This window comes from Porites lutea, chromosome 10 (genome assembly GCF_958299795.1).
Source record: "Porites lutea chromosome 10, jaPorLute2.1, whole genome shotgun sequence".
In the NCBI taxonomy this organism is placed as follows: domain Eukaryota; kingdom Metazoa; phylum Cnidaria; class Anthozoa; order Scleractinia; family Poritidae; genus Porites; species Porites lutea.
The window spans coordinates 4,153,022-4,276,864 of NC_133210.1; the positions used below are offsets into that span (position 1 = coordinate 4,153,022).

The window sequence follows — 123,843 nt, forward strand, 5'->3', positions numbered from 1 at the left end:
ATGTTTGTTCGTCCCTGTTTATGAGTCTCCCTGTAGTACCACTTAATGAATGTTTCTGTGTTCCCCCTCCAATTCTGCATCTGCTACAGTTGCTGCAGTTTATGGAAGTAGGGACTGTATCCTGCATACGAGACAATAAGTGACGCAGTCACTACTTCACTCGAAGAAAATGTATACCATTGGAGATATTAGAGAGGTTTAAGGGTCACTTTTACGAAATGTCAGAACTGGTGTGAAATTACTACTTTTTGTGTAGAAGCAATAAACGTTAAACGACAGTTAGAGAGAAAACTTGGTCACGTGGTACAAATTACCGTAAACATGACTCTCAATTTGTTTGAAAGTTCTACCTTTTCAGGAGCGGGCTCCTGACCTTTTACGTTACAAGGACTCACGTTCTGACTGCGCACTTAGTCTTTATCAGGTACCAACTGATGCAATTTCCTGTAATTCGATTGCTTTGCTTTATATTTCTTTAAGGTTTGTTTTTCTGTGAAAAGCCGTATCTACTAGAACGGGTCTAATTTAGTTCCTTTTCGGCTTTTTTGTGACATTACAGTTTGCCGAAATTATTCGAACGCCACTGAGTGTCATCCTTTGGCTTTTCATTCTCCCAAGGGTTCATACGCTTTCCTCCTATAGGACAAAATTCATGTATTCATTTCCATTTTGGTCGTACATACTGGGCTACCGTCCCGGCGGGGGCGGGGCGGGGGGTACTCCCTATGATGGCCATTGATTGGCCTTGTCCTTACCCTTCCAGGATTTCGGCTCCTTTTCTCCACCCTCGATGAAAAAGACTCAGGCTCTGCTCCCAGGGAGCCTTGTCTTTCGCAAATTACGAATCTCTTTCAATATCTTGCAACTTCTGGTTAGAGGTTAGGACAACACAAAGACTGTCTACCTTTTTGGCGAACGCACTTCTCTGTACCTCACCCGGGGGGGGGAGGGTACCTCCGCGAATTTTGGATAGGGGTGTGCCGCGAAGGTTTGTGAACCCTAACCCTATTTAAGGACTAAGAAAGCGAAAAATGATACCCTTTTGAAGGCCCAAAGCCGAAAAATGACACCCCATTCAAGGAAAAAACAAAATTATTAATAGCATGAAAAGGAAAACTTTATTTCTTCTCCGTAACATTGGATGTATAGCATCAAGCATAAAATACTAGAATAAGCCTAGTTTAAAAAATAATGTTCGTTTAGGCGGGCGTTTTCATACTCCAGTAGTAGATAATACAATTAAGCTACCCTATCTAAGGACCACACCAGGGACACAGAAACAAAAGGGTCAAAAAGGTACCCTATTTAAGGACCGAGAACCTCAAAAACCATACCCTATTCCGCGGCACGTACCTATATAGCCCATATATGGGTTAACCTTAAGGGTTGAGGGAGTACCCCCCCCCCCCCCCCTCCGGGGTACCTCAATTTCACATTTGCCATGCTTTTGATCAACGGAGATAATAATCGTAGTTTGCTTGTTCATGTAAGCGTCATGAAACTTTACACGAAATGGATCATGGGAAAACATTTTGGCGCCAAAACTGAAAAGCAAAATGGCGGACGATGTAACTTCCAACGAGCAACTACCAAGACCAGAAAGTGAAGAAGCCGAAGAAGCCATGATTACAGAACAACCTAAAAACGAAGCTAACACCGCCCGACTAATGATAACCAAAATAGTCAATGAAAACTTCAAGTCTTACGCCGGAGTTCAAGAACTTGGCCCGTTTCATAAGGTAAACACTTGATTGATCGTTGCAATTAATTGTTGGCTGTAAATTAAAAGTTTGAGCAGTTTTTGCTTTTCTCTGCATTTATTTTGTTCAAAATGTTTAGGCCTCAAGCAAATGAGTTTGATAATGTGAAGTATCGCATTGTGTGTTTCAGAATTTTTCTTCGATTGTGGGTCCAAACGGAAGCGGCAAATCGAATGTCATTGATGCCATGTTGTTTGTGTTTGGGTACCGTTCGAAAATGATTCGGACGAAAAAAGTTTCTCAGCTGATACACAATTCAGAGAATCATCAGAACGTCCAGAGCTGCACTGTAGCTGTACATTTTCAGAAAATCATCGATTTGGTAAGTGCAGTTCTTACCGATGTTTTACTCCTTTCTTCTAATGATATGCAATTGACAATAAAATTAAGAAGACTTTAATAAGCTTATTTAAGTACTAAAACGCTGAAAAGAACTAAAGGCAAGATTAAGCTTAGTTTGTGCGAGACAGTCAGGAAAAATGTTTGCTATCGCGTGGAGAAGATACCATTCCATATCAGGGATTCCCCAATTTGTAAGAAAAATAGAAGTTTTTCTCTTTCCTGAAAGATGCAAACTTTTCAAATGATAATTTATGCTTCAAGAGACGTTACATTATCCATCCACCCCTCCTCCCCCCTAAAGATGGCTGGAATCGAGTCCCTAAAGTTTGGGTCAGTGGTGTTGTAAAATGAATTCTGATGTGTTTTTATTTGTTAGCATCTTTGAAAACATTGTTCGAAGGGTCCAAAATTTGTAGGCTTCTCAAAAGAAAAAATTCAAAATCCCCCTTTATAAAAACCCACCATTCTAAGGGCGGAGTGCGGATAAGAAATTGAACTTCCCCAAATTCATTCCCAGGGTACTCTCCTTTTCTTCTCTCTTTCTTTATAAGCGGGGTGGAAAGAAAGTCAGTTTCACAGCCCGCCATTCAGGCAAGTGATAGCTAGCATGTACTAGCCCACGAGTCATTTCAACCAGCCCCAGAACCCTTTTTGATTTGCAGGATTGATTACAATCCTTCTGTAATTTGAATTTCCCCCAAAAAAAGCACTTGCCCGTGGGGCAAGTTAAAAAAAAAAATCACTAGCCCGATAGCAAAATCCACTAACCCCAGGCTATCGGACACGACTTTCTTTGCATGCTGATAAGTGCAATATTTTCAATCCATTTTGGCTGTTAGTAGGTATATATAAACTGCCTCATATTTCTAGTGTTGTTCACTTTGACCTCTGTATTTTAAGCCAGGAGATGAGTATGAAGTTTTGCCAGGAAGTCAATTTGTTGTGTCCCGCACAGCACGAAAAGACAACAGTTCTGACTATCATGTTAATAACCGCAAAGTTCCATTCAAGGAGGTGGCCAAGCTTCTGAAGGATTGTGGCATTGACTTGGATCACAATAGGTTTCTTATTTTACAAGTGAGTTGAGAGTTAAGTTACTCATTTAGGGCTGTGTAGTGCCTATATCTAGGCCCCAGGTAACCTGCTTTAACTCTTGGGCATTTGCAGTAGTTATTGTAGACTCAAAACTTTCAGATTCAAAATTACAATATTATTTTTCTTTGATAAGAGCCTTGGTACATGAGATTAGAGTTGTCCTAGAGTCTTTTGAAATCAGTAACAAAATGCAGTAACCCTTCAAATTTGGTTAGGATTAAGGTTAGGTTGAAAGGTTGAGTTGAGGTTGAAATTATTTTGACCTTAATTTCTTTTTTCACCAGAAGAAAATATCTGATCCCTGTCTATTTTTCAATTTTCTGGCCAACTTCAGAAGTAAGTGACATGTAGCATATAGAATTATCAATTTAATTCAATTTACAGGGAGAAGTTGAACAGATTTCCATGATGAAACCAAAGGCTCAGTCAGAGCATGAGGAAGGAATGTTAGAATACTTAGAAGACATCATTGGATCAAGCCGCTTCAAAGAGCCAATTGAACAATTAGCTAACGAGGTTGAGACCCTAAATGAAGCTCGTGGGGAAAAGGTAATTTCTTTAATCCCAGATAAAGGAAAGTACTTCAGGATCAAATTTTTTGAAAGTTGTCTTTTTGTGACCTTAATGTATACAATTGTTGCAGGGTGCAAAAAAATTTTGGACTGTAGCAAGTCATGTTGACTGGCCAGAGAAATTTTATTTTGGTTGTGTCTCTCCTTTGATCGGTCAAAATGAGGCAAAGTACATGTATTGAAAGGGGACTCTTACTAAAAAAGCTGTATCTTCAAACAAGTTCTGTTGTTTTCAGTTGAACAGAGTTAAAGCTGTAGAAAAAGAGAAGGATGAACTGGAAGGCTCAAAGAATGAAGCTGTTGAGTACCTCAAAATGGAGAACTCCATCACAAAACAAAGAAATGTGCTTTTTCAGAGATATATGTAAGTTTTTTGGTGCATGTGTTTACAGGCGAAAATTAAATTCAGGTTAATTTTTTTTTAACCTTAACAAGGTTGATACCCAATTTTCTTTTTCTCTTAGTATTTAGAGCTAGGAAACAAAGGTAACTGAGAATCAACCTAGTAGGTTTTTTTTAACCTGAATTTAATTTCGACCTGTTACACATGTACTAGTGGTGTGCTGATCTTCGATTATCATCAATCATTGATAGAAGAAAAAGAAAATGCACTTTATTTGAGTGTCAATGTACAACTGTACTGTAGCATGAAAGTACTAATTAGGGACCCTATATTTACGTCTCCTACTGGAGAGGGGACAGCCCTTTTTTGTGGTCATCTGAGCCACTTGAAGGTCCAGCCATTTGCAGGGCAAAGGCAGTACCTTCAATTTTTTTATCACTTTTAAGCACATAAGAAAATACCAAGCTTAGTGGTCCACAGTCCAATAACTCAAAAAGTTTGTATTAATTGTACTTTGACATTTTGAATGGAATTCTTATCAAGAGATTTTTCTGCTGATAATCATTCAATGATTGATCGAGTGAGTTCTGATAAACAGAGGCCAATTCCCAACATAAGTGTATACAGTGTAGCTGTAAAGCATTTCTGGTTTAGCCCTTGAAGTCTGTGTCACATGAAATATTTTTATCATTTCTTTAAAAGCTTTTGTTAAATTAATGTGATGACTATTAAGTTACACTGTACAAGCATACTTCACCTAAACTTATCAAGAATGCTTATTCCATTTGTTTTTGCAGTTGTGAGTGTTCATTGAATGAAGAAAAGGCATTGGAAAAAAGAGATGAAATCAAACAGGGATATGATGACTTGAAGAAGGAACTTGCTGAATTTACTGGTACTGTTATAATGTTACATCATTTTTACCAGAACAGTTCATGTAGATTGAGTGATTTTCGATGTGTCAAAGTACATGTACTCTCTCTTGGTGCAGACACCAGAGATTTACATGTGCGATAGAAAAAGATTTTATATTGTCACAACATTTAGACAACTTACAGTATACATGCAAGGTGCAAAGAAATTAAGTCAGCTTTACAGTTTGCCATTTGGGCAAGCTGTAGCTAGCATGCACCAGGATGAGCAGGATTGATTACAGTTCTTCTGTAATTTGAATTCCCCAAGAAACTTCACTTGCCTGTTGGGCAAGTTAAAGACAGAATTCACTGACCCAATAGCAAAATCCACTAGCCCCAGGCTATCTGACCACATTTCTTTGCATGCTGCATACATGTAATTGTGAAAGTGACAGGTATACAGTTGCAGCTCTGTTTTACTCTAATGAATACCCAAATGCTGTAGTATGCCTTCCTTTAATTTAATTTACTTATTTATTGATGTATATTTATATATTTTAAAGAGAAAAAGAAAGGCCATACTAAAGAGCACAAGAAAGCTGCAAAGTAAGTAACACAACAGGTAGATAATTATAGGCGTGCTCAGTGAGTACTTTATTGAGCAGACATCCTCGGGGAGGTCTCTATAGTGTCCACTTTATACAGGCTGTCGACCTAAAACTTGATAGAAAACATCATGAGAAGTCACGTACCATTCACATCAATGACAAAAAAGACTAAAATTTGACCAAGGGTGAAACTGAATTGTTCACATTTTACACTCAGATTGCATGTTTTCGTTCAAGCTATAAAGTGGAGGTCATGAATTAATTTAACCCTTTAAATGCCAATGGTGTCCAACATCAATATTCTCCTAACACTATCCATACATTGTTAAGAGATAAATAATAATAAAATGATCACCAAAGAGAAAATACCTTGATCTTTTACCAAATTCTTTTAACTCATTCTTAAGGAAATGTATGAAGACCAGTTTGGAGAATTTGTATTTGGATATTGGGATTTAAAGGGTTAAGTGGGTTATCAATACTGGATATGGAAATTTTTCTAACAGAAGGTGTGCAAACAGTTTGAAAGCCTGGCTAAATAAATTAATCTCCTTTCTTTTATTAAAAGTCCTATTGTGTTCACAATGTTTCAGAAAATATGAGGAACTTAAAAAGGTGGTGGAAGAAACTAGGAAGAGCTTTGGAGCTTATGAAAGAGATGATATAAAACTGCGTGAGGTTTGTGCACACTAAACTTGTTTCAATGGAAAATTTTTTTCTCTCTAATATTGATGATAAGCCATACAACTGTTCATGTTTAATAATTTACATCTGCATATATGTGGAAGTAACAGACAACTATTTTACTATGTGTGATCAGATCCTCAGCTCTCACATACAAGTATTTCTTTTCTTGAAAATTTTGTTTTTTCATTAACTGGACTTAATCATGACTTTATTTTCATTTTCTTTTTCGGATTCTTTTTTTGTAGGAATTCAAGCACTCAAAACAAAATCAGAAAAAGCTACAGAAGAATCTCCAAAAAGAAAAAGAAAAGGTACAGTAAAAATAAATTTATGTCATAAGTACATGTAGTTTGAGTATGATCATCCAGGTGAACGTAGTCCTGAATAATAGGACTGTTGTTGTTGACAGTGAATGACGTTTGACAACCTGTGCGATAGTCACCTGCAGAATCATTGGTAGTCATCTTTGACTCTAAAGATGACTACTGCAGAGGTTGTTGAAACGTCACTGTCAACAACAACAGTCCTATTCAAGACTGCGTGTTCACCTGGACGATCATACTCAACCTACTTATGAAATGACTCCTGGGTTCTTATGGTTCTATTTTTCTTCTATTTTCCAATAAAAGTAGCTGGGGGCCACTCTCTTAATAACTGGGGAAATCCCTGGCCCCCGGGTCTTAATGACAACCCTGCACTAAGGGTGGAGGGCCGGGGATTTCCCCCAGCTACCGTGGGGTCTGAGCATGACCCCACAGTTACTATCATATGAAACAGAAGAAAAATATAACCAAATAAAAGAACTTCATACAACCTCGGACAAAAGATGATGAGACACATCACAAGAAAACCCAGTTTTTCCTGTCATCCTGGCAAAAATGGAAACTGTCACCAACTGAATGTCTGTTTTCCCCCCTCCTCTTATCCCTTGTTGGTTGAAGAATTACACTCATTGGCTTTTGGTCCTAAACAACTTTGAATAGGGGGTGGGAAGGGGGCTTACATTTTCTGTTTTATCAAGATAGTAGTATGATGCAAAAGTAAGAAGAAACTATGTCAGGTTTGCCTCAGGTTGTAGATGTTCAATTCCCAGTCTGGACAACCTTGCCTGTAAATAAGCATGCTAATTTCCCTCTCCTCACTTTCCTTAAATGTGTAGAATAACTTGAAGAAAGATCCACATTTTTCACTTGACTACATTTCCATCAACAGAGGAAAGCAGTGTCATCCTTGTTTATGATGAAAATGATTGATTATAGAAATGTTGTGGTTCATTTTTATCCTTTTTTAACAATTTTATTTTCCTTTGGTTTGGGGCATAATAATGTATAATAAAGAGTTTGAAACAAAGAATAGAATTTAAAATTAGATAAGGTTAAAAGTAAACTCTGAACCACATCATCCCCATCTACATAATGCTTACAGAGTTTCCAGATGTGCATTATGTTTCCTTTAATTAATTTCCACCTGGAATCAAATAAGTGACCATACCCCCTCCTCTTAAAGTGTAAATTTTTAAAAATTTCTTTGTGAGGTGTTGTATCTTTTTCAGCTGGAAGAACTTCAAACTGTCCCTGAGAAAAGTCAGAGAGAACTGCAACAATTAGAGGAAAAGAAAAATGACTTAGAGGTACAGCTCCATAGAATGTCCACAATTTCTGCTTTGCAGTCATATCATGAGCAGCTTCCAGCTTGCAAACTACCCCTAACCCTCCCCCACCCGACCCACAGAGAAGAATTCCATCATTTTGTAAAAAAGTAAACATAATAAACCAGAACTGTAATATATTTATTTATTTCTGTTTTGATGTATGTTTTCCTTCAACAAGGTAAAAAGGAAAACAGAGGAAGAAAAATTAGCAGAAGTTATGGCAGGTAATGCAGAACTTGGTTTAGATAATAGCCTTTTCTGTCTAATGGCTCAGTCAACTCCAAGCCTGCTTATCCCACCCTTTTTGGACATTTATCATTTTGTCGGTCCCTGCAGTGGGAAATTTGTCGGAAAACCTATGCCCAGGGGTGGGGCATTTGTCAATTCTTCTAGAAGCGGTTAACATCGTTCCTTTTCTAATATTTCACTTCAAAATGTGCCTATTTAGATAGCTATAGATTTTTTTGTGAAGAATATCTTTAATACATATGCTTGAAAAAGATACAGGTGGTTTATGCTCCATCACTACCCTACACCACAGTCATCATGATCAGTTTGCACATGCAAGAAAAACAATTAGTGCATCATTTGTAGAGTTTGTTGGTTGTTTATCATTAGCTATTTTAAATACCTTCAAAACTAAGAACAGTGTTAAAAATTCTAGTTCATAGTTCTTTCATTGATTTTACACATGTAGAAGGAGCTCCTGATATTACTCAGATCAATGTGATTGTTTTTGCAATAATTACGCGCTTTTGATTTTGCATAGAAAAGGCACGTTATAAATTTTTGATTATTATTATTATCATTATTATTATTATAACTAGTGACTAAGAACGATTTGCGAAGGCTGCTTCACACATTTTGATCAAATGATAACAGATTTCTTATAAATATGGCATTTTCAGCTTATTTATAACTGGAAAGTACAATTTTGGTGTTGTGCCAGGGTGGGGCATTTGCAGCTTTTCCAAAAAAAAGTGACAAATGCCAGGGGGGGGGGGCATGATTAATAATTGTTACTCTTGTAAATGAGCTCTTTTTAAAGTGAAATTCCTCTTCATGCATTGGTCAGCCCTGTCAAATTAGACACTCTTGTGAGAAAAGACACCCATAGCAGACATCATTAGGTGACTATTTTGAGTGCAATTTAATTTGTTTGTTTCTAATTAAGTTACATGTATCTATATGGCAAAATTGCTAGATCTTCTTGCAAGACTTTTTGGCTTGGAGTTCAGTTTAGTGTTTGCTAGGAAGATTGTAACATGTGTCATGATTCTGCAGGCTTGAAGACGGAAACTGAGGGGTTGCAGACGGAAAAAGAGGTAGGTTGGTTTCACATCAGTTGCTGCAAAAAAATTAAAGGTGGAAAAATGGTTTCTATTGACTTCAATTATCTATGTTGTCAGTCAGCACTACTTGTGTAAATTGTACAGTAGCACTTGCACCTTGCTAAATAACGTGTGACATGTACAATACTCAACCCTGGTCCGTGGTTTGAAATTCAGTGCACAGTTCAAGCTATTCATGCTTAGAGTTGTCATTGGTCCTTTTTCTTATAATAATAAAAGTTAAATAAAAGTTACTGGAAGGCTTCAAAACTGAAGCCTTCAGAACCATTTGAGATTTTTTTTTTTTTAACTTTATCACTCTCCATTCAGGCAAAAGAAACAGAGTTGATGGGCTGGAACAAGGTTGTCAATGAAGCTAAGTCAAAGGTCTGTGTTCAGGCTTGTCTTAATTTAAAATCAAATACCAAAGATTTGTGACTAACAAACACAGAAACATGTTTGTCCATCTGCCTCTAGAGAACACAGCTGTAGCCATTGCTCGTAATAGTTACTTATGCTTTTATGTGAAAGGAGTCTAGCAAGCTTCTTGTTTTATGGTAGTTGGTAAATAGCATTACATTTTTACTCTGTGATTGCTAAAATTTTCAAGTTTTTGTCAGCACAGGATGTTAAAATAATAATTTATGTTACGCCTGAGACAAATTATGCTATAAATGTTACGCCTGAGACAAAAGAGACACAAGATTGGAGGAGTTTAAGTAGTTAATCGGTTGTTTTTTTCCCCTACTATTATTATTAATTAATTAAAAATCAATCTTTTCTGAAAGTGTTGCATTTAATTTTTCTTTAGATGGATGTGGCAAAGAGTGAGCTGGAAATTTATAAAAGTCAGCATGAAACAGTTGTGAATCAACTACAAGAAGCAAACAACAACTTAGAGAAGGCTCTGGAAACACGAACGCAAAGAAAAAGGTACTAATAAGTGGATGCAATTTACAGGTTCCGTCATTGCATTGTCCATGAATCACTACAGATACGCGTAAGACATAGAGCGGTTTTCATTTGAGTGTCGAAAAGTAATTGGTTTTGCACTTTCTACACGATGCGATTGGCTTAAAAGATTCGCACCACCTTTTCACCCAATCAGAAGTAAAACCAAAGCCAATTGTGACGCGCTCGCATGCATTTTCCCGCGCTTTGCGTCAGCCACATGTAATTACCTCGAGTTTTGATTGGTTCAATGTATTGTCTGTGTCCTATGTGATTGGCCAGAGTAATTACTTTGGTTTTGGTTTTACGACACTCAAACGAAAACCACTCTACAAATTGCTGTTTTTGGTGCTTGAGATAGCTTTGGTCAATAGATGGAGAAATAAGTCCGACCATCCATTTTTTTGCATTCATGGTTAATTGTTGTAGATTTTTTCTTGTTTATGTTTTCCCAATCACTTTATGGTATCCAAAAATCACTATGCTACTTTAGTAGTTTTACCTCAGTTACTCGATCCTTGCCTGTATTCGTGTACCTCTCTTTTTCTTTGTAGTGAAATCCAGTCATTACAGGATGAAGTTCCAGAATTAAAAAACAGACTTCAAAAAGCAGAAGCAGACTTGGTGAAGGCTATTGAAGGAGAAAAGAAAGTTTCAGAAGAGGTCTGTTGAGATCACAATCAGCTGAAAAATATGCATAAATAATTGAAAAAAAAATTTCGGTTGTTTTTTTTCCCCCTATTATTAAAATTAATGTTGTGTTGTGTTGAGTTCAGGATACTCAAATAACGTTAAATTGACTGGTATTTCAGTTATCCAATGCCATTGACATTCTGCAAACAGATAGTGAAAGTTATGTTCTTTTTCCTTTTTCCTAAAGTCTATTTGTTCTTTTTAGCTTCGTAGTATGAGAACTAAAGTAGAAGAAGCAAGAAGCTCTTTCCAATCATCTCGCAGAAGGTTTGCTATAGTATAGCATTGTAAAAGCAGTGATTCCATTTCTACATTCCTTAATTATATTTTTCCTTTTCTTATAGCATCGCTAATCTACTTTTATGGGGTTGCAATACTTTGTTAACTGTTAACCCATGCTATTGGTTCTCAGTGGTAATGACAATGAGCATATGTAACAGAAGCAATCTGGGTGTGCGGATAAATATTGTATGGAATAGACCATTTTACTGATACGGCGGCCATACTGAATTTATCAAACTTATGGAGTATTATGGGATGGCCAGGGTACACTCGCTCAGTATTTTCGCACGCTTTTTGGGCAAAAAGAAAACTTCAAGGTATATTTCTCAGAAAAAAGGTAATCACTATTACATCCAAAAACGGCAAAACGATCTTGTTTTTCTCATTACAATCTTTTTCTAGGAAAACTTAAAGAAAAATTGGCCAAAAAAGTGAGCGTAAATGCTGAAGCAAGGATTTCAAATCGTGCTCATGCCCCCTGGGCATCCCATAATACTCCTTAAATACATTTAATTCAATATGGCCACCGTATCGGTAAAAAGGTCTATTTCTTTTTTAGGGGTTCCTTTTGATCAAGTGTCAAAGCACCCTTGTAAAAACCAGTCATCCACGCACAGCTATATCTGTATCTCCCCACTTAAACAGCGCTAAAGTGTCATGTACGTACAGCTATTGGCGTTACACAATAAAAGTTCTCTTTTATTTTATTTCGCAGTGGTAAGATCCTTGAAGCTCTTATGCGGCAAAAGGAGTCAGGGAAAATTAAAGGGATCTTTGGTCGACTGGTAAGAGTCTTGATAGACGTCATTGTCTTCTTGCGTGTACAAGATGTTTTGTTTTGTCCCTTACAACAGCTGCCAACAAATTTTTTTTTTCAGGGGGATCTTGGTGCCATAGATGATAAATATGATGTAGCAATAAGCACGGCTTGCGGACCATTAGACAACATTGTTTGTGACAGTATAGACACCGCCCAGAAGTGTATCACCTTTTTAAAACAAAATGATATAGGCACTGCTACATTTATTGGCTTGGACAAGGTATGGAAGTCAATAATTATTATCGTGTTGTTTTAATTACAATGTATGTTGTTCATTTAGGGACAATGAGTCGGTGTTAGGTGTTCAGAGAACCTTCCAACGCTGTGCTCTAGTCCCTTGTGCGTAACTTTTACTCCCAGGTGACCAGAAAATCTTAACTTTTTTTGAAGAAATAAGATACTGGGAACCCTGGATTTCAAAGGCTTAGAGCACTCAGCTCCCTTCAATTTTTCTTAGATAACAGACTTGCTTTTGCTCTTATTGACTCTAGGGTGCATATTAATACCTTAGTCATTTCTCAGATTCTGGGATCTATGACTGCTCTTATCCAATACCTTATAGAAGTTTATCTGAGTTGTGCAAGCAGGAAATTATCTCCTTGAAACAACTATTTACCGTGCAAGTTTTTACCAGCATGTTGCGGCTTCAGCTTCAACATTTGGTAATGACTGCAGGGAAAGAGTTGGCGATTGTAACGTTTAATCTTAACTAAGTTTATGTTGAAATTGGAGATATTTTCAGTCGCTGAATAGCAAGATTTTTGGTAAAATACGTGACGATACTAGTAGTGTGATCCCCTAAGTACCTCCAAGGAAAGGTTATTACTTTCAATTAATAAAGAGAATTACTGTTGTTTATTGTTAAAATAATTACTTGTATCTCATTTTTCTTTGTGGTTCTGCCTCGCTAGATAGAGAAATTTAGAAAAGATGCAACTTCGAAGATCCAAACGTAAGGTTTTTTAATGTATATCATTGAGTAGTACACTTATAGTTCCAGATGAGTGTTTTTTTTTTTCAGAAGACGGCATTTTTTGCGGAAAACCACCGTTATTTTCCCCATTGCGGAAGACAAAAAAACAAATTTCGTCAGTGATGTACACTCGCTTTATTTTTTTGCTTTGTCTTGGAAATGTCCTTGCAAGTATATCTTGTCTGCATGAGTGAACACAAAGAGCAGACACCATATTACCTAGATAGGACAATGGTATCTTTCGAGAATTTTCACTTTCGTGTTGTCCATTTTTCGATCGTTCCCATAGTGATGCCTTAGCGCAATTTCCAGCCTCTTTACAGTCTCTTTGAAGGTGCCAACAAACACTATCGCAACACCAAGATAAGATCTTTCGCCATCGGTTGCTGAAATGTAACAGGTGCATTGGTCAGTCCAAAAGGCATAATCAAAATCTTAAGGCCAAAGGGAATGGCCATTACAGCCTGAATGTAAAGGTCATTGAAGATAACCTCCCTCGTGGATCAACTGGCCATTTCCTTTTTATGAGTCCGAAAAAAGGCTAAGAAAAGGAAATTCTGTTTCAAAAACAGCAAGGAATGTAGATCCATTTTTATGGCTAGCTGGAAAAGAGACTGCTTTGAGTGCTTATTAGTTGAAGCAAGCTTTTTTGGTGTCCCAGCCAAATCTGGCAAAATAAAAAATAAAGCTACAAACGACGACGTGTGTTTTGATGATATTTTATTTATTTTTTGTTCGATAGACCACAGAATGTGCCACGCCTTTACGACTTGGTCCGCGTCAAGGACGATCAGATACGAACAGCATTCTACTTTGCTCTCAAAAACACTCTTGTTGCCAATGACCTCAAGCAAGCGACAGATATTGCTTATCAGGTAAAGCCTTTGAACGTTGCTGTTTTCCTTTGATTAGCAAACCCGAGAAAATGAAAAACTTTATTTTTGTTGTTCCTTATAACAATAATGCTTTCGTCGATGTTTTGCAAGTGTAATGGAAACCACTGAAGGAAGGAAAACAATAGAAATCTAGTCAGGGTTTTCCTCTTTGGTGCCAAAAGTTGTAGCACCATAATTTTGTCAATCATGGCTCAAAAAAAAGTCCCGTCCAATCGTTCATGAAAAGTCGATTTTTCCTCTGGGCAAGACAAAGTAACTTTTGATACTCGACTACTCGCTTGGGCAACTTCCAACTGAATCATAAAACGAAGCAAGCATGCAACTGCTCATGGCTTTTTTTAAAGTCCTACCAGGACCCTGACCTATGTTGTCTTAGTACTGTCCGAAGAATGGGCCAGGGTTAAGTGCCCAGTGGTGCAAAAATTTGTAATCATAGAAGGAACTTTTTTCAGGGATCTAAAAGATGGCGTGTGGTGACTTTAAAGGGAGAGCTAATTGATCAATCAGGTAAAGTTATCGCTCTATACATTGCATTAACTGTGTTCCTTTATTATCCAATTTGCATCCACATTATTCTTTTTCTTTCCACTGTGACCAGTAACATTTCCGACCATAAGTATTGATAAAAGTGTGTATGAACGTGGTAAAGAATATCTGGAACATTAATTCTTTTTGCGCTTATGAAGCGTGTATTTTTTTAAACATCATGGTTCATGCTCATTTTAAGGCCAAAGACTGAAGATTTTCCGCGACTCTACTTAAACTACAGTTGTAGGAAAATAATTTAAGAACAGAAGACTAATACGAACGAACTGATGTGCGCCAATCGAATTTCAAACTACTTGGCCCAGCACTGACGAGCTGAGAATTCCGACGAGCAAAGACTAGCTACGTAATAAATACACTCACAAAAACCGCGGAGAACGCATTACATTGAGATCCTGGTAGCAGTCTGTGATAGTCCTTGAGAGAAAAAAGGTTGTGTCCTGAAGGATATTATTTATAAGTTCCTTTGTTTGAAATTTGATAGGGAAATAACATATTGGAGATCGTTATAGATAGATAGTTACTCACGTGGTCACCAGCTATGCGAATTTTTTGGCATTTAGGAACGTTTTTACATAAGAATCCCCACAGGATGTCTGTACACCGACATGGCCGCCGTTTCAGTTTTTGTAAACCAATATGGCCGCTGTGAGCTCATGTAAGAACGATCTATTAGTTTGCCTCCTGTCTGGAAATCATTTGCTTCGAAATTCCATTAGTCCAGTTGGCTAATGAAGCAATAATCTACCGGCCAAAGCTGAAGTTTCACTTGAGTTTGCCTAGCCTGGTAGCGTTAGTCTCAGGTCCTGTCCTGCATATCAGATAGCTTTAAAAGATGACCTTAAAAACAGGCTAACTTTTGCGAACCCCTGCTTTTAAGAATATCAAATCTTGTCCAGAATTATGTCCAAGCAACTTTGATAAGAACAGATCTGCCATAATTCAAAGCTGACTCGCTGTTTACTAAATCTGAAGGTACCATGAGTGGTGGAGGAACCAAAGTTGTGAAAGGAAGGATGGGCTCCCGTATTGTAGCTGATGTAAGCCCTGCTGAGCTTGAGGCCATGGAGAAAACTTTGGAGAACGAAACAAAAGCAGCTGCGGTATTGTTACATGATTACTATACCCTAATCCTTTATTCTTTATTCTTTTAATTTTTTTTCTGGTTGGTTATGCCATTTTTCGACCTCGAGACTTCGTCGCTCGCTTTTTTGAAGCTCGCTTCGCTCACTTTAAGAAATTATGACAGGTCGACTTGTAGCGAGTCTAAGTATACCCTAATTGAAAAAGAAGATTGCTTTGACTATAGGGCATTTGGGCATACGGAATTCTCTGCAATGATTCGCTTGAGTGACCGCCAAACAATAGCTTCTTTGTGCGTTCCAATGCCCAAAGTCAGGTTTATATACACTCTCTGCTCTCTTCTTTCTAGATACAGCTCTCCAAGCTGTGATCATTTTGGTCGCTACGGCGAGTAGAAAATAAATCTGGCCTCTGAAATTGCCAATTTGGCGAATTGTTTCGGCGGTCACGTGCCAGGCCGTGTGCTTTTATTACATTAGTTGCGTTTAAGGTTTCCCTAAAGCTAAGCAGTTGTATGAAATATTATTCACGCTCGGATTTCTGTATAATTCGATTCTCTTACCCTGGTTGTCCAGGTGTAATTCCTTGAGATGTGGCGTGTACCTTATTCAGTTGCGCTAGCCATTTTCTTGATAAACAAATAAAGAAGCCTTGACTACATGCTCTTTTCTGTAGCAAAGCACTTAGAAGCCGCTGGAGCACTCAGCAAGTACTGTAAGGAGAAATACTTGACTGCGTCTCGTGTTTCCTCCTAGATTTTTTTGGTGCTCTAGCCGCCTTCTGCGTTGTTTACAACAGAACAGAGCACATTCAAGGCCTCTTTATTTGTTTATTAAAAACAAAATGGCATTTTCTTCGTTTGAAAAAACTTGGCCTGACCCGGCAATTTCTCACACTACAGGAATATAGAGAATCCAAGACAAGACTCGAAGAAATGGTGGATGAACTAAAGAAAGAACTGTCAACTGCAGAACACAACCTACAGAAATATAACATGGAGACCAAGGTACCCAAACCTGGAAAAGCACTTTGACATCCACCTACTAAAACTTCAAATCAGTTAGCATGCAGACCTGCAAATAATTTCAGTGTTTTTGATAAGATTTTAAGTAGATGGCAAAAGCTTTGGAGTAGATGACGAAGGAAACAAACTCCCGGTAAAGGCGCGACTTGCGAGCGTGAGTTCCTGGAAAAATTTGAATGCATAGAATGTATTTCCAGCATTCTGGAGCAAAAATTAGAGTGTTTGAACAGAACACAGACATCATTAAATTTTGGCTTTATTATTCAGTGACAGCACATGCATACTCTATTTAAACGGGGGTAATTTCCAAAGAAAAGTAGGCGGCGAGTTCACGTGAAATAGCCCACGAATTTCGCTGGCCACCGGCTGTAATTGAAAACGCTGAATTTTTGCTTTTCAGAAAAAGAAATGAAAATGATATGTTCGACCAGGAGCCGTTTCTTAAAACTCCCGATATTAAACGGGCCCGAAAACCCGTTTTTGTTTATATTCAAGATCGAGGTTTCAAGAATTTTGCAGTTAACATGATAAGACTGTTAGTTAACAAAGGAGAATCGACTGATTTTTTTAGCTAATACCAGTGCTTTTATTCTTTAGATTTTGATTTGAATACCGTAAAATTCCGAAAATAAGCCCCTCCAAATATAAGCCCCCCAAATCGGTAACGCAAAAAAACCCTCCGTTAAATCGCCCCTCCGAATATAAGCCCCTTCGGGGCTTGTACTTGGAAAATCGCCCTCAAATACAAAGTAAAACAAAGCAAAAACGGTAAATTTACTTCCAACTATAAGGCTAGCCCAATCGATTTTGAAACGCAAATTTCCCTGCGTAGATAAGCCCTCCAAAAGTAAGCCCCTCAGAAAGGGCCTTTGAAAAATGAAAGCCCCGGGGCTTATTTTCGGAATTTTACGGTATTTGATTTCGGGCCCGAAAAGCTACCTTCGGGACTGTCGAGAAACGGACCCCACGTCACCGGTTTTAGGCTATAATCACACTATACGGGATAGGTTTTGCGCCGGCACCAAAACCATACCGAATAGAGCTTCTGTTCACACAAATAAGAACCGTGATTTCGGCGCAATTCCTGTAACGGAGCGAAGTTGCACCGCGCTGATCTCAATAGTGAAGAGTTACTTATCGGATTGGGTGTTCACAATAGCTCTTCTTGTTGGCACAAAAAGCTACTCTGCTATAGTGCGTACATAGACTTAGACGGGCAAACCAGAAAACGTGTGGTACATACATCTGTATATCGTGGCTCTAAGAGGTTTTTCTTTGGGTAATCCAGCTTTTCCCCCAGCCTGCGAGCAGGCTCACTAGTATAAGCCGGCTACGAGACCTGCGAGAAGAATCGGACAAGGAAAAACTTTTCCTCGCAGACTTCATCAGCTCGCGCAAACTTGCCCAACTAGGCCTGCAAACAAGTTTGTGCATCAAGGGCTTCGAGGTGTTTCGTTGGAAAGAAATCACCTTTACATTTACCGCATTTATTCGATTAACCGCCCTGGGCGCTTAATAAATTTTTGGACCATGAGATGCGGCGCTTATTCGAGGCTGGGCGCTTATTAAATTTTTCTGCCTTCAGGATGGGCTCTTATTCGAGGTGGGCGCTAATTCCAGGTTGGGCGCTTATTCGAATAAATGCGGTACTTGAAATTACAATATTTTATTGTTTTGATTCCTGAAGGCGCTGGATGAACAGGAAGTGGCCCTAAAACAGCAGATAGTACATCTTGAAAAACAGGTGAAAGAAAGCACACCAGACAAAGCCAAGCTGAAGCAACTGCAGGATGCTGTGAAAAAGCATGAGAAAGGTAAGAAATATTAAATTTATTAATGTTTCTGTTAACGGCAAAGATATACCAAATCGATCGATCATTCTTTGCGTCCTACGGGACGCATGCCATGAATTATTTTGCGTCGTTGGAGATTTTTATGCGTCAGTGACGCAGGACGCAGAGGTAACAAAATCACTGCCTTAGTTACTGTCGAACCCGCAACCAAGAAGTCATGCGCTCTACCGACCTAGCTAATCCTGTAGTGCTTAATGTAGCTCGAACAATTTTTTACATCTTTCCTAACATTTTTACCTTGCTGACATTTCACAGATTGGCAGACAGCGGCCACGTCAGCTGCTAAGATTGAGACGGAAGTGCAGAAGTAAGTTTTTAACGGATTATTTGAATGATTGGGTTATGTTGGCACTGCACCAGAATAATTTTCGACCGGGTTAAAATTCTTGCATTTAGGTGTTTCGGACATAGGGAACAACCATAACCTCACGAAAATTTAGACGCCTAGACGTTCAAAGTTCCGTGTGAACACAGCGAAGATAGAGCAATTTTCTTATGACCTTGACCTTGGTTTCGGTAAGTGTTCGTTATTTGTTTTATCAGCCAATGGATGAAAGGATCAAAATATGGCCTCTTCGTTTCCCTGCCAAAGAAAACCCTAATATGTAGAAGGCATTGCAATCCGTTCGTTTGTTGTTTCTGTTTTGTTTGTTCGTTTTCATTTCAAGGTCATGCGAAAATCGCTCTATTGAATGGTTCCGTATGAGCGAAGTGCCTGCTCAAATTTTTCAGTCAGGCGAAAATTCGTCCAGTGCAATGTGAATACAGCCTGAGTATGAGATTTTGAAGGGAGTAAAAATTCTTATCTGAGATTTTTGTTTTGGCAGACTTCATAAGCAAATTATGGAGATTGGTGGTGCTAAGCTCAAGACACAACAGGTCAGTTCTAATCCCCGAAATAGACTACCATCCCATTCACAGATTGGGGGCACGAAAAGCAAATATTGCCTAGAATTTTCTATTACTTGAGGAAGGCTAAAAATTTCTAGATGACCGTTCGATTCATGTACAATTTTCGAAGCTTATCTAATAAATTCCCTACGATTTTCTGAAGGAAACCTAAAATTTTCGGATTCAAAAATTTGATGAAGAGAGGAATTAGAAAATGTCTCACTTTCGTAATACTACAAATTTCATCTAAAATTTTAGGGAAAATAATTGTCAAGCCCTTGAAATTTCGAAAAGACTCAAGTTCCCTTGGATGACCGAACAGATACAAATTTTACTGCGCCGTCTAGAATGCATTTCTCAGAGATAAAAGTACTTTGGACAGCCTAAAAGGTGTTTTCAATGTATTTAGGAGGAAACCGTCGTTGGGTTCCCCTGACAGATGGACCAGTAGTAAGCCGCCTATAGCTGTAGACTTCAGATGAGCAACTTGTGTCTTATGCTGAGTCTAGTCTCCTTGTCTTTTAATAGGGCCGAGTGGATGTAATGACCAAAGCTATGGATGAAGTGGCAGGACAGATTACTAAAGCAAATGTTGCTATCAAGACTTGTCAAAGGTAGGTGTTTATAATGAGTATGAAAAGAGTAGACTGTTCAGTCAAGTTTATAGTGTACATGTTGTTCTGAAAACAACCGCTTAACTGCTAAGGTGATACTGAAGAGGCTTCGTTTCAATAGTGACACTCATGATACCACAGGAGTTTGAAGTCGAGGAGTGATTTATCGTTTTTATATATTTCACCCATAAACGTAATGTTTAATCTCGATATTTGTATAATATCTAGGAACACCAAAAAGGCGGAGGACAATATAAGTTCACTCATGAAGGACATTGAAGAAAATGATGCCAACATTAAAAGGCTTGAGGTGGGAATCTCGAAATTGGTGATAATAACGTTCACATAAGTTAAATACAAAAATCATAACTTGTAAATCTCGGTGGAGAAATCTGAATCCTACACTTTAAATGACGTATTTCGTCACCTAAAACCTTGGTTCAAAGTGTTGTGCTGTTTAGAAGTCTCACGTACTTTAGTAGTAGAATACAAATATTTGCAAGTTGAAAGTACGATTTAAGGTATCTGTGCGATGGACATTCACAGACTTATTGCCATAAGATTTACTAGATACAGGTCTAGTATAACAGTACAAACCTTGGCACAGTAGTTTTACTCTTAGTATACATCGCTATGCTTTCACAGACGTTTTCAGACAAGTTGGATGGTCTGTCGAAGTTCTTCCTTGCGGAGAAGCAAGAAAAGTTCGTGTAAGACTGATTTATTGTGTGTGTTTTTTTCATTATTTACAGGAGGAGTTTACGACTTTAGAGGAGAAGGCCAGCAACGTGCTGCAAGATTTAGAAAAGGCTCAGGTTAGTTGTAATGTGAAACTAGATGCACCTCTGTTTTTCTTTCCTTTTATGTTAGAAAGCGTTGAAATTTTTAAATTGTGCCTCAGCGTGGAGGAACATAGGTAAAGTTAATTCATTAATAAAACTCAAAACCCTTTTCTAATAGCTTAGTCAAATTCTGTAAGACTGAGAAAAATACTATAAACCAAAACAGCCCCTTATACCACCACCCCCCTCCCCACTTTAAAGTTTCCCTCCAGTTATATGCACATTTACCAGTAAACAAAAAATACATCTGATTATAAGCCCCCTTCCAGCTTGTAACGTCCATTTGCATGATGGCATCTTTTAACTACTACGACCAGAGTGCTTTTGGTTTTTCCTTTCATATCTAAATTTGGTAATCCCAGAACAAAAGCCTGAAAGATTCTGGTCGTAGTAGTAAAATGAAGCCATCGTGCAAATGGCTTATTGAAAAGAAGATGATGTATTATGACGTTTTGAAGCTTAATTAACCCTTTCTCTACCAGAGTGAATGTTGGAGTCCGTTAAGGTAGTTTTAACTTTTGAGTCTGTGGACAAAATCCTATGATGTGATCATTCAAATGAAACCTCTCTGCCTGTACTTTCAAATACTGCTATTTGTTTCCAAAATTTTACAAAACGAAATTTGGGAATTTTTGTTGCATTTTGCCCTTGGCCACACTTGGCACTGAAAGGGTTAAAAACCAGTAGAAGCAGAACGTATTTTGATCAGCACTGCTATAGCTTGTTTCGAAGCGCTTTTTTATTTCGGTTATAAGGCCCTCCGTTTATGAGCCCTCTTTAAACCCCTTACAAAGATTTGTAAGTCCAGAGCTTATAAGCAGCTGCAGTTTACGGTATCTTGATTTGAGCCCTGCAGGCCATCTAGAATAAGCAACTTTACAGATCTCCTAGAAATGTTACGTGGAATTACAAGTTGGGTTTTCAGTTTTTCCTTGTGCTTGTCCTTATATTTGAGTCTAGGCTGGCCATTTTCACGGTAAAACAGGTGTTTTTTTTTTATCCTTGTACGTGTTTCTGCGTCGCTCGTAAAAACCAGAGGTTACTTAACAAATCTTCCTTTTTAGAAGAGAGCTAATATTAGAGAGTTTTAGATCCGAGTTTACCGCGAACCTCTAACCGCGGTTTGCGGTTTGACGTTCAAACATAATCCGATTTAGATTGGCGGTGGATTAAAGAAGTGGATTCTGGTTTATTTTTCCATTTAGAAATAGACGAAAAATGAATCAGTGAAATTGAAAGAAATTTACGGGAACACAAGGTTATCTAGCAGCAAAGAGCTGTAAATTCTTACATTAGTTCTTCTTGCAATTTTACGGCCGCCATTTTGAATCAGCTGCCATGAATGGCTTTTGTTTTCAAGATCCAATAGGATTTATCAAATTTAGCATTTCGCCCGAATTTGTGCCTCTGTAAATGGATAAAGACTTGCTCCACAAGTTTTTTGTATCATTACGTGGGATAAAACAAGAATTATGCACTAAAAGCTTTCAGGTAAATGACATAACGTGAAAACCTATCTCCCCACGTTGAAAACGCACGTCGTAAACCTCAAACGTGACGCGAAAGACTTGTCACGTGACCTCCAGCGGTCAGAGGCTCGCGGTAAACTCGGATCTAAAACTCTCTATTGTGCTTATTGTACACACAGCAAGAGATGTCGGAAATGGAGGAATCCCTGGAAGGTTTGAGGAAAGAACTGGAGGCAGTAGAGAAGGAAGAAAACAAGCTGCGAGCTCAAGAAGTGGATATCAAACATGAAGTAGAAAAATATGAGACTGTATTGAAGGAAAATCAACAGAAGGTCAAGCACTGGCAGAAAGAGGTATACAATGCAGCCTGTGAGCAAGCTCTTCATTTTGGGGGAGTTGCGAGTAGTCACGCGAGAGCGAGGAAAAAACCTCCACCCCTCGTGGCTTCGCCGCTCGCCGCGCTCGCCAAAAATGGAGACCCTGCTCGCGGACTTTACAATGAAGGATCAAATTCTTGTTTTTTGTAAACAACGAAACACGTTGGCAAGAGAAGTTTGGTTATGGAAGCTACTAACCATCAAAGATGAAAACAACGGTGCTGCAATTTATGTTTATGTTTTATTATTATTATTATTGATCATCACATTTACAATACTACAAAAAAAAATTCAACTAAACTGTTCAGCGAGGTAAATTGAATAATCTAAAGTCAACTTAAAATTTACTGTTTTGTCTTAACGTAATCAATGAATGAAATTTTAAATCTAAGTACATTTTCTCGACTAGTTAAAAAGAAAACCTGTTGCTCAGTAACTTCAAACTGATAGAATTGCTATTGACCCTCAAGTCAAAAAAGCCAAGCAAAAGATACAGGGGAATTTCTCGAACACTGGGTTTTTTCGAAATTGCCGATTATAGGCCATTTTCACGATTTCAACATTTGACTACAACTACCAGAATTCATTTCGTTTTGCTTTCTTATTCAAATTTGTCAATCTTGCTCGGGCTTAAAAAACAATAGGCCTAATTTGCACAAGAAAACACAAACTGAAGGATTCTGGTAGTTGTAGTAAAATGACGACATCGTGCAATTGTCCTATGCGAACCAAACCCATCTTCTCTTTGCCAGTCAAACACTGTAATTTTACCCCCGATTTCTCAAACCTCCTGATAAATTCCAACCAATTTGCTGTTCCCTAGGTGTTTCGTGTTTTCGGGATTCCACTGTACAAGACAAAAAATATATTTGGGAATTTGCCGGTCGTGTTGACCAGTGACCTATTGCCCGACCAAACAAGTCTTAGGTCGAACTTGTCTCTCTTCTGACCTGTGAGAATGTTAAAAATAGCACGATTATACCTTCAACTTACAAGCCTAGTAACAAGCAAAAAATATAGGATGAAAAAAGATGACTGTGTGAAAGTGCATTTTTTCTGGTCGCTTTTTTACGTGTCCTGTTAAAATGCCCGGTAAAGCGAAAGTGTTTCCAGACAAATGGGCATCTCTGTCGGACAGTGTCTGTTGACCGGCCTTTATTCTGTATAACAATGAAATGTTTACCACCCAGCCCACCACCGTAGGACTATCAAACTGTCTACCCTCATAGCTGCATATAGTTGATTAATTGTTATCGATGTATTTGTGTCCTTAGCTGAGTAAGCTGTCGCTGCAGCCTGTAAGTGCCTCTGCTGATGCTGAACCAGAAGAGAGTCTTCCAACTCTGACGCGGGAGGAACTGGAAGGGGTTGATAAAGAAACTGTCATGGTAAGCAGCAGGATTTTTAGTTTGAAAGTTACTGCATACAACAATGACCATATAATAGCATGGTTCGTACAATCTTGTAAAGGTCTTGAGTTTTAGTAGTTGTCTTGAAAAGTCCTTGAATTCGGTAAAGGTCCTTGAAAGGTACTTGATTTCTTTATTAGGTGTTGAAAAATCCTTGAAATTCACTACCTTGTCTAAAAACATGCATGTGCATGAGCAATATCTTACTTCTGTTTTTTATTTTATTTTAAATGCTATTTCTGTACCTCAGATACAATTGCAAGTCATACCCAGTCATTTGTACCAAAAAATGTGTCGCGCGTGCAGAGTTAAAATTTTGCTCATTAAACCTATTGCTTTTTTGCTTTTCGTTTTTATACTTCTAAATTATTATTATAAGGGGAATTAGTAATTTTCAATCAAAAAGCCTGCCGTTAATTTTTGAATTAAGGAAACCTGTTAAACTGAAGACGCATCCTTCTCATTCGTCTTCTGGCCCGGATTCTAGAGGCCTGTCTGTAATTTTGTTGATGCATTTTTTTCAGTATGAAATTACTGTTTTGGAGGAAAAATTACAGCAGATGAAACCAAACATGGCAGCTATTGCTGAATATCGTAAAAAGGTAATGTATAGCAAACGTCTCCTCCTCATTTTCGCCATGTCAAGAGCGTGGGGTGTGAACCTTCAAATGTAAAATCATGTGAAATAATATCTTTAATAAACCTTGCTGCTAGGTTGACTATTCACTATAATCAGTACATGGCATTATATCACTCTTACTGACTTTGTAAACTAAGATTTTTGGTTTCCTTCCCTCCCACCGCCACGCTTTGTTTGTGGTCACATGATGTGGAAGTTTGTGTAACCTTTTCTATGATATGTACTCCGTAGGAAGAAGCTTACCTGGCTCGAGTCAAGGAGCTTGATGACGTCACCAACGATCGTGATCAAAAAAGAAAAGAGCATGAAGCCATGCGCAAACAGCGCCTTGATGAATTTATGACAGGGTTTTCCGTGATCACGACTAAACTCAAGGAAATGTACCAGGTGCTTAATTACTTCCCTAGCCATGAGTAATAATAATAATAACAATAATATACACTTACCGTATGTAGCGCCTTTCTCTTAGTGATCCAAAGCGCTTTACAATCAGTAGATATTTAGAAAACAAATAATTCAAATGCAACATAACAGGATTAAAAACCCCAACTGGCAGGAGGCCACCAGTTGGCTATTTACAAGCGTGGCCGAGGATTTGAACTCGGAACTACCGAGAAAAAATCCAGCAAGTGGCCAGAGCGGAACTCGAACCCGGGACCGCCGGATTGCGAGTCCGACGCGCTAACCACTCGGCCACGCTACCTCCTGTAACAACTCCTTACCACAACTCTTTTCTTTCCCCATTGTAGATGATTACTCTTGGCGGTGATGCTGAGCTGGAGCTGGTTGACAGTCTTGATCCTTTCTCTGAAGGAATTGTTTTCAGGTTAGTAACACAATACAAGAAAGGAATTTTAAAATCACGTAAACGGCAAACGATAATTTGTACCACGTGACCCATTTGCCCTCTAATAGGCCTTTAAAAAAAATACTATAATAGTTTGTTGTCCCTCCAAAAGTTTACTTAAGTATTGTTTTCAAGTTCTCTTGAGGCGATTGTAAGTCCTAAACTATTGTCATTTTGTGTTCATTATACGGTCGAAACCCCGCTTTACGGACACGCTAAATATGGACAGTTTTCTTTGTCAATGGGGAAAAGCCTTTAATTTTCTCTTCAACCCGCTTTTTACGGACACAGGTTAATGCGGACCACAAACACTTATTTCTTGCCCAATCAACAGATTCTCATAGAACGTTTACTTCTGGTCTTTTACTCGGATTTTTAAGCAGAAATCTCGTAAATTTGCGCAGGATACCATCCTGTGCAAGTTAACGAGATTTCTACGCAAAAACGGAGTAAAACGTCCCCACTATACTACTCTAATGGAAACATTTCATTGTCAACTGTGTGCTGTAATAAACCTTGCCTTTTTGACAGCATGTTGACTTTTCCAGAGTTTTAACGAGCACCTTGAAATTAAGGACTTCAAGATCTGAGAACGCTACGGCAGCCGAAACGCTGCTTAAAAGTAAATTTGTGTTCTTCAGTCTCAGTTGTGATTATTCCTACCGTCTGAAATTGTCAAATGTAGGAAAACCGTCCGAAGAACCATATCCAAGTTAAAGAGAAATAAAATTTCGTCGTCGTTAGTTCACATATTCCATAAAACGTAAAATTAGGTAATTTCACGTCGTAGTCAATAACTGAATCATGCAAAAACGGCAAAGAAATGTTTAAAAAAGTGTGGTGCACGTGCAAAGGTGTTGTTTTGCCAACGAAACCTATTGGTTTTTTGACGTTGCCGTCGCGTCGTCGGATCTTAGGGTCTGTTTACATGGAGGTGTGGGACCCTAGGTAGGTGAGGTAACTCGCTTAGGTGGGGTAACCCGCCTGTCCATATAATATCTCATGTGGTCACCCCATCTATCATGTAAACGGGATCAAATTAAGAGATTATATGGATAGGCGGGTTACCGAACCTTCCTGGCGTGCCACACCTTCATGTAAACAGGCCCTTAAAGTCTCTATAAAGTCATCGTGAAGACTGACTGTATGGTGTATTCTCTTTGGATACTTAATTAACTTCATTTTATGATTGCCACTGTTTCAATTCTCAGTGTGAGGCCACCAAAGAAGAGCTGGAAAAATATTTCAAATTTATCAGGTGGAGAGAAGACACTGAGTTCTCTTGCTTTGGTAGGTTTACGATTTGCTTACATGGACCCTTTGCACAAAACGGTCGCATGGTACAAAAACACCTCGCTGGAGAAAAAAAACAACGCTGTGGGATCTTGAAACGAATTAGGATATTGGCTTTTTTCGAATGATGTATTCTCTTTACTTTTCTGCCTCACTGCTAGACTTTCTATAAGCCTAATTTTTTTCCTGGTTGGTTATGCCATTTTGAAGGACTTCATAATTCACCGGTCGAAAATTCTGGCGGTGACGTCAGGACAATTGACCAATAGGACAGTGAAAGATATTTCACGCGGCTCCCGACACAGCATATGTCAATCATTTTTTTCCCGCGTGAATTTATTATGATTCAAATCCATTCAGGCGAAACAAGTTGACCTCCAGATTTCGTCGGTCGGTGCGCGACCTCATGCTTTGAAGCTCGCTTCGATTACTTCTAAGAACTTGTGAAAGGTCGACTTGTAGCAAGTCTCCCCCACTGGGTCGTTTTCCATCCAACGAGATATTTTTGTTCCATGAGAGTCCCTAGCATGGCCGAATTAGGTGTCCAATTCTTTGGCTTGGTAGTGTGTTGTTTGCGTGCTTGCCTTTTTAATGTAACGGCTTTCGATATAATGCACGTTGCACTTGTTGGAAGTTACATTTTTGTCCGCTTGTTTAGGTATTTGCTCTTCATCACTACAAGCCCACACCTTTGTACGTCATGGATGAAATCGATGCTGCCCTGGACTTCAGAAATGTGTCAATTGTGGCCAACTACATTAAGGTCAGCAACAGTGTTTACTGTTAATGTACACCCCTGGTACTGATCAAATTAAAATCACACCCAAAACTCTAAATATCTTTTTGTAAATCCTAAGAGTCAAATAGACTTTCCTGATGCCGGGTTTTATGCAAACCTCACTTTGTGGGGCTTAAATTGGTCGCTCCGTTAGATCAAGCGGCGCTGTCTTATTTTTTCGTTTTCTTTCTTTTTTTCCGCCAATTTTCTTTCTTTTTTCCTCTCCTAATTCCGTCTATTTGTTTTGATGAAGATGTATACCGTTTGATCCGAAATACTTTTGCTGAATGTAGACTCAACCGAGAACGTTGTAAACAGATACGTACTTATTTGATTAAGCGTCCAACTTCGAATTAGCGCCAAACCTGTAGGGTATAAAAGTTCGCCCAGCCTCGAATAAACGCCCACCAACACCCACCAACCTCTCCCCCTTAAGAAAAAACTGAAGTAGACAAGAAGATTATTGGTTATTGTTTCTTTTACTACCCTATCTGCTCCTCGTCGACTGCCCCATTCGCAGACGTTAGGCTGTGAGACATCTACGAGGCAACATCAGAGAGTTCGGTTATTGACCTTACTGACGATGAGATATAAATTGACTAGGTACTTCTAAGAAACTTAGAAGACCGAACGAGTTCTTAGTCTTTTTTAAATAAACTTTCAATTAACAGTTATAATTCTGCTCCGGCACATCTTCACGTTTTGTCCTTATTGCTGTTTTGTTGGAAAATTTACTTACTTGCTGAAAATAATGAAAATTTAATAAGCGCCCACTTCCAAGGCCCAAAAATATAAGAAGCGGCTAGGACACCTAATCGAATAAATACGGTGAAAAAAGGGTGAAAGACGTACTTACCAGCTCTTTCGCTTTTTATGTTCTCTCTACAGGAAAGGACCAAAAATGCACAGTTCATAATCATCAGCTTACGGAACAACATGTTTGAATTAGCTGACCGACTCATTGGTATATTTAAAACGGATAATTGTACAAAGAGTGTGGCAATCAATCCACGAGCGATAGCATCCACTGCCTGATAAGCCAGATCGCGACCAGTTAGTATCTAGAGGGATTGTTGTATTATAAATAAAAATGTATTTTTACATCGTTATTGTGTAATTCTCTCTATTGTTGGGAATCGGCCGCGATTTCATAATGGATCATCGGAAACAATCAGATTGACCGGACCGACCCGATCGATTATCGATCATAATCGGAAAAATCTCTTTATAAGAATTCCATTTAGGACGGCTGTTGTACCGTGTTTTACAACACGACAAAAACATACGAAATGTATCAGAAAAGGCAAATCAACTTTGTTCTGGTTGCCACAGGTCAGGAAATGGTCAGGGGAAAAATTCTACAAGGACAGGGAAAGTCAGGGAATTTCTCTTCGAGTCAGGGAAAGTTTGAGTCTTTGAAAGAAGTCAGGGAAAAGTGGGATTTTGAGAGTACATATTTATTATTTTCCCCCCGCTTTTATTGTTTTCTAATTCTATCATTAAATATTCTTTTGTACATTTTACGCTAGATGTGAATAATGTTGTACGGTAAAACCCCGCAACTAAGAACCTGGATTTTAAGAACGTGTTAGGCTAAAATTTGCCAGGGAAGCTCCCATCTATATAAGAACCTATTTAGCCTAAAATTTGGAACAGGTTCTTTTTTTCTGAAATCTATAAAAAAATTCTGCGTAAATGAGATAAGTCAACTTTCAGAATCCTCTTTAAAGACAAAGGTGCCTTATCACTCCAACTGCAATGTAAATGCCAGTGTTTAAAATCAAATAAAATTGTTATTGATACACTTACAAATTAAATACAGTATGTAATTTTTTTATTATACTGGAAAAAAGGACCTATTTAAGAACCTAAATAGCCTCAACTTGTGTTAACTGCCATTTATATAAGAACCTGTTTAGGCTAACTTGAAAAAATCCCGGTTCTTAGTCGCGGCGTTTTACTGTATTGGTAGAATGTTGTTCATAAAATTGAACGATGAGCTGACTGTACACTGCACGTGACTACAGGTGAAGGCATAAAAAAATGGGTAGAGAGGATGGCTGTTAGGGGAGGATGGAGGCCATTATTGTGACAAAATTTGTGAAATTGTTAATTCATTTGGCCAAGGATATTTCATATTTGTCAGAAAAAATTCAGGGAATTTCAGAGACCTTTGGCTGTGGCAACCATGTCTGTACATTCGAACCTGCCGCCATGGAGATCCAATAGATCAGTGGTTTGAGCGTCCGATCTAGAACTAGGAGGGTTGTGAATTCGATTCATCCCTGCTACCAGAGGCCTCCGTTGTTTAGCATTTACAAAATGTTTCTGGAAAATCCGGTTTGAAAGTAAATGAAACACGACTTTTCGGCTCGTTTCGGTGGAAAATGTCCGGGAGCAACAGAACATCTGAACAGGTAAACCTGGGTCGCTTTCCATTAAACTAAAACTTTCTAAAATTTGCATAACAGCGGCAAATGCTACAGAAATTTTCCGGAAAAGTCTCCAGAAATTCCGGAAACTGTTGAATCGTGAAACATTCAACCGAAAATTCTAGAAATTCCGTGGAACCGTGTCTGAAAATTTTGGGTATACCGCGCGAAGTTGTCCCCTTTTTGGAAATTTTGGAAAATGCTGTTCCATTCGCTACTGGAAGTTGCCGGAAATTCAAACCGGACGTTTTGGTTGAATGGAAAGCGCCCCTGATTTCTCGGTCGGAATGTTTCCAAAGGAAACTCGTGTTCCATTTCTTCAGAGGCATCTTTGATACCAGCATCAGACTTTTGCGGCCGTTTTTCGGTAAATGTAGATGATTAGTGCAGTAGTAAACGCGATTCCGGGACGAAATTTACCAGTGCTGAATTTTGCATACTATTTACTCAAACCGTGGACCGACCGGTTTGCCATGTAAATGGTAAACAACCCTCTTTTCCCTGGTATTCTGAGAGCGGGAGCCGAATACCAGGAAAAAGAGGCGGTGCATTAAATCATGTGAAACGCTATATTAAATGTTCGATATGTAGTACTTTGAACAAAAGTATTAATTTTCCAGTACAACTTGTCACCTTGTCACTATTTTCTAAATTTAGCAATCGCTGAACAATCAGATTTCGGGAGTAAATTAAGATGTTATTCGTGAAACTTGATAACGTTACTTTTCTAAACTGGCATTATATGTTTTACTAGATTTTCTCAAAGTTGTGCACACTGACTAAAGATAAGAGGTAATAATTTTCCACGAAGAAAGTTTGAAGCTTGTATATATTTTCTTTCCTTGTACTTTTTACTTTAATTTATTCTGCAGGAGCTGCTGGAAATAGGGCTATTGTTCTTTAAAGTCGCAAACTAATCATTATATTAGTTTTGTCAAGTTTTACTCAGTCGGGAAATTTTCTTTTTAAATGCGTCAGCGTTAATTATTCATTGTCTAACTGAAAGTGCGGGTTTTTCTTACTGCATTAATTTTTTTTGGATCAATGTTAAAAGTTTTTCGAAGTCACTATGCAATCAGATGCTGAGAGTCAAAATGCTTCTTGTGGAACTTAGCGATAAAAGTTACTTTTCTCAAATAGTAATTTTCACGACTAATATTCCTCAACTTTCTTCGGTTTTATAAAGAATAACGACCATTGTTTTCCAAGGAGTTTGAAGTCTACTCATTGACTCGCTTGTTTTGTCGTCTCAGAGGAGTGCGTGCTTTTCTCAACGCATTGTCATGCCTTATCAACACTTGAGCTTTATGTAATTTTTTGATAACAGGGAATTCCCAAGCGTAATTACCGTTTTCGTCAAGAACTTGAGAGTGTCGGCAAACTTTAATTTTTCAATGTTGCGTTGATTGCCTATTGTTGAACAAAGAGTGCACGCTTTTCGCACATGCCTTTTGGAGAAAAAACTTTCTCAAAAACGTCTCATGCTGGACTGAATTTTAATCTAGCAACAGTATAAATGGAGACGACAATTTCAAGTTGGTTAAACTGTTTTTTGCAAGACATCTCCGTACCTTGCCTGGTGCAGTGAAGACCAAACTCAGCTTGACGATTTCTGACCTGAAGTGATAGTCAAGATTCACTTCCACCTCTTTGAAAATGCCAGGTTTGTTCTTGATTCAAGTGTTACTTTTGGTCAAACTGTCATTTACATTTGTTAAGAGCCGCAATTTCTTTAAAGGTTTTCACTACTTATTTTTCGTTGGAGAAAGAAATGATTCCTTCAAACGCAACCTAACAGATTTTCTTTGCATGACTCTTTCCTGTGTGTGTTTTTTTGTCGCTCGAAAATACCCGTGGCGTTTCCTTCGTGGATGTTGAACGGGACGGGCAAAATGTAATTTCTATTTGTTGGGGCCAATCGAGCCGTATTTTGGTTTCGTCTATAGCGAGAATTTTTCGCAGCAGTTACAGAAGTGTTTAGTTGTTATATACAGACTACACGTAAATGTACATCAATTGTTACCCTGACTTAGGCAACATGCTTTACTTTATCAATTGCTTCCTCACCGTATCAACGCGATTAAAATATTTTTTTGCTTTGCTGGCAAAACGATGCCTATAAACGACTCTGGTAAAGACCAGGAAAATTTCTGAAATGCATTTGTGATGTAACTGAACCGACTTGCGAGTGTAGATTAACTGTTTGGTTTCACAGACTTTCAATTCTTTTGGGAATTACCATTGATTGCTTGAAGATTTATTTCTCGACTTCTCGTTACTGATCAAAAACGTTTTGGAAAGTGCTTAGCTTGCACCTGAGTAAGAAATAGCACTCTGCTTCGGGACGGTTCATGCTGGGATAAAAGAGTAGACAGAGGGGCAGGAAAAGTAAAAAATCATAGAAAAGAGAACAAGTTGCACAAGGTGAAACTAATAAATAATTTAGTGCAAGATGGTAGTAATTACAACGACAATAACATTTTTTTTTTTAACAGGTATGCCTGACTAACTTAAAGATGAAGAGCAGAACAATTTGCCATGCGAGAAAGCCATAAAAATAACAATAAAAATGTACTGCCACCGTCCTCAACAGGATAACAGAGCAGCCAACTCAGTTGTGTGTCTTGTGTGATTATTTCAGTATATACCAAACCTGTGGTAAGTTCTTTTTTTGCATAACTCAATCGGTTAGTAGGAATTAAGGCGCCTTTCCATGCATTGTCTTAAACAGGTTATTATTTTAGTTCAATGAAAGAATTGGTCACAGGGAGGAACAGAGGGTCATTACGACAAATAATAACCTACTGTTCCTCCTCAGTGGCCACCATAATGACCTGTTCATTCTAGAAGTATGGAAAGTGGTATGTGCGCTCGGTCATTATTTCTGAAAGATCGTCGGAAATTAAACACAATCTCATTTTCTTTTCATGTTGTCACTTTCAAATCAACCATATAAGGTTTTTAAATCATTCTCAAATCACTGGTTTGGTATATGCACCGTGACAAGCTGTACTTTCCATTTAATAATACATTTAGACTCTTTATGTCCTATAGGGCCTAAAAGAAGTTTGCGCTTTTGCATTTAGTTAAAAACGTATACGTTAAACAGGTTAACATAACATTACGTACAGCTAAATACATCAACGCAAACCATTTATAAAAAAAAAGAGGAAAATGTATTTCATAAATGCAAACCCTTTCCCCTAAAACAAAGTATTCACAAGAAAAAAGAAACATTCCAATCCTACAAGACAAAAAAAAGGTAAGTAAAAACAAGGTAAGTTAACTTCTACTAAGCCCTGGGGACTAAGTGCTCCGCCCAGAGGGGGGAGAGCCCTGGGGACTAAGTGCTCCGCCCAGAGGGGGGAGAGCCCTGGGGACTAAGTGCTCCGCCCAGAGGGGGGAGAGCCCTGGGGACTAAGTGCTCCGCCCAGAGGGGGGAGAGCCCTGGGGACTAAGTGCTCCGCCCAGAGGGGGGAGAGCCCTGGGGACTAAGTGCTCCGCCCAGAGGGGGGAGAGCCCTGGGGACTAAGTGCTCCGCCCAGAGGGGGGAGAGCCCTGGGGACTAAGTGCTCCGCCCAGAGGGGGGAGAGCCCTGGGGACTAAGTGCTCCGCCCAGAGGGGGGAGAGCCCTGGGGACTAAGTGCTCCGCCCAGAGGGGGGAGAGCCCTGGGGACTAAGTGCTCCGCCCAGAGGGGGGAGAGCCCTGGGGACTAAGTGCTCCGCCCAGAGGGGGGAGAGCCCTGGGGACTAAGTGCTCCGCCCAGAGGGGGGAGAGCCCTGGGGACTAAGTGCTCCGCCCAGAGGGGGGAGAGCCCTGGGGACTAAGTGCTCCGCCCAGAGGGGGGAGAGCCCTGGGGACTAAGTGCTCCGCCCAGAGGGGGGAGAGCCCTGGGGACTAAGTGCTCCGCCCAGAGGGGGGAGAGCCCTGGGGACTAAGTGCTCCGCCCAGAGGGGGGAGAGCCCTGGGGACTAAGTGCTCCGCCCAGAGGGGGGAGAGCCCTGGGGACTAAGTGCTCCGCCCAGAGGGGGGAGAGCCCTGGGGACTAAGTGCTCCGCCCAGAGGGGGGAGAGCCCTGGGGACTAAGTGCTCCGCCCAGAGGGGGGAGAGCCCTGGGGACTAAGTGCTCCGCCCAGAGGGGGGAGAGCCCTGGGGACTAAGTGCTCCGCCCAGAGGGGGGAGAGCCCTGGGGACTAAGTGCTCCGCCCAGAGGGGGGAGAGCCCTGGGGACTAAGTGCTCCGCCCAGAGGGGGGAGAGCCCTGGGGACTAAGTGCTCCGCCCAGAGGGGGGAGAGCCCTGGGGACTAAGTGCTCCGCCCAGAGGGGGGAGAGCCCTGGGGACTAAGTGCTCCGCCCAGAGGGGGGAGAGCCCTGGGGACTAAGTGCTCCGCCCAGAGGGGGGAGAGCCCTGGGGACTAAGTGCTCCGCCCAGAGGGGGGAGAGCCCTGGGGACTAAGTGCTCCGCCCAGAGGGGGGAGAGCCCTGGGGACTAAGTGCTCCGCCCAGAGGGGGGAGAGCCCTGGGGACTAAGTGCTCCGCCCAGAGGGGGGAGAGCCCTGGGGACTAAGTGCTCCGCCCAGAGGGGGGAGAGCCCTGGGGACTAAGTGCTCCGCCCAGAGGGGGGAGAGCCCTGGGGACTAAGTGCTCCGCCCAGAGGGGGGAGAGCCCTGGGGACTAAGTGCTCCGCCCAGAGGGGGGAGAGCCCTGGGGACTAAGTGCTCCGCCCAGAGGGGGGAGAGCCCTGGGGACTAAGTGCTCCGCCCAGAGGGGGGAGAGCCCTGGGGACTAAGTGCTCCGCCCAGAGGGGGGAGAGCCCTGGGGACTAAGTGCTCCGCCAAGAACCAACTGATGTGGGCTCCGCTTTGAATTTTGCGAGGCTAAAAGAATTTGTTACTCTTTTTAAATCAAACGGTGATGAAGAAGCTGAGATATTCTCAGAGTAAAAGGCTAAGGCGTCAAAAGAGGATATCAAACAAATTGTGATGGAGAAATATAATATATGGACTGAAACTTCCTAAAGTAATGTAAAACATCGTATTAATCAGAAATTTCGATTGTTCAATTTTCCTTTTCGTTGCGGAGGCAATATTTTAAGTAGAAAGCAGAAATTGGGCAGATGGAGGAAATTCAATAGTGATAAGTGTTTATCTCTTATTTTAAGGAAGTAGCCTGGGAGCAGGCTCCGCAGTGGGGGGGGGGGGGGGGGGGGAAGGGGGAAGGAAGGAAAAAAACGGGGTCAGTTAGGAGCAGAGCCTGGACCCAGGCTACAAAGGAACAGGCTACATTCACCAATGTTTACTGAGCCCTACGCATATAATTCAAAAATGTTTATAATGAACACAATTTCCATTAACTTTAATTGAAATTGACAAACTGGTCATTATGCCATGCTGGGCATTGAAAATAAAAAAAACAACCCTTAAATTATGCAAGCTATATGGCTATATATTAATGTTACAGTTCACATTTTATATCAGGTTAATTTTGACTTAACCTAGTTTGATTGTCAATTTCCTTTGACTGCTAGCCTTAGTAAGCAAGGAAATGAAGAATCAACCTTAAATAAAAAATTCAACCTAGAACAAATTTGACCTGTAGGATATACATAAACATATATTTTAATGTTGCCATTTATTTAACAACTTCACTGTTTTTAAGGAAGTGGTCAAAACAAGACCAGACAATGAGAACACACCCTGTCTAAGGGTGGTGTGGTGGGGGGGGGGGGGAGGCAAATGAGTTTATGAGCCTGACTGACGCATTCAAAATTTTAGATTAGACTTTAATTTTTTTGTTTGCATGAAGCTGTCGTTTTCAGAAAAACAAAAAGCTTGTACTTTTTGCACAAGTAATAAAGAGGAGAGGATACAACAACAAGATGGTGGCAAAGATGGGGAGAAGGAAGAGACACCTCCATTCTTTTTGTGGAGTAGTTGGTCCTGTCTGTATACAATAGTTTTGACTACTTCCCTTAGAAATGATAATAACAACTTCAACTAAATCACAACTCTTAAAATCAAAGTACATTCTTAGCCTTTTGCTCCCTGTGGTAGCCCCATCAAACAATACTGCTCAAAAATACACTGAAAGGATTTTGTCCAGAGAGTTGAAAGTTACGTAGATGCCCAATCACATAACTCACAGTGAGTCAGGTTTATTGAAGGTAACAGAGCCATAGTCCTTTAGAGATGAGGCATCATGTGTAATTGCCAAAGTTGTCAGCCTTCTACTCTAGGAGGTCTGGGGGTAGGCAAGGGTTTTTTTTTTTCAGATAAGATTAAAATATTATTTTTCTGGGTAGTGTAACTGATACTGGTCCCAAAGACATGGCAACACTGTTGTTTATGTTAAGCACCAACCCGCATCTAATAAACTGCAAGCAGAGGTTTTTTCTGTCATGGAATTCCGTTCTTGGTTTGCTTATGGCATAAACAGACCAACTACACATCTGACAGAGACATGAATGACTTCATAAATGCTAAAGGCCATGCTGGAAAGAAATCGTTCTTTAAAGGGTACCATCTGAGGGTGCTTCCTCATATTATAGCACTTTGAAGCACTGAAACATTGTTCTGATGTCTAAAATTCTTATATGGTAGTAATAAATAATCAGTTTACCAAAGTAAGCAATATGTTTGTTACATGCTGCTGAACATTAATAGGCCTTTTTCAAAAATACCATAATACCCTTTGTTGTCCCTCCAAAATTTTGCATAAGCATTGTTTTTAACATCATTTCTCTTTAGGGTGCTTGTAAGTCCCAAGAGAAATTGAAGATGCTTATGCAAAATTTTAGAGGGACAACAGAGCGTATTATGGTACTTCTAAAAAAGGCCTATAAAACTTATGTCTTACCAAAGTACAGTTTGAGATATTTGTTTGTACCCCATTTTGCTTCAATCTTGCTAGAGTCCTATATTAGCCAGTTGGTAACCTGCTATTTACTCAGTCCCAACCCAAACAAGACACATGTCTGACAATGTCTAAACTTATCAATTTAGTTAAGTAATGCTGTTTTATCTCTTGCTTTTGGAATTCCAGTTTTCACTGGGCTGTGAGAAGGAACATCAGGCAAATTCACAGCAGTCCTGTCTTCATCAAAGTCCAATTGCCTTGACGAGAGAGAACTTGGATGCTGATGGCCTATGGAAGACCTACCACTTGAGAGGTCATAAGGAGGTGACCCAGCCTGTGCTATGGTTGCAGTATTTCCAATAGTGAGATTTTCTAACTCTTGTTCCAGCTCATCTAGCTCACTGGATCCCATCCCTGTGGTTTCAGAGATATAAGAGTTACCGCTTACAATTGCTGAATCTATGTCTTGAGATATACTTAAAGTCTCATTAACCTCATCCATCACCCCCTCAACACCTTCAATGCTTAAATCTGAATGCATGCACTTCAACATTGTAGCTCCTGATTTTAGAGCTTCCAGGACAGTTTTATTTGTGTGTGCATTCTGTATTTGGTGTAAAATTTCTTCTAAGGAGTGCAAGCTTGCTATTGTTTTATCCAGAGTCCGCTGTCGAAGATCTTTCCTTTTCAGCAGTTTAAGCGCCTTAGATCTATGGCCAGCCTTTGCAAAACTAGCTGCTTGCATTCTGCATTTTTCCACCTCGTTTGTCAGCTTATTCACTTGGAGCGTTAAAATTGCCAATGTTTTCTTCAACCTTACTATTTCCACATCACTGTCGGAGACTGGTGCCACCTTTGTTTCCCCTTTCCTTGCAAATTTTACAACCTTTTCTCCTTCCTCTGTAATGAAAACCAGTGCTTTGTTTTGTTTCTGTAAAGCAGCTACAAGAATTGTGAGAGTCTGATCATCGAAATTTCCACAGCGTGTCTTGAGCACATTCAATGGTATCATGTGATCAGTTGTTTCACATTCCACGCGATCATAATGTTGCTTAAGAATCCACTGTGCCTTTTCCTTTGCATCATCCACTAAAACAAACTGCTCGTGACCATCGAGTTTTGTATTACTACTTCCTTCCCAAACAAAACCTACACTCCACTGAAAAGATCTCTTCGCAAAGCCATACGACCACGACAACCAGCCTTCGCGAGCACAGTTTGTAAACTCCTCTTTCCTCTCAATCTTTCCTTGTTGAAGCAATTCTTTCAAAACATTGTCCAACCCGAGAGGAGTCAAGCCATTTCGCGAAAATCTTCGCTTCAGCGTTGTTAGATCTATACAAATGTCCCCGTGATGTTTACATCCATCGAGAATTGCCTTGCTCCAGTAGTGTAGCTTAGAGTCCCAGTGTTTAGGGTTTACTTCTCTACTCTCAGGAAAGGCCGAAAACATAAAGTTCATTCGATCATCGTCACCCCAGTCCGTTGGCAAAAACTGCTTTTCCGCCATTTTTGATGCTAAGACTGTTTGCTGCTTCGTATATGGCAACTGTAATGACCTTCAATAAAATGCGAGGGTGTGAACTCCTCTACCCTACCATTAAGGAAGGCCAAACCCTATGATTAGAAGTCAAAATACAGAAAGCATACTCATTCCTATTTTTTCTTATTAGAAATCTAACCATGTGTGTTTGTTTTATGTATTTCCAATTCCTTCCATGGTAGCCTCGAGGTTATTTCGCCGCTCCTCTCCCCCCTCCCGACCGTGTAGTTTTGCTTTAAAAGAATGTTTAGGCTAACGCCTGGAACATTTCAACATTGCGACGCCGGCGGCAACAGGTTCTCATGGTTATGCACCGGTTCTTTCAAGTATTCAGCGGTGGATATTCCTCCGTTCCTTTTTCAAGAGTTTTAATGGTTGAAAGATATAGCCACTTCATTCGTGGAGTCTTTCGGTAAATGTTTTCAACAATGGTTAGGACAATTTTTCTGCGAATCCCAATTAGCAAACAAAAATGTATTTTCTTAACCATTGCTGTAATCTGTCTTCTCGGTTACTTGGTTCTAAAAAGGACAAAACCTCTAAAACCTCTTGCTGATATTGGAAGATCTAAACATGTGGCTGGTAATAAGTTGAGTAAAAACAAGGCTACTGGGCCAAGCATGACAATGGACGAGAAAGACTTTCTACTCGATGGAAAGCCAGTTGGAAGATCTAAACATGTGGCTGGTAATAAGTTGAGTAAAAACAAGGCTACTACGCCAAGCATGACAATGGACGAGAAAGACTTTCTACTCGATGGAAAGCCAGTTCGAATACTAAGTGGAGCTATTCACTATTTCCGAGTTGTTCCAGAATATTGGAGAGACAGATTGTTGAAACTCAAAGCGATGGGGCTGAATACTGTTGAAACGTGAGTAAAGCTCAGTTTTGGGCCCGGGAAACTATACAAATTTTGCATTTATATATACACCCGAAACTATAATAACAATTGAGTTTAGAAAGCCTAGGATTATCTTACGCTGTGGCTATATGGCCGGTAACCGGTCAAGGTTTTCAAAACACTAAATGACCGGCAGTCCTATATTCTCGGTAAATTTATACAAAATCGAAAAATCCAGGCTAATCTAAATTATCACATGTCGATTAAGGAAAGTCAAGCAATCCTGAAATGCTTTATAGATCTCAAGTATATACATGTAGGGCCAGTTATTTAATTTAGTTTAGCCAGTGTTTGACAAAACTGCCTTCTAAGCCATTTTCTATTTGCCCAACGGTTTTATCTAAACACTATTTATTGTGAACAGCTTTATGAAAGCATACAGAGTAGACAAGAAAAGTATTATCTTCTTAAAATAACCCACTAAGAAAGAGATCTTGAGGTCCAAAGATTTGTTAAACCTCAGCTTAAGTTAGACTTTGTTTAAATAATCGACCCATAGTGTTTGGTTTACACTGGGCTCCGAAGATGAAATCATGTATTGTGACACTTAAAACTTTTTTCAGCTCGACTGCCGGTCAAGGTTTTGAAAACACTAAATGACCGGCAGTCCTATATTCTCAGTAAATTTCACAAACTGAAAAAATCCAGCTAATCTAAACTATCATATGTCGATAAAAAAAAGTCAGTCTAGGGTTTGGTTTACGCTGGGCTCAGAAAACAAGACCATGTTTTGTGACACTTGAAACTTTTTTCAGCTTGACTGCTGGTCAAGGTGTTGAAAACACTAAATGACCGGCAGTCCAATATTCTCAACACATTTCGCTTGACTTGTAATTGCAGAACTTTGTTATCAGTTTCTCAGCAGTGAAAGTGAATATTTATGAGCAAAGACAATCATGTTTCCAATAGAATATGGAAATAGATTAAGCCCCTAAAGTTGCAGTTACTAAGTCCCCGCAGGGAGCAAAATATGCCTAAGTCCCTCCAACCACTCCGCCCCCCTTCCATTTTCAAAAAGGAAAACAGGTTAACATTTCAATAGCCAACTAAGTAGTAAAGCTGCTTATGTGATTGAATTTAAGTGAGTGTCTGGGTAAAACTGATGTGAGTTGAAGGGTACTCAATAGGATTTGAACTAGGTATCTGCCCAACCTTAAGTAGGTGGCTGTGACAAAGAAAGGGCCCGTAAACTAGGGCGAGGAAAAGCAGCAAATAGAATGCAAAGTAAGCGGCTACAAATTCCAAAGAAGGCAGCAATCAATCGCTGGGTACTGGCTCTCATTGAGAACCCTGGACTTGACATTGATGTTGCTACATTGGTTTAGTTTCATTGTAAGTCTTATATGGAAGAGGGGTGGGAGGGAATGGTGTGCTTTGCACATTTCTAGGTGTTAGTGACCAAACAATGTTGGTTTGACTCAAAACTCTCCGTTTATATGGTCCCAAGCCTAAGTTGCATAATATTATTACAGATTATTAAATAATGTGGAGACTGGTAAATTATTATTATTTATTGTTCATTCAAAATATTTCCCTGCTTCTGATTGGCTATAAGTGCACGTTTAATTCACCATAACCAGTTACTGATGACCAAATTTGGAAGCATTTTGTGTTTAACGGGGAAATGACGTCAAAAATGGAGCGTTTTCGCAGGTTAAGGCACCATTAACCAAGAAGACTTGGGGACGAGGTTGAGTTGTTTTGGTTGTGAAATTGAAAAATGGCAGACATTTCACTTGTTTCAAGTAAGAACTAGGTGAAAAAATAGCTAAAAACATGGCAAGAACAGCAAGAAGACAACTCGAAGGGCGACATCTGCTATTTAGAGAATATTTGCAGAGCTGGACAAACCTAAACGTGCACTATTGAAGATGAACTTAACATTGATGGATCGATGGAGGTAAGCATGTGTTAGCCATGTTTTTAAACTATAAATTATTTTGAATGAATAATAAAACAATTCTCGAATTTGGCTTTCGTATCATATGAAGAATTATGGAGATCTTGGAGGGTGTTATCCGCCTTGGCCTACGGCCTCGACTGATAACACCCTCCTTGATCTCCATAATTCCTCATAAGATACTCAGCCTCATTCTTATTGTTAATTAATAAATAATGCCTGTTAAATTTGAGCCAGTCAGGTGGAACAAGGAGAGTAGGAAATGTAATGATGCTTGGGAACATTGTGTTGTTCTCTTCTACCTTTTTTAGGCAACTGAGTGACAGGGATTGAAATTTGTTGACTAGTGTGACGTACAGCTCACAGATAAGCAACCAACACACATGCAAATCACACACTCCAGGTGTTTTTTGTGTTAACACAGGGCTGTCAAAATGTTTTTTCAGTAGCAGGCTGATAATGAATGGTAGGCGGCTCTGGAACTCACACCAAAGGCACAAGTTCTGGAGGGCCAAAGCATCTAGGGACGATTTGAAAATTATAGTCTCGGTAATGGCGTTTCCAAGGGTTTTCAAAAGGTGTTTCCAACCGCCATGTTGTTTCATTAGAATACACGCAAGCCTGGCAACAATGCCGTCAGCAAGTCCCTGGCGTTCCAAGACATCGCACAGTTCAAACATTTCACAGGTCTAAACCTGTTAGAATGTGCATTCAATGTCATTCGAAACTGGGAAATAGATGCTTTACAATTTTATTCGATGATGCTTGATTATTTTTTGTTAGCAGTTATGGTAGAAGGAGATGAAAGTAGCCAGCTAAGGATGGCTAACTAGCTGGTGGTTTTGGCTGGCTACTGGCCCTTATTGACAGTCCTGTAACACAACTGTTCGAAAGATAGTTTTTAAAACTAATTTAACTTGTCCCCAATAGTCTACCTTTTAATACCGAGTCTGATCCTACAGACATTGCTTAAGCTTTTTGTTGAAGTTGTTATAGCAACAATTCGCCAGAAACAATACGTTAGCTCATACACACTAATCAGTTCTACAGCAAAACCATTTTTGAAGTACATTAATAGATTTCTTGCTAGTTAACATGTTTGAAGTGGTTTAATGTAGATGCTAACCTCTGAGCTGTACTGATGGTGTTTTTAAGGTTGTTTAATGTCAATTCAATTGCCTTGCAGGTATGTTGCATGGAACTTGCATGAAGAAATTAAAGGGCAGTTCAATTTTGATGGTATCCTTGATTTAGGGTAAGAATCAAGTGACTTCATGCTTAAAAAAAGACTGTTTCTAGTCTTGCTTGCATAAGCAGCGAGACTCATAATCTGCAAGCTGTGTTATTTCTTTGTATTTGGTACACAAAACAGCGGCTGTGGCTGAGAGCAGCATTCGTAGCGGAGAAAGTAGAAACTGGGAATAAGAATCATTGCATGACCAAAGCCATGAATGTTTTGCAAAGAAAGCTTACCGATAGGTTTAGAACTTTTCTGGAACAGGTCTGTCCACAAATTCTGTTGCTTGAAAGTGTTGATTGCTTTGGAACAAGTGAACACTTTGGTGGTTGAAAAAAAAAGAAGAATCTTAATTTTAGCAAAAGACTAACTGGTCAGGTGTTGTAAACTTTCATTGTATGCAAATTATATGAGTCTTGTTATGAGTACCTATGTGGTTTATTTTCGGCATGGCAACAATTGAAATGATGTTCATGTAAATCACTTTTTTGATATCTGACAATGATATAATTTCTCTGGAATCGTGGCCCTTGGATTTTCGTGTATTTATACACGTGTATAGCCTGCAACCGCAGACATATTTCCTGTCACTGCTAACACGCGAACTAAATCAATTCAGAAACAAATTAAAAGGAAATATCCTGCAGTAGGTGTAGTGTCATGGAAACTGTCTGGGCAATTAGTTGCTCATACTGGTTGTAGGTGTTGTTAGGTGTTGTGAATATTTAAATACCGGTAGTACGTATTTAAGGATCCAGTGGAGAATTATTCATAAAAGGCTGTCAGTTGTGAGGTCGTAACCGGTGTACCCAGTACTTTACAGTAGGGAGTGAAAAACCTTTAGCGAGTAAATCCTGTTTCGTGTAGAATTAATTGCCTCCTCATTTCTCGATCTAATCTTCAAGCAAGCAAGACTAAATACCTCTGTAAGAGCGTTCTTGTTAATTATAATTAACTTATGATCTTTACTGGTAATAGTTAGGATTGAGTGAAGTCCAATTTGGGCTGTAATCATATTACTATCACAAATTCTCAATCCGATTGGCTATCAGCCGTCCTGACTTAGCTTCCTGACTTTCTTTCACTTCCAGCTAAAAAGCTCTTGTAAGATCTTGTGTTTTATTTTTTATTTTGTATTTCACTTACTGTTGTTTTTTATTTGTGATTAGAGCTTTTGTCAAGTTAGCCCAGAAGCTGAATTTGTATGTTATCATTAGACCAGGACCATACATTTGTTCAGAGTGGGATTTTGGTGGACTACCAAGGTGATCAATATTATTAAATGCAGTTATATGTGGTAACAATAAAAAATACCTGTATATAATGAAATAAAGAGGATAGAAATAGCACGGTCGCTCATTGGTTGGTACCCTGATGAGACAAATGCCTAAGGAGGGGGGGGGGGGGGTGGGGTGTTGGGGCAGGGAGAAGTGTCCTAGCTTCCTCTTTTTATCTCCCTCTGCTTTCTCTTTCTTCATGCATAATCATAAGTGATACCTGTTTGGGTCCAAATAAGAACATTCTGTCCAGAACACCCCGAATGATACCAAATCTGAGATTTACACCCATCAATGTGGGAGTTTCTCCCCTCAGGAACATATATAGTGCCCTGACAGTAACTTGCAAAATGACTGAATATAAGCAAGTTATTATTGGGACAGAAGGTTAACAGAGTTTTATTTAATACACACATTACACAGTGTATATTAATTTGCCAATAAGTCAGTTGTTTTTAGGACAAAAGGCTTAAAGGCAGCAAATTATGGACCTGATGCAAATAAATTTGCCAAAAGGCGAAAAAAAAAACTTGTCACAGAGCAACTGTCAGTGTAAGTTCTTATATAGCCAGTCACAATACAGATTGTTTTGTCTGAGTGATATTACCATGACAGGTCACTAGGCTGAACAAAGGTGAATAAAGATTAATCCGCAAAAACTGCTCAAGCCTACCTTAATATTTCCACTTTGGTGATGACTAAGAACTTACTCTTAGATCATTAGTATATGCAGACGATTTTCTAGCGAATACTTATTCCACATATTTTTTTTTCCCTGAAGTTGGTTGTTACACGATCCTCAAATGGAACCAAGATCAATGTACCGTCCATTTATTGAGGCTACTGAACGGTATTTCAATAGGCTTCTGCCAATCCTTGTTCCTTTACAGGTACTGATATTTGACTTATGATTAAGGGTACCGTGATCCCCATACACTTTACACACTTTACCCACTAATGTATGGGTATGCATGTTTGTAAAATTTCAAATTATTTTATCATTCTTGAGATCATCATTTTCAACGATATGCAGATCCTCGCATTCCTCTTGTATCCCTATTATTTAAGAAGTGAGAGGGGGGGGGGGGGAGGGGGAGGGAGCGCTTATTCAATAGGGGTACTTGTTTGATATTATGACTGAGGGAGTGGGCTCTTATTCAGGGGAGGGCAGTTATTAGAGTGTGGGCGCTTATTCAAAGAAATTTATATGGTTTTTACTTTTTTATGAACTATACATTGTTTATATTTACAGCATAAGCTTAAGTCTGTCTCCAGTTAATTAGTAGTTCTTTTGACTAGCTAGTAGCTCAAAGACTTGATAAAGTTATCATCATCATCATCACCAAACTTATCAAAACTTGGTGTCAAGTTTGTGAGTAAAGAACAGGTATTAGGTTAGTTGTAGTTAGTTTTTTCATTTTGTTTAGGGTAGTTAGGTTATTTATAATTTATATACTCCTGATAAATTTTACCATTCCATTCTATCCTATTCGAGAAACTTTTAGAAAATAATGCGCTCTAATTTGCTACAAAATTTTGGGATAATTGCATTTTATCTCTTAAAGTTACATGTACATTGGTGGATCTGAATAATTTTGAATTTTTGGAATTTTTTACAAACAATTACTTAACCTTTAAACCCTAAGATCAAAATTTGAATTCTTCTTTGTTACCTCTATTCATTTCCTACAGAAGTAGTGGGGAGAAGTTGATGAAATATCAAGCAAATTCATCTTGTGTGATCATGTCCATAATTCTCATGACCACTCTGTTTTATAAAGCATTGCTGTTACAAGGAGAAATTTGATGCTGATCACTCTTAGGGTTTAAAGGGTTAAAAGGGAATGCATAGAGAATTGGACATATAAAGGAGATTAGCCCTTAACCACTTATGTGCTGGATATTGAGGTAAAACGGTTTGTCTTTAGAGCTAATACCCCTCCACTAAGGTGAAAATAATTCTGATGGTTTTGTGGGGTGGGATGTCAAACTTTATAGATAGTGTTTTACAAACTTGATAATACAGCTATTTTGAGAAAGGGTTATTGGAAAAAATGTGTTCATGAAAATTCCAAAAGGTAATATGGGATATGATCAATATACTATTCCTAATGACTGTGGCTGGCAAACCTACTTTTGTTGCTTTCCTTTCCTTTCCCGTGGCCTCCCAATGACCCATGCCATTCTTTCAAATTTCTTTGAAGAACAGTGCACTTAAAAACCGCCCTCAATTGTCATGTGCACTTTTTCTGATTACTTTTCTCAAAACAGCTCTATATGGACTTTACTGACTCTCTGTTCTCCTTTATTAGTACTCTAAAGGTGGTCCCATAATAGCATTTCAAATTGAGAACGAGTATGGAAGCCACTACACTGATGATGTCAACTACCTGAATCATCTAAAATCGGTTAGTATTTTCTTTGAAGTGTCCATAAGGCCATGAAGGGTAGTTTGGGCAGGTATTGTAATTAATAAGGAGTTGGGGTAAGTTCATGCTTAAGTCAGGCCCTCAAAGCTGTCCGTGTGCTCAGGGACGGTCTGACAACATCAGTAAAAACTTAAAAGGGGCCAAAGGCAGCTTTAACGTTTGATTTATGCCCTATTTACAAGGAGAAACACCATCCCAGCCAAGTTAACTTTAATAAATGAGGGTTGATATGAGAAAAATATTGTCATTTTTGCCCAAGCAAACAGCTCTTATGCAAGCTCTCTGCATCTGATCTGTCTGTCTAAAACAGTGCTTGCATATGCTCTGATTGTCACACCTTGACTGAGTTGTCCTGGCCGGGCAAGCCGGCTGGAGAAGTGTTGGGCCAGCTAGGAGGGTGACCCTACCATCATAAAAGAATGACCTGGCTAGGCAGGTCACCCTTCTAGCTGAGCCAACTTCCTGTTTCTCATGTACATGGCTCACCTCGTTTTGTAATAAAATGTATGAAATGTTGGCTTGCCCAGGGTAGAGCGAGTAGGTGGGTAGATGCACACAGTTGGAACCATCTCTAACTGTTACAGAGAAAGGTGTCTGTCTTATAGGGAGGTTGGTTACAGTTAAATGACTGGCACCAAAGGGACAAACAACAGGGGTCTTTGAAGAGAAAGTGTTTGTATTTGTGTTATTCAGCTTTATTCGCTCAGGAAAGTCGCATGAGGGAACGAAAAAAAATATATATGGCAAGCAGAGAGGCAACTGACTTCCCACCTCTCTCCTGTTCTTCTATCAGTCTGTTCACTCTCTTCAGTAGATCATCAGTCCTGCCAAGCCCTGACTCAACTGACTAAAAAGAGGCTGCCCGCTTTGCTCTCCATTATTCAACATGTTTCCGTGGGTTAAATTAACCTCGTTATACTACTACATGAGAAATTTCTGCAATTTGATTGGCTTAGATCAGTGGTATTTCAGCTTAATTTGAAATACCTACATGTGAAAATTACAAACCTTGTGTGGGTAGTAGTATAAACAAATAATAGCATGATGTGCACGTGATATTTGGCATAAATACCACTCGGGATATTTCAAAATTGTCGCAAATTTCACTCGCCTAACGGCTCGTGAAATTTCGTATAACAATTTCGAAATATCACTCATGGTACTTATGCCAAATATCACTACAAATCATGCTATTACCTATACAAATTTCCGAACTTCGTTTAAAGATGGAATATCTAAAACTTTGAGGACCTTTCTTAGGAAACGCTCTCCCCCTGAAATGAAGCTATGATGCAGGCAGAGTCTTATGCTTAAACACTTAGACCACCCAGGGGGACGGGACTCAATGTTCTGGATAGTTAACTACGCTTTTTTGTGGGCTCATATATTATTTTTTACAAAGTCATACATCATTTTGTTGTCTCTGAGCTATTTGTACTTATTTGTTAGTGCTTAATATATATCTATACACAGTAATTTTCAAGGAGTTATAATAACTCCTCTAGTGAGGCTAATTTAACTCCTTACAGTGGAGTTATTTTTTTGGGAGTTATTTTAACTCCAAAAATGAGTTTAAAGAACTCTTTTCAAGGAGCAAAAGCGACCCCAGATATTGAGGAGTTAAAATAATGCCAAAAAGGAGTTATCCTGTACCTAAAATTTTTACTTCACTTTCAGAGTTAAATTAACTCCAAAAAAAGTAAAAACCACCCATGTAATGAGTAAAAATAACTCCATTTCGGAGTTATTTTAACTCCAGACTGGGAGTAAAAAGAACTCTTTTTTTGGAGTAAAAATGACCCCAAATTCGGCGTTAAATTAGGAGTTAAACCCCCAAAAAGGGGTTATCCTGTACCTAAAACTTTTACCGCATTTTTGGAGTTATAATAACTCCTTAAAAATTACGGTGTACCTGAAACGGCCACTTTGTAATTTGGCAAAGTCTGTGTTAATTGTAAGCCTGTGTAATGACAGGCTCAAAACTTACTAGAAAGGTTTTCACTTGACTGTCGTAAAACCAAAACCAAAGTAAATACACTAGCCAACCAAAGGGCGTAGTAAAACCAAAACCAAACCAATCCCTCAATTACTTTCGACAGTCAAGTGAAAACCGCTCTATCATATCTCACAATTTCTGTTTCTCGTTGTTAAAACAGCTTATGATCGATGAGGGCATAACGGAACTTCTGTTTACATCGGACAATTCTGGTGGATTACATAAACGGTTTTTGTCTTTACCTAATGGTAGGTCATCTATACTGACATTATTTCTTTCTCGTAATTTTTTTTTTAAGTAAGCTTACATGTAAGTGATACAAGAAGCTTTTTTCATCTCGATTTCAGTGCTGAAAACAGTCAACTTTGGAAATGGTGCAGAGTTCAAGCTGAATAACTTAGTTGCAGAGATTCAGGTATTGGAGTTGGAATTTTGGAAAAAACTAATTCGTTTTTTTAATCATACGGTGTAAGCCTTGACTATTGTTCCTTTTAAAGGGAACTGCGCATCATTTCAATCTTATGTTTTTGACCGCGAAAAATTTTGCTGGCAAATTGGTCAAGTTTAAGTTCATTTTATTTCACACCATTTACATTGAAAGATCACAGATATAAATTAAAACAATAACAGATTCTTTTCAACAGCTAATTAAATAAAATATAGCAGAGCTAATACTACTTTTTTACTGAATGTGTGTGGGGGCCAAAGTAGCATCTGCTTTCGAGGTGGCCACCACCTACTTTAGAATAAACAAAAACACACTGGGCTTCATAAACATGGAATCTACTAACTAAAGACAGTGACTGTGCTGTTTTCGTAAGACATGGCTTATAAAACAGACAGTTGCGTCGCTCTTACACGCCTGCTATTTTCAGTCGAAAAGTTGATCTGTTTGCTTGCGTTTTTGTAGGTCATAATGTAAGGACAAATGTGGATGTAAAGAGGTTTCTTCTCTCGTGCGTGGGAAGTGGAATACCTTCCTGCGTCTGTTGTTTGCTTATGTCCAGATCGAAAATCTCCAGGCTTTTAAGAAATCACTAAATACACAGCGATCAATGGCAATTTTTTTGAGAAGCTGCAGATCCTGATAGAGCGGTTTTCATTTGAGTGTCGAAAAGTAATTGGTTTTGCACTTTCTACACGATACGATTGGCTTAAAAGATTCGCGCCACCTTTTCATCCAATCAGAAGTAAAACCAAAGTCAATTGTGACGCGCTCGCGTGCATTTTCCCGCGCTTTGCGTCAGCCACATGTAATTACTTCGAGTTTTGATTGGTTCAATGTATTGTCTGTGTCCTATGTGATTGGCCAGAGTAATTACTTTGGTTTTGGTTTTACGACACTCAAACGAAAACCACTCTAGTCTTTCTCAACTTAGGTCATGTTATTCACCTTGGTGGGAAAAAAGATAGGAAAAGAGAGAAAAGAAAAGAAGACCATTAGGGAGCTTAGGCAACAACGACCATGACGGCTACGAAAACGTCACTAAAAAAGTGACTTCTCGCTGCCTCAAACTTGATCGCGCTTATTCCATCTCGTCTAATTCGACAAATGCTGACCATTTTATTTTGGAGTTGAACTCTAAAGGACTGTATTAAAGTTCAGGAAAAGAAAAATAAAGTTGTTACCTTGTGTTCCCGTCCTCGACAAAACGTGAAATTAGGCACTTTCACGTTGTAGTCGTGCAACGACGGGTAAGAAATGTACAAAAAAGCGTGATACACGTGCAAAGTTGTTGTTTTGCTAATAGGGAGCTTAAGCAACAGCGTTTTTGAACGACGGACGTCAACCGGAAGTGGACTTTTTGCATCATTGGGGAGCGGTTTGGTTGAAACTCTCGGGTAAATCGTCTTTAAAAGAGAAAAGAAACTCAGCAATACAAGTTTGTTAGCGTCAAGGCATATAAAAAGGGAGAAGGCCTCACTTCCGGTTGACGTGCGTCGCTCAAAAACGTCTTTGCTTAAGGTCCCTATTGTAAACCTATTGCTTTGTTGCCGTTCTCGTTGCCGTCGCCGTCGTCGTTGCTTAAGCTTCCTATTGAAAAGGGACGTACGTACGTGACGCTTTTGACAAGTCAATAACAGAAGTTTGAAGGCTAACACGAAACAGAGAATATTTCCGATCTGCGGTCAAAGATGAGACGTCCAGTAGGATAAGCAGTTAGATTGATCATTAAGATAATAACACTTCTCTCTGTTATTCCGTTGTTTGGAAGCCAGGTAAACCAGCAATGGTTGCCGAGTTCTGGGATGGTTGGTTTGATCATTGGGGTGAGGAGCACCACACCCGAAAAACTGAAAATGTGGCCTCCAACATGGAGGAGATACTCAAGTTTGGAGCTTCTGTTAATCTCTACATGTTTCACGGTTTGTGTTAAAAGATTTTATAGTCAAGCAAACGCCCATATGTACTTAAATAAACTGATTATTTGAAAATTGAATCCGTCATTTGTTGCTGCTGCTCTTATCAAATTCTGTAATTACTGCATACATAATAAGCAGTAAATTTTAGACAACAACTTTTCTGTATCCGGTCAGGTTTCGATGACTGTCTTATTTTTGCCTTCAACCACATCGCAAAGAAATGTCTTTCCAACGCTAGAAAAGTTCGTACAAAATTTCCATTTAATCTTAAAATTGTACTCTGAAACGAATGACACTTGCCAAATTTAGGGCAAATGTCAAAGGGAAATTTAGAATCTCGTTCAGTGTGAAACCAGAGTATTTTTAGCTTTCTCCTCTCGCCTCCCTAAGGACGTCTTTGTGCTAGGCTATGAAGTCCGTAGAGGCTGGGGAGACAGAGGAGAAGCACGCAAGGAATAATAGGAGGTTGCCTCGCTCGCTGACGGTTTTAGGGGTTACGCTTACGCGTTGTGGAGGATTGCGTGACGAGCCAACAAATGTCTGCGTGGGAGGCTAAATAGGAAGGAGAGCAGTGGATGCGGTGCCTGGCGCTTGCGGATGATTTTTTAGCAGGTGGTGGATCCTGTTTTTTGAGGGAGTGGCTGTGAACTGCAGATAAATTAAACGTGAATAAATTCAGTTTGTTAGGGACTGAAGGGAAAGTGTTAGAAACATGGGGCCTTTGTATTAGGTTACAATGTATTATCGAAAGGTTGAGAAATTGTTTTTCTAACATGGCGTCTCTTGTTGTTTTTTAGGGGGGACAAACTTTGGGTTCATGAATGGAGCCAACGCTCTCCAACCAACGACCACTTCTTATGGTACTATACAATACAAAACAATATAATTAACAATTGGTTTTTCTTCTGTAGTAACATTAACACTGGTAAAGTCGAGATAGTCGAGATAACCCCGAAATGTCCGACTATTTTGTCTTCTAGATTTCTGACCTCTGTAGATTTTGATAAGTAATACCTATTCGATCTTTGGACTTTGAATAGCCTGTATTCCCCCAAAATGCTAAGGAGGTCGTTCATTTGAATATTTCGTAATGTAATGTTATGTAATGTTGTGGATTAGAGGGGGCTTATTTTCGGAATTTTACGGTATTTTTACATGTTACAGGGTTGTCACTAAGATTTCAAGTTGCCGGGTAAACACAACAAGTAGGCGGGGAATCAAACGGCTAAGGATTTCTTTTGGTTCTATTTTTCTTCTATTTTCCAATAAAAGTAGCCGGGGACCACTCTCTTAGTAGCCGGAGAAAATCCCCGGCCCCCGGCTCTTAATGACAACCCTGTGTTAACAGTAAGCTCGGACTTCGGCATCCAAGAGCGCCACTGGCAGCCATTATCGGTCCATTTATGAACTTACTGTAGCCCACTTATAGCCCATGATATGAATGATGTGTGATGCGTGACAGGTAGACCACACCACCGGGGAACTTCCCCTACTCTTTTAGGACAGTTAACTCCCCTTCGATTTGACTGATGAAAGAATGATGAAGAAGACAAGGCCAACGGCTTAACGTCACCGCCCAATGACGAGATCGTCTAAACTGAGACAAGGTTTCAAATCACAGTCAGCATGATCTCACCCTGGTTGTTGGTCCGGCAGAGGTTTGAATCCATGACTTTCCGCTCGGTAAACCGGTGCTCTCCCAACTGAGCTAACCGGGCAGCATTAACTGTCGTTGCCATTTTTATGATGATCACATCTGTATATTGAACTAATAATTTCAGATTATGACGCGCCTTTGTCTGAAGCTGGAGATATTACACCAAAGTATAAAGCCCTGAGAAACGTCCTAAGGCAGTATGATCCAAACCATTCCTGTAAGTATCCAGTAACCTTTATGTCTCTGTTAATTGCGGTTTCTACCATTTAACAATTGATAGCCGACGTTCAAAAAAGTATCAGTCAGTTTCTCCAATTGTTGGTTTTTGCAGAAAGTTAACTTTTCTAATGGTTCACAAGAAAGAAAAACTGATATATAGGATTCTGTGCCATATTTTGGAACTTGCAGTCTGTTTCTCTCTCGAAATGATCCATTGTTTCCCATAAACTCATAGGAAAAGGTGGTGATGAGGCCCAATTCCTTTTCTTTCATAACGACTAGCATTTGCAAAAGTTGTCACTTGGGCAAATAACTCGACGGCATTTCGAAGAAAAAAAGGTGATTGCTAACAGACTACAGAGAACATGATTCCCTTACGTATAATTTCAAATTACGTATTTTTATGAAGACCACTTCCATCAAGTACACGCAGGCCTCCTTCAATAAATTCGTTGGTTACGTTTTATTCGTGAGACCTCTATTTTTCGTACAAAGGAATGTTTTTAGTCGGTGAACATGGACATAACATCATAGCCAGGCGAAGTAAGGTTAACTGGGTACACCTGATGACCCTTGTCTTACAGACAGTAAGAATAAGATAGCTCCCAGCGTCTGACTGTTATTTGACCGGCTAAGTAGCCCTGTAATAAACTAACCAGGCTACAAAGTGAGTGGAAAGAGCACATTTTACCTTATTAGCCTGGCTCACTTTTATTTACAAAAACACATCTCCTAATGGTCAAGAATATTGTCTCTGAGCAATAATCTTCATCCCAGGTGCTCTTTAGACTTCACCACAACTGTTTATTCTCGTCGTAGGTGGTAAAATTGTCCACCGACGCTTTGATGGTTGAAAATCCTGACAAAACACCCCACCTCGTGTCTCAATTATACGCATTGATACAATAACATTTTTCCCTTGACAGTTCCTGATCACGTTCCAGCTGTTCCTAAAAACTCTTCTAAAAAGGCTTATGGTAAGAGTCCTAACACAGAGACAGTATTTCGAGTCTAACGCTAATAATTGCCTCAGTACATACCAAACCAGTTAACAGTCCAGGTCAGACCGATATCTTATCCTGGCCATTCAGAATTGACTCTTGCGCTAAGAAGTCCAGAGATATTTTGTTTAAGACCACTCGGCTAGCCAATCGAGGCGCACAGAAAGCTCTGTCCAATTGTTCGGTATATATTTATGTGAATTGTTGTGAATTGTTTACCTGAAGTGTACAGAAATATTGTAGTTAATTGGTATAAGGTAGCGGGCCTATTCGTTTTAAAGCTGGTGTGTGTTAACCCCGTTGAAAAATGTTTTTTCCTCCTTTATGTTGCTCCCGAAGCGTTAAAATGATTGTGATTGAGTACGCTGAAGACCGCCGAAGTCAAATATCAATTCGATGTGGAATACCAGAATTCCGTGGGGTAAAAACAGCGGTACATTCCATGTGAATTGTCTGTAGCTTTTTTCTTTGTAGTCCCCTTGCCTTGCGTTACATGGTTTCTGTCTATTAACGTGCTAAAATGATTATTCACCATTTGACTTGAATCCCATCCGAAGAAGTGTATTATTGCCTTCAGACACTTCACTCTGCGAAAAATAATGCTATACAACTTCTGTTTGGGTTCCCTGTGTCTTGTGTAAGGTGACAAAACAAGTGACAAAACAAGTGATGGGCAGATTGTGGCTGTTGTAAACCAGACAGTGGATACTTGGAACGCTCAAACGACTACGTTGTTAAAAGTGGTCGCTTCTCAATGTACTGCTTTTGTATGAGGTTTCACTGAACTGATCTTTTGTGATCTTTTTCAGGAAAAGTTGAAGTAAAGGAACGCATGCCACTCAGTGAACTCCTTCGACTTCACGTACGTAAATTGCAGTCTTTCCGAGCTACTGTAATAGGTCTGTAAGGTTTATATCAAACACGTGAAGGATGTTTTTAACAATTATTCCTCGCGCCCGAATGGGCTCTGAGTCAATAGGGCCGAATGGTCTATTGACTCAGAGGCCATGAGGGCGAGAGGAATAATTGTTTTAGTAAAATCCAACTAGTTGGTCAAAAATATCGAGAATAAAGAAATTTTAGCTAGTTAAAGCAAGACGTTAATCCTTTTTTGGCGCCAAAAAGCCCGCGCTTTTCGCTACCAGGAGGCTATAATATATAGCTCAGTAGTAGCTCAACCAATCAGAACGCAGCATTGATAATAGACCACTAGTTGGATTTTACTAACATCTGATAAGCAGATCCCGAAAAGCAGATCGAAAAAAAAACAACCCCCAAATGCGTCGATATCAGACGAACCTTTCTTTGCCATACTTTCTTGAGGAGAAAAATTTCATTTAACTTAAGCCCCTTGAGAGAGCTAACCAGCCTAGTCCCTAGGCGTTCTCGGCGCGGTCAATCCTGGACTGTACCGTGAGCTGTGACGTCACCGAGAGATACTCGCCGTTCTCTCGCCCGCTCTTTCCCAGACTTCGCGCGGACAACGGGTCAAGAGAGAACGCCTAGGGACTAGGCTGAGAGCTAACCAAGTGCAAAGATCGCGATTAACATGTCATCCTTATATCGCTCTCAGACGCCTATTAAAAGTGATAAGGTAATGCCCATGGAACGACTACCGATTAACAATGATGGTGGACAAGGGTACGGCTTTATCCTTTACCAGACAATCTTACAGAAGTTTCCAAAGGAAATTGTCATGGAAAACGTCTTGGACAGAGCACAGGTAGGGACTTCTTATCTTCGACAGGACATATATTAGTGTTAAACCGATTTAGCTTAAACTGTGTGCCCCAAAACATTGCAAATGTGTCACACCTTTCAAAATATTACTCCGCCTGTTTCCTAGTCGTATAACCACGAGGTTTGCAGTTCCCATACGCAAATCCGTAGGTGTTTTGTGTTCAATGTAAAATTCAGTTCGTTTTTAGGTATATATACAGGTACTCTTAGTCTCTCTTAGTCTCTTCTCCCTGATGAAGTGTGCGCTAGTCACACCAAACGAGTAGGAGACAATAAAACAATTTTACAACTCAAGACGTTCGCAAGTGCTGCTCACTGGTTTGCCCTTTTACAAAAATAATGTACCTGTTGTACACTGCGAAAAGGAGAATTGCTGGCAATGGTTTAGCAGATGATTTTTATCTATGGTTAGAAATTGGCGTCCACCGATACACTGTTACACTACACTTCGCTGTACAGAAAGTGAAATAAAAGTGAAAATTTAATTATACTTGCACCTCTTGACCTCGCCTACCATTTGAGTTGGGGTTGGTACTTCAATATCTCCGTTGCTTTCAACATCCCGTGAGCGACCGATTGACACATAGTTTGTTCTCTTACTGGTTGAAATTAGACAATATGACGTCGCATAACCGCTTATAGGACAATAAGTTATGTTACTTTATTACGGCATTATGTCTTATATCCGATGTTTGCTGTATCCGATGTTTGCTCGCATCTCAGTGCACAAGAGGCGCTTTTACTGACAATAAGGCACTGTATTTCAACTCAGAATTTGTATGCAATGAATTCTCCTCAAACACATAGATCAGACCTGTTCCTAATAGAGTGTGACCTTAGATCCTTGTGTAGACTTATTTCCTTTCCGTGTAGCTTTAGGTAGCTTGAAATGCCCATAAAACGGAGCACTGATGGAGAGAGGGGGGAAAACGAGCTCACCTCGTCTTCTGGTTTGTTAGTGAGAAATGACGTCTGAGAAACGATGACGTGTCACTACCCAGATCTGGGTAGCACTTCTTATTGGTCGTGCCGCGTGGAAGATTTACCCAGATCTGGGTAGTTTCACGTTATCAGTGTGGAATTTTTGCAGTCGTTCCTCGGAAGTCAGGGAACCAGTTGTGGCGTAGAGTGCCACTGTAGTCTGAGGTCCTCTCGTGGGCAACCAACTTGTCCTGGCATTTTAGGTGGCCACGTGTAGTCTGCAGGACTTTTCGTTTTACTGCTGGCAATCAAATCCTGGAGCAAGGATTGACACAGTTGGTTAGTAATTGGCCATCTGTGGGAGAGGTCCCGATTTCATTCTCATGTGTGACCTCAAATCCGTGTTTCGACTTCTTTCCTTCCCATGCAGCTTTAAATAGGAGAAGGGGAAGAGGGCGGGGGGTGGGTAAACTAAGTGAACTGTCAACCTCAAAGTTGTTAGTGAGATGATGACTTTTTCGAGCTACCTACGTAACAATGATAAGGATACTTTTACTTTTCGTATCAACGTTATCGGTTACTTACTTCTTAATGCCTCTCTTATCTAGGTGTTGTTAGACTCTCTTTCCATTCATACGTATGATGCAAGTTTGGAGGAAGAGATGATTGTTAAGGTCCAAGTGGACGAGAAGCTGGCGTCGGTGGTAAATACTCCTTGCAAGCTGGAGATTCTAGTTGAAAATATGGGTCGCACAAATATTGGGTGGAATTTAATGAAACTACGAAAAGGTGAACCCAGCATTATTGTCAGAACAGTAGAATCCCGATTTCTGAAACTTCCCAATAATCTGAACAAACTTTCATTTCCTGTTGAGTTTTGACAAATCTGGTTTCCAGTGTGTGACTAAATATAGTTAAATTCCAATATCTCTGGATGTAAGTAGTATATTAGGGATGATATTATCCTTTATTAGTTAGCTCAGAAAACAGCCGATATTTCGCGACTCCAGCATTGGTTTGTTGGCGAAATGAGGTCTAAGAAACGATGACGTGTCACACTCCCCATATCTGGGTAGTACTTCTTATTGGTCGTGCCGCGTGGGAGATGTACACAGATCAGTCGTTCCTCGGACGTCAGTGAGCCAGTGGTGGCGTCGAGACGTGTGGGCTGTTTCCTCAGGCTATCCATCTTATTCCTTCATCATATTCAACTTACATTTATTTATTTATTTTATTTTTTTTTTGCAATAAGGAATAAATGGCAAAGTGGAGGTAGATGGCCAAAGTGATACGAATCACTTATGGAGGATTTTTTCACTGGATTTCAAGGAAGATATGTTATCGAGGTAACCGGTGTATTCAAAGTATTGGGTTATGAGTCCATTATCTTGCAGAGTAATTTCAACTTAACATCGATCGACCCTATCTTTTGAATTGTGCGTCACACGACTTATCCAAAGAAGTCAGCTTGGTTAAGTGGGTGTGGTGTGCAGGCGCTTGATTTCAACGCAGTCGGCCTGGGTTCAATTCTTCACTGTTGTGATTAGCTGAGCCCGTCTCCACTAGTTGAGATTAGGGAGCTTTAGCAATGGTGAACTTACGCAACATAACGAGAGCGGAACGAAGACGGCATGAACCGTGTGTGCCAATAATTTTGTTTGAAATAACCTTTCGCCAAAGTTCCCTTTCCTTTAAACGGATCTTTTTTTAAAGACCAGAAAACAAAAATGTTAAGTGAAGTTCACGACAAAACTCGCAAGTAATAGCAATGTCACGTTTGTCACACACAAGCGTTTTGCCGTCCCGCTGCCGTCCCCCTGCCGTCCTGTTGCGTAAACTCACTAATGACGACTGCTGCGGCTACGAGAACGTCAAACAAAGCAAGGGGTTTAGTAAGCAAAACAAACCGTTTTTCACGTGCATCATGATTTTTTGTACATTCTTTGCCATCACTACGCATTTTTTTCTCTATCTAAACTTGAATGCGGTCCCCAAGAAATCAACTCCGGGGAAATTCGCCTACAATTGACATTTTCAACGAACTGGAACGCGACAAAGTCTGATAAAACTCGAACTCATTTTTAAAGTGACATTCCCCTGCCTTCGCCGTCGTCGATACTAAAGCTCCCTGGTATTAGCTCATCGTTTCTTTTGATTAAGCCTTTAAGAGGAGAGGATAATTATGGATTTGATAATCTTGACGTATGAGGAAGTAGGGCTTATATCTTCCTTAATTCTAACAACGGTGGTGGCGCGCGGCTTGTCGATTTTAGGATAGTCCACTGATATGGGTAGTCCATGAGGTGGTCCATGGACTGGGAAAGTGTTTTGTCCACCACCAAGCGGGCACACCGCGCGCCTGGTGATTGACCCAACCTCGTGATTGTAATCATGAAGTAAAAGTCTCAATTTTTGGTGCCTGTTCAACAGAATAAAGAAACAAGGCCGCTGGAGTGCATTGTCAAATAAACCAGAGAGAGGCCCAACTTTATATCGCACCACGTTCATAATAGATGATGACCCTAAAGACACTTTTCTGCGCATGAAGGGCTGGACCAAAGGTGTGTGCTTTATCAATGGGCATAACCTGGGAAGATATTGGAAAAGGGGCCCTCAGAAGACACTCTATGTACCAGCGCCATGGCTTCGGAAAGGCGAAAATGAGGTAGGTGTTTTAAACCTCTGATCTCAGCCATAAAATTATCGACATTCCCCCTAAAATATCTTGAGAAGTTTGGAAAACAACCGGTCTGTTTATGGATTTATTAAGCACATACCTTTGTTGTTATTACGGGAGATCGCCTTTGCAAAAGTTGTAGCGAGAGCAAAATTTCTATCTTTTGCTCTGGTCCCAAGTTTCTCGCCCAACTTGCGCGGAAACGCTTGCTATGCAGGCTATACAGGAGAACAGAACTACAGTTTTCTAATTGGCATATTTTCTGTTTTGTTTTCCTCAGCTGATTATTTTTGAGCTTCATGAATTTCAAAGACCGAGAGTTTCATTTACGGCATCGCCAATCTTTGTTTGAGGAATAAGACGCCTGCAAGAATGAACCATTTACGTGTTACTGTTATTTGTAAAGGCTATCACCTACTGGTGAGCGTTTTGGGCTGACAACCCGGAGCTCGCTTCTCAAGACTGATCTCGATCAACGTATAGTTTGTTTCCCTTAGCCTCGAGATTGAGGCGTCTTGATGTCGCAGTACATATGTGGATAGGAATTTACTAGAATTTGCTCTGAGAAAAATCTCCTCCTCATTGAGCACGAATTGACAAAGATGTAGGTATAGGTGTTTTTTTTAGGTGCTTAACTTCAGTGCGAAGTTGTTGGAAGGTTAGGATTGATTATACAAGGCTAGGAAGTGATAAAAGGTACAAGTTAAGCCTTTTATCAAAGACCGCTTTGACTCATACTAAATCAGGCCTTTTCTCAGAAAGTGCGAGTTTTACCACCAACTTCCCTCACGTCGAAGTACTGATTAAGAACCCAGTGATAAGAAAATGGTTGAAGGCGGGTAAACCTTTCTCCGTGGAGGGTGAATTACCCAGATCTCACTCTGTCAAAAGTGAGATCTCCCTTTCCTTCGGCCTTGTAAGTCCTGGGTACAAGAGTAGATGGTAAATTTGAAAGTCGAACTTAAACACATTTTTAACATTACTGTAATTTTTATCTTTTAATTCATTCGGTAATTTAACCCGATCTTTGTTATAAACACCAGTTCCTACTATTATTTAACACCATAGGAGACCAGTCCTAAGTTGAATATTTTATATATAGGCACAATTTTTTCAAGTAATTTATCTAACTGCAAGGTCAATTTGGCAGTATAAATAGTTTCCATATACAATGCAGACCCGTAGGTATTTATATTACGTTTTTAAGATTCTAAGTGGTGTTAGTTAAATCAAAATATAATTGATACTGTCATTTACGGTGGTCAGCGTGGGTATGCTCGCAAAACGGAAAAGAACAGGAAAAATTAACACGCGTTACCAAGAAGGTTAAACAGAGTCATATGGACGTTGTTTGACCCGCACAAATTCTAGCCTGCTAGCTGGTAGGATACGACTGTGAGAGTGTTCATGGCGGCGAGGGTCTTGACTCACATCCATTCCTCTCGCTGCTTTTACAGTCATTTTTCTCCACGAGTGGAAAGTCCCAGGGGTGTGCTTAACCTCGTCCCCAGGGTCTTCTCGTTTTCCAATATCCCCAGACCCTGGGGACAAGGTCGGGGTGTGCTTTTATGGTCTTTGAAAACAGTCGCGAGCGTGAAGTCCCGTCAGCTGCCCAGGCCCCACAAATTCAAACTTGACGGGGTCGCGTTGCCACCTCTCAAAGCGCTTGGTACCACTGAGTTACAAAAGACTGCATTTTATGGATCCATTTTAAGATGCCAAAATTGTTGTGTTCCCAGTAATTTCTCTACCGGATTACTCTTTATGGGGGAGAGGTGTAATTTACGAATGCTAAGAACTCTCTAAAAAGGCCCCATTCTTAAACCGCGCTCTCAGCCATGTCAGCCATATCCCGCTGTGTGCCTTGTTGGGATTGCTGCCCTATTTGCCAAGGAATACCCGCCAAATTACCGGTCGGAATCGTTACTACTATTTCTGCATAGATCTCCACGTAAAATCTGCCAGGTGTACATAGAGCCGGAATAACTGCTAACATTTCCACTGAAATGTCCTCCCGAATAGGCCTGGAGAGTCTCGGACTGATGCCTCAGTCTTGTTGGGAGCCTGTCCACAGATGTTTTTCCCCACACCCCACCCCCTCACGCTTTCTCCCGCGCGCTCGACTACCTACAAAGAGAAAATAAAGGGTCTGTGAACAGGGTATCTTGTTGGCTAAAGTCGACTACACATAACTCGAACCTCGCGCTAACTCGAACCAAAATCGATTTTCCCTGGATTTCCTTCACACATTGACTATAATAATTTTACCCTCCGTATCTCGAACCTCCCGCAAACTCGAAGTAATTTTTGTTTCCCTTCGATAACTCGAACCATGCTTTAAGCGCCTGACAAGTCGATAAAAGTGCACTGCAGTCCGAAACACTGAAATTAATTTAACCATGTATTCTTTGTCTTCACTTTTTTGTCAGTCCAGTTTAAATACAGCGTCCAGAACTGTGCATTTATCAAGTTTTGAAGTGTGCATGGTACTTTCATTTATTCCCCATCCCATTTTCTTAATTCCAGTTATTTGCTTTGAACTCCCGATAACTCGAACACCTTTTTCGATTTCTCTAGAAGGTTCGAGTTATCGGGAGTCGAGTCGACTGTAGTTTATCTGTGGGTTTCGTTGCAAAATGTTCTCTTAAAACGACATTGACGGATATCACATTTACATAAGAGATAAAATAAAACACACTTTGCCCAAATACTTTTTCAAATTCTTTAGTCCTGAAAATTCGTTCAAATACAATTCGACAGCTAGTGTGAATTTCTAAATTCTTGACAACGAGCAAAAAACATAATTTTCCTTGTTGAACAAAACTGAACAAAACAAATTATTTTCAATTAACCTGAAAATTAGCAAACTCCATTAAATAAGAATATGTTATCTCCATTCAAATAGAAATGTTTCCTATCATCAAATGTAAACTTTCGTCTCAAAAAATTATGTACAAAACATTTACAATATATTGTTAAAAACCAAAATAAAAACTATAAAACACAAAAAAAAATTGCCACGGTGTTTGAAAACAATGATCAGTCACACACAGACACAAAAGAAGATGATTTTTCTGTAAGGCCATCCCAATAAAATGTTTCGTTTCCCATCGCCCGACCGACCAATTTTTTTGGAAAAGTAAAAAAAAAAATTCCAGAATCACTTGTAAAGAAGCAAGTACTTTAATTTACAAGCACACCATCTTGTCTTATGAACACCAATTGTCTTATCTTATTATCGATACTTCGTTTTTGTAGCCTTTTTAGACATTTGATAGTCCTGTTAATATACATCTTTTACCAACTGATTATATCTTGCAGACTAAACGTGAGATTTAATTGCAATCATTTGTTCATTCTTTTTTTTTTGCCCGACCGACCGACCCACCTTCACGAGAGGGAGGGCGATGGGAAACGAAACATTTTATTGGGATTGCCTAAATGAAATTTTGACATGAGAATAATATAATAATACCGCAATTTCCTGGGAACTTTCTTAGAAATAAGAGACCTGCTTGACTTTTGGCAAACGAGAACTGTTCAAAAGAAAATACCGAGAATTTGGGGAGCAAAAATATGGAAAAGAAAAAACGGAACTTGCGGGATGAAATTTTCGAAAATTTGAGTTTGCCTAACCTTTCTTCATTTTATTCATTTCTCTAATATTTTGGAGTAAATGAAAGAGCCGTGAAAGAAACCGTTCCATCTGATACAAGGAACGTTTGGTATTTCAATCCGAAATATTGTCCGATAGCACCCGGAGGCACTGATTACTAAGGGCCCTGTTTCACGCTAAAACTTTCGGCAAGTGTTGCACTGAAATAACATGGTCAATTTAGGTTTGCACATAAATTCGACTTCGGCCACGTAAAATGAACGGGGCTTTCGCAGAACTAGCCCGGCATTCTACGCTACGTGAACCAATCTGGGCAGAACAACAAATGTTTCCGATTAAGATTCGTCTGTTATGTAATAATTCAGTGCAAAACTTGCGGATACTTTAATTGGCAGCGCCCTACAACTATGCGCATCATAAGGCCATCACTTTGTTCTCCTCTGTTCTCTTTCATCATGCTCTCTTGTTATTTTCTCTGCAGCAGCTTTACGTAAATCCCTGATCCACTTCCTTGGAAAAGAACCTGGAATCTGGAACGTATGCTGTAGGAAAAAAAAGCCCAGAATTTAATTATTATTCGTTCTCAATTACTGAATGGCATTCTGCCACTTTCAAATATTTCCTTAAAGGCCGCTTTCTCACAGCTAGATTTCAGAAAATCGTCCGGGTGAGTGTAGTTGTTTTGACTGACAATAGGCAGTGGTACCAAATCTTAACTTCACAAACCACTTTAACTCTGACGATGACTTCCCGTGAGGTTTTCGAAACGTCTGTCAGGTCAGCCCCTGTTGCCAACAGTCTTATTCAGGACCACACTCACCCAGACGTCCGATTACATTCAGCCTACTAATTGAAACAAAGATTAGGCGAATTGGTAATTTGGCTTTCGTTTTTCAATCTATCCTTCACACATTTAAAAAGAGGCTTTTAATTAGCCAAGGCTTATATACAAATGCCGGCGGGGGGGGGGGTTTACCGGGGGGATATAGGCGGTTTTGAAATTGACTGGTACATTACCTCCATGAAACTATGACAATCCATTGCTGAAGGTCCTTTGGTTATTTCCTGGGGTAAAGGAAAGAACAAATAAAGAAGGCCAGTAAGCAAATGCACCGTGAGATAATTTACCACAAAAAACAGACATACATACACACAGAACCGCGCTAAGGTGCACTGTTGAGGGAATATTGACACAGTGAAAAACTTACAGTGATGTACATGTAACCCAAATTAAATGCAATATTTATCTCATGCAGCTGACATCCGTAAATAGTTTTTGGGGAGATTTTTCGATGTTTCATTGTCAGAAGTAAAATTATAAACTTAGCAAGCGTAATACACTCGAGCTTTATCTTGTGGACACCTCTGTACCTCTGCTCTGGGGGAAGGGGAGGGGGTACACTCGGGGGTATTAAGTAGGGAGGTGCGAAGGATTAGAGAGCATAATACACTCGAACCTCTTCTTGCGGACACCTGACCTCTGTACATCTGCTCTGGGGGTAGGGGAGAGGGTTCTCAGAGGAGGGGGGGTATACAGCAGGTTGGTGTGAAGGATTTTGGGGGTTTGAAATTCACGCACAATTTCACAATTTTTGACATAAGAAATTTGTTTAGTCAGCTTAGGATTTTTTGGGTTCAATTTTAGATTCTTTGGATTCTCTGGGTTTCGATTAGGTTTGCATTTTTTTTTTTTTTTTACTCCATTCGCACCACAATAAAAGTTTTTACCAAACTCCCGTAAGCAGGCAACTACAGTAGAACTCCAGCACCTTCTCACCACCTCCACCCAAACTTACAAAGCGTTTGATCTTACCATTTGGAAACCATGTTTATATGATAAGATTTTCATCAATTAACTAGCAAAGCAATGATATTCCCTTTACAAACCTTCATAGCTGTGACAAGTTGCGCAAAGTCTTGACAAGCCAGCAGCTCTTCTTTGTGAAGACTGAGTAATGTCAGAGAAACTCTCAGAATCACTTTGGATCCTTCATAGAAAAGGCAGTCCCAGATGCGGAGAACTGTCTGCAATGTAATGAAGGCTGCTGTTATATTAGCCTCCCACGCAGACGTTCTTAGGGGTTCGTCATGCGTTCCTGCCTTACGAATGTTGGGGAGGATTGCATGACAATCCAAAAGAACCTCTGTGTGAGAGGGAGGCTACTGTTGTACAGATGGAGGTGTTTTGTCTAAGAGGATGCAGTGCAGGTTGAGATTACACCTCAGAGCACAAGCAATTGATTTCGGTCATTTGTCCAAGTAAGTGGCAGTTAGTGACAGGAGACGACAGTTCGATGGATGGAACGTTGACTTTATAAACCACAATGGACCATTTGATCTGGGCTTCCATTCACGTTGTAATAATAATTATCACAACATGAATGGAAGCCCAAATCTAAATCAATACAACAGCCCCGGACTTTATCATCATACTAATCAAAATTGAAATTACTGGCTGCATGCATGCCCAGGGGGCAGTACTCCAGATTTCAAGTGACAGGAATGATCGAATGGGGGGGCATAATCAAAACCCAAAAAAACCCCTCGGGCTTCAAACAAAACCCCCCAAAAATCCCTGGACCAAAATTCAACCCCCCAAACCCTTTTATTTGTCTCACATTGTCACTGCTACCCAAAAATATATTTGCCTAGTGACCCAAGAAAATCCTGAAATCGAAAATTTCACACCCAAAATACTCCTTTGATCATCCCTTTCACTTGAAATCTGCAGCCCGCCCCCAATGCATGGTAATAACTCAAGTCACACCCAGGGCCCCACTCCCAGTCATACTTGGCAAGTTAGAGGACCCTTCTCTAAATCACAAGTTTCAGTGAGGTTGGCATCCTGAAAATTTATTACAGCCAACTCTCTCTCAACAGACACCTCTATAAAAGGGACACCTCATTAAAACAGAAGCCAGATTTGGTCCTTGCCTTTCTCTTCACTACTCCCTTTAGTTTACTCTCAAAAAGACAAATATCTAGAGTTGATGGTCCCATCCTTTCTTTACTCCTTTCAGTTGATTGCCTTCCTTTACTCCTTTCAGTTGACTCTCTATAAGATGAACACCTAGAGCTGGTTCCTGCCTTTCTTTACTCCTTTTAGTTGACTCGATAAATTCTCTCAAATGGATACACTAGTGCCACGCCCCAAAAGTGTCCGTCTTAGAGAGAGCTGAATGTGTTGTATCCTTCATTCAAGTCCAGATGTGATATACACTGTACATCACCCATCAAGCTTGTCGGGAGAATTCACCTGGGATGCTTGGCAAAATATGGCTTGTCTGAAAATATGGCAGCACTACTGGACTTACTGGACAAAAATGGCCAGCATACATCTATTTTGTTTCTAAACCAGTCCATACATGTTCAGACTGAATGTATTTAACAAATACATCTGAATATTTCATGACTTTCACAGAGAAAAAAAAAATGCAGATTTTTGTTGACCAACATTATTAAGCACCTTTTCTCCATGACTTGCAACTTTTTTTGCCATTTTTTTGGAGACCTGACCAGTGCTATTATGCCCTGCCTGTTCCAAACCCCACTGCTCACTTACATAGGGACCAGCTCTAGGTGTTCGTCTTATAGAAATCATGGCATTGGTTTGGGACAGGAATGTGTTACTCTGTAAGCACCAAGGTTATATTATGCTCACCTCTATTGGCAGTACATCAATAAAAAGACATATGAACCACTTCGTTGAGAATATAGTGTATGACACACCCAGCTTCTCTATATGATGAAACAGATCTGGCATCTTCACTCTGTGTAGACATATAAACATGGAAAACATGTAACGAAGACAATACTTTGCTTATCTATAGCCCAGAGAAAAAAAAGGAATCAGAGGAAGAAAGAGTATAAGAATTAGGTAAACTGTGATATAAACCACACTTAAGGCTAAGCGGTAAAGGAGGGATCACAAGAAAAAAGAGAACTAAAGTACGAGGAACAGGGGAACCACAAGGGCCATGCATACACAGGATCTTATGAAACACAAGAACAAGGTGAGCTAAGGGGGAAAACTAGGGAAACTAAAATGACCAGGGGAACCAAGAAGACCAAGAAAATCACAAGGAACAGGGGATACAAAAAATATTCCGTAAAAACATAAGTATGGTAATGTATACTGTTAAAAGTTACATAATGTAACACTGTAATGTACACTGTAGCATACCTTACTACTTGACGCAAAGCCTCGTGCTCAATTTGTAATCCAAGCATATCTCTTGAATAGTAATCTACAGAAAATGGTCATTAATCTTTTGAGTAACAGTAATCCCAGCTACAGGCTGTAGTTAACTGCACGTGTGCTAAAATATTTAACAGTATGTTGACAAAACAGATTTGATCTAATAGAGGAAAAGAACAGTTGACCAACAATCAGTTGTGAGTTCACAAACATGTACCTGGTAAAAGATTTCCAACAATAACATCCAAAAGCCAAAAAGCTACTTCCTCTTTTCTGACAATGAGCAGCATCAATCCAGCAATGTAGTTGAGACCCTGAAACACAGACCATCACACTTTTCAAGCTAAATAGTATAATTATTGATACATCAGCAATTATGCCAAAGCTGGACTGCAGCTCAGTAGCTCACTTGATGATGTAAAAATATGCTGGGTAAATTAGTACACGTCTTTTGCTTGCATTCTCCGCAGAGAAATCAGCAGCTCACAATTCTAAAATTAAAGTCAAACACACGTCCCATTTCCCTTCATCTCCTACAAAATTGCTTATTTCTGTTCAAAAATAATACATATTCATTTCTGTGTCAGGCAATAACACTGCCTGCAGATTTAACTGTTCTTGCCATCATAAAAAAGCTCTCCTTCCAAGGGGATTTGAGAAACCACACATATTTGCTAGGCAGCATGTAAATGGTGTAGATATTACTTAAGCAATAGACCACACTTTCTATGGGTTTACCGGCGTGATAACCCACGCGGGATGTTGGGAGAACACGAGAAAAGCTTGTAAATCATGAGCCGAAGGCGAGTGATTTACAAGCTTTTCGAGTGTTCGCCCAACATCCCAAGTGGGTTATCACGCCGGTAAACCCATAGAAAGTGTGGTCTATTGCTTTTATAAAATAACTTTTAGTAGAATGGATTCTTTTAGGCAAAAATGTGGTTTTAGTACGGTGATCAAGTCATGTCTTCTCTCTAAAGTCATCATAAGCCAATCATGACTCACGATTTAATAGCGCTGAACTTTCTCAAAACTCAGTTCAGTCAAACAACAAACAGCAGCACTTCAAAACACAAGTTTTTGCACTCATTACATGATAACTTATGAAAGCTGTTTGACAGGAAAAGTCAACATTTATTCATGCGAACGTACAATGAAAGAATACGTTCATGGTTTGTTTACTACAGAAGTAGAAATTAACTGAACATCAGACTGTACGCAGGTGTATTTTGTTGAATCGATCCGTAAGAATTTCGTGCTTACAGACGGAACTGGCAGCTATTGTAATGGAGGACTTCATTCACATTTTACAAGCCGCAGTGGTTTAAGATCTGTTTTCTGGACTTTATTATGATTAAGAAATGCTGCGGTAACGACGTGGCTTCATTTGCGAACTTGTCGCATGTAACTTTATATGCACCTACAATACAGCGACCGATGGAAATATGTCAGTGGTGGAGAAAGGTTTCTTTGCCGTAGCCACATACTGGCGTTAATATTTGTCGATTTGTAAAGTCAGGTGGTTTGAGGTAGGTTATGGTATCGATATCACCGAATAATTTGTGCAAATGTTTGAAAAAACCAGCCCGAAACTCTGACATCTTTCATCATCGTTGGCAGCTTGTTTACAACCTACAGCGGCCGATTTTGTACCATATCTTGATCAGAGATCTCTTTTTGGAACAATTTCTTTCATTAAGGAATTTAATTTTGACATAAAATAAATCAAGAATGCTAAAACTATCCGTTTTGTTGCTGGTTTGCACATGGTTAAGTTTTCCAGGAGACTTTCTACACCAGAAATTCACACAGTTGTTGTCTTTCTCTGCGATTTGGCATTGTCGTGAAATGTAAACTGCTTTCCAGCTTTGTACTTTATTACTTCAAAAGCTATGGCATTAATAAAATGTTGAAACCAACGCTTTCGATATTAAGAAGGGCTAGGTAAGTAGCTTGTTCTGTTTTTTAGCCTTTCTAAAATCGTTGTTTGCAGATCAATAGCGGGTTTTGTTTATGGCTCGTGGTCCGGATGTCTTTTTCTATGGGTTTACCGGTATAATAAACCATAGGTTTTTGACCAATCAGATCACGCGTACTATCTCAGTTATTTTATAATATACTATAAACTGTAACTTATTGGGCGATTCCAGAAAATATCCATACCATACCACGGACGGCTTTTAGGATTTCCGAAGGGGAGGCGGGGTTCACGATTATGGAATTCTGAGGGCATGGGGGGTATTTACGATTGGAAATCCGAAGGCATGGGGGAATTCCACAGGTGGGATTTCTGGAGTAGAAAGTGTAGAATGAGTTCCTTGAAAACGCTATTGTTGTGGACTTTTGTAGTTCGTAAATAAACCACGAATGTATGACCACGGAAGCAGAAGACAAGCATCGATAGATCAGACACGTGTTTACGCTCATAACTTATAGAAGTGAACAGTAAAACGTGGGTTTCACATTAAACTTGATGAATTTCTTGTCCCACGAAAAAAAAACTGAATATGTATCTTACTGCTTGCAAGTTTCTTGTTACTCCCGTCCGATGAACAGTAAAAAAACTCGCACCAGTCCCTGGCTTCCAAGGAACGCCTGTCAGATTAGAACACTTTTCGTGCACACTACATGACGTATAAAAGGACGCAACACGACTCGACGGTATACTTGACCGCCGAAAGATTTTAACAGTCTGAATTTGAGCTATTTTGCTTTGTAAACGTCAAAACAGCACAAGAAAACAAAGACGAGTAAAATTGCTGTTAGTGGTGTTTATTTTTATCGCCAAATTCGGACCTAAAAAGGAGTTTGTACAGCCTGGCTACTAGCGGTAGGTTAGAGTAAAGCTTGCCGCCTGGCGCCGCTAGATCACAGCCTTGAGGAGGCATAAATTCATGTTCGTTTGTTCATATAGGCGTTACTAAGTCGAAAATGTACTTCCAAAAAAACGGAAATTCTGAAGGGGAGGGGGGGTTGACGATTATGGAATTCTGAGGGCATGGGGGGTAACACATTTTGGAATTTCCGAAGGCAAGGGGGGGATAAAGCATGGAAGCCGTCCGTGGTTGGGTATGGATATTTTCTGGAATTGCCCATTAAGGCCCCCCCCTCCCCCTCCACTTATTGTCCACCTAGGAGGTCTGTCTAACGGTAAACAAAAAAATGTACAATTTACCCCTCACCCCCTTATAAAAGTTCACCCCTAGTTTGTATTGAAATGAATTAGATTCATGACATTTGGAAGCTTAATTAACCCTTTAAGCCCCAGGATCCCCATAAAAATTCTCCAAACTGATCTCCATACATTTCCTTGCAAAATTAGTTAAAAGCATTTGTTTAAAGATCAGAGCATTTTCCCTTAGGTGTTCATTTTATTTATTCTCGTAAACTTTTCTTTTAATTACGTATTGATATCATCAGGAGAAAATTGATGTTAGTCACTTTTGGGATGGTTAAAACCAATAAATGCAGATCTCAAATTTTGATCACGCAAGTGCTTTTTCTATTCCCGGTAATTTATAATTAAGCCCCCCTGGATATAAGCCCCTCCATTTATAAGCCCTCCTTAAACACCTTTTATAGTTACTAACACAAGTAAGCCCAGGGCTTAAAAGTGGCAGATTACAGTAAATATGTGGATGACACCTACCTGACAGTAACCTATTCTTGGATTGTGTTTGGCATAAGCTACAAGTACATTGTACAAAGCAGGCCTCAGGTCGTTCTGTTTGTTGGTAAAGTGTATGTTATCTGGGAAGGTGCGATCAATGTCTAAAGGAAAAAAAGACAAGGAGAGAAAATATGTGAACACTCAGGCTCCAATAATACATTTTGTAATCATCTTGGGCCAGTGTCCATCCCTGACAGGTGGGCACATCAGGATGCTTGAGATGTGTTCAGTTCTTCATGATCAAAGACACCGTCTATCCATCCATCCAGTTCATCCCTCCATCCATTTCTCTGGCCCGTCAATGTGTTTGCCTAGTCCATCAGTCCTTTGGTCTGCAGTCCAGTCGTATGAACAACCCTTTAAGCCATGCTAGTTAACCCATGTTACAGATCAAAATTAAATTCAGGTTAAATATTTTTAACTTCTATTGATCCTCTGTTTCCTTTGTCTCCTAGCCCTAATTCATGAATAATTAGGGCTTGGAGAGAAAGAAATTGAGAATCAACCTAGGTTAAAAAATTTCAACCTGAATTTTGACCTGTATCCTCCACAGACAAAATTCTCCAGAATGATCTCCACCCATTCTCATTAAAAATAAGTTGAGACAATGTGATAGCAGGTCAAAGCATTTTCCCTTGGGTGATCACTTTGTTTAAAATTCTCATAACCATTACTCTTGATTATATTATATTGATAGGTCACTATTGGGAGAAACAGGGGTGGTTTGCCCCATCATGTACAAACTTACTCCAAAATCTGTGCAACATATACCTGTCTGAATGCTATGCATTGTCTGTTCATCAAGACCTTCCCCCGTGAGCTGTTGATATTTACCACGATTCAACTTCATCTTCTTTCTTGCTCCACTAATATCCACCCACACCTTGAAGAGAAATTTAAAAAAAATCATGATTAGGAGAAAAAGGCATTACATGTGCTTGCATCTTTACTGGAGAATTAAAAGAGGTCAAGTTTTAAAATTAACCCCATCAATCTTAAACCAAGTTATGGCAAAGTTATTTGTCACTGTAACTTTTAAATCTGGAGATGAAATCGTATGGTGTTACCATTTAAATGAAACCTCTCCAGTAGAACTTTTGCATAATAAAACTCATTTCTCAGGATTTTAAAAAAATAAATTTGAATTTTCTTGTGCAAAAATCTTCTTTTGCCTTTACAAGGAGTAAACAAGTTAAAATGTAAAAAGAAACACTGGTACCTGGGCTCTAAGCTCTGATGGAACTCCTTTCCGGACAAATCTTTTCACTATATAGTAACACAAATAAGAAGCTTTTAATAAATTAAACAAACCTGTAAGCTGTACTTAATAAAAAGCAAAAATCTTAGTCTTTATCTTTTCAAGAAGTGTGTTTATTTAATGCTCCTGGCAAATTTACAACTACGGCGGTATATGGCTGTTTTTGATTTACCACATTATTTTGGAAATACAAGTAGGATCACTTTAAATGATCTGAAATGTTTGTTTCATTGACCTGCTTTATATTCCAATTCTCGAATAAGCAGCATATATTCCAAACATTCTGCCCCAGGTAACAGAATGATTGGAACAAAATAGAAAAAACACACCTGATCACAGCTGTGTATTCTGTGCATTCCATTTGTTTTTGCTGGAAGAGCACACAAATGGTGGCTAGTAGAAACATAGCTGCCATGCATGAGTAATAGCCAGCTTTTCTACCGTTATTTTATTATAGGGTGCATATGGTCAAGTAGGGTTCTGCTGAACTTCACATGAGGCTAGGGGTGCATAAGGGATGGCGCAGTGGTGAGAGCACTTGCCTCCCACCAATGTGACCTGGGTTCAAACCCCGGTATCGACGCCATATGTGGGTTGAGTTTGTTGTTAGTTCTCTCCTTTGCTCCGAGAGGTTTTTCTCCGTGTACTCAGGTTTTCCCCCCTCCTCAAAAGCCAACATTTTCAAATTCCAATTCGCCCAGGAATCAGGTAGACGAAGAACCACTTTGTGGATTTACTACCTCCAAATCATTATTTATTTATTTATTATTAATAATTTATTAATGATTTAGTATTAATAAGGAAAATCTATTTGTTCACACCCTTTTGAATTAGACTCAGCAAAACTGAAGATGTGCTTTAAGTCAAGGTCATACGAGGTCCCTCTGCTGTAGCAAACAATATTATTGTAATTCAGGGTTCAACAGAAGCATGACAGAAGCACGATGCACCTCAATTCAGAGTTAATTGCTCTGCTGAACCAAAATCAAAACTTTGATTCAGACATTATAATCCATCATGCTTCAGCCTTGCTTTCAAATTCTCAAGAATTACATCTGGCACAGCGGAACAGAGCCTTTATAGTGCTGTAGTTCCTAACCTCTTCTTGACTTTCTCACTTTATTTACACCCTTCATGAATCTATCCCATCTTGATGCTCTCCTTGCCAGCACCCTTAAATAGCTCGACATAAATTCCTCATAGCTTGAGTAATCAAAGTCGTCTGGTCGGTGGAATCCATACTCATCTACAGGACTGCAGGTTTAAGTTTAAAAGGTTGGAATTCAAATAACAAAACAAAGCAGAGGCAAGAATTTTTGAGCACACAAATTAACTTGCAAATGTGCCTCAAAACATAATCAGGCGGGAAGATAAAGTGAAACTTGTAAGTGCAAAAAAAGGTGTAAATACTCCCATGCTAATCATACACAAATTAATAACTTCGACAAAGTTAAAATAAACATTATGTGAGATTTTTTTCAAAAATAAGGCTAATACTATATTTTAGCGGAAATTTGCTGACTGTTAAGTTTTTAGAGTTAGCTCCCTTACCTTTAAATTAACACTTGAAATTCTAAACCACCAATATACAAACCATTAATGATTTACACTTAATTAATCCTGAACTTATAGCAGTGTATAAGTCATATGTTTAGCCGATGCCAGAAAATTCAGTCAGAAAGGAACATAACACCATTCTCAGCCGGATTATAAAATATAGCTAGAAAACTTAGTAACATTCATCAAGAACAAACCACAAAAATGTCCTTTGAGCAATGTATTAAAGAGTATTACTCAACATTTCCGCGTCAGTCGACATGCAATGGAACACATGTAAAAGCTGTCGATTCAAGCTCGATAGACGAGTGAAGAGAGAATAAAGAATATTTTACGCATATTACCTTTGAATTGTGGACATTTCTGCTATTTCTCATATAAAAGCATTCTCAGAGCTTCCACTGGTAGAGAAGACGATAAAGACTATGCATTTATGTGAATTTCCACCGAAAACTTATGCCGCACTACATCGCCAAAAACGTATGAAGTGTGTTGATGTTCTGTCCTCGGATTTCCTAGATCCTCGCTATTGATTGGTTATCTAGTCTCCTGACCAATCAAAAAACAAAGATCCAATAATTGTTTTTAAAAAAAGAAGTTGCTTGTTTTTGGAAATCGTTCTCCTTGAGTGTCATCAATTAAAAATAGTGAACTCTGACCTTTTTGTACATAATCGTAAAAAAAATATCTTAGTGGGAAATAATCGCACGGAAACTCGTACTTTACATCAGCCAATCAAAGTGCGCGTTCTATCGTCGTCCTTTCGAAATCACCGACAGTGGAGCGTTCTGGGAAGCACAGAGGAGAGGTCCAGCAAGATGGCGTTGTTTCCAAACACAACCCTGCATGTACGATGACCTGACAGATAATTATTAAAATTCACGCTATACGCGCTGTGAGAACAGGAAGATGCAGAGTGACAGCGACTCGGACAACGAATTCTTCGATGCAACCGAGAAGCTTAGTTTATCAGGCTCGTTTGTAGCAGATCCGAGGTAGGGGAATTTTGTAAGCTTTGCGTTTTGATAGGATTGCGCCGACAAACTTGGTTATAAATCCCCAAATAGGGTCCAACATATATTTTTTTCATTGTTGTTTGCTAATGTGACTTAATTATTGCCCCCTAGCGCCTCGCTTCACAGAAATATTTTATTTCCTGTATTTCTCACAGATCAAATAATTTTTACGAGGCCATAAACTTTCGTTTGTGTTTTTATTCTACATGCAGTAATTTATAAGCCTTATTGTTAAATATTTTTGTCGACTAGCCAATTTCAATTAGTTCTCACAGTGGGTTCTTGTTCTGCCTCTTTCACAGCGAACAAAAGGACTCGCGCGTATTCCAAAAGGTGGGTTTTTTAGAGAAACTCTAGAGTTAGATGAGAACTTTACCTCGTTCAGGAATCATGCTACATGAACAATCAAATGTATATTTGGCAATCAATTTTCTAGAGCTCAAAGCACCTGTTTACCTCCGTTTTAAATGATAAAATTTTTGACTTGTAATTTTATTCTTTTGTAAAGGTGAAGTCGGTGCCTTTTGTGCTGCAGGAAACTTTAGAATTCCCATAGCATATTAAGACAGTTTGATTCTATTTTTGAATTTCTTTTTCGGAGTGGTTTACTGTTGATATGCAAATGGTTGTTCGTTTGGTGTATAAAGTTCCTTTCTAAATATTTTTAGAACTTCCCGGGTGACTTGTATAAATTTACATATATTTATTTCAACAATATGTGTACATGTACCTTCTAGGAAAAAGAAATAGTGCATCTAAAATTAATCACTTTGAGATGCAAGTTATATGTTCAACATCTTTCAACAAGTCTTTTTGCCAGTGCTGCTACACTAGATACAAAAACACTTCAGTAAAAACCTGCACACTGCAAAGGATATACATCACGATAAATCCTGTGTTAGAGCCTCGATATGCTGTGTATGAGGACACAGGCTAGACCCCTAGGCCAAACCCCCTACTAAGCCTAGGGACAGAAGAGGGTTTAAAACTTGGTGAAATTATGCAGCTGGCTGTGATGCCTCAGCAAACTACTGTAAGGGCTGTTCATTTTTTATCAGGTAGGGTTGCAGGTGGGATTTCAGGGGGGCCAGTAAAAAAAATATGGCTTTAAAGGGGGAGTCAAAAGAAAAAACATTGGGTTTAAAGGGGAGGCCACCCAAAAAATTCCTTCCAATTTTGCAGTACAGTGACGGCATTTGTAATAATGCAAACAGCCAACCAGAATGCCAAAAACCAGCGTTTCTGATAATAATATTAATAATAACAATAATAAAGTCTTTATTCATTAAAAGATAAAAATAAATGTATATCTTTCGTTAGAACTAAGTGTAAGAAATTTTAAAAAGGTAAAAAGTAAGAATTAAAATCTAGTATATTGCATAGCTAATTCATATTTAAAACGCATAGTGTTAATCTTAGGTTTAAAACAAGTTTCTTTCCTAAGATTGTAACTGGACGGTTTAACATGAGGCATAATAGATAAAAGTGGATGTCCTTTAACAGTAGAAACTTTTCTCACCTCAATTAATTTGGGATACAAGGGATGGGCCACCCAAAAAATTTCCTATGAAGAGGGGGGTCATCATAATTATACTCAGGGCTTCTGATAGGTCGCGGAAGGAAAAGTCAAATTTTGCGGGATTTTTAGGGACAAATTTGCGGAAAAATCGGCCGCTTTCGCAAGAATTTTGCAGGAGTTTTCGGGGCAAACTTCACCAAAAAGCAATCAGTAAAATATGGCCGATTTTGTGGTTATTTTCAACGCAAATTTCGCTAGAAATTTGCACTGATCAGACCGGCATTTTGAACATTTTTCTAACAGAGGTCATCATTTGCTCTTTCAACAACAATGCACTCCAGAAATGAACCAATGGCAAAGTCTTTAACATCATGGCTAGTGCCCAGTTTTTCGCAACATAATCTACACCTGGTAGTTTTGGGACGTTGTTTGCACCTTTCAGTGACGAAGTTCCAAGATAAATTTGCAAGTAAATAGCCCCTATAGGTGAAATAAGTTTCAAATATGTTGTACAGACATGTATTTGATAAGATTTCTACCAAATTTTGCGGTATTTTTCGTGTTTTTGTGAATTTCACTGTATTTCATGGATTTACCTGAATTTCGCGGCTCCGCGACTCGTGAAATATCAGAAGCCCTGTATACTACAGGAGCTACCTGTCAAATCCCACCAGCCCCCCCCTCCCCATTAAAAATGAATGTCAGAGTCTTGACTTAGATCTTCAACCAGTTCATCAAAATGATGCCCCATTCTAGACCCAAATTCTCTGGTTTCTATACTTTATCCCAGACTAAACTGCTTCAAAACCACACCCTTGATAGCAGCACATACCTAGAGCTCATTTATAACAGTACCCCACCCCCTTCTTCCCCATCCCTGGTTAGGCAGTAATGCTATTACCCATCATCCTTCTCTCCCTTATCCAAATTTATCACTTTATAGAAGATGTATTAAAATAATGTAAAATGCTGTTCAAAGAAGTGGGTGTATATAGACCCTCTATCTTCCATGGTGGGAGGAGCAGAATTGACCACATGTTGTTGTGGTTACCCTACCAAGAATTGGCAAAGCTAAAGTAAATTCAATTGTATAACCAATAAAGGTAAAAGCAGGTTATCATTGACAATAATAATGAAAATATAAGTGATGATGATAATTGTAATATATATTTCAATAATCTTTCTTTGTAGGGTGTTAGTTATGCAACAACTCTGGTAGAAGATGATGAGTCCATTAAACAAGCAGAAGATTCTGCAAACCAAGATACTCCCATGATTATTGAAAGTAATGAGCCAGGCATTTCAACTCTTGAAGGAGAAGGGACATCTTTAAACCAAACTCTGAATGATGTAAAAAATATTGACAACTCAGAGAAATTAATTGACTCACAAAATTTAGACTCCTCAATTACTAATGAAGCAGCTGAGACACCTGGTGTTAGGACTTGTGATGAAGAAATTAGTTTGACAAGTGATAACTCTTTTCAAGTAATGAACTTGGCTGTGCAGAAGGATACTGAACTGGAATCTGATCCTGGTGGTGAGAAGAAGACAGATATTTCAGCAACCAAAACAGATGCCACTCAGATCGTAGCTGATGTTGTTGACAGCATAGAACAGGAAAGTGTTCCACCTGTTGCTCCTCCAAGGAGAAAGAGAAAGAAAAAGAAGAATGTCGGAGATGCACAGGTTGGTTGAAGTTATGAATAATATTCCTCATTTATGGGGGTTTGCGCTTGAGATTTACTCACTCAATAATGTGAGACAAGAGACGAAAGGGCTTGTAGAAAATGAATTTACAAACATATCTTTGTGTCATACACATACATCTACAATGTAAAATGTCATTTCAAGGATCTCTTTTTCCATTGTCCTGTTGTAGTCAAGTTCAAGTAATCCATTTGCCAACCCCACTGTCTTCAAGGACCAAAAGTTCGTGTCAAAGCATTTACAGTTCCATCGTTCTTAAATTTTCATCTGTCATAGCTTTCAGAAGTCACTCTCCCTGTGGTAAGGCAGATTTGTGTGACTTACAGATGTATCCTTTATCTTTGGTATTTTTATATTGACAGGAGGGTGACCTAATGTCGCCAACGTCAGAGAGTCCTGGGCCAGACTCGGCTGTCACAACACCAACTGAACTTCCAGAAACCAGCACTGCTAAGGCTTTTGCTACTGCAGCTCTTCACAATGAACAGAGCAATGACTTAAAAGAACTTCAACAGTTAGGAGTGAATGAACCCCAAAAGGATGATCCAAGCATTCATGTTGATTCCAATAACAAGGAAATGAAGAATGTGTTAGCTAAAACAAGTTCCACAGAAGTTATTTCAAATTTCACTCTAGATACAAAACTTAAATCTGGTAGTGTTGCTTCTCTTGGAAGTACAAAATCAGATAGCTATGCCAGTGTGGCAAGCAGTTTGTCTAATGGAATTCATGAAAAAGAGGGATCATTTACTTCAGTTGCTAGCACACATTCCATACAACATCAAGGTGGTTTAGTGCGGTACAGGTCACTCACTACAGGGAGACCTCTATCTGATATTGTGAGTACACACTGCGTTGCATTATTGACCATTTTCAGTTATACAGACACACAAAATTAGTTATTCCCTTAACTTGATTAACTTCAATTTTTGTCCTTATGTTATCAAGCCTCAAGCAATCTCAACAATGGTGAGAATAAAGCAAGGATCAATCAACATGATAGTCAAACAAGATGCTGTCTTGAATTTAAAACAAATTCTCTTCATCAAATTCCTCTCCCCAGGACGCTAACATTATTCAATAATTTTGGGCGGCAAGAGTAGCCCACAATCCCAATCTCAAAGTTGTTATTTTGCATGCGTCGTATGTATGTAGCCAGCATTCATTTGGACTTCCACTAAGAACACAATTTGATCACGTGCCTTTAGACGTTCTATCACTTGTAATCTGATCACCCGTGTTTTGACTATCTGTCACGTGAAACTTACACAAAGCTCAGCCCATGCAGCAAAAGCGTTTTGACCTTTGATCGTTGTCGCCTGAATTCTGTAGCCTTTGGTTATTGCTAGTATATAATAAATATAGAAATATTTTAAGGAAATTTTAGAAAATAATAGATGTGTGTTGCATGGTGAACCCCAACGACAGGCATGTGCAGTCATTCATGCAGTGTATTCATCTCTCTGTCAAGGAAATCTTGGAGCAAGTTATGGTAAAGAATCTTGATACTGGTGAAGCTGTTCCGCTTAGCATAGCAGAAGAAAAGTTACCCAAATGTACCAATCCTCTGGCTTTACAGATAATGAGATTAACATCAGAATACTCCAGGTATTGCAAAAGATTTCTTGTAATGATTAAGATCCCTAAGATACATTTTGTAGTGCAAGATTACAGAAACTTTTCGTTTTTTCTCAAAACGATAGGGTTTTGTTCCAGAACAATACTTAAAGAAACTCTTAAGAGCTGTTAAGCCCTAGACATGTCAATTGGCTCTTCTTATAACAAAGTAATGTGAGGGTCAATGGGTTATGCCCTCTTTGCCACCACCCCTAAGGACATTCCAGTGTATCTTAATTCTGTCTCCAAAAGTTTTGGTAAAATAGATATCATCCCTCTTCCTAAAATTGTTTTGCATTTCTTTTGAGTGAATACCTTTTTCAACAATGTTCTGGATCTTGTATATTTTATATACTGCAAATGACTTTAATTGATGAATTCTTCTTAACCCTTGTCATATTTTATTATAAATATTTATAACATCTTGGTCAAATTTGTTTAAATTTTAGCAACCCAGATCTTACAGCCCAAGAGCACGAAGATGGAGTTGAACGTAGAGTCTCCAAGAAAACGTAAATATCTTGGAGAGAATAAATTTCCTGCTTTGCTTCCACAATTTGCTTGATTTTGTTATCAGTGACTAACCTTATTTCGTTGTTATGGCATTCTTCCTAGGAAAAAGCTTAGAAATTTCTTTGTAAAGAAGGGTAAAAAGCATGATAAACCTGTTAAAGGTTAGTTGTTTGTTTCTTTCCAAATAAGAATATTATTTTATAAAAATTTATCTTGCGGTACTGATTACAAACTTGTAAAAACTTTCAAAACGTTTTTTACTCCTACATTGTCCAATAACCAACTGTTCTTTGCAGCCCTGTACTGGGTTCTCATGCTATGGTGTACATCATAACTTACAGACCCATGTAATCAGGGTACAAAGAAAGTCAGTTTTACAGCCTGCCATTCGGGCAAGCTGTAGCTAGCATGTACTAGCCCACGAGTTATTTCAACTAGCCCCAAAACCCTTTTTGATTAGCAGGATTGATTACAATCCTTCTGTAATTTGAATTCCCCCCCCCCCCAAAAAAAAAAAAACAGCACTTGCCCATCGGGTAAGTTAAGAACAAAAATCACTAGCCCAATCGCAAAATCCAGTAGCCCCGGGCTGTTGCACATGACTTTCTTTGCACACTAGTAATCTTCCTTGTTTTTATTTTTGCAGTGCGTAAGGATGATAGTTCTTCAAGTGATGAGGAGGCACCTCAAGACTCTCCTACCCCTCTTATTAAGGTTAGTTCTGCTCTGTGTTACACACTGAAATGATTTTACCACCATGCAAAAAATTCACCTTTCTCATATATTGATTGCAGATCAAATCTGGTCATGGAAAAGGTCCAGCTGAGTTTGAGAAGCTGAGAATTTTGCAAGATCTTAGTGGAGAACATGTGGTATGTTCTAGACACTGACACAAAGATATCATTGTGAATGGCTTATTAGTCATGACAGGGCTCAAAATAAACTTGGGATTGTTGTCAGTCATGTTGACCCACAAAAGAAATTTTAGCTCAGTCATGTCTCTCTTCTGACCAGTCAAAATGTAAATACTCACAATAATAACTTGAACGTACTAGAGTAACAGACAAAAAAATAAAGTAAATAAAGGAAGGTTGGCCTCTTGAAACGTAATGAGGTGTCAGTGAAAATGTTTTTTTTTTTCCTGGTCGCTTATTGAAGTGTTTGGTCAAAATGACCAGCAAACCAAAAGTTTGTCCAGACAAATAGTCATCTTGGCCGGACATTGTTGGTTGACAGGCCATTATTTTGAGTAATGGAGTAACATTCCATCATTTTATACAAGACTAACAGAGCTTATGTATCTTTTGTCTTAGGGGGCTGTTTGGACAATAAAATTTTCTATGTGTGGGAGACTTATGGTGAGATATGTAACTCCAGTAACTTTCCCTTTAGTTATATCAGCTTTTACCCAACCCTGATATAACTCTTGATCTCTTGACCGATGTTTTGCCTCTTTTTCATTTTCAGGCCACTGCCGGTCAAGACCACATGGTGGTAGGTGAATCTCTCTATAGTATGAAAACTAGATCATTGTTTAATATATCCAAAGCTTTGATAGTCTGTTCAATCAGAAAATTTTATCTAGATACAGCAATCATGATGACCATACAACAATCGCCATACACCAATTGCGATCACAATAGACAGGGCTTTGAAAAACACTTGAATTTCAGCTTGTCCTTAGCCTAACCCTGACCCTTGTCTACGTCTACGATGTTTTTTCAATGACTTACTTGGGCCTTGCTCATTAGACAAGTGAACAAGTTACCAAGCACCAAACACTGTTCCTCAAACATTGAATAGCGCTATCCACTGGATAAATCACTATGCAGTAGATAACTATTAGGGAAACCAATTGCGTTTACCTCTGTATAGAGATTTATCCACGGGATAGTGCTATCCAACATTCGAACAACCGGGGCCCCAGAGCGACAAAAAATCTACTCATCGCGTATGCGGAGCAGAAAGGACTTTCTTGAGCCTGGGATGGAATAAATGGGACAATCACTATTCAAAAAATACCTATCTTGTTAGAGATTTACCACTGATTATTTTTATTGCTTTTTAGAGGGTTTGGGTGTTGAAAGAATCTCGGAGTTATTTTGAAGAAATGAGAACAAAATATTCTAAACCAGGTAAGACATTTTAAGTAGTAGACCGCTTTCCAGTAAAAATGTTAAACCAGAGTAATTACCTCTAACCAAGTGCAGCAGATGCACATAAGTCTCTGATAAAATCAGAGGTTTAAGAAAGACATTAAATTTTACTCGGCCAAGTTATGAATATGGTTACAGGTCAAATTTGATTTCAGGCACAAATTTTTTAACCTAGGTTGATTCTCAGTTTCCTTTGGAGACAACCTAGGTTTTTTAAAAAAATAAACCCGAAATCAAATTTGACCTGCAGAATACATTCCAGGCTGTCCTTAAGCAAAGTACCCTGTTTCCTTGAAAAATCCATCTTTGAGCGTGAAACAACTTAAGCTGCCCACAAAATGCCAAATTAGATGAAAAAAGCGGCCTGAGACGAATTTTAGCTTTTTTTTATGAAAACCGGTTTTCATTCAGAGAAACCTTGTATATAAAATACAACCACCGCTGGGCCTATAAAAATTTGCTCTTTCTAAAATCGTGTTAACGGTGTAGTGTCGTTATGATACTAAGCCCTGGTAAAACGTACAACAAGTATTTCCTATACTGATGTCACTAATTGCTTTCTCACATCGCAAGCGCTCAATTGCACACTTTAAGCGGCCAGTAATGTGAAAGTCGGCATAAATGTCAAGACGGAAACTACAACGGCTAATTCGTTTGTCATTTTGGTTCATAAAGCGACTCGCTGGGTGCCTCGGCTGTTGACAAGGAAATTCCTCCAGCGAAGACTTCTTTATTATAACAACACGAAAGCCTCGTTTAATCCTGACAGCTGGATACTACTCTCAGGACGTTGTCCGAACGCTGGACCAAAACAGAACGAGAGTAAAGTAAGAGCAAAATGCTTCTTATTCGAGCGAGTCATCGGTAAGAACAGGTAACTGATTTTGGAGTGCTCAGGATGTTCAAAGCAGGCTCAAAGTTCAAAGCTATATTTTAGGCAGTAATAAAGAGTGGGTAGAAAATCATGTAATTTCAACACGTAGTAGCATTGCTGTGAAGTTCTTTCAAAGCATTAAAACATTAATTTTATTCTTTATCATTGAATCTTTTAAATTCCTTGCAGCGGACAGATCATCAAAAAGTGAAGAGACTTGTGAAGAGGATATTGAAATGGAGGATACGTTAAGAACAAGTGAAGAATGTATGGCGGGAGATGAAGAGGAAGAGAAAACGGCGGAAAATGAGGTCAGCTCCATAGAGTAGCTAATCATAGAGTATTACTAGTAAACTGATTTAGTTTGAGATTGTGTTATACTTATGGCGACGCTCGTTCACGTCTTTTAAGCCATGATGATACGAAACAAGCAAGATAAATGTGTAATAGAAAGTTAAGATGATGAAGAACAAGATACAATTTCGGTCAAGATAACTCTGCACTTGGGCGACATAACTCGGCATTCGGGCGACATAACTCTGGTTTTGGGCGACATAACACGGTATTCGTGTGACATAACTTCGGGCGACTTGATCGTAAACCTCATGACCTTATCTTCCTGTTTTAGGAGCCTACACCTGAGCCCACTCCTGAAGAGGACTTGGGTCCTTATATGAAGACTCCTCTGTGTACCTACTGTGGGCATACTGGTGATGTACTGGACTTATCGTGGTCCAAGGTATGAAGGCACCTCAGCTGCCAATATGGCCTTTTACCTTTAGGAGCAAGGATTAGTACAGTCGGTTGGTGCGCGGTGAGGTGTGACCTCAGATCCTTACTACGACTTCTTTCCTTCCCGTGTAGCTTTAAAGGAGCTGTGTCACGAAATTTATCAAAATTCATACGGTGGGAACTGCCGCTAAATTGAGTGAAATATAAAAATAACCGCTCAAAACGTTTAAAGAAGGTATAAATAACACAGCAAATACAAAGGAAACAACGGATGGGTAAATTTAAAGAAGATTAAAACAGATTACAATTAGGGTTTTTTGAAAACTTGTTAGCCTAAAAATTTTTCAAAGTTCATTTTTTGTTGTTGTTTGTAACGTCTGATATTATGCTTGGGAGACATATTTGTTGTGAATTTGTCATTTGCCAGGAATATCTTCGCTTAAGTTAAGTTCCACTACAAATAAGGACGTTCATGAATTGGGCAAAATTTACAAAATGAATAACACAGCCGTGACACAGTATCTTAAAATTCCCGTAAAACAGAGCACTGATGGTATGGCGAGGGTGGGTAAAATGAGCGCACTGTTGCATGGTTCTAATGCATTTTGCCTTAAGTAAAAAAAGAAAAGAAAAAAACACCTTTCCAGCAGCCAGTGCGTCAAAACGCGATGGATGTGAATGAGTGTTGGCTGAAAGATTCTACGTTTTGAGGGCAAACGGAAATATCTCACAGACGTTAGTTATCTCTGAAACTCCGTGACGATTTTGTTTTATGTTTTGTGTTTTTCTTTTAGAATTACTTCCTGTTGTCGTCCTCAATGGATAAAACTGTGAGGTATTTTTTTCTCTTTGTAAAACAATAAGCGCGATTGTTATTATTAGCGTCAAAGTCAGTATAGCACCAGATGTCTCTCTGTATAGGCTTGGTGGCTAGAGCAATCCATTGTACCTAAAAAGATGGCGACTGGTACATTTACCGCCAGTTCTTAGCGCATGAAAACCATAAAATTGCTCATAAAAACGCACAGAAAAGGTTTATAAAATTCAAACCTAGGATAGGCAATGTTGCTACTACAGGGACGAATTCCCCCCCGCCCCCCCCCCCCCCCCCAAAAAAAATGACTTTATGTGTAATTGGTCGTGTAAACTTCGAAAGGAATTGTGGTAAAATTTACAGCCGCCATCTTTTTTCCGTACGGCGGATTGATCAGCACTCAGAGTGGGCGCATTACTGGGTAGTCTAGCCTGTTAGTGGAACGCGTGCGAGCGAAAAAAAGGGAGACTAGGGAGAGCAAGTTCCTTCTCCCCAGTAACCCCTTTTTCGCTCGTTCTGTTTTTTGCCCGCCCTCCAATAATTAAAAGCCTGGAACAAGCTATGAGTCGGTGGTCGCCGGGCGTTTACGGATGGCACGATCTCACACCACAACATAAAAGTTAATCAACAACAGTTTCCACAACTCTAGGGAACACATCAGATGTCGCTTGCAACACTTTTCCCGTGATGTTCAACATTATTTTCTTCAGCTTTAGTTTTGACAAATTAGTTTAAGTCCATTTCCACTTCATTGTTGCAGATTATGGCACATTTCAAGAACAGAGTGTCTCTGCTGTTTCCAGCATATTGATTTTGTTACAGCGATATGTTTTCATCCTAGGGTGAGACAGGTTTTTGTGTTTCTTACAGTTGTATTAGTGAAGGCAAAAAACGGTATGTTAACATTTAGGTGATCAACAGATGCGACATTTTATCCAATAGTCAGGGCCAAGTTACGTCAACCAGAATTAAAAAGTTTATCTGTGTTTATTCAGTGCTACATACCACTTATTACCCGAGAGTGAGGTCAATACAGGGAGTCTCTACCGAGGCCTTGATGTATTGACCGAGCTATAGCGCTATTCTGTTCTTCCTCTGACTCGAGATAATATATAACTCGCTTTCGGTGCTATGGCTCGCTTCGGCCCTTATAGTAATACTGAAGAAGCATCGGTATGCTTTCAGTTATTGAAAAGATAGTTATAATTTGTCGGTGTTTTTTGTTGTTAAAATCTCTCAGCAGCCCATCAGAGTGCGCGTACTATTTTAGCCACATACAAATGACAGTTAAACAAGGACTAGAAAAATTCTTTAAAAACTGGGTACTTTTTATGAACGGTGAAAGGAGACTCTCATTCATTCAAGTTTCTATCCCACCACGTTTCGTAGAACCATATGGTGTCACAAATTATAAAAATAACATGTGATGTCTTTATTTTCTTCTCTAGGATGATCGTTACTTTTTAAGTGGTTCGCTGGATGGTAAAATCCGTTTGTGGAATATCCCAGATAAGAAAGTGGCACTTTGGAATGAATTGGAAGGTTCTGGTATGGAAACTTATTTTGCTATGATTTTGCCGCGCCGAGCAGTTTCTAGTCGTGTGTCCTACTTATTTTAGCGAATTCTCTGTTTTTTCTTTTACAAAGGTTTACGACTGTCTTTGGTAGGATTCTGATAGTTGAATTGTGTTTGCATTCTTCTTGTCGTTGCTTTTAACAAGTTCTTCAAAAAACATTTGGGCTGTCTTACAGGTTACAGGCAAAGATAATTCTTCTGATTAAGCTTGTCCCTAGTGCCTTCTAATTTTAAATAGCTGCTCGCGAAAACTTTAGGACGAGCCTGTTGAAGCACTGCATTAACTCTGGAGACAAAAGTCAATTGACGCGTGCTAAGCTTGAACTAAGGTCCCGGATTTGTAAGAAGAGTAATGACGCTTATCAATTTTTGGAGATAAGCTCCGAGGAATATCTTGTCATTCTTCTCTAGGCAGATTGATCAGTCCAGCATGAATCTTGGAGTATTTCAGTAGTATTGTTTCTTTCTTGAAGTAACCATTTAGATCGATGTGACTGATTTCAAATCATTAACTCGTTTATCCACTCTTCCACCCACAGGAAGTAATTTAATCACTGCTGCTAATTTCTGTTTAAATGGAAAATTTGCTGCAGTGGGAACTTACGACGGGCGCTGCATCTTTTACGAGACAGAGGTAAAAAAAAAACATTAAATCATTCTGAGTCGAGGTTTTCTTAACATTGACAAGTTTGCTTTCCTCCTTCTATTTAGCGACTCAAGTATCATACTCAGTGGCAAGTACGACCTTTAAGAAATAAGAAGGCTCGCGGGCGCAAGATCAGCGGTATCGAACCTATGCCAGGAGAGGATAAGGTAACCTTCCTTAAATTTTCACTTATTTAAAGGTGATGGGCAGGGAGAATGCAAAGGCGGCCTGACTGAATGTGAAGGAACCGATTCGTATGCTGCATTCAATAATTTTAGAACACAGATAACTTGACACAAGAGATCCCTTCTGGTGTGACAACAGTGACTTGACAAAGTGGTTTACTTTCACATTCTTATCTTTTTCCAAAACGAAATTGTTCCACACGCTACGTCTTGTGTTTTGTTCACTGTAAATCATCACCTAAAGTTACTGCTTAAATCTTTAATTTATTTTTAATTTTTTACTCAGGTTCTAATCACATCAAACGATTCTCGGATAAGGCTTTATGATCTAAAGGACAACTCTCTCTACTGCAAGTACAAGGGCTGCGTTAATACTAGTAGTCAGATTAAAGCAGGTTTTAGGTAAGTGCTATAACCGAGTGATTATTCTGACTAATCACTATAGTCGCACGCAATGGCATGAACCAATCAGCACTCACTTACATACAGCCCGGCTAAAAGCGCGGGAAAAATGCGTGATGTAACCGAGGGATTATTCTGACCAATCATAAATGACGCACACAACGCCATGAACCAATCAGGAGTCAACTACACATGCAGTAGGCGAAAAGCGCTGGAAAAACTCTTGCAAGTAAGTCACAGTTACGATTAGGTTTACTTCTGACTGGCTTAAAGAGAGGTGCGAGAAAAAGGAAAGAAATTCCTCACCTTTTCTCCCGTGTACTTTGGTTTCACTCGTCACTTTTCGTACCCTGGGTACCAGGAGTTTTTTTCTCGCGTGCAGCAATTGAGTGTGGTGGAGATGATTCGGGTCGGTTGCACACCAAAAAGACTTCACCAAATCCGAGAACCGCGCATGAAAAGTCTTTCGCGCCCCACTTTTCGCTCTCCGTTGAAATAATTCATTGATTGTTATATTTCAGTCACGACGGCCAGTATGTGATCAGTGGTTCAGAAGATCATTTTGTGTACATCTGGAGAACTCAACATGGAATTCAATCCGCTAGAAGAGATAAGAACGAGTTTTACGAGAGTTTCTCCGGTAAGGCAACATCTAAGAAGAAAAATTTTTTTTGTGGGCTGTTATGAAGACGAAATTTGGTTTCAAGGGCGAATCGTATTCAAAGTGTTTTGATTTTTTGTTTTTTTTGTTGTTATTTTCTCGAAAATTTCGCTTAAAACACACCACTGCTGACCATAACGTTTATGAATAGACAAATCCAGTTGAATAGTTGTGATTTATAGTGGAATTCTCCTTACGACTAGTACCGGTCTGGCTGGCTAGTTCTAACAAATGGAAAGTGCCTTAGAAACCATTTTTGCCCATATTCACTGATCCGACATTTGCTCTCTTTGTACCCAAGCTCACGCGGTTGTGGTGACGGCAGCAATGTTCGCTCCAGTCCCCTGGCTTATTATTCCTCCAGATTCAAGCAGTCAGCCTTTCACTACAGAAGTACTGGTGACCGCTGACTGGAGTGGCGCCCTCAAACTTTTCGTCAACAGATGACACTCGGCTGTCTGTCGTGCACCGTGTGGTCTTCCCGCCTCGACACTCTTCGATACAATCATCGTGTTGAGTGGAACCACGATAAACTACTATAACTAACCCCGTGGGTACTCAACAAAGTTTTATACGGGAAGGCTCCGCCGCGAGGTCCAACCCCTTACCCTGACCCAGTTCACAACTTTGCTTCCCTTTTAACTGCTAATCATCCCACGCGAGAAATGCGAGACTCGGCGTTTCGCTCGCTCTACTATCCCTGAGGAAAAATGAGGACTACTCGTAGTCTATTCATATACCTGAAGCCTGAAAAAGGTACTATTTTCGGACGGAGCTTCCCCGTATAGGCCATTAAAGAGAGTACCCCCGAGTAACTAACGGTATTCTTGAAGAGGTAGCATATCAAACACCGAGAAAAATGTTAACAATACGAGGCGTAACCGAGGTTTTTTTTTTACGAACTTTGGGCCGTTTCATATTGTGATGAATCGTTGAATTGAGTGCTTGATTTTACTTCTCAAGGATGTCGAGACGATAATACGGAAAACAGGGTTAATGTGTTCTTGGCTTTGAGTCTGAGCGAAGACAGTGAAGTATGACCTTTCAAAGGAAGGCAAATGTGCAGTAATTTAAGGGGTGCTTCTGTTAGTGTTTGTGAAATACAACTTTAGGGAGCTTATGCAACGGCGGCGGAGGCGGCAGAAAAAACGTCGCGAGTAAAATGATTCAATGAATTCGCGTTCTTTCAAATTCCAATCTGCTATATCTCTCAAATGTATCTGAATTTTACTGGAGTTGAATTTTCGGGGACCGCACCCAAATTAAGGAAGTGAAACAAAACAATTCTTCACCATGCGTTTACGTTGTTGATAAAACGTTAGATTTCAGAACTTCACGTCGTAGTCTCTCAGAGAGCATGAAAGAAATGTGCCAGAAATGTAATGCGCGTGCAGAGTTGTTTGTTGTACTTATTAAACCTATTGCTTTTTTGACGTTCTCTTTGGCAGCGCCGCCGTCGTTGCTAAAGCTCCCTCGAGTAACTGTTGGAACGAACGATGTTCATTAGTGTACATAGTCAAACAAGGCGCCGGCTGCCTTTGGAACTGGTTTTGAGGGGAATACTGAGTTTTCTCTGGGAGAAACATTACTGCCTAGTAGCTTTCATTTTGATTGGCTTACACGAACCAGTCGAAGTTTGAACACATTTCATTACGTATATGGTGGTTTGACGTTGTACGGCACTAACACCGTTACCGCAATACAGTATCCCCTCCTGATCAAGAACTAAAAAAAGAAACCCTTACCATATGTCTTGTCTTTTTGAAGACGTCCTGTCTTGGACGAGCCGGTTTTCTCGTCTCGGGGTCAGCGTATAAAAAATGCGGGCATTTTTGCGATGATTTGACAGGGACATTTGTGACGTCATGGGCTTTAACGCAGCCGTGTTAGGTCGATGCCAGGCTTAACGGCGTCGCGACCCCATTCACTTCATATCGAGACTGGGCATTTGGTAAGTGGTAATGAACTCGTAGCTCGCAGGATCAAAATCGTAAAATGCTTTCAGAATTGACCCACGTGCTCTGCTTGCTTATAGGAGGATCGGCCGTGGCTTAATTGCCAGATTTTAGAAACGACCGTAAGTATTCTCTGAAGTAAAATCTTCCCTGAGTAAACGGTTTTAAAGTCAGCATTGAAGCTAAGCGCTTTTCTCTTGTTGAGATCTCAATTAGCGTTGCGTGAGGCGTAGTGACATAAATAATTACGGGGGGAGGGGGGCTGGGTGAGGGGGAGTGTGCTGAGCGAAGAATTAACGAGCTCATGTAAAACTTAAGCTACTTTTTCAGGTTAAAATGGAGATTCAAACTGCGAAAGACGCTGAAATCACTTAACTCATTAGCCCTTTTAAGCAAGAATCCATGCTAGAGAAAGAAACTGACTATTTTGTCTACTATCGTCGTTGTCTTTAATTTACCCTGGGTTCCAAAGGCTTTCTTTCTCGCGTGCGACGTGCGGCGAGTGGCTGGAAAACGCGCATGGAAAGCCTATGGCACCCAGGGTACAGGCACCCGTTATTTTTTTGTCACGCAACGCTCCTCTCCTAGTGAGGGCTTTTCCGCTAGCGGTACCCTCAGTCCTTGCTTTTGCACTCTGCTTTCTTGCGAACGCTCGCTACTGACTCGTGAGGTATGTAGGGGTCTATGTATAATTCTGTGAATTAAATTATGAAATGTGGTGTAAAGTATCTCGATTGACGCTTTGAAAATGTTTCATCTCAAGGATTTCTATATATAAATATAATATAAACTGGCGAGATATATCTCTAAGTTTAACTCACAGCTCTTAGAAGTGATTTGTTGGGTTTTTCCGACTAAGTTGCTGAGGGAAATAACGTTGTTGAATTTCTAAGAATTCATAGAGTCACAGAAGCCTTGAAGGCGTTTAAAATCTTGTCGGATATAAATAAAATATTACGATATATTAAGTAACAAGTGTAATAAATTTATACTTCCTTTTGAACGCAAGGGTCAGTTTTACGTAGCGAACATATTCAACAGAGGCCTACCATAGGGGTCGTAAATAAGCCAACAAGCTTTCGGGGCCATAAGCATGCCAACTATGCAAATGACATCGAGGCGAACGACTGTACCTGCTAGAAGCCATGCTGGAAAGAGCCCTCCGCTTAGAGAGTAAACCGTTTGTCGTAACACAGCCAAAACATTTAGGGCCGGTTATTTAAATGGAGTTTAGCCAGTGTTAATGTTGACCAAAAGTGTGTTCTAAACCATTTTCAGTTTGCTAAACATACCTAAACACCATTTATTGAGAACAGTTTCTTGGAAGAATCAGGGCGGACTGAAAGACGGGAAACAGTTTTCTTTAAATACTAACCCACTTAGAAAGAGATCAGATCTGGAGGTCCGATGATTTCTTAAACCGCGGTCTACGTTAGACTTCCCTTCAATAACTGAGCGTTAGGAGAAGACTACGAGTAGTCCGATTTTTCCTCAGTGATAGTAGAGCGAGCGAAACGCGAGCGCGCGTGAAAATCACCCCACGCGATAAAGGCGAAACGTAGAGTGATTTTCACGCGGGCTCGCGTTTTGCTCGCTCTACTATCCCTGAGGAAAAATGGGACTACTCGTAGTCTACTCCTAACGGTCAGTTATTGAAGGGAAGTGTAACGTAGACCGCGGTTTCGCTCCATGAGGAAAAATGGGGACTACTCGTAGTCTATTGGCGTTTTCTCAGCCAAAATCTGTCATACAGAGGGGGGGACAATATATATGAAAGTATACAAAAGGATGGGGGAAATCCGTATGTTTTTAATTAAAACCTGGGCACTCAATATTCTAAGGTCTTCTCACCCGAGTGAATTAGGGCCAGTTCAGACGCCGAACTTCCCATGAGCCGAACCTAATTCGAATTGAGGCCGACCCAAACTATTTTTCCAGCCGAACTAAATTCAAAAGCAGAAAAATGCTCATTTTGGTCAAACTACTTACAAAATACGTTACAATAATTTATGCATTAGGTTCGGCACATGAAAAGTTCGGCGTCTGAATCAAAGCCGTTCCAAAGTCGCTCCAAAGGCGAAATTCCCGGCCGTGCCAAGCGAAAAGAACGGCTGAGCAGTTCCAAATCGAAACAGGCGTTCATAATTGATGAGACGCTGAACTTTTAATGTATTAGGTTCGGCTCATGAAAAGTTCGGCGTCTGAACCGAGCCTTAGCGAGCCGCGAGGCTGCAGAAATTCGAGTTACGAACCAAGTGTTTGCAAAAGGGACAAACAAAGTTTTCGTAAATAGGCAGAAAAAAAGGTCTCAGATTCAGTCAATTGATGCGGAAGGTATTTGGAGAGCGTCACTTTTCTATCGAAAATGATAATACATAAAAGGGTAATGAAGCATTTATTTGGGGGGAGCGATACACTTAGTACCTCACTCTATTTTATTACATTTGAGGCCTCAACGACTGAACGACTTCCATCTTGCTTTTGCCGCACACTCGTTTGATCGAAGGCAGGCAAGTATCAAGACAAAAGAGAAATATTCTCTTTTGATCAAGATATATAAGTTGCCAGAATTGTACGCACTAAAAAGGGGTGTGGATCAAAAACTAAAATCTCAGGAAACCTGACCAAACCGGGAGGTTTTTATTTCGGATTCATGCATCTGCGTGTACACGACAAAACCAAAATTGTCCGGATACGTTACGAATCCGAAAAAAATCACCGCTAGTGCAAATTTAGCCCATAAACCACGTATCTCGAGACTTAAAAAATACTCTCTTTTTTTTGCAACAATTGTAAATCAAGGTTCGACACGGTATCATTTGGTTGTATTAAAAATTGTTGTTCTCTTTACCTATCTATTTTAAGCGAGTAATCCGCGCTAGCTCGAACAGATGAAGTAGAAAAAAGCAAAGGGGATTATAAACAAATAGAGTTGACATATAGACTGTGCGATTATAAACAGAGGAGCTCATATCCGAGGGAGCTATAACCGGAATTGCTTCCAGGTTGCTTCCGGACACAATCATTCCGGCCCGGGCATTCTGGTTTCTACCCTGCGAGCAGAGGCCCTTCGATCTTCCTAGATAAGTCCTCCTCTTCCCAACTTAGGGTAGGCCCTACCGGCAGTTATATCCAGGAAGATCGAAGGGCCTCTGCTCGCAGGGTAACCGGTCTCGGGAACAATATGAAACCGTGCGCAAGGGCTTATATTCTGTGGGTATTCAGCGATACCGGATGATAATTATTCCAGTTCATGTTTGTATTTGCAGGTTATGGTTCAATTTTCCAAACAGCTCCTTAGATTTCGCATTCTGTTGATGAAACAAAACTTTCAAACTGGGCATACAGAAATCATCCCTCTTTGCTGGCAAAACGAAAATGCTATCATTGTAGCTTCATGATAGCTTCAATCCGGACCTACGGTAATGATCTGCTCGCTGCCTAACCTGAGATCATGCCCTTTTCTATTTATATTTTAAAAAAACTTATTCGCAGGATACTGGTTGTCCAGTCAACGAGCGCGCGAGACTGAAATCGTGACCCGCCATAATTAACTTGTTTAAAATTGAAATTAAGGTAATGTGCTGCGTTTAACCGGCTTCATCACTAGCCTGATTCTCAGACGTCCGAGGTCGTTCGCGGGAGGGAAGCGAAAGGGACCGCTAACGACCTCGGATGTCTGAGAATCAGGCTACTTCATCACCTGACTTCATGAAATAAGAAAGAGGGAGAGCAAGGAAATGAACATCTGAGAAGCAGTATTTGCCGCTTCTAAAATCGTGTAGAAACCCGGGGAAAGTGCTTATGTTACCCATATTAGCCTGCTTGGCAGGCGCAAAGTGGGGAGGGGTAGAAAGGGAAAATCCGCCTCCCTTTTGTCCCTATCTCCTAATGGCCTACCCCCTTCGACGCCATGTAGGTATATACCGCCCCAAACTAAGGGGGGGGGGGGTATGTTTTTTGCGCCGTTTTGGACTGAAAACGGGCATAGACTTTGTGCCCATTTTGGTCTGAATTCGGTTATGGTTTTTGAGGGAACTGAGGGAGTGTATGAACGATCCAATTGAATAAGAAAGAAACTAGGAGAAATATGAGAATTCGAAATGGATTTAAAGAAAAACCTTTTTTGTTGCTCTAAGTAATGATGACATAATTATAGGTATGGATTTTAGAGGCCAGGTCTTAAAATGGATGTGAAAAATGAATTTTTTTGGTCTGAAAAAAAAAAAAACCCGGCGGCACACCCCCACCAAGAATTGCCAAGAGTACTTCAGTTTCAGAACTGAAAAACGTTGTTTTCGCTATCCTCCTCTAGTGCCAGTTATGCTGTTTATCAGGCGGTCTAAAACTGTTTTGTCATGTTATTTATTTTATGTGAATATGTAAATTTGAAAGTTTGGATGGTCAGCATTTATAAAGGTCATCCAAGGGCAATGATGCAATTGAGACCGTGCCAGGGACTTTCCAATGTGGTCTTCATGACGTACTACCTTTAGAAATATAACACCAAAACACATTGAACATCGGCCAGTATTGATTGTCCAGTCGTGGCGTGTGGATCTCGTGGTCAGAATGGCAGAAAAAGTGCGGTTCGGAGCGGTCGACTTTACCGTTTTTGCCGTTATGTTACTGCTCTCTGCTATCATTGGAATTTATCATGCTTTTACCGGAGGAAGGCAGCGAACAACCAAGGAATTTCTGTTCGCAAATCGCGGGATGATGGGCATCCCCGTGGCCTTGTCACTACTTGCTTCATTCATGTCAGCGATTACTATTCTTGGCGTACCTTCAGAGATTTACATCTATGGAACACAGTATTGGCTTATCATTGCGTCGTATGTCATTCTTTTCCCTGCGGTGGCGCTGGTTTTTGTTCCTGTGTTTCGCGCAGTGGAGATTTCGAGTTCTTACGAGGTAGGATCAAGATGCAGCAGTTGTGCTGAGTTAAATTAAATGACAGAGCGCCGCGTTTGTTGTTTTATAAAAGCAAACTCACTGATCTTGGTTAGATGTCAAGGCGGCCTTTTATCAAAGATTTTCCCCTTTTTCCGCGTATTTACTACATGTATATTTCTTTTTTTTTGCTTCTGATCTCTCGATATTTAAACTTTTGACAGTTTTGCGAAGAGTTGTGCCTCAGCTGATTTGTAATCCACGTGGTTACGGGGGTTGGTTAATCATTGACCAAAGTCCACCTGTTATAGTGAGAGAAAGCTGGAAGAAAATATGAAAACTAACTGGGGGGGAAGCGTAAATCTGACTCTGATATTTGAGTACATATGAATTAGCTTGCTTTCAGGAATAAAATTAAGATTTGGAGAAAACTTACATGTAAGGCTGTTTACCAAAAGTCATAGCTGGCTAGCTAGACCAGTCATTTTGAAACTGAAATATTAGTTTTTTTTCTCAAAATTCTAGCTAAAACCCATCACTGCTGTGCATGTTATTAAGGAACAGACTTATATGGCTTGGTACATGTAGCTCAAATTAATAGTGTAATACTTTTTATGACTTCACTGGTCTGTTTGGCCAGGTCTGACAAATGGTATGAGCTCCTTAGAAAATGCGACAATGATATTTTGTTTTGTTCTTCTAATACCCCAACCTAAAATTTTCTCATGGGTTGTGTAATCATACAGTTTGGCCCCATCCCTCCCAATTCCAGGTAGGTTGAAACTTCTATTATAGCGTTTTTAAAAATACGCGCACATTCTATCCAGTTTCAGTCATCTACAGGTACACAAATTTGCAAATACTTCAGATAAACACAAACTCTGGAGAGAGCAGATTCACCGGTTGAGTGTGGGCAAAAGGCTGATTGGGTATAAAAAACAAATATACATGTGTTTAAAAAATATTCAGATATATGGCCAGGGACTAAGATATAATGTGCTCATTTGAATTGTTTTGTTTATAGTACTTAGAGAAGAGATTTTCAAGTAAAGTTCGTATTCTGGGCAGCGTGTGTTTCATTATACAGACAGTAAGTGTACCTCTATATTCATTATCTTTATATCTCTTTATATAAAACAATTTCGAATTGTTGACAGATTCATGAACAATAGCTGTACTTGAAGCAAACATTTTTTGTATATAATAATTGTTGTTGCTGTTTATTGTTTCTATTTTATGCGAGTTGGGAGTGGGGGTACAGGGCCCGCAGAGTAGTTTTTAGAATGCGAAGACCAGCAACCACCACTTTTGAAGGGTGAAAGGGGAAGGGAGTTGGACTCTAATTATACCAAAAATTCTTTCCCAATAATAATTGTAGTTACGAACAGCACATTTATTTGCTACATCAACAAGGCAAATTTGTTTGCTCTCGTTTTGTGGCTGTTTAGAACGGTCAGGTTACTGAACCTTTCTTGAGTCATTGTTGAGCGGAGCCATGTTTTTAACTTTCAAGCCACTGAAAAGGACCTTTCTCTTGCCACGCCTGCAGGATTCACCAGCAGAAGTTTCCAGATCATGATCTTCTGAAGTTCCTGTTACTCCTTCATTTTGTCTAGAATGTCACTGAAACATGTAATATCACAACCATTGAACAAAACTTTAAATTTCCAGTCTGGCTTTTAAGTGCATCAGAGACCACATCATTGGCCAGTTATCGTTTTAAGAAACCGCAGTTAAGTGGAGTGGTCTTCAGATTTAATCGAGAACTTTCATAAAAAGCATCATTCCATATGCTGCATAACCTTGCTGGTTTGAACATGAAGAGGTCTAAGACTAAGTGCAGTTTTGTAAAGATAGGCATTTTGAGGCTTATTACGCATCAGATATGGTGGCCTGCGTAGCTGGCGGGATTAGCAGGTGATTATCGTAGTGTTTGGCGGCCAAGCCACGTGGAGATTAGGAGCTAGGGAGTTTCCCCTCATGGCCTCACCCCTAGTGAAAGTCCCTCATGGTGGCTCCGCTGCCAAGAAAGAACCATGGGCACAACCATCCCGCCAGCTATGCAGGCTACAGATATAGGATCGAAACAGTCCAATGATAAATTTAGAGGCTTTTGTGAGGTCTGCTAGCTGAAGATTCTTATTCCAGCAAAGATACTTTTTATATAACAATATATATTACTTGATTTTATTTATTCATGTTTCAAAAAGTGGGGGTACCCTGACCACCCCAGCCCCTCCCCCTGCACGGGCCCTGGTGTATTTTTACACCTTGAACATATGGTATCTGTTCTTTTTTTCAGTCCCTTTATATGGCCATTGTAGTTTATGGACCAGCAATAGCTTTAGAAGCAGGTAATTATCATTAACAGTGACAAACATTTTAACATTTTCTCTTTTTCAAAGTCACCTCTTGACAAGATAAAACTATAAAAGGTTTGCCAGAATAAAAGACACTGCACAACATACAAAAGTTGTTTTTATAAGTGAAATAAGGAACAAAAAATTACATTGGGTAATTGGCTGGAAATAAGGGTATTTGGAAGAAATGACACTCTTAAGAGAATGCCTGTAACTGTGCTACTACTATAACCGGGGCCACTTGGACAATGTTTACCAATCTGATTACAGGAAAATAGCAATACATTCCAAGAAGGTTGGTTGAAGGCCAATCAGCAGCTAGTAAAAGAAAATAATAAGTTGCTCAAAGCACAAAATTTAATAAACGATGGCAAATGTTTTTCAAGAATGCAAAAGGTTTCACTAGACAATGTCCTATTCGAAACTTTACATATATGACATCCAGGAAACATAGAGGTCAATCCATGTTGTTTATTTTGTTTGTGGTAATCAATATGATTGACAAATAACTTTCTCAGAATGTATTGTTATTTTCCCGTAATCCGATTGGTCAACTTTGTCTAACTCTAGGTGGCCCCGGTTAGAGTAGTGTCACTGTATAAAATAATGTAGGTACTCTATACTTGTGGCTGTTTGAATTTGAGTTTGAATTCTTACTTTCACCAGCCTTTCAATTATAATTTTATTATTTCATTTCATAATGTCACCATGATTTATATAATTATATTTATGGTGCTTGCAGAACCGTCACTCAGTAATATAACGGTCATGCATTTTGTTTTGTTCTCAGTGACAGGATTTCCAATTTGGGTGTCTATAGTCTCCATTGGTATTGTGTGTACATTTTACACAACCATAGTAAGTAACTGTTTTTGTTTTTGTTTTATTGCAAGGTCCTCATAGTGATTTATATGTCTTTAAAAATTGGTTTTCTCATTAATTGCTCAAAAGATTTCACTTGATGCTCAGAACTACATTATTATTCTCAGCTAAAGAGCTCAAGGGAAAGTGTGAAATCCCATCTCTGATCACCCATAGTGTTAATTATCTCATGAAGTGTTTTGAATCACTTGGTTCTTGCATTTCTGTTAACATCAATCAATCAATTTCTTTTTGTACTTTGTTTTGCTTGAGTAAACTCTCTTTTCTTTTATTTTTCCAAGGGAGGTATAAGAGCTGTGATATGGAATGATGTGTTTCAAGCCATTGTAATGTTAGGTGGTCTTGTGGCAGTGCTTATTGTAGGAGTACAGAAAGTTGGTGGATTTGGAAATGTCTGGGATCGTTTAGACAAGGGACAGAGACTTAATTTCATAGAGTAAGTTTACAAAATGATATGTGTCGATGAATTACCAGTAGTAAAAGACCCTCAGGTCCTTCCGAGGATCTGTGATAACTCAAATGAATGCGACTGCATTTAGTTCATTCTTGTTTCTTTTGTTTTATTCATAACATTGAGTTTAAAGAAATTGTAATCACGAAAAAATTACTCAATTCTGATTGGCTGAGAAAGGAGTGCAGTTCTTCTGTAATGTGAGTGCAAACTTGTACACTGTAAAACAAGTGCAAACAAGGCTGGTGACCATATAAAATCAATCTTTGCACATTTCCAAGTTCTTAGCTGAATGATTTTGAAAGTGTTGGTCTTGAATTTGAATTTGACAAAGGTAGTAGTCTGTTTCAGCCAATCAGTTGAATGAACTAAAAATGCACGCACTGTCAAAATTTGTTGTTTTAGTTATGTTTTTGGTGTTACATATTATTAATAAGTAATCACATGATTTTTCTCATGCAATTTGGAATAAATAAGCACTTGTAAATTTTTCAAAGCCCGCAAAGTGAACCAGCCCACTATTGTTGTTTTTTGTTTACTCGTGCTTATTCTTTCCAAATTGCACTCAAAATCACATAATTACCTATACTAACTGTATAACTATGTGCAACTGAAGATGATCATAGATCGATTGAAACAGGTCTTGCTTTATAGTCAAAGTTGAGGTTCATTTTTGCGAATTTACTAGTACCATGTACCGGTAATTTAGGGAAAGTTAAGTGCTTGTTTTCGCATACTGTAGCTGAAGTGAGTATTTTTTTTCCCTGGCCTTTGAACAGTCTTAACCCAGATCCAACTCAGCGCCTATCGATATGGACTTTGGTCATTGGTGGAGCATTTGGTTTGTTTCCACTCTGGGCTGTCAATCAAACAGCTGTTCAGCGATTCTTGGCAGCCAAGTCCAACAAACAAGCCAATATGTAAGTCAATTTAAATTTTAAAGGCAAATAATCTCCACTATTTTTCATCATTGTTCCCACTCTCTGTCTGCCTTTAATAAAACAGTATTATTATTAGATTTGGTTTTTGATATCTGGAATAATATTAAGGTCTCAGTAATTGTTAGCCTACAATCATGGACAAAATTCTTGGGCAAAATAATTTTCATTCATGGAACTTTCTTTAAATCACACATGCCCATCCGATGGCAACTGTTGTGAACATTTCTTGCAGTTTAGGCGTTCTCAAGTTGTCAAGAACTCTTTTTGTCTCCGTTTCTCCATTTTTCTTCATTGTAAACAGCTCCTGCTTAACTTTTTTTTAGGCTTTCACTTGCTTAATCCAAAATCGTGCATGATGTTAAAGAAATCAAAGAAAACAAGTTTCCTGTGACGTCATCCATATATCGATCAGCACTCTAACAGACCATAAGCAATGACCAATCACAGCGCACATACAGCTGTAACATTGTCACATCATTGTATAATACATAATAAACCCTAATTTGCCATTTCCTGATAGCGTTATTTTCTGATTCTTATTATAGAGCTGTGTGGATTAACCTGCCTCTTAGCATCTTTGCTGTTTCCCTTTGTGCACTTTGTGGATGTGTGATTTATGCATTTTATGCAGACTGTGATCCTATCGCAAACGATCAAATCAAGAAAGCTGATCAGGTAGTTCTCATTTCCTGCTTTGTTTTGTTTCTCTTAATCTCTGTTTGTTTGATTGTTATTGTTGTTTTTAGTTAGCTAATAACACTTTTTATCAGTAAGGTTGTTCCATTTATTTATTTTGCCTACATGTATTCCACAGATCCTGCCATATTTTGTGATGAATGTCTTAGGATCACTTTATGGTGTACCTGGTTTATTTATGGCTTGTCTCTTTAGTGGCACACTCAGGTATATACAGTAGTAGTTTAATAGGGGTTTCAGTAAAAATTGAAGTAGCCAGCAGGTTTGAAATATCAAAAAGATAGTAAGAAGCCTGGCAGTCGCCTTACAATATGCATGTTGCACACAAACCGATAACCACTTTACGGCGACTGCTTGCTAATGTCAAGGACAAAGACAAACTGGAGGAAAAACAGGGAGCAGTATACAAGATCAAATGCTGCGACTGCCAGGCTTCTTACATTGGTGAAACCGGCAGAAACCTAAGTACGCGACTGACTGAACACGAACGAGTGACGAGGAATGGTGACATCAACAATCACATTGCTGAGCACCATTTACAGACGAAACATCAAATTGACTGGGACTCTGCGACATGTATAATGTATTCTAAACACTACTATCAACATCTTACTTTAGAAAGCTGGTTTACTAACTCAGAACAAACACCACTCAATCGTAGCCAATAGTTACCAGCGCTGTACAAATGACTTATTGACGAGATCAAGCAAAACTAACTACGAGGGAACGACTAGAGAACTGACAATTTGACTAACAATAGACAAATGTTTAACTGTGACAATAGACGGATTGAAATGCACCAATTACTGATAACGAGTCTTCATAGCCAATAACATCACGGCTTAACCGACAGATGACCAATAATATTGCCGCATAATTGACCAATCAGATCAATAACCCAAGTACAATACCATCAACTGACGTGATACAACTCACGTTGACTCTGAAGATGACTACAGCACAGGTTCTCAAAACGCCAGTCACTGTCAACAACAACACTCCTATTCAGAACTACGTTCACCTGGATGATCAAACTCAACCTACTTTTGATATTAATTATTATTGTGCTTTTATGCCCAGTTAATAAGTTTATTGGTTTACTGTTTTGTTGTACAGCACAGTGTCTTCTGGACTGAATTCATTAGCAGCCGTTGTACTGGAAGACTTTATCAAGCCTTGGTGTAGATATAAAAAGAAGGAGCTTTCTGAGATGCATGCTACATTTTACTCAAAATTGCTAGGTCAGTTTACTTAATTTTGACTCAGTTGCTTTCTGTATTGAGAACTTCAAACTGAAAATTAATACCTTGCCACAAGTCATGTGATCCAACAATAACTGGCCTTGCAGTCCAAGAGTTCTTAGTACATTGCTCAGAGATTTGTGCATCCAATTGCTATTCTGAGAGACCATGGTTGTGGATCACATCAGTAGTATAATCAAGTACTCAGATTCTGTCCCATTCAATACGTGTGCTATCTTAATTCTCACATCATCATCATAATCATCGCTAACCAGCTACGTTGAAAGCTCATACATGTACATGAATCTTTTTAATCACCTGAAAGGAAATGACTGTATCTGCACCGGTATACACAGTCATTGTAACTTGTGCTAGTATAGAATGCGGGCAGTCTCTTGTTTTTCTTTGCAAAGTTACTGCACGCGAAACCTAAGCACGCGAGTGGCAAAGCCAGGAGCCATGAAAAACGAGGGCGTAAGCCTAAGAAGAAAAAATAAGAGTCCGTCTTTTCTTGTTTCGTCTCTGTAATGATAACATTGTGGTTTGCAATCGCGCTGGATGAGATAAGAACTAGACGGATTTTAAGAGAAGAGGCAGACTGCAAGCAGTCTAGTGCTAGTACATTTTCCAGTGATATTTTGTGTTTTCATTTGCAGCATTAGGATTTGGTGTTTTGACAGTCGCTCTTTCATTTCTTGCCACTCAGCTTGGTGCAATTTTACAGGTTTGTTGCCTCTAGAATTTGAAATTCTATATTATCAAAATAATTAATATTAATTTTATTACTTGACAGTTTTTGACAGCTTAGAAGCTGTGCAGGAGAAGAGGGTGACAGGCAAACACCTAAAAATCTTCAATTTAGGCTGCTAAATTCTTCAGAAAGTTTCAAAAATAATGCAGAACTATACTCTTTGTAACTGAAAGGTTGTTGTCACATTTTCAGCTCTTTAAGAAGTTGTGTTTGTTTGTTTTGTTTTGCAAATAGTTTCTTAATACTACAGTGGAACCCCGTTAATACGGTCATCAATGGGACAAAAAAATTTGGCCGTATTAACGGGGTGGCCGTATTAACGAGGTTTTTTTTTTACAAAAAAATGCATGGCGGTTTTTGCCAGGTGGCCAAAAAAAAGTGGCAGTAATAACGAGGTGACCATATTACCAAGGTGGCCGTAGAGCGGGATTTCATTGTATTATTGTTAACATCTGGACTAGTAACCAGAAAATCATAGGTTTGACTTCTAGTGGGATTACTTGGACAGTGTTCAATCTAGGCTGTGTTTTTGCATCACTGATGCAGAATATTCTGTTCTGACCCGAAATAAAATTATCATGGAGACATGCTGACGCAAAAAAGTTACTTCCTGAATATATAAGTACTTCCAAAGCAGCAAGTAATAATAAATGTAAATTTTAAGAAAAGGTGGGCATACTAGCCTGAAATGAGCACACGGAATGACTGTCATTCAGTTTCAGACTTCATGCTTACAATTATTATTAGTCTTTATGTCAGGCATTCCATGCAATTCTGAGAGAGACCAGAGTGTTCATTTGGACTTTCTGCATACATTGCTTTGCCGATCAATTCGCCTTCTTTTGTTTTTGTTCCATTATGAAACAGCAACAAAAGCTACAGTGTAAGTTCATTTTTCACCATAAAGAGAATGGCAGTTGAATATGAAAAGCATGAAGATGTCCATTAGAGTTGTTCAAAGTTTCAATATCATACTTTGAACCACTCCATTTTTGAAATGACCCAATTTAAAATGCCATGTGGGACGTATGACCCACTTTGACCAATTTCTATACTGAACACTGCTTGGATTTTTTCTTCTGAGCCACCTGTGTCACTGACTGAAATATCATCTTTCTCAAATTTTGTTGTTATTTTGGATTGTTCAGGTCAAGTATCCTCCCCGTTACCAGTAAATTGTCATGTTTATGTCTGGATTTTCTTTCTTTTCAGTTGTTCTACAAAGTGTTTGGTGTTGTCGGAGGTCCTGTTGTTGGAGTATTTTGTCTTGGAATTTTCACTCGGCGAGCTCATGCAAGGGTATCCGTTGCTCTTATAATTAATTCTTGCCATGCAATCTCCATGTATCTTCCTAGTAGATGAGAGTAGATATTGCGTAGGTGTCTTCAAAGTTAGCAGGGATTTGACTGTGCAAACATTGTTTGTGGTTTTTTTTTTTGTTATTATACTATATTATTTATTATTTTATTTTTCACATGCAGGGTGTTTACATAGGTTGGTTACTTGGCTTTGCTGTAGGTCTGTGGATAAGTATTGGTGCTATAGTGTACCCTCCACCAGTGCCTAAACCCCCTTTATCCACTGCTGGCTGTGCAACCACACCCTCAAACAGCAGCATCCCAACAACCACTGCAGTAAACACAACAAGGTAACAACAGTCAAACCCTTCTTTATGGAAACCTTCCTAACCCTTTAAGTCCCAATAGTGACCAACATCAATTTTCTCCCAATGATATCCATACAATGTCAAGAGATTAGGTTATGAGGATTAATAAAATGATCACCTAAGAGAAAATCGCCTGATCTTTTATCAAATTCTCTCAACTCATTCTTCAAGGAAATATATAGAGATCAGTTTGGAGAATTTGTATGTGGATATTGGGGCTTAAAGGGTTAATACAGACACTTCTTTATTATGGACGGTGAGCTTTGTTCACGGAGAAGTAGACTGCTTGCAGTCCGCCTTTTCTCTTAAAATCCGTCTAGTTCTTATCTCATCCAGCGCGATTGCAAACCACGACGTTGTTGTTACAATAAGGGATTTATTTTTCTTCTCGGGCTTACGCCCTCATTTCTCGCGGCTCGCGGCTTAATTTGCCACTCGCGTGCTTAGTCTCGCGTGCAGTAACTTTGCAAAGAAAAATAAGAGACTGCTCACAGTCTACGGAGGAGAGAAAGCCCTTACATTTTAACTAAATTTTCAACCTTCTTAATATGGACACCCCATTAATAGAGACACGAGTACAAGTACGAGTACGAGATTTAACTTAAAGCAGGAACCTTTTATTTTCTCGTCTTCCCCACTATCTGAGAGCTTGGAACAGGCTAATCACCCTCTTGTTTAAAGTTTTTGCGCGTTTCCGAAAAACAAAGACACCCCGGAAAGCTTCATTTTACTTTTTTTCACCTAAAAAGTTAGTACGGTTATTTATACTGTAGAAGGCTAAGCCCTCTCCCGATCTTTCAGCCTTCATGAAACGAAACAAGCACGTCAAAAGAGTATTATATCTTGTTCATAAAGATTTAATGAAACGAAACAAGCGCGATTAAGATTGTTAGGATGTTGCTGAGCATGACAAAAATTTCGGGCAAGATGACTTTCAGGCGACTTGACTGTAAATCTGAAGAATAATGCCGAGTAGGTTCCTCAGTAACAGCTGCAGGTTGCAGTCCATTCTTTCGTGTCTCCCATAGTCAAGTGTGTAAAATACGTAGCGGTTTTTTTTTTTTTTCAAACTCTACAAACAATGGCTACACTTGTAAAAACTTTGTGAAACTGACCCATGCATAGTAAAAACATCAAGTTGTAACACAAGTCACATTTTCTTGTGTATTTTGATACCACTAGTGCTTCGCCAGCTCCAGAGTATGAAGGGCTTGTATTATACAGAATATCCTGGTTGTGGTACAGTGCTGTATGTTTTGGTGTCACCTACGGTGTTGGACTCATCGTCAGCGTCCTATGGCGAGGTAAGTATCAGTGACGCTAGGCCTCTAGCGAGACGCTAATCGCGTCACGCGCTTAGCGGTTTTTGTCACGCTTGACTCGTTTCTGGTTTCTGAATGCCATTGGATTTTATTCCAAGTTAGGAAAAAGGAGGGCTGACAAATTAGTCGTTGTCCGATTATACTACATTGCATTAAAGACATTAAAAATTAAAATATGAAAAAATTATCTAGGCAAGCAAGTCCAGAAGCACTAACAAAAAATGCCCCCAGAGCAGTAAATCGAAACAATACACTTTGCGCTTTGAATCTGAAGATGACAACCACACAGGTTGTCGAAACGTCATTCACTGTCAACAACTGCCCTATTCGTGACTTCATTCACCCCGACGATCATGTTCCACCTAATTTTGAAACGACTCCTGGGTTCCAACCTTTCACAGTTGTTACAGTAAGCTAGTGTTTACTGTTCACAGGTGATCACCAGTGTGATGAGGTTGATTCGCGACTGCTATTCAAAATAAGATACTGCTTACCAGACTGTGCATCGAAAAGACCGCGAAGAACACAGGAAGACCAACAACGTCTGGATGGCGAAGAGGTAAGTTACTTCTTTTGAAAAAGATAATTTTTCAGTCAGTGAAACAGGAGGCTCGGAAGAAAATGTCCAATTACTTCCAATAGTGGTCGAACCTATTGACCCCTGCATTGTTTTGAGGGCATCCTGGGTAATCAGGACAAGATGGCGGGAAAGTCATAAGTTTGAATGGGAATTCAAAGTCAACTAATCCTTCTTTATTGAATACATTCGTCAGTTTCTCTTTGCAAACTTTAACTAATGAACTTAAAGAAACTATACACTAAATGTGGGGAGCACAGCAGTCCTTTATCGCTTTTTAGATAATTGGACTTCGTCCATACATTAACTGTAATGTTTGTGTTGTCGGATTACAGAAAATGTATGGAAGAACTCACGTTTACTAAAAAGCAACAAAGGACTTCTATGCACTCCAGATGTAGTGTGTAGTTTCTTTAAGTTCATTAGTTACATTTTTCAAAGGGAAAGTGACAAATATATTCGATTGGCAAGAATTAGTCGTCAAAATTGACGGAAAAACCGATGGATCAAGCACGGCGGGTTGTCCATCAAAAAATAAGACCGTTTCATTTTAAAGTTAAGACGTATTATCTGTCAGTGACGCGAATTATCCAACGGATAATCCGTCTCTAGTGTGAATGCGGCCAATGTTGGATGTGTGTGAACGCCTTGTTCCTGTCCTGCAGGGGCCCGTTTCTCGAAAGTCCCGATAACTTAACGGGCCCGGAATCATATTTTTAAATCAAAGTCTCAAGAAAAGTAGGGTGTGTTCTGACCTATAATGAAGTCCACTTTGTTTCGTTAGCTAATAACTCTACTGTATAATTTTCAAAACTTTTAAAACTCCCTTCTAAAATGGAAAACAAAACAGCTTAACGGGCCCGGTAATTACCGGGAGCTTCGAGAAACGGGCCCCTGGACCGTTACTGTTCATACTATTACCGGGATAGCTTTTCATGTCGGCGCCAAAAGCTATCCGATATAGTTTTGACGTAGCCTTAAATATATACCTTCTCTTCTGCCACAGAAGCCTGAAAGCAAAGGAGCAGAGAGTGACAAGGACGTAAAATGCAAAACAGGAGCAGAAGAGGATCCTTTACTCGTGACCACGTCCTTTTGATAAAGTTAGTCATGCTTACACCGCCAGGAAAGTCAGTTTTCTTTGTTATTAACATAAAGTAAAATTTCATTCACTCCTACGCAAAATGCATTGAGGGTTAAATACTCTAACATCTGAAAATTTATGGAACCGAACTTACTAAACGGCAATATTATAGTAGTAATTGTCTGATTGAGTGATAAGTTAAAGACAGGCAAGTGAAGCTCGCTCAGACCATCCAGCCACTGATCACTGTCAGAGAAGTTTCCGTCTTACAAAGGTCTTTATGGTTGTTATATAAACAAGCGTGTACGCCCAACATGGTTTAAATGTTGTTATACGTGGTGGCTAATAGATTTATTCTAGAACATAGGAGAGCCGTAACCGTCCCCTAACACGTTCCCAAACAAGTCTGTGGATATATTTGTGAATTTGTATCCATGTTCTGGTTTGTGACCCAGGATATCGAGTTGGGGGGCGAGAGGATAGGGGCGTAGCAAGCAGAGAGGCAGATCTTACTGCTCAGACTCGTACCCAGTCGCTATTTCTGTGTTTTTGGGGTGAGAGAAGATTAAGGATTAGGTTGAGGCGCGCTCGGTCTCATGGGAAGGTACAGCTATTTTTCCTTCGTATTTTTCCTTCGTACCTTCCCATAAGACCCCGCGCGCCTCAACCTAACCTCCAATCTTCTCTCACCCCAAAAACGCATAAATAGCGACTGGGTACGAGTCTGCTTACTGCCTGCTACGGTGCTCGACCATCAGTACCTACTGGCGGTAGCTTAGTGTTAAATTTTAACCCGGGTTTCTTTTTCTTTTGTTCAAAAGTATTTTCTCGGATAATTTTCTCTATTCTTTCTAGAGCATTCAATCATAAAAATTGAAAACAAAGTGAATTAAACCTGAGTTTGCTTTTAAAACTTTCATATCTGAATTCAAATTTCGCACAAACCCTAGGATATCTTAACCCAGCTTAAACAACCCAGATAAATCGCTGTCTACTGAATAAGTTATCAGGGAAACCACAGCTGAGTTTACCAATGGTTAGAGATTTTTCCAGTGCATCGAGCTCTCCACCTTTTGACCAACTGGGGTCAGAAAGATTGCTACCCGGTCGACATTATGGTCTGGAATAGGTTGTAATTCTATTTATTAATCTCTTTTGATATTTATTGCAAATTTATCTTGAAATAAATCTAAACTTAAAATGAGAAGTCACTTTTTGTACGCAGCGATTAAGTCCCAAAACTCGGTGCGCACAACTTAATACTTAGTACACGCAAACTTTATGCTTGTCTTGGGAATGAGGCTATTCGCAATTTGCACATCTCCAAGAATACATCTCGTTCGCCCGCAAAGTTTTACGTAACTATTGTTTACTCCTGGGGATTACAGCGGTCCAAGGGAAATTGAACACGATGCTCATGCAAAAGTTTGAGGGGCAAACAAGGTTTATTATGGGAGATGTGCAAATGGTTAATTTCTCTCTTACAATAGACCTCCTTAGCTTGTATGTTTTGTTTTCCCAATAGAGTTCCCCGGCAACTTAACCCCTTTGTCTTTTCATAAATTATGCGCAGATGTGCACGTGAATTAGATGAAATTTGAAAGGAACAGTTCTCAAGGGTATTATCACATGACCTGTATTGGGAAAATAAAACTTACGAGCTAAAGAGGTCATTTTAATGAATACGAACAATTTTTTTTAATTAAAAACGTACTTGAAAGCCAACCGTTGTATATTTCGATGTTCTCAATGTTCATTCAGGTGCATGGTATATTTGAATTGTGTATTTACTTAATGGATTACCCAATAACGTTTTTTACAAAACGAGAAGGATATTTGTTTGAATTAAATAAAAGCCATGTTTGTCGTTCAAGAAAGGACTTTGTTTCTGTTGAAGTCAGCTGTCACAGCGTGCAAATAACCAGATTTGTCCTACGTGGAAAGATCAAACAAGATGTAAAATATTTGGCCTGGCCAACAATAGCCTTCACTTCCAATAATTTAATGTTTCGCTTACTCTCCTCGCGTGCACGTCACGCGAGACCAAATTTTCGATGACCCAAAGGAGCATGGGAAGGTAACGCGATGCCAGTGACTAGATCCATTCCGCTCTTTGTTAACGTTGGGCAGTAAGCCTGTGAATCGCCTTATTATTACGAGTGAGCTGAATAACATTCTCTTACAATGTTAAATTTTCTTTTATTCTGTTTTTCCACAACACATGCTGGTTGGTCAGGGGCGGATCCCGGATTTTTTTTTAGGAGGGGGTGCACTCGTCTCTTGCTCTACTTCAACACCAATAAACCACATAGTTTTTTTTTGCAGAATACCAGTTTTATTAGAAAACCGCAGGTCATCTCAGGGGGGTGCGCACCCCCTGCACCCTCCCCCCCTAGATCCGCCCCTGTTGGTCAGTCTCAAATTTCTCCTTGTAATATCAATGCTTTGTTAAAACAGAGAGGTCATGAGAATTACGGACATGGTTACACAAGTTGAAGTTGCTTGATATTTTTATCAACTTCTCCCCACTACTTCTCAAGGAAATGAATAGGGCAACAAATGAGAAATCAAATTTTGATCTTAGGGTTTAAAGGGTTAAAGTAACGTGTATCTTTGATCTTAGAACGCGGGGAGAACATTTTCTACAACCTGACTAGGAATACGATTTTATTTTGAAATATACAAAATGCGTTTATATGCACATCCCAAGAGAGCCAAAGCATGAAACATAACTGTCAAAAACTACGAAAAATTCGAAAGTCCTAGAGAAATTTTAAAAATTTCCGAGCCGAGGGGTGGCGGGGGTGGGGGAGGACTCGATAACCATGCATTTTCATAGTCATACCATGAATTTTTTTTTATTCAGAATTGAAGCGTAATTCCATGTTTAAATTGAGGGTACCGACTGAACTTCTTTTCTCAGGCATATCATTGGTCCTTGCCAACAACTTCCTTTAATCTTCCGCTTTACTTTTACTTGGCTCTGTGGATTTTCTGGGATAATAGGAAGCTCTGTCTCTATCTATACAGCTAATCCGATTGCAAAATGGATAAAAATATATAAGCTTTTACATCAGGAGTTAATGTTAAAGCGCTAATGAAATTCTGTTTTGTGTTAAATTTGCGATGTGTGTGACTTCTTCACTCTAGTTTAATAGCTGCCAGTGAGTAAGCGTCTTTTTACCCCCTCATTTTTTGCTTTTAAAAATAATAGATGTGGAGATCAGTTCTAATCCTTTAATTTACGCTGTCCATTGTTAAGCCTAAAACAAACACGTTAAAGCACCTAATCTACATCACATTTCCATTATCACTTATGACAAGTAGAGACTTGCCGAAAAGACCAAAACAAAATGGATTTCGTAGTCTCCTATTAAAAACTGTCCCCGTTTTGTTTTTTGTGTTTTCATTTACTTGATCTGAGTTTTGGCTGTTCGCCGACAAAGTTAATTTTACTGAGGAAAAATAAACTACGTAAAAAGAAAACAATAGAAATTTTCAAACACACCACAATTGTTTTGTTTTATCAAAACAATTGTGCCTTGAAATAGTCAGGAAAAAGAGTTTTTCAAGTGCGTACCCTTCTCCTGACAATCTTGAAAAATTGGGAAAACGAAGTCGTTTGATTTTTTTATGAAATCTGGCCATTAATGAAGTCAAAGCAAAATGTACAACATGCCTTTTGTTAATAACGTGCCCCAAGCTATTCAGCTTCTTTGCTTCGCCGCCACCATGGGCGATTTAAAGACAAGTCCGGGAAGCATAAAAAATTGCCTTTGTTTCGTGGGACTAACAACCATTTATCGCGTTTTTGTATTAATTTGATTTTAAACCAAAGAAATCGCAGCTTATCTTTTGTAAAGCAACGGAACCGGGATTTCACTGACTTTTAACGAGCAATATCGGTTTTGATGCAGGGTCGATTTGCCGCACTCGCGGGGAAATTGTGACTTTTTGCATAATTCAATCACTTAATAATACACAAACGAAATAACATTAAAATTTCAGTCACTCGCATTCACCTCACTGACTTATTTATGAAGGCTATAAAAGATCTATTTCTGATCCTTTGTTTATTTATAGCTATGTATCTAATAGAAGCGTCCAGTGCAAGTACAATTCTCTACTGGCCACTCACCAAGTTGCCTTCTTCAATCGGCAGCAATGGCGGGCTTCCCGGTGATGTTTTGACGATATTTGCTTTTCTTCCGTCATAAATGTCAGTGATCTAAGGAGCTACTTTGCTTCAAATGTGTGTGATATATTTCCAAAGTAAATTATGAAAATTTAAAATAATGAAAATCGCTTGGAACACCAGCCGCAAACTCTCCTAGATAACAGAACACCATTGGACCATCCCTTGTTTTAGCTCTCCCTTTTTCACTGTGGTCAAGGAACTGAGGAAGGTCTTTTTTCCGACTTCTCTTACATTAATCGCCTCTTTTTTATTTCTATAAGTGTTTATAGTGTGGCTTGCTCTAGCTTTTTAAATATATTTTCTTTTGTTTTCCATTATTTGCATTGTTCGAGGATAGTGCGGAATGCGTAATGTACTATATATATTGGTTCCTTTGTCGATTTTTCTCTCTTCCCTCCTTGGGAGCGACAATCCTGTTTGCCACCATCGTCGAAATTGTTTGTGGCTCAGTTTCAGACGAGATTAACCGTATCGAGTTTTGCTAGTCTCTTGAAACGTTAAAAAGAGATTGGAATACCAGTTATGTAGCATCGATAGATGGACTCCACACCACTCGGCACCCTATCACTCACTAGACAAGCTTAGTTATGCATCCCTATACATGTCCGAGGATCTCGACAAAGAGAAATTGATTGTCAGCGTCCGAAAGCGTGACCCGGAAGCTGTCGAGGCAAGCTCACCTGGCTGAACTCCGTCCCTTCTACACAGTGATTTGAGCGCGCGTGAGAAATCGCGCTTGAGAAACGCGTACAGAAAGGGGTTGACAAAAGCCACCGAGAAACGAATGTAATCAAACGCCATGAACAGTTTCTCGGACAGCACCAGCTCGGATCCGGGCAGTACTGCAAAAAGAAAACCACTTACGTAAAAGGAAAGCCAGCAAATTATGAAGACTGTAAGCATTATGGCGAAAATACTCAAGGCTCGTGCTTCAGTGGCGATGGGTGCTTTTTGATTTGCGTGTCCAGCACTGCGAGTGTTGTACAACCCTTGGATCTCTTTAATTTGTCGATGAATGACCAGAAACATGCGAACATAGCTGTAGGCCATTATTATTGCGGGGAGAAAGAAGCAGAAAACGCTTCCAAAGATGTGGTATCCCACATCGAACCTGATCTCTTCAGGGGTTTTCGTTTGGTAGAAAAAGTTTGAAGGGTCTAGCCAGGCGAGTTGAATCAGAGCGGCAAACAGGGAGAAGATCCACACTGCGGCTATGACCGTGAGTAGACGCGGTACAGTAACGATATTTATGTACTTCATGGGGTACATTACATAAATGTAGCGTTCAAGAGTTACTAGTAGAATGTGGTAAATGGTGGAGACAGCGATGAAACGATAGATAAGAGCAGCTGCCATGCACACCCCGACATCGAGGAAGGCGTTACAAATCACATTCATTGGTATCCCGAGCAAGCCGACCAATAGATCGGATACAGCGAGGCTGATTAACAAACTGTTGGTCTTCGTTTGCAGATATTCTCGACAAACAAACAGCGAGATGACCAGCAAATTGACGGCTATTACAGCGACGCTGAGAAGGATGAGAAAGCTGTCGAAAACCGCATTGAAGTACGAATCAGGGAGGGTGCCGTTGTTTTCCATGTTCTGCGATATTACTTTATATTCACTAAAATGCCATCCAAATGCACACTAGTGAAGTTTGTTTTGACTTGCTTGTAGATTACCACGATGACTACGACTTAATTTAACAGATTCAAGCTTCTCTGCGTGGTCCAAAGATTGGGATTAAACTCCTAAGGTTATCTAGTTTAAATGTCTGTGAAGAGTTCTCTCTCTCTTGAACTGGAAATATTCAACCGTTAATCTGTCCTTTACGCAAATCCCCGTCCTGCGCAACGGTTAAACGCTTTGATTTCTTTATCTGCGTGGTCTTTCTTTGGGGATGACTTCTCTTGGACGTGCAAAACTACAGTATATTTTCTTCTTGACAGTTTTTAAGGTCGGCCAGATTATTTTTCCACTTGTCTCCTATCCGAATTAAGCAATCCGATCTTCTGAATGACAGAAAGTTGCAAATTCTCTCACGACTTAGTTTCAAGACGTTGACGAAACACGATGAACGTCCTTTTCCTCAGGTAAGCCCCCGCCGTAGGTAGTTCTTGACAACCTTTTTATATTCTCCTGGCTAAAGAGCGCTTCCTTCACTTTGGCAGATTATCAATTAAGCGAATTAACGCCGAGGTTTTTCCCCTAATGTGCACAAAGAGACAACAATATTTTTTGTTGCCCTGTTCTGTTTAATTGCAAAATCCTGCTCGTGAGCCAAAAATCTGTTTGTGTTAAAAAGCACGACAGAAAGTGATACTGTTTTCACTTGACGTTCTAAACGACAGTTTCTGAAAAACAAGTCGTCACCAGGCGGTGCGGCAAAGAGACGCGTCGAGTTTTTCCGAAGTGCTTGCTGTTTTAGACCACGTTCATTGCCATTAACTTGTCTCCCACGCACAGTGGAAAGAAGAAATTTAAAAGATGCTGAAGTCGGCGTGGGCCAATGACTTTAGGTGTTATTAACAGAGGGGAAACACGAGTTTTCCTTGCTCAAATTGTTTTGATTGACCTCGCGATGGTCAGTTGAACCTTCACGTGAGCAATAAATGAGCTGAATTGGTTGGCTTTTCGTGAAATGTCCTCTGTGTTGTTGGCCGACTTTTTCTTTCTTGTTCAAACGAATGGTCCGTCTCTTTGTACCAATTGTCGATATTATCGGATTTCTATTTTGGTTGACTGGGTACGACGTTTGGAGGCCAGCTGTTTGTCAACGAGTTTATAATGATTTCAACAGATAAGCGGTTCTGTAGGCTTTCATTTCCCCTCAAGAGCGGCACTGTTCGTTTCGGTTGATCTTCGCTGAGAAAAAACAAAAAACTTAAACTTAGAGCCTCCTGCTCTGCTATATATATAAATTCAACAATAAATGTGCTAAAAGGGTATAGGGGCTTTATAAATACTTCTGCAAGAATAAACAGGCTATTCATCACTGTTTGTACAGCCTCGATGCCTTGTGACGTGTTTTATGATTACCGGAAAGTAAGTTTCATCGAAGACAAGAATCCTCCCCCTCTCTCAAGCCTTTCACCACCGTTACCATAACAACCTTGACATCGATAATTTTGCGTTTATGAGTTTCGCAGAGACGACACGTTTTTCGAGACGTTTTCTCAACAAACATTTTTTTTATGTTTGGGCGGTTTTCAGTCCTGTTTATTTACTTTTATTGTACACTATGTGAAAAATAAAGAAACAAAGAAATGACTCTACTCTTCAAAGCTTGCGAATTTGCATTAGACAAACTTCATACAATTTGATGAAGGAAAGAAAAAAAAACAAAGATGTACATATTTCATTTTACAAAGATAAAACTCCGTTGCAAAAAAATACAATGCCCTCTTTTAAACGATTTTTCCTGAGGAAAAGAGTAACTTTTCTATAGTATTTTTTATGTATTATTCACGCATGAATTTTCCGGAAACATAGACAAGATTGTTAGCTAATGAATGTCCGAATGAAATTCAGAATTTCTCCGGAAACGGTTGACTTTGTGCCCATAAACAATATTTTTGGCTTTTAAAGGATTTTGTCTTAGTTGAATAATTCAAGTTAGATTTTTACCCAGACTAATTATTTCTCACCTGGGAAGATAATTATAAAATTCATTCATTTTCGAATTTTAAATACCGGAGGAAGAAAAAAGATACATGTATCTTCTCGATTTCTATATTTTAAATTACTTTTTTATTGCATAATCTTTGAGCTTAAAACTAGGGGGAAAATGGAAATAACCCTCTTTATTTAAACAAAATGACAACACACTTGATTAAAATTTACAAAGCTTTTCTAAACTGTCTCCTTCAGAGTTAATCTTTTTCTTCCAAGGACTTTGCTATCGCAGGCATCTTGGCAACGAGCAAATTGAATAAATAGTTTAGTTTGTCTCTTTCGTGTACAAACAACTTTGCTCGCTCGATAAGGCGCTATTAATATAACCACGGTTTAATTTGCGTGCGCGATAATGTGTTTTTCTGTAGAATTGAGAGTTCTGTCATTTATTAAAACAGAATCGGCTGTCATTTCTTGCAAAGGAATCAAATACTATTTCAATTAGTCATTTTCAAAACGTCAAAACTCAGGTAAAGTGATTTTTGTTTTAATAAATCGAAGAAAATGAAGCCCTAAATATCAAAAACGAGAATTTTCCAGAGCTACTGTTTCATGTTTTGTTAAAAAGCTTTAGCAGTTCTTTGACTACTGTATTTCAACCAATTGAGTTAGTTTTCTTTCGTGACAATAAACAAACGAAGCGCGGACAATTTCCTTTGCGAATCAAAAAATATTGCAATACTCTCAACATCAACAGAAGTAAATAAACTAGAAAAAAACTGTGTAATGCCACTTTATTACATCGCAATGAAGAAGAATCAACTTTAAGTTGTCTACCGTCCTTATCGGGGCCTTTATATAAGAGCCTCTTTTAAACGATGTCTTTACTAAAAGGCTAAAGTAGCGAGGAGTAGCTTTCCTCAAAAGCCCTTCGCGTCATTCTACGCAGTTTAAGATCCCATTGTCATAGCCGGCTTTTGTTTTACCAATGACCTAGTGATTCCTGGTAGTTCTGCCTTGTTTGTAAACAAAAGAACCGCACACCTGATGGGACTGAAATTTGGTTGAAATCGTTTGCAACGCAGATCCTGAATCCCTCCCTCAACCCTCTTAACTCTGGGACCAACTCAAACGACCCTCATATTAAACCAATTTCGTTTACATCAATGATGACAAGTGTTTGGCAAAAACTGACCGGAAAATGGATTGCGAATGGCATAAAGGCGTTCCTCTTCTACTGTTTTGACTAGAATGCTGATGTTACAGATTTCCCTATTGCTGTTAAAGAAACTTTTCACGAGGAACCTTACAATGACTACTATTCTAAGGTACTTAACGCCAGCTCTCATTCAACTAAAAAATTTTTGTCTCGCCGTGGACCAAAAAAAACATTTACACCCTTAAATTTCCAGCTTTCTCCAACATCTTTATAGAAAGGGAAAGAAAGATATGATATGTCCATATATTTTTCTACCGAGACAAAATAATCATAATAATATTGACGAGACCAATTTGTTGCCTTTTAGTGTCGTACTTTACTGAGTCATATAACATCCGCTCGCGGGGAATACTGGCATTGAAATCAAATTTCCAAGGTTTACTATTTTTATCATGAAGTAAATCTCATGGAACTGAAAACTAAAATATACTTACTGAAAACTACGAAGTTGTCTATTAACTTAGTTTCTGTGTTGTTTTTCCTTAATTTTACACTTTAAGTCGTAGAGTTCGAAAAGGTGCCCAACAAGAAATGTATAGCCCATCTCATCCGAAATTTGCCCAACAAACAAAATTTTATTCACAAAAAACTTGTCAACAAGCTTGCAATCTGATTCAAAATAATGCCTGAGAACTTATATTAAGATACTTACGCAATGAGGGGATTTCACTCTAGAGAACTGAATTAAAGCCACACTGTCAACCTGACTCTCGAGTTTACCTGAACTTTTTTTAATGCTTTTCTTCCTTATTTACTAACAGCATTTACTTCCTGATGTCAGGAAGTCAAGCATAAAGGAATATTCTATACAGTTGAGAAACTCTAGTTTCTCCAGCTTATGTATAATTTCCCGTTGCAAACTGAAAGCCATTTTAAAGTTCACCCAAATTTTAAAAAAAAAAACTTCGAGACGTGAGACTAGTTTTTTTACTAGCTAGGTCTAGCTCGCTTTATTTTTTCTAGACAATTTTCTCAAGCAAAAAAAAAATAAACATTAAAGAGGTTTCCCTCAGGAGACTTTTTATTTCATTATTATTTTCTTTTCTTCGTCAAAATTTATCCATGCGATCAAGTAAGTGACTATTTAATCGAATCTAATGACGCCTTTTCCCAGTGGACGTTGTGATGAGTGCTTAGATATTATGTCAGTGTATATCACCAAAAACATTGGAAATTTGTGTTTCTTTTAAAGAAACTGTGTAGCGGAGCTCCAAATGACCGTTGGACAGCTAAACACTAGCAACTCTTGGGGTGCGTGCGAGTCAAAGCGACAAATTTTCCAAAATTGTTGGTTTTCGTGACTTACTGTATCGAGGTATTGTATGGAGAAAATGGTAACCTTAGGCTAAACTATCTGGGCTATTTTATACCCTAATCACTTCCCCATATTGCTTTTAACAATGTAAAAAAGAACAAAACCAGCGCCCCTTAAGTTATACTGTTTCCGGGAAGATATACTCTGTAATGCATAAAACTAAGTTTCAAATAAAAGGTATTGCTCGGGGATTTTTTGACCTGCGACAAAAGATTAAAATCTTTTTTTGTGAAAAGCTATTCTGGGTAATATTTCATCCGAGAAGCTGTTGATTTCCTCCTTGAGATTAACAGAAATTTAAGAGTTATTAATGAGCATTTTAGAAAGGAAATAAGTCAAAATCCGCAGGCTACGATTTCAGAGGTTCAAGGAGCGTAGGCGGAATTAATGTTATGTAAGGGGTGCAGCGATACACGCTCGCTTCATTAGCTTTGAATACGTGCGGACACAAGGCTGACAGATAAATCACAGTTTTAAGGTCTGTTATTGCTCGGCCGGTATAATGAATTGGGAACTAACTCGCACATCAGAGATACCATATTTTATTCCGTGTTCTCCAGCTGTACCATTATATTTTCCACGTCATATATTCCTGACATGTTCAGATTCTTGATTACTATCAATTAGTGATATTAAAATGTTATATCATGACTTGGATCTAGTTTTAAGCTAAACACCCATGAGGATTTAAAGGATTAAAAGCGCGCGCATACCCATTCAACTTGTTGTTTTCGGTAAAATCGCTAAGATTGCAATCTTGGCAGAATAAATTGGAACAGCAACCCCAATCCCCTCCAAATCAAGGATGAAGCTGCGCAAAGGGCAAAACGCGCCATTTTCCCATCTTCGATTTGGGTTTGGGGGGGGGGGGGGTGGTAGGGGACGAGGGAAGCGGTCTAAATTTTTCATTCATTTCGTCAAAATTGTAGCCTGTGTAGCTGGCGCTTTTGCTTGTAGAGCGCGCAAATGACCGACAAAGCCGCGAAGCGTATAGGGCGGAAAACGCAGGCTTTGCGCGCGTTTTCGTAATGCGCGTGTTTTTGCAGCGTTTTTCCCTCTCGCCAAACAAACCGCCAGTTACGCAGGCTAGGCGGTAGACCGACAACTGACCGATACATCAGTATCAAATATATCGACTGGATGTTGCAAGATACTTGGCCAGCGACTTGTGCCCAAGTAGAGAGCTGATCTGTGACACAATTGTTGAGATGGAGACAAGAACCACAAAGCACTGAGCAAAGTGTCCAAATTAACTTTCCACTGGAGTCACCAGAGAGCAAGGCTGAAGTAATATTATTGAACAATTTGAGAAACAGTACATGATATGAACAAAAAATTAGGGGAGAAAAGACAAAGACAATAGCAATAACGAAGGAAAAATAAATGGTTTAAATGCTGCTAGCCTGCGAAAACAGCCGTTTCTCCACGCTCTTCGCCGGTGAGGACGTTTCGCGAAACGGCTGTTTTCGAAGGCTAAAATGCTGTCAGCTTAGGGATCTCACAAAAGAGCAGGAAAAAAACACGGCAAAGGAACCGGACACGAAATAGCAGCCGGGTAAACGAATGTTAGAATAAAGTGAAAGTATATTGAAAGTGAAAAGATATCTCCCGACGACAGTAACCTACGCAGCGGGCGCTATTGTTATGAGAAGGGCACTTTCTTGGCGGCGAAGCCACGAGGGATTGTCTTCCGCCTCCGCCGCCACAAAACACCACCACTCCCCCGCTAATCCCGCGGGAATCTTTAACAACGACGACGGCGACGACAACGAGAATGGCAAAAAAGCAAAAGGTTTAATGAGCAAAACAACAACTCTGCGCGTGCATCATGCTTTTTGGTACATTTCTTTGCCGTCACTGTAGGACTACGACTTGAAAATGCCTAATTTCACGCTTTATGGAGGATGTAAACAATCGACGACGAATTGTTCTCTCTCTTTCTAAACTTAAGTGCGGCCCCCAAGAAATCAACTCAGGGAAATTCGCCTATATTTGACATTTTGAGCAAATTGGAATAAACGCAACAAAGTTTGAAAAAACAAAACGTGAATCGCTGACGTCGCCTTTGTCGACACTAAAACTCGTAGGCTAGACGGTAGATATGGTATGGACGGTATAGAGACAAAGAAAACCTTGCCTTTGCATGACAGCAATAGCTAGAGACAGACGTTAAGAGGAGGAACTTGAATTAGGCCGAAAAAGAGACATAAGACAGGAATGGGAGAAAAAACAAAAATAATAAATAACTGAATGAAAGAATTACCGCAAACTGAAGAAACCAACCGCGGGGGCGGACGGAATTACCTTGTAGGAGTCGAGGACGACTAAGTACCGTGGTACTTACTTAATATGGAGCGTACTAAGAGTGTCTGGGTTTTGCCTTGTTTTTTCTTAATAGCCGTGTTTGTTGTTGACCTAAAAGGAAAATAAGAAACGCCGGTTGTGATTAAGGCACTGCAGAAAATTAAACTCTCAATAAAACATTGGCTGAAAACTCCATTTAGTCTCATCTTGTCTCCCGAACAGCTAATTATAAGGTACTTTGTCGGCCTGTCGTGATATACTATGTTTTAATTAGCATGACTCTTACCATGTTTTATTGCCTGAAAGTAGTGGAAAACTACCGAAAGTAATTAAAGCAAAGAAAATAAACTGCAAAAAGACAAATTGATGGCTAAAAGCTTAGTTTCACTAGCCGGTTAAGCCAAGTACATCCTGTAATTCTGACGACAGTTTACAACCAAACCACTTGCAGAGTTTGTTTTGTTTTTTCATGCAAAGCTTTCTGAAAACTGAGTAGAAATTTCTTCCTTAATCTAAAATTGTGCCACAAACGGAAACGTGAAAAACGTAAAAAAAAGCAATGTTTTCGAAGGCCTGCAGGTGTGATTTTCTAGTCTCAGAATAAATTTCTTACAGTGAAAACATTATCAGTACAGCCTCGTTGTTGGGTTTTATAATAAATATGCAAAATAGCTACACTGATTAATTGATATCAATGGAGTTGTTATTTTTGGGAGGAGCTTTTTTTTTTCTAATAAATAAACACTATAATAATGTGTCAATCTTCCTAGCTTATACCTGGAATAGTGCACATTAATTGTGGATATCTATCCTCCTACGTGCGTCTAGTTTTACCCCAATCCTGCATATATCCCTGGCCACATATTCAACCCTTTGCTCGCTCCATATTAAGTAAGTACCATGCTGATGAAAAATCTGTACATAAATATATATGTACATTACAAGATTAAGAAAATTTATCCCAAGCGTTGCACAGGTGTGAAAGTCTTTATATTATCCGAAACGAAGTTCTTAATATCCTATCTTGTTCTTATGAGACAACTGTCTCTGAATCATGTACCTACTTATTATCTTTCTGAAGGCAATCAAAGTTGAAACCACGAAATATACCGTAAAATTCCGAAAATAAGCCCCGGGGCTTATATTTTTCAAAGGCCCTTTTTGAGGGGCTTATTTTTGGAGGGGCTTATATTCGGAGGGGCTTATATTCGGAGGGGCTTATCTACGGAGGGAAATTTGCGTTTCAAAATCGATTGGGCTAGCCATATAGTTGGACAAAAAACAGAGGAATCACTTCCTGGAACTTTGTTTTGTATTTCTTCTAGATGAGAAATTAATATGACATTTGTGACATCTTTTACCTAAAGAGAGCGGCTGGAAGAGAGTTTGAACCGACAATTTTAAAAAGATGGGAATCGGCGAATTGGTGGCGAGTTTATTTCGGATGGTTTAATAAATTGGCGTTTCAGATGGAGGAAAAACGAATGTTACTTTCTACATTTGGAATGAATTTATTGAAATTAAAGTTTTGAATTATTTAAGACTAAATTAGGGCCCTTTACATGACGTTTACCCTCCTCATTTTTTATTGAAATTCAATGGCCAATCATTCCAAACATGAAGCGTTGGAAATATTTCGTATGCAATCAAAAAAATACTATTACTTCATTTCTTAACTAAGACCCGTCACCAAATTTTACAATTATTTACGATTTTCATGAAAATAGTCACGTGACAGTTCCCGTGTCTAACTGTAGGAATAGTTATCCTTTAAAGACAATGATGTCTTTCAGTGTACCAAATCGGATTTAGCTCAATCCACTTTCCCGAAGTTATAGGCAATAAATCATTTTTTTAGGTAAATCTGTTAGACACAGGCCTTAAGCTAGAAAAGATAAGCTAAAACATTTCCTCTACTATCCGACTGGTTCTCCAAAGCTGGTTACAGAGCCTCTGTGGAACCTCTCTTTCCAAAAAAATGAAAATTTTAGAAATTTTTAGTATCATTATTCTATTATCTTCAGGGTATTTTTTTCCATACACCCTTTTCGCAACAATCTGTTATGCCACTTTGTTTTCGTCAAAGCTTTCCAACTGGCCGAGTCAAATTTACATTACTCATTGTACGGTGAAAAATTCAAAGATTCTTAAAACGATATCGTCCGCGGCTTCGCAGAACCAATCAAAGTTTTCTATTCTTTTTGGAGCTCCTCACCAACTGTCATCGAAGCAGAGAAAAGTGTTTTTCCCCCTCAAATTGTCTTATGAGAACATTTACGCAAAATAATGCAACTCATGTCTAGATTTGTTGCATCCGATTTTTCTATATTGCCTATTTTTTATGGACACATTTACAAAACATCTGGAAGGTGACCTTGACTACGCTATAACAGCTAAAAGCTCATAATTTATATTTACGCTACAAATACTTCCCGACTGTACTTTATTTTTGCTAATATTGCCCTCAGCAAATTCGTGTAGTTATGTCAGTCAGTCTTCTTGTACGATTACTTGAGATTTAGAGAGTAGTCGAGTACCTCACAAGAACCTCTAATTTATGTGGTCATCAACAGGGGTCTTTTTTGCATGAGCATGCGCGACCGCTGAACAAGCGATGTGCATGGGGCGGCTCACCACAGGGTTTGCCTTCATCAAAATGGCGCGTCTCAAAGCTATCATAGCGATTATTTTGCTCATTGGTCTTGGCGAATGTGCTCGTGATTTAACAAAATGTGTAGTTTGCAAAAAAAACTCTAACATGGTCTTAACAAAAGCGAAGTAGACAAGCTTAAACATACACGAGCTACTATCAAATTTCATCTCCCCACTTGACCTGGACAACAGCGCGCGTGTATGTAGTGCCTGGAGGATTGCGCTGACCTCATCAAAGTCTAAACAAAGTGCAGAAACAGTTTGTTGATGCAAGTAAACACTTTCAATTTTCTTTGTTTTGAAATCGGAAAGGAAGAGAAATATTAGAAAAAAAACAAAGCAAATTTCAGCGAGTGGGTTCGGAGTGCGCGAAAGCCGATGTTCAGTTCAGCAGTGAATTAATATATGTTCTACAATTTTCCCAGCACTTTAAAGCTACAAAATTAAGAGCACACGAGACGTAGATTAGTCACCTGGTGAGATGTTGGTGGTAGTCACTCTGTATGTCTCGAACAATAAAAAAAATGAATATCAATGAGACACAGTCAAAACTGCATTCAATAGGACCGAAATTAAAGTCCAATCTTGTGACCGATTTTGATGAAACATACGGTTAGGTTTCCCAAGAAGTACAGTAAACATGTGATGCCGACCAAAAGTTAAAAATCATTAGAACATTTAAGTTCTGGCTAAAAGCAAATTCCCGCAAAAGATGCGTTACAATATTAGTCCACGCAAAAACAAGAAGTTCTACAATTTTCCTATAAACAAACTTTGTATCACTAAAATACTTAAGGCAAAAACTTTCTATTCCAACTGAAAACGGCGTGGTAGTCGCCCGCTGATCGTTATTAATCCACTCCCGAAATATGGCTAAATCAGCTATTAACAAATAATTGTCAGAAATCCTCTACGGCATCGAGAAACTGATTTACATCCGATTTATAGACAAACATTAAATAAAGAACATTTTGCTCAGTAGCTACGCATCAGCAATGCATTCTATGCCAAACTTTGCGGTTCTTAAAGGGGAATCAAGACACGAGTCGAGCGCCAAACAACAACAAGCAGCCATGTTCGTGTCAGACATCCTTGAGAAACTTGCTCTTTCACCTCGTTCAGCGCATCAGTCTCCACTTTAAATCAACAGATCTTTACTTATTTTGTACAACGAAGTTCTTTCCTAAGTTCCTGCTACCATTTCAATCTCAAGCAAGCGTTCAAAGTGAACAATTTGGTTCCTATGACTATGCAGCACGGTCGCTGTCACTGGTCGCGTGCTCTTTGTTAGTGCTCTTTGACAAGTCAGCGGTCGCGCATGCTCATGCAAAAAAGACCCCTGTTGTGGTCATCTAAGACAATATTGCCTTTTGTGTTGAGGCTTATTGTTTGTGTAGTTATCCTATTGTTTTCACAGCCAATGCGTAAACCGTTCAGTGAGGTGCTGTTTCACCAAGATTTACCGTAATTCAATATCTTAAAAGAGCGAAGTAAAGTGTAGTAAAGTAATAGCTAGTTTCCAAATACAGTTTTTAACCACAGTTAGGTAGTTAGTTAATTAGTTAGTCAGTTTTTTACCATGCATTTTTTCTAGCTGAAAACATACTATATACTTTATATCAGGGGCACCCAACGAGAATATAGTTCAAAACTACTTAAACATAACATTGTTAAACGTATTTTAGTATTTAAACGGTAGATATAGGCATATTTTTATCCCCTAGAAATTTTCCATCTGTTCGGATTTCCTAGCTGAAAGTCTAGTGATCCGAAAATTATAGGGATCAAAACTTACCTTTTCGAAAATTTCAGCCAGAAAAAAGGCTCTCGAAAATTCTAGGTGACCTTTTAAGGGTAAAAATCCGTTAAAAGTGGGCAATTATACCATTTTTTAGATGTTCGAAAACGCTAGGAGCAAGAAATTTTACAGCAAATGTTTCGAAAATTCTAGATCGCAAATCGTCTTCCGAACAGATATTTTCCGAAAATTGACGTTGGAACTGCCCCTGTTATATTTCATTAGCAGATGTAGAGCCATTTCTTCATGGAGTGAAATGCTGATAATAAACCATTACTATTATTATTATTATTATTATTATTATTATTATTATCAGATTATTAAATCGACGAGTCTTGTTGTTGCTCATTTCAGCCTGTAACCTCGAACTGATATAAGTTTTTTTTTTCCTTTAGTAAAATGAATAAATTCTCGCGCCCACGGTCGGAGGAAACGTTTTCCAATTTTCCTGTATCTTATGATATGACTGATAGATAAATGTCTCATCAACCGTGAACCCAAAACCCACGGTTTATTGCTTCATCAA

At 39.3% G+C, this 123,843-nt stretch overlaps 7 protein-coding genes across 8 annotated transcripts; 4 read left to right on the forward strand and 3 right to left on the reverse strand.

The window, feature by feature from the left end:
* The first annotated feature begins 1,526 nt into the window (after positions 1-1,526).
* LOC140950612 (structural maintenance of chromosomes protein 4-like) lies at positions 1,527-28,623 on the forward strand. The gene is made up of 37 exons (XM_073399852.1): positions 1,527-1,739; positions 1,891-2,082; positions 3,003-3,179; positions 3,582-3,746; positions 4,006-4,133; positions 4,910-5,007; positions 5,530-5,572; positions 6,168-6,252; positions 6,507-6,572; positions 7,814-7,891; positions 8,091-8,136; positions 9,197-9,237; positions 9,574-9,630; positions 10,055-10,176; positions 10,749-10,857; positions 11,093-11,154; positions 11,885-11,954; positions 12,048-12,209; positions 12,901-12,941; positions 13,705-13,837; positions 14,311-14,365; positions 15,380-15,507; positions 16,389-16,493; positions 18,199-18,325; positions 18,620-18,671; positions 19,192-19,243; positions 19,784-19,869; positions 20,098-20,179; positions 20,622-20,684; positions 22,360-22,533; positions 23,832-23,945; positions 24,491-24,568; positions 24,838-24,993; positions 25,356-25,432; positions 26,665-26,743; positions 27,405-27,509; positions 28,413-28,623. The coding sequence occupies exons 1-37, from the start codon at positions 1,557-1,559 to the stop codon at positions 28,557-28,559; spliced, it is 3,738 nt and encodes a 1,245-aa protein (XP_073255953.1). The 5' UTR covers positions 1,527-1,556; the 3' UTR covers positions 28,560-28,623.
* A 6,655-nt stretch (positions 28,624-35,278) lies between these two features.
* On the reverse strand, positions 35,279-38,353 carry LOC140950638 (charged multivesicular body protein 7-like). Its single transcript, XM_073399880.1, has one exon. The coding sequence runs from the start codon at positions 38,320-38,322 to the stop codon at positions 36,955-36,957; it is 1,368 nt and encodes a 455-aa protein (XP_073255981.1). The 5' UTR covers positions 38,323-38,353; the 3' UTR covers positions 35,279-36,954.
* A 280-nt stretch (positions 38,354-38,633) lies between these two features.
* On the forward strand, positions 38,634-59,926 carry LOC140950649 (beta-galactosidase-1-like protein 2). Its single transcript, XM_073399890.1, has 17 exons — positions 38,634-39,226; positions 42,343-42,411; positions 43,563-43,658; positions 44,452-44,560; positions 45,983-46,078; positions 48,256-48,343; positions 48,443-48,510; positions 50,312-50,462; positions 51,257-51,319; positions 52,241-52,333; positions 53,262-53,312; positions 54,146-54,198; positions 54,910-55,059; positions 56,606-56,786; positions 57,250-57,343; positions 58,428-58,662; positions 58,955-59,926. Exons 1-17 carry the CDS (start codon positions 38,772-38,774, stop codon positions 59,024-59,026), a joined length of 2,124 nt encoding a protein of 707 aa, XP_073255991.1. The 5' UTR covers positions 38,634-38,771; the 3' UTR covers positions 59,027-59,926.
* Positions 59,927-62,074: 2,148 nt separating this feature from the next.
* On the reverse strand, positions 62,075-73,540 carry LOC140950822 (growth hormone-regulated TBC protein 1-like). Of its 2 annotated transcripts, XM_073400043.1 has the most exons (11): positions 73,318-73,529; positions 72,516-72,670; positions 71,378-71,424; positions 70,930-71,041; positions 70,138-70,259; positions 66,706-66,802; positions 66,474-66,537; positions 65,952-66,060; positions 64,178-64,315; positions 63,308-63,355; positions 62,212-62,832 (listed from the first exon to the last, which is right to left on the reverse strand). In XM_073400043.1, the coding sequence occupies exons 1-11, from the start codon at positions 73,332-73,334 to the stop codon at positions 62,716-62,718; spliced, it is 1,026 nt and encodes a 341-aa protein (XP_073256144.1). In that variant the 5' UTR covers positions 73,335-73,529; the 3' UTR covers positions 62,212-62,715. The 2 variants fall into 2 exon arrangements, with proteins under 2 accessions (XP_073256145.1, XP_073256144.1); XM_073400044.1 differs by lacking the exons at positions 71,378-71,424; positions 72,516-72,670 and having other exon boundaries at positions 62,075-62,832; positions 73,318-73,540.
* Positions 73,541-73,756: 216 nt separating this feature from the next.
* On the forward strand, positions 73,757-90,313 carry LOC140950174 (WD repeat-containing protein 44-like). The gene is made up of 22 exons (XM_073399370.1): positions 73,757-73,968; positions 74,292-74,322; positions 76,700-77,197; positions 77,581-78,057; positions 78,690-78,826; positions 79,285-79,347; positions 79,451-79,509; positions 79,995-80,062; positions 80,143-80,220; positions 80,662-80,706; positions 80,816-80,842; positions 81,417-81,483; positions 82,568-82,689; positions 83,007-83,117; positions 83,905-83,945; positions 84,685-84,766; positions 85,373-85,472; positions 86,040-86,134; positions 86,212-86,313; positions 86,618-86,733; positions 87,255-87,373; positions 87,696-90,313. The coding sequence occupies exons 1-22, from the start codon at positions 73,883-73,885 to the stop codon at positions 87,839-87,841; spliced, it is 2,670 nt and encodes an 889-aa protein (XP_073255471.1). The 5' UTR covers positions 73,757-73,882; the 3' UTR covers positions 87,842-90,313.
* A 3,567-nt stretch (positions 90,314-93,880) lies between these two features.
* Positions 93,881-106,716, forward strand: LOC140950452 (sodium-coupled monocarboxylate transporter 1-like). The gene is made up of 15 exons (XM_073399681.1): positions 93,881-94,263; positions 95,267-95,332; positions 96,545-96,596; positions 97,393-97,460; positions 97,766-97,920; positions 98,715-98,855; positions 99,422-99,551; positions 99,691-99,779; positions 100,689-100,813; positions 101,470-101,537; positions 102,777-102,863; positions 103,046-103,212; positions 104,413-104,534; positions 104,987-105,111; positions 106,136-106,716. Exons 1-15 carry the CDS (start codon positions 93,922-93,924, stop codon positions 106,226-106,228), a joined length of 1,830 nt encoding a protein of 609 aa, XP_073255782.1. The 5' UTR covers positions 93,881-93,921; the 3' UTR covers positions 106,229-106,716.
* A 2,384-nt stretch (positions 106,717-109,100) lies between these two features.
* On the reverse strand, positions 109,101-113,324 carry LOC140950557 (histamine H2 receptor-like). Its single transcript, XM_073399795.1, has one exon. The coding sequence runs from the start codon at positions 112,011-112,013 to the stop codon at positions 110,997-110,999; it is 1,017 nt and encodes a 338-aa protein (XP_073255896.1). The 5' UTR covers positions 112,014-113,324; the 3' UTR covers positions 109,101-110,996.
* Between the last annotated feature and the right edge of the window lie 10,519 nt (positions 113,325-123,843).

Excerpts from the sequence above, each read along its gene's own strand:
- LOC140950612 (XM_073399852.1), top strand. The coding sequence starts at position 1,557 with ATGGCGGACGATGTAACTTCCAACGAGCAACTACCAAGACCAGAAAGT. Across the intron at positions 18,672-19,191 it reads ATTGAGACGGAAGTGCAGAA|ACTTCATAAGCAAATTATGG; the intron begins GTAAGTTTTTAA and ends TTGTTTTGGCAG. Across the intron at positions 25,433-26,664 it reads TCTGAAGGAATTGTTTTCAG|TGTGAGGCCACCAAAGAAGA; the intron begins GTTAGTAACACA and ends TTCAATTCTCAG.
- LOC140950638 (XM_073399880.1), bottom strand. The coding sequence starts at position 38,322 with ATGGCGGAAAAGCAGTTTTTGCCAACGGACTGGGGTGACGATGATCGA.
- LOC140950649 (XM_073399890.1), top strand. The coding sequence starts at position 38,772 with ATGTTTTCAACAATGGTTAGGACAATTTTTCTGCGAATCCCAATTAGC. Across the intron at positions 51,320-52,240 it reads ACCAACGACCACTTCTTATG|ATTATGACGCGCCTTTGTCT; the intron begins GTACTATACAAT and ends TAATAATTTCAG. Across the intron at positions 57,344-58,427 it reads AAGGAAGATATGTTATCGAG|AATAAAGAAACAAGGCCGCT; the intron begins GTAACCGGTGTA and ends CCTGTTCAACAG.
- LOC140950822 (XM_073400043.1), bottom strand. Across the intron at positions 70,260-70,929 it reads AATGCATAGCATTCAGACAG|ACATTGATCGCACCTTCCCA; the intron begins GTATATGTTGCA and ends TTTTTCCTTTAG. Across the intron at positions 66,803-70,137 it reads CAAGAATAGGTTACTGTCAG|GGTCTCAACTACATTGCTGG; the intron begins GTAGGTGTCATC and ends TCTGTGTTTCAG.
- LOC140950174 (XM_073399370.1), top strand. The coding sequence starts at position 73,883 with ATGCAGAGTGACAGCGACTCGGACAACGAATTCTTCGATGCAACCGAG. Across the intron at positions 80,063-80,142 it reads CTCCTACCCCTCTTATTAAG|ATCAAATCTGGTCATGGAAA; the intron begins GTTAGTTCTGCT and ends TATTGATTGCAG. Across the intron at positions 80,707-80,815 it reads CTATGTGTGGGAGACTTATG|GCCACTGCCGGTCAAGACCA; the intron begins GTGAGATATGTA and ends TTTCATTTTCAG.
- LOC140950452 (XM_073399681.1), top strand. The coding sequence starts at position 93,922 with ATGGCAGAAAAAGTGCGGTTCGGAGCGGTCGACTTTACCGTTTTTGCC. Across the intron at positions 95,333-96,544 it reads TGTGTTTCATTATACAGACA|TCCCTTTATATGGCCATTGT; the intron begins GTAAGTGTACCT and ends TCTTTTTTTCAG. Across the intron at positions 104,535-104,986 it reads CGTCAGCGTCCTATGGCGAG|GTGATCACCAGTGTGATGAG; the intron begins GTAAGTATCAGT and ends TACTGTTCACAG.
- LOC140950557 (XM_073399795.1), bottom strand. The coding sequence starts at position 112,013 with ATGGAAAACAACGGCACCCTCCCTGATTCGTACTTCAATGCGGTTTTC.